This window comes from Convolutriloba macropyga, chromosome 11 (assembly GCF_964194025.1).
Source record: "Convolutriloba macropyga chromosome 11, txConMacr16.3, whole genome shotgun sequence".
NCBI lineage: Eukaryota > Metazoa > Xenacoelomorpha > Acoela > Convolutidae > Convolutriloba > Convolutriloba macropyga.
This window is the reverse complement of record NC_134478.1, coordinates 18,941,662-19,085,840: the sequence shown is the minus strand read 5'-3', so window position 1 is coordinate 19,085,840 and position 144,179 is coordinate 18,941,662. Positions and strand designations below refer to the sequence as shown.

General features: G+C 36.5%; 3 protein-coding genes across 5 annotated transcripts; all 3 read right to left on the bottom strand.

Moving 5' to 3' along the window:
• Nucleotides 1-2,088: 2,088 nt before the first annotated feature.
• LOC142349809 (protein HIRA-like) lies at nt 2,089-51,558 on the bottom strand. Its single transcript, XM_075401592.1, has 12 exons — nt 51,326-51,558; nt 50,420-50,589; nt 49,965-50,096; nt 35,928-36,081; nt 35,610-35,692; nt 35,322-35,484; nt 18,990-19,145; nt 11,279-11,520; nt 10,757-10,866; nt 10,302-10,469; nt 9,908-10,028; nt 2,089-4,082 (listed from the first exon to the last, which is right to left on the bottom strand). The coding sequence occupies exons 1-12, from the start codon at nt 51,406-51,408 to the stop codon at nt 2,254-2,256; spliced, it is 3,411 nt and encodes a 1,136-aa protein (XP_075257707.1). The 5' UTR covers nt 51,409-51,558; the 3' UTR covers nt 2,089-2,253.
• A 19,179-nt stretch (nt 51,559-70,737) lies between these two features.
• Nucleotides 70,738-121,459, bottom strand: LOC142349717 (uncharacterized). 3 transcript variants are annotated; one of them, XM_075401448.1, is made up of 17 exons: nt 120,920-121,459; nt 118,477-118,760; nt 118,072-118,116; nt 117,095-117,382; nt 115,718-115,950; nt 113,906-114,102; nt 113,155-113,291; nt 100,255-100,335; nt 97,497-97,631; nt 96,197-96,352; nt 95,602-95,885; nt 88,110-88,264; nt 87,173-87,349; nt 86,777-86,905; nt 72,544-72,652; nt 72,218-72,389; nt 70,738-71,449 (listed from the first exon to the last, which is right to left on the bottom strand). In XM_075401448.1, the coding sequence occupies exons 1-17, from the start codon at nt 121,134-121,136 to the stop codon at nt 71,198-71,200; spliced, it is 3,051 nt and encodes a 1,016-aa protein (XP_075257563.1). In that variant the 5' UTR covers nt 121,137-121,459; the 3' UTR covers nt 70,738-71,197. The 3 variants fall into 3 exon arrangements, with proteins under 3 accessions (XP_075257563.1, XP_075257564.1, XP_075257565.1); XM_075401449.1 differs by having other exon boundaries at nt 120,926-121,457; XM_075401450.1 differs by lacking the exon at nt 100,255-100,335 and having other exon boundaries at nt 120,920-121,458.
• Nucleotides 121,460-135,617: 14,158 nt separating this feature from the next.
• Nucleotides 135,618-136,762, bottom strand: LOC142349062 (uncharacterized). Its single transcript, XM_075400476.1, has 2 exons — nt 136,193-136,762; nt 135,618-135,644 (listed from the first exon to the last, which is right to left on the bottom strand). The coding sequence occupies exons 1-2, from the start codon at nt 136,760-136,762 to the stop codon at nt 135,618-135,620; spliced, it is 597 nt and encodes a 198-aa protein (XP_075256591.1).
• Nucleotides 136,763-144,179: the final 7,417 nt, after the last annotated feature.

Genomic DNA, 144,179 nt, shown 5'->3' with positions numbered 1-144,179 from the left:
CTGCAAAATTGAGTTCTCAGCTGTTAACCAAATGAATGTTGTGAGCGGTCGAGAAAATTAGAACAAATTTATTATATATAGGTCAGACATAAGTAACTTGCACGTTACTTAAAAACAGTTTCAGAAATCCACAAAATTTGAATCAACTTCAGCCGCAAAAAAAAAATGCGTATCTAACTAATTTAATGACTATTTCAAAAATTTTGCTGAGAAAGGGCATTTAATTGAGCTAAATAAATTTAATATTAGCTGACTGTAATTTTGAATAAATTCAGAAAAAAACTTTTTTTGTTTTTCTTAACTAATCCATGATCATTTTCAAGTCCGAAATCCTTAGCAGTTTATAAACAGTGTCGTAAAGCAAAATGAAAATACTGCTGCTCTTTTATATGTAAGGAAGATGCCATCAAAAAAATTAACAGCAAGGATTTCAACCCTAGATGGCTTCACTATTTCTTGATACAGTTTTCGTTGCTTAATCTACTTATTTCAACAAAAATCCCAGCCAATGTCACACATTAAAGTTCCACTTCACAAACTTCTCAAGCTCAAGATAACATATGCTTTTAAAAATACGATATACTTTGAAAAACAGTTTGCTTTTGCAGAAAAAGAATCCGATATAAATAAAACACGTTGCTTAGAATTTTTCAAGTTCTGGCTCTTTACTTCACCGAGGTTCGCTCAATGTTTATTTAAAAAAATTTAATCCGCTAAAAGAAATAGTCAGCGACAGCCAACTTTTTTTTCCTTGTGCCTGTGCTATTAATCTTGGCATCGTTTAAAAAATGTGAAAAATACAGAACCAATTTGAGTCGACAAGAAAGCTTTTAGAAGCAATCCCTTTGATGCCTAAAATTAACCGATATGAAAAATTTATTTGTAATATAAAAAAGTAATGATTTGTAGCAAAATGACTAATTCAAGAATTGCTCTCGAACAACTAGTAGGAGCTCTGCACTAGTACAGCTTGCTTCACTAGAATTGGGGAGGTAACGCAGAGCAAGTGGCTCTAAAAAGCTCACTTAGGTGCTCGTTGCGGCTCTAAAAAGCTCACAGAAGGATGGACGGCTCGCTGTCGTTAAATGCTCGTAAGTGAGCTCTATCGTAACTCCAGTCTCCTACAAATGCTTTGAGAAACCATACAAGACATCGATGAAGAATATGGTTCTAAAATGAAATATCTGGCGCGATCTCCGCGAGAGTATTGCTAGCATCATTAGTTTGTGGAACCTTTTGAAACGCTCCGATAACCATTAATTTCATTGCAGTCACCTTTGGTCCTTCGTTGATGATACCATTTTTGGTCATACTCATGATTTGAGCCACGTCCTTGAAGTAAAATTAACCCAGTGATTAATAAATCAATTGTTATGTGCACCATCAAAAGACAAGTCTGCCTTCTATCAATGCAAAGGCATCAAAAATGCTTCAATCGTGGAAGTTACAAACAACTCCGTTGAAACAAAAAAACGGCCTGAAAGTGTTGTCGGAAATCAGAAACAGGGAACTGGGTCTGAATTAAAAGTTATCTGCTGATAGCGTCTCTTCAATGCTGCTCTTTAAAACTCAAGTAAGTGTAGACTAGCATTTGACTGCAAATTTCTAATTTTTCAGATGAAGGGAGTTCCGTAAATCGTACCTATTCGACATAGCTGTGTCTGTTCTCTACGTTTTTGTCTAGGAGCGGGGGTGATGAGGTGTGGGAGTCTACTCCAAGAATTTCCCTTTACACCATGAATTTTAGCCTTCCCACAATATTTGTTGTATCGTATACATAGACTATAAGGCTCTTAGAGAACTGCTCGCCGACTTCTTGCCCTTTCGCTTTACCAGTTTCTCCCGTTTCTCTAGGCAAGAAGTAAAAATTCGTTGTTCAGACAAAAAATAGGTAGCACGAGAAACTACATAAAAAACCGACATGACTAATATAATTGCTTTGTTTGCGAGCAATTAAAAGCATTTCAATGGCGATGATGGCTAAACTACGTATTATTTTGTGTTTTCGGGAGCTATTTTTTAAATCTGATAATATTATAAGAGCTGTTTCAGACTTTCCGATGCAATTCGTATGAGGTGCACAAAAAATTTTTTCAAATGAAGTGTAAATTCTTCTTGAAATGTGGCTGTAAGAATTAACAGCAAAAACTGATACTACTAGTAAATAAGTTTCTCAACAAGTTTTTAAATATCAAAAATCAAGCAAAACAATAACCGAAAACAATGTTAAACTACTTTCTAGTTTCAATTCTACTATAATTGCTTCACAATCTGTCGATACTCGCTGAAAATCTTCTGATTGTTCGCATTCCTCCCAATAATTTCGAGAACTTCATTTAAAAGTTCTACTCGATTTAAACCCAGTTCGTCAATAGGATCCTGATTTGCTTGATGATCTGAAATCTGGTCACATAAAGACAGAGTTGGAATGACATTTTCTACCAATCTATCAAGTCTGGCTCGAAGCGCTGTCTCATTTTGTAACCAACTCAATTCAGTTATCGTTTCTAAAAACCACTTCTTGTAACAAACTGCTGATTTTTCATGAATCGCCACTTTTTCCTGCAGTTCACAGTATACCCAAGCTGAATTGTGAGTCAACCCTTCGATAGGTTCGCATGCAGCTGGATCATTGCGCACCTTTTCCACTGCAGTTTGCAGGGCAGCATCTCGAACCGGATTTTCAGAACAGAAATCAGCTAGTTTCAGCAATAACGAACCTTCCGTTGAGTCTCCAGCTGCAGAAGCCAAATTTAAAGATCGGTTGAGTCTTTTCGCATGAGACCATTTGGGCAATTGAGTAACAACCCACGACTTGCAGTTGGAGTTATAACGGTACGCTTTCATGGCTGTTGTTACTACGATAGGGGTACCATCTTCCGCCAAAAAGGCTTTCTTCAATTTGACTTCGGCTGACTTAAACAAATTGGTTAGTTGGCAATTCATAACCACCGAGGTACATTGCTTGGCATCAAAGACACTCACCGTAACTTCGCACGTTACTATCATTACGAAATTATTTCTGCACTCAATTTGAGCAATACTTGCATCCACCAGTAACGGTTCATTCAACATGTATCCGGTATGGTCAAATACGAGCACTGTATCATCTGCACACGCCACTGCAACAATTTGGTCGCTACCAGCAACGCCAACGATCGGATCCGTCAATGACTTCGTAAATTTAACTTTATTACCTGAAACCTCAGTGAAATCAAATCGATGCATAAACGGTGCCAACGCACCGATTGAGATGTTATTTGCAACTGTAATGCTGTATTTGTTAAAGTAACTATATGTAAAGGAATCAACAACCACCGCTGGGTCTATAATTGTTATTGGCGAGTAAATTTCACTATCTGATTCGTTGTCCGAATCACTATCGTCTCGCGAATCATTGTCGGCATATTGCTTTGATGAGAACCACTTAGGTCGTCCCTTTTCATCTTCAGCTCGGATAAACTCGCCACTATCGTCGTCATCCTCAATCAGAACTCTCTTGCGTCTCTTGGCACCCTGACTTTGGAACAGACTTGTCATTCCTGTTTTACTCGCGGAAGATTTTAGTGCGTTTTGCTTCAACTTCTTCGCTTTTGACATTTTGGCAGACTTGACGGAATCCACATCTGGTCTACTAGCAATCCCAGTTTTAGAAGCTACAGCAGCTTCGGAAGACTTGGGAGGCTCGTTGGAACCCACACCACCTACAACTTTGGACGTTGAGGGGGCTAATTGCTCTTTCGGAACAGTTGAGCTATCGGGACTGCATGTTACATTGGGTTGTTCTGATGGCTTTTGAGCCTGGTCTGCAATAGTTTCTGACTCCTTAATTTGATTTTGAGCATTTGCATCGTCAGTTGAAGATACAAGGTTCGCATTACTAACTTGGGCTGCCGCAGAATCCCTCTTTTCCTTGAGTGACATTTGCAGACTGTTGAAAAGCGGCGGTACTTTGAGGTCACAAATGCGGACTGAGGTAGTTGGCTGATTTGAATCTTGTTGCTGCTTTTGTGCGGGTGATAGTTGCATAGTGGCTTCAGGGGACGTGGTACTGGACACGGCGTTATTGCTCCAATCCATATCTAAAAACAACCGACAAGCGTCGAGCCAATTCCATTCGATCGACGGGAGGGATGTTGATAGTACCCAGCTTAAGGTTAGGGTGAATAGCCATACTAGCGACTGGGGAGTGGTGAAAAAATCACTCAAATTACAAATTGTTGGATTGAAACCGAAGGAGAAAAATTTCGGAGACCACTTGAAGATTCGAGAACACTACAGCTGGTAGATTGCAGAAATAGCAGCGAAAAACTTATGTGTCCTATAATATCGGAAAAAACGGAAAAAGAGGAGGTTATGCAGATGCCCATGTAATCTATAAACGATTTTTAAGTACGACAAATCGTTCTCAAACAACACTCTAGCCTAAGCCTCTCTTCATTGGTTGAGGGGGGGGGGGGGGAGGTGGGCAATCAAGGCAGCAAAGTTTGCAATCGGAACACATTTACAGTTTGCTTTTTAACACATGCATTAGTCAAAATATTTTCCCAGAAAATTTGAAACTTGCTTTCATTAGTCCGGTCTACAAAAAAGGGATGTAAAAATTTGTGAGAACTATAGGCCTATCTCAATTACTCCAATGTTTGCAAAACTCTTTGAGTGTATACTTCTCAATCAGGTTAACGAATTTATACAAAAAGAAAAAATTTTGAACGGTACACAGTTTGGATTTAAAAAACATAAGTCTTCTACAGATACTGTATTACAATTGATCGCAGCATTACAAGAAAATTATGATGACTTAAAAATTTCAGTTGTTGCTTTTATTGATTTAGCTAAAGCATTTAATTCAATATCGCACGAAATTTTTCTCAAAAAGATTGAAGCGTACGGTTTTTCAGAAAGTGCAGTTGATTTATTTGCTTCATTTCTTAAAAACAGAGAGCAGTGTGTTAAGATAAATGATATTTACTCAGAATGGTTGGAAACAAATCATGGTGTTCCACAGGGAACGGTTTTAGGGCCACCAGTTTTCCTTCTCTACATTACTGATTTTGAGAAAAAGTACAAAGAAACTTCGACATAATTCAATTTGCTGATGACACAAGTTTCCATTTTAGCAAAAACAATGTCACCGAACTGGAGAAATGTGCTCCTGAAAAACTGGAGAAAACAGACAATTATCTAAAGCAAAACAAATTAACCATGAATACCGGTAAAACTAAACATCTTTGCGTCTCGAAAGAAAATAAAAATTTTGATCCAATAGTTTTTCGGGGACAAAAAATGAAGCCTCAAAGTCACTGCAGATGCTTGGGTATAATAATTGATTCTAATTTGAACTTTCATGTACAACTCAACAAAGTCCTATCAAATATGGCCACAGCGATTAGATCCATATACATTATACGTTATCAGTTACCTTTGTAAGCACGATTGATGCTATTCAAATCCCTAGTCCTTTCTCATTTAACTTTCAGTGCTTTATTTTTTTCAGTACTTGAATTTCTAAGCAATGCAGCGAATTAATCCACAAATCAATCGGGGAATTAAAGTTTGCTATATGAGAAAAAAGTTTGAGAGATCTAGAGATCTTAGCAAAATCTGACATTTTGACTGCAGAACTTTTAATACGCCAGATGAGGGTTTCAAAACTTAGGAATGATATTTCATTATTGAAATCAGACGGCACTGAGAGTTTTTTTCTAAGTGGTAATGTCTTAGTAAGAAGAAAGAACAGAACTGAACAGCTACTGAACAGCTAATTCTCCTAAGGTCGAGGAGTCTATCATTACAAAAAAGAAGCATCCAAAATGGAACAAACTTCGTCTTATTCTCAACTATTTTTCACTGCTCTTATTTTTCACAATCGCTATTATTCACTGCACTGATTGGCTCTCCTCTGGTATAATACTTTCATATATGCCATATATGACAACTATTGTGCGTTCATGTCAAGACTTTCGTGCGTTCATGTCCAGACTTGCGTTCATTTCGGTCTGGCGTTCATTCGTGTTTCCAGACTGTGTAATTTTGATCGCACGACGCCCCTCATTTCGGTCTGGACATCCAGCTTCGGTCTGGGACCTCAGCCTGGGTAGCAAATTAATGTCGAGCACAGACGGTCAATTCTTGCGTCAACATTTGCATTTTCGAAGTTGTCAATAGATCTTTTCTTTATTTCTTTCTGTGGATGAGTAATGTTTTATGTTTAATTTAATGTGCTTTAATTTAGTTCCATTAATTCGAAAGTATATTGAATATCTGTCCACATATTTACTGATTTACTATTGTCCACCGACACGATTAGGAGACTGTAACAACTTAGTATGGTGCACCATTGGGTTTCTGGAGACAAAACTGGGGGGGGGGGGGGTGGGACTTACACGCACGTGATCTCATTTACTCAAATCAGTCTTTGTTTTAAATTTTAGGAACAATAAAAATAGCCAAGGGGATGAGTTCTGCAAAATCACGCCTTGTGGATGTCCCTTTTCGCCACCAACAAAAGAACTATAAGTGGACACACAAAGGTCACGAATAAGTTTTGACGTGAACTTTTGTCCCCAAGTCGATAACTCCGTGCATGATTTTTATGCCTGGAAGAAATGCTGAGTAAAGGGCTAAAATAGTGGTACTCAAAAACTGTTGGAAAAGTGCTGAATTGGTGCTGAAAATTTAAGGACACAATGAATTAAATAGATGAAAATGTGACATTGATTTGTGCAGCTTATTTCAAAAACAATGAGTGCCTTTGTGAGCATGATTTAGCGCTTTTCAGCGTTAATCAGTGCTCTTTTCACAAAAGTGATTATGCTAATGCATAATTATGCATTAAAAATGTTATGCTAAACTTGCGAAAAACAGTATTAATATATGCTTGATTGATTACGATTGATGATATTCAAATCCCTAGTCTTTTCTCATTTAACTTTCAGTGCTTTTTTTCAGAATTTGAAGTTCTCTGCAATGCAACGAATTAATCGACAAATCAATTGGGGAATTAAAGTTTGCTATATGAGAAAAAAGTTCGAGAGATCTAGAGGTCTCTTAGTAAAATCTGACATTTTACCTGTAGAACTTTTAATAAGCCAGATGAGTGTTTCAAAACTTGGGAATGATATTTCATTATTGAAATCAGACGGCACTGAGAGTTTTTTCTAAATGGTAATGTCATAGTAAGAAAAAACAACAGAACTGAACAGCTAATTCTCCTAAGGTCGAGCAGGCGATCATTACAAAAAAGAAGCATCAAAAAATGGAATAAACTTCCGCGTGAAGTCAGGACTATCAGATCACGCTCCCAGTTTAAACGCATGTTAAAACAGCATCTTCTCCAACAATTCAAACTTGTACCGTTGGAAAGGAACGTTGGTGGCTTCAAAAGTTATTTTTACGTTTAAAAAAAACGAAACCACTAATTTTGATTTTTAACATTGTGCTTATTTTGTATATAACAGTTTAGACTTGTAATACTTAAGCCCTTGGTTATATTTTCAATTTACTTGTTTAAAAAAAAGAAAGTTGAGCACCTACGCTTCTACTTAGCACATACTAAGACTAGTTAGGCTCTAAGAGAACAGCTCAACAACTTAATACCCTCATGCTTTACCCGTTCATCCTGTTTCTAAAGAGAAAAAGTCTCAAAATTAGGTGGTTGGCACTAAAAAAATTAGCAGTTAAATAAAAATACGAACTGCTTATTTAACTTAAATTTCAGAACCTCATAATAAACTTCATTATACAGGAGTCCTTTATCAGTCTTGAAAAGGTTGAGAGTAACGTCAAATCAACTTAGAATTATCTGGGTCTTGAAAACCATTTGGAGAGCGATTCAAGACATTTATGGTTGTAAAAAACTGCTCATACACCATCTGAAATTCACTGCTAAACATGAACCGACTAACGTCGGATGAATTTCTCTCGCACGACAAACGAGCAAAGAACAACACCATTGGGGTTCGACTCCCGGACCTCCAATTTGGCAATCTGATATCTCAACCACTCAGCAACAATGGCTTTAAATTTCTTTTACTCACAATCACTCGTAGCAACGAACTTTATTTCAGAACGAGAGCAACTTAGACCACTCAAAAATGAACAACTGAAGTGTGAAAAAGTCACTCAAGAAGTCAAAGAATGTTCTAGAACAAGCACAAACACGGTCAAGCGAAAATTTTGCATTAAAAAGACCAACACATTTACAATAGTTGCATCAAACTTCGTTCGAGAGCAATTAATATGTACAGTAAATGAAGTCACGTCTACGAAATCAGTTGAGAAGGACAATAAATGTAGCAAGGTTTGCGGCATAAAATGTGATACAACCAACAGTGAGCATCAGACGATGAAGAGAAAACAAAAGGCTATACAACCACAATGAGATATAGCTAAACTCTGCTCATAGGTTGGCAGCTAAAAGAAACATACCCGGCAGATTGCCGGAAAATAGCCGCCGTTGATTCCAATAAGCATGATTGGGATTGAACGAATAGAATATATTGAAAAAAAAATTTTTGTACAAAAATATTTTTTAATTCCGATTTATTTTGATGGCATTTCGTAATTGAACATACTTCTGTTTCTTAGAGAGAGGCTACAGGGGCTACTATCAATACCAATAAGCATTAGAGATGGTAACTAAGACCTATAGGAACGATGTTCAAATAGCGGGCATCTAAAATTGGGCTTTATGGGTTTATCCCGTTTCTATTTCTGACTTCAATTTTTTATACCGACTCTGTTCATTTTGAATTGCTTTGCTTAGCAACTGATGTTCAAATTCACTTTTAGCAGAATGAGAGAAGAGAGAAACTAGCCTAGAGAAGTCAAAAAGATTTCACGCAAAATGTCGAAAAAGCGGCAAAATGGTAAAGCGAAAAAAAGTTTGACGAAGTAAAAAAACATAGCAGGACAAGTCCTGACGTACAATTCAAAGAATTTTCATTGACTAAACAGAAAACTAGACCTAGAACGGACTATGAATGGATTGGAAAAACCATTTAGAAAAAAATCTGATCCAAAAAATCGAAAAAACAGTAAAAATCAAAGTGAAATTGCCGCATGTGAACAAAAAACCACTACCGATGAAGCAAATTTTTGTTCAAACACCGTATTCTCACTCTACTTTAAAATTAGAGCGATAAAATTTCACGCCGCAAAACCACTCGCTTTTTCGCTCCATTTCCTGTTTCGGCGTGACCAAAATCACTGCTCCAATTTGACTTCAAAAATCATGAAAATGTGTGAACAGATCTTAAAAAAAAAAAGACAGCGCCCCAATACAATTCAAATTCTTTGAATTGTAAAAAAATACGAGCGCAATAATAGCCGGCTGAGAAGATGAGGGCGGCTATTAAACATTAAAACAAAAGCGCAAATTCTCGACGAAAAAAAGTGATTAAAAAACGGACGAGAGATCTAAACATGGTGTCAAAATCTTTTCTATCCATCTACGAACAAAGAAATTTTTGAATCCGTCAAATCAGTGAGACGACGCAATGCTCAGATGAACAGTCTTATTAGAAAAGTTTAGCAGAAATAAATGCTTGCTTCAAACTCCGCTTGAAGATAATTAAAAATAAGGTCGGAAGAACAGTGCAGGCTAACAAAGGCAAGGAACTCAGCGTATCAAATAATCTGAAAAATTTACCGGAATAAAAACAAAATGCTTCAAAAATTGCTCAATTTATCTTATCACATCCCAAAATATTTGCTCTTACCCCCTAGAGGTTACTTCTATAAATGCATTCGATGCAACTGCAGAAACTTAGATAACTTTATAGTGCAGAAACTTTCGAATAGGCCGTGAACGGAAAGGGGAGTACAATTTGGGGAGTTTTCTATGCACACATGTAATGCGCAACTAAGAGTAAACCGACGATTGAAGATATACTACTCATCATACCAAGAGTCTTTTCCTGTCTTGTCCTGAATGGGACTGGGGCAACAATGGTGTTGTCATCCACGTCCTTCTCCTGAAGACCCAGACACACAGGCGTAATACGGCGACGTCCATCTCTGATGACCTAATGCATACCAAATAGTTAAACTACATTCAAATAATCAGCTGAAGAAATTTGCCAAAAACCAATAAATTGACGTCCACTTATTCGCAAATAACAAAACCAAAAAAAAAACATCGTTCATTTGCAAACAATTTGTAACATTTCACATAAATTGTTGGTATGAAGCGGTACAACCTAAAATCATATTGACGCTTAGCAATCTTATATAAAAGGCATTTTATAAAAGCGTAATATGAAACGTGCATTTGTCGAGACTGAAGATAATTAAATTACCTCTTTTTGAGTGGTAGAAACCATAGTTGATGATGTCACTAATCGCTGACTGTTTCCATTACTGTTCTCCTTGTCACTTGTTGTCCTGTTGCCTCTGTTCAGTTGCTGTTCATGACTCAACTGCGTCTCTTTGTCCGCATCTGCAGCCGCTCGGGCTAAATACGGCATCTAAAAATGCAACAATTGCAACATGATTATCAAACTCAAAGTTGTTCTAAGCGTAATAGCATAGTTTATTCAATTAAGTCCGAAAAACAAGAGCTCAACATCTTAGCGATTTGAATTACGACTATTGTCAATTCAAAAAACCGTATATCAGGAAATCTATTCCGGAAATTTATCCTATGCCTATAATTTATACACACATCAACTGTTGGTTTAATATATAGCTTTTCAATAACTCGGGATGCCAAATTAACTTTTTAATGTCGAAAATTATTTAAAAAACATTCTACCATATCAGGATCCGAGACGAGCACAGTTGGTTGTCCGCCCTGACTGTTCATTTCATCAGGATGCAGTCGTTTCAGCAACGCAGCTTGATCTTCCACTGACAGTAAGGTACCTAGAATGCATCAGTGAAATGAAACGAAAATCTTCTTGAAAACACGCACGCGCAATTTTACAATGCCAAATCTCTGCAGTGTCAGGTCTTCATAAAAACAGAAACAGATTTCAAAACTTACAAGTTAAGCAATTCTACTACGCTTCAGTTTTTTCAGTGACTATACAGAATCACGCAACCTATACTTACGTTTTGTAAATATTGAATAAGGATGTTTTTAAAAGGCGCTTTAGATCACCATTAACATCAAGTTTAGCTGTCATATATAGATATTCACATAGATTCTAAATACTAATGGGACAATTCTAAATATTATTGTTTGGTTGATCATGTCTAAGGCTTGCTGTGGTCGAGTAGAATGACCTGTCATAATAATCAGCTTCAATTCACGGAAACGTGAGAGGAACTTTACCCAGTTCTGAGGGACTGAACAGTACAAATTTGACGAGTCCTCTGATTGAACAGACGGCCAACTCGATCGAGTTCACAGACCAGGACAAGTCCACAATCTCGTCATCCACTAACTCATGTAGAGTCAGGAATGCCCTGGGTCTGTTTGATAGCCAGAATGAAACTGACCTATCTCTGCTTGCAATGGCCAACAGACAAGTCACTTCGGATGTGCCCTTCACAACTATCATACGTGGGTGAAACCTAAACAAAATATGAAATGAAAATAGAAACTAAGATGCAAACTTTATTCAAGCTCTTATTCAAGCAGAACTAGCTCAAGTTAAATTAAAATATCGTGGTCCTAATGAAAACCTGTTACAATTCTATCACAGCGAACTGAGCATCATTTAGAAAAACTAAACGAAGACAAAAACTTCAACTGAGGGCAAGGCAAACAACATGCTCAAAACTTCATTCAAAGCAAAGGAAGAGTAAAAAAAATCTTATTCTCGTAGTTCATTGAGGATGGGCTATATTAACGCCGCTGTAGCAGTAGAAAAAGGAAAGAGGTGGATCATAGATTGTTCACCACTAATTTTATTTCTGAGCAAAAAGTCTGAAAAACGAGCAATTCAAAAATTCGAACTTTGCTTGGACTTTCAGCTGAAATATAAACTCGATTGACCAAAAGACAGTCAGAAAATCGTAGCATTGAAAGTCTTGAAACAGTCCAAGAACTCTCAAAAAAACGGCTAACAGAGTTGACACAAAAAGACATTTTCCGAATTATACAAAGACAGACGAAACTATGACTAAAAACAACAATCAAGCAGAAAAATATGTTAACGTTCCTCCAAAATGGAGAGGAGTTCAAAAAAGTGGTGTCAAAGTCAACTAACTGATACCAACATAACCAACCCTTCTCACCATTAAAAATCTGCATATGCAAAAAAAACTTCACTTATAACATAATGAGCTTGCAATATCGGAAAAGCAACCAGGAATGAGCGCAGAACTCAAGCATTCATTCAATTGTTTTGGAACTAAATGCTGTTTGAGTAACAATTAGGAGTAGATACGAACTGAAAGGAAAAATCATTTCATTATTTATTGAAATAACCTTTGATAAATATAAACCGTTTTATTGACTTTGAATAAATTTTTTGCAAAAAAAAATGAAATTTCTCATATCTTTAGTTGCTTTGCCTTTCGGTAAATCTGGGGAAAATTGAGGTTTGTTACCTACCGGCGAAGGCTGTGAACCGCTATATCACCACGTTTGTTCGAACAAGTTTTCATTTTTATTAGGTTCTCCCTCTTTTTCCTATTAGCCTTTTTTTTTCGCGAATGTAGGGTCAAATGCTTTGTTGACAATCAAAGTTTGCTGTTGCTCTGAAGATATTGAAAGTCAGGTTTATACTTCTTCGCTTCTTTGGATTCTAATTCAGGGCCGGACGTGCTATGCTTTTTTAGTTCGCAACCAGTCATATTTGTGTTCACTTTTTGGATACGACTTCGCGATGTTGAAACATGACAAACTGGTAAAGCTCGGGAACATAGTTCCATGTACAATTTCTCTCAGCGTGATTACTCTAAAGAGTTCACGATACAGCATAAATCTTGGACAGGTTAACACTGGAGTGTTTTTGAGATATTTGAAAAAGTTGCGTGTTTTTAAGTTTTTGTCGGATATGTGAATGTCTTTGTCTGCATGCTTTTCATTACAATCTTCAAAAGTTACTTGAATAAATAATGAAGCAATTTTTCCTTTCAGTTTGAGTTCTGCACTCGTTCCTAGTTGCATTTGTGTTATTGCAATCTCATTATATTATGAGAATAGTGTTTTTTTCATAATTCAGCTTTTTGTTCCGACCCCTCCTGAGGGGGAAGGAACTATATACTCAAATGGGTTTTTTTTGTTCAGTCAATTTTGGCCGATCGATATATTCATCGTAGAGAGCTGAGACTGGTATCATTAGGAAGCTTGTCCAGCGTAGAATATGGAATTACAAAGATTTTTTTTATTTTTCGGTTTTTACAGGGAGTTATCGAGGTTTAAAAATTGAGAAAATAGAGTGAATTCCGGTGAGATTTTATTCACATTTTCCGGAATTTTGGACTAAAACTTCGCCAATTTTGCTAAAATTTGTTAATTTTTTTTAAAAATGTTGTTGATTTTTGTTTGTAAAGAGAAAAAAAACTTGTAGGCTATTTCTATTATTTTTTTGTCAAAAATTCTGGCTAAATTTTTTAAAATTAAGACTTTTTGATCAAAAACACCACGAAAATAGTCCAGTTGATTAAATTTACAGGAAGTACAGACCCACGCACCACTAACACAATCTTTTTAGACTCAAAATGGTTCTTTTTCTACTTCAAATTACGTTGAGAGTGCTCTGTAATGAAAACTTTTTGCTAAATTTTGCCGTTTTTTTGCTAAATTTATTCGTTGATTATCAAAAATATCAAAAACGCAGCATCTATTTTTGAGTTTTTAACTAACAAAATATTAATATCTAGAACATTCGAATAATTAAGTGTTCCTAATGGAGAAACAGCATCAGCAGGGCTGATTTTGGATCAATCTGGACTGGTATAATCAAACAATAATTCGGATTGTAATCAACATTTGAAAATCAAAGAACATTTCAAACCAAAGCCCACTAATGACAGGTCCAATTGGCTTCCTAAATAGCTCCACATTGTGGTATCTAGTTGATTACTTGAAAGCTTATGGTCGTTTTGACTTTTAAAAGTATTTGATTTTTAAATAAATAATGACTAATTGAACTTTGCCTCTATTTTTCTCTTAATTTGGTCAACTTGTTGCTTATTGTCAGCAATGAAAGAAGACTTTTTTCTATTGAAATCAAATTCAATTTTTATTGCGGTTATACGCCTTAAGTTATGGTTTTCTGGCTTTGATATTACTAGATTTCACATTTGTCAATTAAATTTTTTAGGTATTTGCCCCTTTTTCACGTTTTCTAGTTTTGACACATTGTCAACTCATTGACAGTTCGTATATCACATTATTGGCTTTCAAAATAAGGCACAATTGATAATATTAAAACCCTTGAAGATATAGATTGATAAACAAACGGCTTCGACACTACTTTCTCGAATTTATTTGAATTCTTTAAATTTTTTCTTTAACTGTCCTTTTTAATTTGTCTTTTAGTCGTATGAAAATTCCAGTACAATGACCCGGTTTCATTGGCCTTTAATGGAAGAATAGATGATCCGATATTCTGATATTATTAGATAGCTGATGGCTTCCATGACTCTGAAAACAATTGTTTTATAAATAAAAAAACACTTCGTAACTTCGCAATTTTGCTCCTTTTAATGTCTGTTTGTTATCTAGTCTCGTTAATTACAAGCATGACAATATTGTTGTCAAAAAAGGTTTCAAGAGGGATTGGTGTCACACAATCTAATGTTTTTAAAGAAATCGTTGACTTTACTGGCTTCGACACGAAAAAGTAAAAAAAATAATTTTTGTCATGTTTGACGTTTCTTTTGTAGACGTAAGACAAATGCTGGATAATTTCAATTCTCAAGGGCTTGCTTTGCAAAAATACGAACCTATTTAATTAATTCATTCTGTAATTAATGGCGTTAGTGTCTTTGGAATTATTTTCGAAACTGAAGTGTTACTTAATTTTGCAATTTTTTTCCATTTCTATCTACTTGTTACCTAGCTTCATTAATGAGAGGTTACGTTACATAATACAATATCGTTGCTCGCAGAAAGTGCGATCGAACATATTTTGATGGCCATAGTAGGGCTTTACGGTTTCGAAAGCGTTTTCTGCCAAGTTTTAATTGATTTTTTGTTTGTCTATTTGTTGTGCTTTTTGTGACCGCATAAAAAATTGAATACCGGCAGTTCTTAATTCCTTCTATAGAGGCTTTGGTAATCGTTTACCTATTGGATATTTTAGTTGATTTCTAATGGTTTTCATTACTTTGAAATTAATTGTTTTAACAAAAATAAGGGAATTTTATAACGTTACTGGTTTTGTTCTTTATTGTCTAATTGTTACCAAGCCTTTTTATTGAGTAGTCCCATATCTTTTCTGGTGAATTAAAAGTTATTTTGTTTAATATCAGTTTTATCTGATGCTATTTTGACTTTGTTATTAAGTTTCGTTTTTTAAAACGGACATGAAGTTTTTGATGTAATTAATTTTTGTTGTTGTTGTTTGATTTTGCTGTTCATCTTGACTCGCTTTCTTAGTATTTGCACATCTCATCAACTAATTCACCATTATTCACTCCACCACTGAGTTATTTGCTTTGGAGACTATGTTTTCGTTCATACATCAATTTTAAAAAAAATACTTGAATTTTTGGGTTTTTCTATGTTTCTCATTTGGTAGACAATCATGCCAAAATTGTGGATGAGCGGGGTCGGAACCCTATGTGCAATTGCACATTACCGAGTCGCCTTGTTGATGATTAATGATGAGAAGGTTTGGTTGTGCTGGTATCAGCTAGTTGACTTTGAAACCACTTTTGTGAAGAAAATTGATTTTTGAACAGTTTAGCAGTTTAGTTTTAGTTCTTTAAATCGTTTCTTAAGACGGCTTAAGTTGCTTCTGTTACACTTCATAGTTACTACATATATATAGTTTTATTATTTCTCGTCTCTAATGGCGCGTAATCGTAATGGTTGGAAAATTTCATTTATATCTATTCCAATTTTCATTGCTAAAATTATTGGTCACAGTTTTGTGTTTCTTTGTGTGTCTAGAGAGCAAACAAAAACTTAAGAGCGGAAAGACTGTTGAATCTCCTGTAGAAAATCTTTGCGCCATTACATTTAGACAGAAACAGAAACATTTAGACAGAAACAAATCGAAATGAGATGACGAACTTGTCGCAATTCCATAAGAAACTATGAATTTCATCAACTTTAAACTTTAGACTTTAGTTCTAACGAACATACAACCAATAGTTCCACAATATCACTAAGCTCAGCTTCTGGCTTTGCAGCAATAAAAATATACACAAAAACATACCCGGCAGATTGCCGGAAAATAGCCGCCGTTGATTCCAATAAGCATGATTGGGATTGAAATAACAGAAGATATTGAAAAAAAAAAGATTTTTGTACAAAAACATTTTTTAAGTCCGATTTATTTTGACGGCATTTCGTAGTTGAACATACTTCTGTTTCTTAGAGAGAGGCTACAGGGGCTACTATCAATAACAATAAGCATTAGAGATGGTAAATAAGACTTATAGGAACGACGTTCAAATAGCGGGCATCTAAAATTGGGCTTTATGGGTTTATCCCGTTTCTATTTCTGACATCCATTTTTGTACTATCTCTGTTCATTTTGAATTGCTTTGCTGAGCAACTGATGTTCAAAATCACTTTTAGCAGAATGAGAGAAGAGAGAAACTAGCCTAGAGAAGTCAAAAAGATTTCACGCAAAATGTTGAAAAGGCGGCAAAATGAGGTAAAGCGAAACATTTTTTTATTCGACGAAGTAAAAAAAAATAGGAGCGCTATAATAGCCGGCTGAGAAGATGAGGGCGGCTATTAAAAAACTAAACCAATATGTACACCTTAAGAAGCTAAGAAAACATAAATTTAAAATCCCATTGTATACTAACTTGCCATTGAAAATTATTGTAAAAGTTATTTTTAGTCAGTTATGTATTATGAGTGTTTTAAAACAAAATGGCTTCCAACCTGTCAAGCCGAATCCTCTAAAATAGACCAAGAAAAACAGCCGGGACAAAACCAAAACACATCGAACCACTCTCTAATCTGAAATATCTGCTACCCATTTAAATAACTACGCCAACAACAACAAAAAACAAAATAGAGAACAAAAAACATAACCAACTGATATTTGACCCGGACCAACGACGGCTTCGAAAAATCTCAAAGCATTTTGTTGCACCAAATAGCTGCTCAGCACCAAATAGCTGCTCAGAATTCCCAGAGTTTTAATTTGTCGTGCAGTTTCAGTTGAATTCTAAAACTAATTGATTCAGCCTCTAAACTGAAAGCCTATAAGCTTAATAACAATGTCAGCTAGCAAAGACTGTAATAACCACATTGCATAATTGAATGTGTCAAAGAATTTAAAATCTTTTCAGTTGAAACAGTGAGTGAAGTAAGTCAGAAGTCAAAAATGAAAACCGTGACTAATGTAAAACGAAAAACGTGATCATCAAAATGTAAAGCGCATTAAGAAAAAACATAGCAGGACAAGTCCTGACGTACAATTCAAAGAATTTTCACTGACTAAACAAAAACTAGACCTAGAACGGACTATGACTAAATTGGGAAAACCATTTCCAAAGAAATCAGATTGAACAAAATTAAAAAACTGAAAATCAAGGTCAAAATGCCGCATGTGAACAAAAACCACCGGGGAGAAAAAAATCGTTCAAACAAAAAAAACTAGGCCTAGAACGAACAATGAATGGATTGGTAAAACCATTTAGCAAAAAATCCGACACAAAAAATAGAAAAATAACAGAAAAAAAACAAAGTGAAATTGCCGCATGTGAACGATAAAACCACTAGCAAGAAAGGGAATTTTGTTCAAAAACCGTTTTCTCGCTCTACTTTAAAATTAGAGTGAACAAAATTCATGTCACAAAATCACTCGTTTTTTCGCTCAGCTTTCTGTTTCGGCGTGACCAAAATTACTACTCCAATTTGACTTTAGAAATCATGAAAATGTGTGAACAGATCTTAAAAAAAACAGTGCCCCAATACAATTCAAATTCTTTGAAGTGTCATAAAAGGAGAGCGCCTAAATAATAGCCGTTGAGAGGCTGACGGCCGCTATTAATAAAAAAAATTTCAACTGAACAGCATCTTTCAAACAGAAAACCCTGAAACGCTATGTTACCCTGAAACACAAAGCGAATCATTAAGATGCTGTTGAATGCTGTTTTCAAGCTCACAACCATCCAATTATCAAAAAGACCAAAAATGTTAAATAAAAATAAGCAGTAAATTTGGCGCGATTTTTATTTGAATTATAAGTTGTACACTGTCTTTTGGTGTTTCAAATTTGGAACGTAACAACATAACCGACTAAAGTCGTGCAAATCTCTCAAACGACTGGCGAGTGGTTGGTTTCATCGGAAGCTAGCTAAGGTTGCGGAGGCTAATTTTAGCTTAGTTGAAGAGGCGTGGGAGAGCGCAGCGTGGGGTAACGGGGAGAGGGCGCACAGGGAGACCGAGCCAGTTGGGTTATGGGCGGAACGATGTGCAGGTGTGCGGATCGGGGTCAAACTCCGCCCTTCACACCATGAATTTATATCTCTCCAAAACAGTTTAAATGAAAGGCATACTTAGAGACTAGAAGCTGAAATGCTCTAAGAGCCCTTAATGCCCTCCGGGCGCTACCGTTTTGTCCCATTTTTGACGACAATAAGTCAAAAGGGTAGACGAAACATTGGTCAAGCAACAAATCGCATTGAACAAATACCACAGGACTAATATAATTACTAAAAACTTCGTTTGAGAGCACCCAATCACGCAGAAACGACAAGCGTAATTGAAGTCACGAGAAAAGTGAAAAAACTCTAGAGAAAACATTGGATAAATAGGGTAACAGGACAATAATTTTTTCAAACATCATTCGAGAGCAATTTATAATAGCTTCGGCTATTGTTTCTCGGCAATGAAACATTTTTTAATTAAAAGTGACTGATTTCAAATCAACAGACTCTCACTTCAGTTTACCTACCTGATACACGTGATGGCTCTTCGATGGCCAACAAAGTCCATCTTTGGCTGGAAGCGGTTGTTGCCTTCTTTCCTGACACAGATGACAGCCACTGGGCCCTCATTGTTGACAGCGTGCGAGGACACTAACATCTGGCCATCCGGTGACCAGTCGCACCTGCGTAGATAACAATTGTCTCAGATATATTTCGACCCCCTCCCCCAAACTTTACATGCGCAATTTTTTACATAGTAACTTGGTATATGACAACACAGATATTAAGCGGTGGTCATAAAAACTGAGAGTGGGTGAGTAGGGGAAAAATCCAATCATTTCAACATACATTTTGCAGCATTCGAATGTTTTTTTGCCTAGATTTACGGAATATTGTACGAATTGAATGCGCCCATCACTAGGAACACCTAAATAAATCTCATAGGATTACTACCCAGCTCTAAGAAAATCGTGAGAAACAAACAGTAAAGGGTTTCAAGAGTACTACTCCTGGTTCCGATCAGCATCAATCTAGTTTTTAATTGCTTTCCAGTTGACCAAGGAACGTCATTTCAACTGAAACTATTTCCACTCACTGTTTTAAAAACAAATTTTCAGAATCTTCTATAACTGCTACTTGTTTGAACAGTTCAAATTTCAGCTGAAACGCTCCATGTTTAAATGTAGATCCAAATGTCAGTAAGGAAAAGATGGGAAAACTCACATCAATCCTAATCGAGGTTGTAGCCTGAAGTTTAGTGTGGCAAACTCTTAGAACAGTTCTAATTTCAGAAGAGAGAATAATATTAGTAATAATACGAGATTGCGAACTGAATTTACTTCAAACTGAAGAAATTCTATCCGCAAAAACGATTCTTTATCCAACGTGGAAAATCCTCATACATTTAAGTCTTTTTATAACTAATATAATATAAACCAACAAAAACAGATTTCCAGAAAGCAGCCGCCATTGATTCTCATAACCCAGATTGGGAATAACAGAAAAAAGGAAAAACTAATTTTTGTACAAAAACATTTTTGAGCGAACTATTTTGAGTCATTCCATAGCTAGACATACTCCTGTCTCTTAATGAGGTGATGCAGTGGCTAGCATCATTGCCAATAAGCATATGAGATGGTTACTTAAACTTATAAGAACAAACTTCACGTAGCGAGCATCTCAAATTGCGCTTTATGGGTATATCCCTTTCTGTTTTTGATTTCGTTTTTCGATACTAATTCAGCTGATTTTAGATTATATTATTGAGCATCTATTGCATAAAGCAGTTTGAGCAAAACAAATGAACCCGCGAAAGAGATGAGGGCGGCTGTTAATAATAACTCAAATATCAAACAAAAAACAGTCAAAATAGCATAAGATAGAACCTTACCTCAGCAACATAGTTTGTTTTTGTTCTAAGAAGTAAAAAAGAACACCTGGAAGACCCGGAGTCGACAAGAATTATGTATTCACTTAGGCCCCGGCCAACAACTCGCTACACAGAATGAACCTCCTACTCATCATTTTGAAACAATAACAGAGTAAAAATAACCAGGTAAAATCTGCACATATCGGATAAAAAATTGTTCAAAAATCTCGACTTCAAAAAACTGCTGACACAAAACTTCAACACCAGTAGCATTCTTCTCTAAACAAGTAGCTTCTCTAAACGAACACCAATAAATAGCCAAAACAACAGAAACAGTGAATGCAGAAATAACAATAAGAGAAAAATTTCCTTTAGGCTATTTTGTATCATTTATTTTAGTGAAGTCTGTCCTTTCTAACCTCTAAGTTTCCCTTCTCAGTCAATTTCCTACATATTAGATTTAGATTACAACTTGAACAAGACAAGGTATGTGAAAAGCTTAAAATCAGTAACAAATTCTTTTAAAACTAAAGTAGACAAAAAAGACTAAAATATGACTACAGTTATTCCATTTCCTTGGGCAAACACAATTCAGAAACGTAGCCGGCAAATAGCCGCGTTCCACCTCTTTAAGCACATCGTGATTGAAACAGACAAGAGATCGAATTTATCTCAAAGCACTGTGCACTATCCTATCCTTCTGCACGATGACTTTAATGACCAAGCTTTATCGATTTATACCGTTTATCGTTTTACTTTCCTCCTTCAACCTTGACCATATTCACCATATTGTGCAATTCATTGAGTGAATGGATTTTAAATCCATTCAGTAGATACATTGAGTCAGGTAAAGTAACACGAATTAACAAAGGAGAGCGCCTAAATAATAGCCTAAAGATTGATCACTAACACAACTACAGTAACTAAATGGAATTAAAAACACTCCCTAAATGCTAATAAGATAACAACCAACTAACGTCGGAAGACTTGTTTTCGAACAACCAGAGAGAGCTCTAACAACTATTGCAGCCTGCTTCAGCCGGTGTTGGGGATGACTTCATAAAAGGTTATTATATACCACTATAGTCACTAAAAAAATTAAAGTCAAAAAAATTAAACAAATTTTGGCGCACTTTTCATTTGACTTTTGGTAGTGAACTGCCGCCTCTTTCAGCTGCTTAACATTTCAACTGAAACTGTTTCCACTCACTGTTTTAAAAACAAATATTCAGAATCTTCAATAACTGCTACTTGTTTGAACAGTTCAAATTTCAGATGAAACGCTCCATGTTTAAATGTAGATCCAAATGCCAGTAAGGAAAAGATGGCAAAACCCACATCAATCCTAATCGAGGTTTTAGCCTGAAGGTTAGTGTGGCAAACTCTTAGAACAGTTCTAATTTCAGAAGAGAGAATAATATTAGTAATAATACGAGATTGCGAACTGAATTTACTTCAAACTGAAGAAATTTTATCCGCAAAAACAATTCTTTATCCAACGTGAAAAATTCTCATACATTTAGATCTTTTTAAACTAATATAATATAAACCAACCAATTAGATTTCCAGAACGCAGCCGCCATTGATTATCATAACCCAGATTGGGAATAACAGAAAAAAGGAAAAACTAATTTTTGTACAAAAACATTTTTGAGCGAAATATTTTGAGTCATTCCTTAGCTAGACATACTCCTGTCTCTTATTGAGGTGATACAGAGGCTAGTATCATTTCCAATAAGCATGAGAGGTTGTTACTTAAACCTATAAGAACAAACTTCACGTAGCGAGCATCTCAAATTGGGCTTTATGGGTATATCCCTTTCTGTTTTTGATTTCGTTTTTCGATACCAACTCAGCTGATTTCAGATTATCTTATTGAGCATCTGTTGAAAAAAGCAGTTTGAGCAAAACAAATGAACCCGCTGGAGAGATGAGGGCGGTTGTTAATAATAACTCAAATACCAAGAAAAAACAGTCAAAATAGCATAAGATAGAACCTTACCTAAGCAAATTAATTTGTTTTTGTTCTAAGAAGTAAAAAAGAACACCTGGAAGACCCGGAGTCAAAAAGAATTATGTATTCAATTAGGCCCCGGCCAACAATTCGCTAAACAGAATGAACCTCCTACTCATGATTTTGAAACAAAAACAGAGTAAAAATAACCAGGTAAAATCTGCACATATCGGATTAATTGTTCAAAAATCTCGACTTCAAAAAACTGCTGACACAAAACTTCAACACCAGTAGCATTCTTCTCTAAACAAGTAGCTTCTCTAAACAAAAACCAATAAATAGCCAAAACAACAAAGTGAATGCAGAAATAACAATAAGAGAAAAAGTTCCTTTAGGCTATTTTGTATCATTTATTTTAGTGAAGTCTGTCCTGTCTAACCTCTAGGTTTCCCTTCTCAGTCAACTTACTATATATTAGATTTAGATTACAACTTGAACAAGAGAAGGTATGTGAAAAGCTTAAAATCAGTAACAAATTGTTTTAAAAACTAAAGTAGACAAAAAAACGCTAAAATATGACTACAGTTACTCCATTTTCTTGGACAACCACAATTCAAAAACGTAGCCGGCAAATAGCCGCGTTTGCCCTCTTGAAGCACATCGTGATTGAAACAGATAAGAGATCGAATTTTTCTCAAAGTACTGTGCACTATCCTATCCTTCTGCACGATGACTTTAATGACCAAGCTTTATCGATTTATACCGTTTATCGTTTTATTTTCCTCCTTCAACCTTGACCATATTCACCATATTGCGCAATTCATTGAGTGTAGGGATTTAAAATCCATGCAGTAGATACAGTGAGCGAGGTAAAGTTACACGAATTAACAAAGGAGAGCTCCTTAATAATAGCCTAAAGATTGATCACTAACACAACTACAGTAACTAAATGGAACTAATAACACTCCCTAAATGCTATTAAAAAAATAACCGACTAACGTCGGAAGAGTTGTTTTCGAACAACTAGAGGGAGCTCTAACGACTATTGCAGCCTGCTTCAGCCGGGGGTGGGGATGACTTCATTAAAGGTTATTATATACCACTATAGTCACTAATAAAATTAAAGTAAAAAAAACTAAACAAATTTTGGCGCACTTCTCATTTGACTTTTTGGTATTGAATTGCCGCCTCTTTCAGCTGCTTAAAAATGTGAATGAGAGAGAGAGACAGATTTAAATCGCACAAATCGACAAAGTCAAGGCCGCAAAAGTCACTCGACAACCAAATCGGTCAAGAGGAAATTTTAAGACCAACACGTTTGCAATAATTGCTTCAAACTTCGTTCGAGAGGAATCAATCATCAACAATCCAAAATAACAAAAATAGCTCAAAATGGCAACTCGAGTTTGATAATTGCTTTTGATGGTGAAAAAGCATCCAAATATACTATTACTCGCTACTATAATTGAGACAAACATTTTTGGCAGAAAAATAGCGTTAAAGTAAAAACCTCACTAAAAAGCCGCACGTGATCGAAAATAGCGCTAATTTAGCGAAATTTTTTCACAGTTACTTTTTCCCGCTCTCAATCAGAACAATAAATGAAAAAAAAAAACCACTATAAATTCTCTTGCTGCTTTTGCTGACTTTTCAGCAGATTGACCTCAACATTTCTTTTCTTCTTTTCTCGAGCGGCATTTGACATCTTCAAAAACACATCCTCTAAAATAGAAGTCACCGTTTTAAAAAGCATACCCAGCAGATTGCCGGAAAATAAGCCGCCGTTGATTCCCATAACTCTATAGGGATTGAAAGAAAAGAAATTATCAAAAAAAACTGTTTTTTGTATGAAAACATTTTTAAGTGCGATTTATTTTGATGTCATTTCGTAATTGAACATACTCCTGTCTCTCAGTGAGAGGCTACAGGGTCTAGTATCAATACCAAAAAAGCATTATAGATAGTAACTGGAACTTATGAGAACAAAGTTCAAGTACCGGGAATCTAAAAATGGGCTTTATGGGTTTATCCCGTTTCTATTTGACTTTGATTTTTTTATACCGAATATCTTCATTTTGAATTATTTGCTGAGCAGCTGATGTTTAAAAGGACTTTGAGCAGAATGACAGAAGAGTGAAACTAGCCTAGAGAAGTCAAAAAGACTTCACGCAAAATGTCGAAAAAGGGGCAAAATGGGTAAAGCGAAAAAGTTCGACGAAGTAAAAAAACATAGCAGGACAAGTCCTGACGTACAATTCAAAGAATTTTCATTGACTAAACAGAAAACTAGACCTAGAAGGGACTATGAATGGATCGGAAGAACCATTTAGAAAAAAATCCAATCCAAAAAATCGAAAAAAACTGTAAAAATCAAAGTGAAATTGACGCATGTGAAAAAACCACTAGTGAGAAAGCGAATTTTTGTTCGAACACCGTTTTCTCACTCTACTTTAAAATCAGGGCAAAAAAATATTCACATCGCAAAACCACTCGCTTTTTCGCTCCATTTCCTGTTTCGGCGTGACCAAAATCACTACTCCAATTTGACTTCAAAAAATCATGAAAATGTGTGAACAGATCTTAAAAACATAACAGGACAAGTCCTGACGTACAATTAAAAGAATTTTCATTGACTAAACAGTAAACTAGAGAACGGATTATGAATGGATTGGAAAAACCATTTAGAAAAAAATCCAATCCAAAAAATCGAAAAAACTGTAAAAATCAAAGTGAAATTGACGCATGTGAACAAAAAACCACTAGTGAGAAAGCGAATTTTTGTTCGAACACCGTTTTCTCACTCTACTTTAAAATCAGAGCAAAAAAATATTCACATCGCAAAACCACTCGCTTTTTCGCTCCACTTCCTGTTTCGGCGTGACCACAATCACTACTCCAATTTGACTTCAAAAAATCATGAAAATGTGTGAACAGATCTTAAAAACATAGCAGGACAAGTCCTGACGTACAATTAAAAGAATTTTCATTGACTAAACAGAAAACTAGAGAACGGATTATGAATGGACTGGAAAAACCATTTAGAAAAAAATCCAATCCAAAAAATCGAAAAAAACTGTAAAAATCAAAGTGAAATTGACGCATGTGAAAAAACCACTAGTGAGAAAGCGAATTTTTGTTCAAACACCGTTTTCTCACTCTACTTTAAAATCAGAGCAAAAAATACTCACGCCGCAAAACCAGTCGCTTTTTCGCTCCACTTCCTGTTTCGGCGTGACCAAAATCACTACTCCAATTTGATTTCAAAAAATCATGAAAATGTGTGAACAGATCTTAAAAACATAACAGGACAAGTCCTGACGTACAATTAAAAGAATTTTCATTGACTAAACAGAAAACTAGAGAACGGATTATGAATGGACTGGAAAAACCATTTAGAAAAAAATCCAATCCAAAAAATCGAAAAAACTGTAAAAATCAAAGTGAAATTGACGCATGTGAAGAAAAAACCACTAGTGAGAAAGCGAATTTTTGTTCGAACACCGTTTTCTCACTCTACTTTAAAATCAGAGCAAAAAATACTCACGCCGCAAAACCAGTCGCTTTTTCGCTCCACTTCCTGTTTCGGCGTGACCAAAATCATTACTCCAATTTGATTTCAAAAAATCATGAAAATGTGTGAACAGATCTTAAAAACATAACAGGACAAGTCCTGACGTACAATTCAAAGAATTTTCATTAACTAAATAGAAAACTAGAAAACGGATTATGAATGGATTGGAAAAACCATTTAGAAAAAAATCCAATCCAAAAAATCGAAAAAACTAAAAATCAAAGTGAAATTGACGTATGTGAACAAAAAACTACCGAGAAAGCGAATTTTTGTTCAAACACCATTTTCTCACTCTACTTTAAAATCAGAGCAAAAAAATATTCACGTCGCAAAACCACTTGCTTTTTCGCTCCACTTCCTGTTTCGGCGTGACCAAAATCATTACTCCAATTTGATTTCAAAAAATCATGAAAATGTGTGAACAGATCTTAAAAACATAACAGGACAAGTCCTGACGTACAATTCAAAGAATTTTCATCGACTAAACAGAAAACTAGACCTAGAGGGGACTATGAATGGATTGGAAGAACCATTTAGAAAAAAAATCCAATCAAAAAATTGAAAAAATTAAAAACCAAAGTGAATTGCCGCATGTGAACAAAAAACCACTAGTGAGAAAGCGAATTTTTGTTCGAACACCGTTTTCTCACTCTACTTTAAAATCAGAGCAAAAAATATTCACGCCATAAAAACCACTCGCTTTTTCGCTTCTCTTCCTGTTTCGGCGTGACCACAATCACTACTCGAATTTGACTTCAAAAAATCATGAAAAAGTGTGAACAGATCTTAAAAACATAACAGGACAAGTCCTGACGTACAATTAAAAGAATTTTCATTAACTAAACAGAAAACTAGAAAACGGATTATGAATGGATTGGAAAAACCATTTAGAAAAAAATCCAATCCAAAAAATCGAAAAAAAATCATAGTGAAATTGACGCATGTGAACAAAAAACTAGCGAGAAAGCGAATTTTTGTTCAAACACCATTTTCTCACTCTACTTTAAAATCAGAGCAGAAAAATAGTCACGCCGCAAAACCACTCGCTTTTTCGCTCCATTTCCTGTTTCGGCGTGATCAAAATCACTACTCCAATTTGACTTCAAAAAATCATGAAAATGTGTGAACAGATCTAAAAAAAACATAACAGGACAAGTCCTGACGTACAATTAAAAGAATTTTCATTGACTAAACAGAAAACTAGAGAACGGACTTTGAATGGATTGGAAAAACCATTTAGAAAAAAAATCCAATCCAAAAAATCGAAAAAAAAACTGTAAAAATCAAAGTGAAATTGACGCATGTGAACAAAAAACCACTAGTGAGAAAGCGAATTTTTGTTCAAACACCGTTTTCTCACTCTACTTTAAAATCAGAGCAAAAAATATTCACGCCGCAAAACCACTCGCTTTTTCGCTCCACTTCCTGTTTCGGCGTGACCAAAATCACTACCCCAATTTGACTTCAAAAAATCATGAAAATGTGTGAACAGATCTTAAAAACATAACAGGACAAGTCCTGACGTACAACTAAAAGAATTTTCATTAACTAAACAGAAAACTAGAAAACGGATTATGAATGGATTGGAAAAACCATTTAGAAAAAAATCCAATCCAAAAAATCGAAAAAACTAAAAATCAAAGTGAAATTGACGTATGTGAACAAAAAAGTACCGAGAAAGCGAATTTTTGTTCAAACACCATTTTCTCACTCTACTTTAAAATCAGAGCAGAAAAATAGTCACGCCGCAAAACCACTCGCTTTTTCGCTCCATTTCGTGTTTCGGCGTGACCAAAATCGCTACTCCAATTTGACTTCAAAAAATCATGAAAATGTGTGCACAGATCTTAAAAACATAACAGGACAAGTCCTGACGTACAATTAAAAGAATTTTCATTGACTAAACAGAAAACTAGAGAACGGATTATGAATGGATTGGAACAACCATTTAGAAAAAACTCCAATCCAAAAAATCGAAAAAACTAAAAATCGAAGTGAAATTGACGTATGTGAACAAAAAACTAGCGAGAAAGCGAATTTTTGTTCGAACACCGTTTTCTCACTCTACTTTAAAATCAGAGCAGAAAAATAGTCACGCCGCAAAACCACTCATTTTTCGCTCCACTTCCTGTTTCGGCGTGACCAAAATCACTACTCCAATTTGACTTCAAAAAATCATGAAAATGTGTGAACCGATCTTAAAAACATAACAGGACAAGTCCTGACGTACAATTAAAAGAATTTTCATTAACTGAACAGAAAACTAGAAAACGGATTATGAATGGATTGGAAAAACCATTTAGAAAAAAATCCAATCCAAAAAATCGAAAAAAACTAAAAATCAAAGTGAAATTGACGTATGTGAACAAAAAACTAGCGAGAAAGCGAATTTTTGTTCGAACACCGTTTTCTCACTCTACTTTAAAATCAGAGCAGAAAAATAGTCACGCCGCAAAACGACTCGCTTTTTCGCTCCATTTCCTGTTTCGGCGTGACCAAAATCGCTACTCCAATTTGACTTCAAAAAATCTTGAAAATGTGTGAACAGATCTTAAAAACATAACAGGACAAGTCCTGACGTACAATTAAAAGAATTTTCATTAACTAAATAGAAAACTAGAAAACGGATTATGAATGGATTGGAAAAACCATTTAGAAAAAAATCCAATCCAAAAAATCGAAAAAACTAAAAATCAAAGTGAAATTGACGTATGTGAACAAAAAACTACCGAGAAAGCGAATTTTTGTTCAAACACCATTTTCTCACTCTACTTTAAAATCAGAGCCGAAAAATAGTCACGCCGCAAAACCACTCGCTTTTTCGCTCCATTTCGTGTTTCGGCGTGACCAAAATCGCTACTCCAATTTGACTTCAAAAAATCATGAAAATGTGTGAACAGATCTTAAAAACATAACAGGACAAGTCCTGATGTACAATTAAAAGAATTTTCATTGACTAAACAGAAAACTAGAGAACGGATTATGAATGGATTGGAAAAACCATTTAGAAAAAATCCAATCCAAAAAATCGAAAAAACTAAAAATCAAAGTGAAATTGACGCATGTGAACAAAAAACTAGCGAGAAAGCGAATTTTTGTTCGAACACCGTTTTCTCACTCTACTTTAAAATCAGAGCAAAAAAATACTCACGCCGCAAAACCACTCGCTTTTTGGCTCCACTTCCTGTTTCGGCGTGACCAAAATCGCTACTCCAATTTGACTTCAAAAAATCTTGAAAATGTGTGAACAGATCTTAAAAACATAACAGGACAAGTCCTGACGTACAATTAAAAGAATTTTCATTAACTAAACAGAAAACTAGAGAACGGATTATGAATGGATCGGAAAAACCATTCAGAAAAAAAATCCAATTCAAAAAATCGAAAAAACTAAAAATCAAAGTGAAATTGACGCATGTGAACAAAAAACTAGCGAGAAAGCGAATTTTTGTTCGAACACCGTTTTCTCACTCTACTTTAAAATCAGAGCAGAAAAATATTCACGCCGCAAAACCACTCGCTTTTTCGCTCCATTTCCTGTTTCGGCGTGAACAAAATCACTACTCCAATTTGACTTCAAAAAATCATGAAAATGTGTGAACAGATCTAAAAAAAAACATAACAGGAAAAGTCCTGACGTACAATTAAAAGAATTTTCATTGACTAAACAGAAAACTAGAGAACGGACTAAGAATGGATTGGAAAAACCATTTAGAAAAAAATCCAATCCAAAAAATCGAAAAAACTGTAAAAATCAAAGTGAAATTGACGCATGTGAACAAAAAACCACTAGTGAGAAAGCGAATTTTTGTTCAAACACTGTTTTCTCACTCTACTTTAAAATCAGAGCAAAAAAATACTCACGCCGCAAAACTACTCGCTTTTTCGCTCCACTTCCTGTTTCGGCGTGACCAAAATCACTACTCCAATTTGACTTCAAAAAAATCATGAAAATGTGTGAACAGATCTAAAAAAAACATAACAGGAAAAGTCCTGACGTACAATTGAAAGAATTTTCATTGACTAAACAGAAAACTAGAGAACGGACTAAGAATGGATTGGAAAAACCATTTAGAAAAAAATCCAATCCAAAAATCGAAAAAACTAAAAATGAAAGTGAAATTGACGCATGTGAACAAAAAACTAGCGAGAAAGCGAATTTTTGTTCAAACGCCATTTTCTCACTCTACTTTAAAATCAGAGCAGAGAAATGTTCACGCCGCAAAACCACTCGCTTTTTCGCTCCATTTCCTGTTTCGGCGTGACCAAAATCACTACTCCAATTTGACTTCAAAAAATCATGAAAATGTGTGAACAGATCTTAAAAACATAACAGGACAAGTCCTGACGTACAATTAAAAGAATTTTCATTGACTAAACAGAAAACTAGAGAACGGACTAAGAATGGATTGGAAAAACCATTTAGAAAAAATCCAATCCAAAAAATCGAAAAAAACTGCAACAATCAAAGTGAAATTGACGCATGTGAAAAAACCACTAGTGAGAAAGCGAATTTTTGTTCAAACACCGTTTTCTCACTCTACTCTAAAATCAGAGCAAAAAATATTCACGCCGCAAAAACACTCGCTTATTCGCTCCACTTCCTGTTTCGGCGTGACCAAAATCACTACTCCAATTTGACTTCAAAAAATCATGAAAATGTGTGAACAGATCTTAAAAACATAACAGGACAAGTCCTGGCGTACAATTAAAAGAATTTTCATTAACTAAACAGAAAACTAGAAAACGGATTATGAATGGATTGGAAAAACCATTTAGAAAAAAAATCCAATCCAAAAAATCGAAAAAACTAAAAATCAAAGTGAAATTGACGCATGTGAACAAAAAAATAGTGAGAAAGCGAATTTTTGTTCGAACACCGTTTTCTCACTCTACTTTAAAATCAGAGCAGAAAAATATTCACGCCGCAAAACCACTCGCTTTTTCGCTCCATTTCCTGTTTCGGCGTGAAAAAAATCACTACTCCAATTTAACTTCAAAAAATCATGAAAATGTGTGAACAGATCTAAAAAAAACATAACAGGAAAAGTCCTGACGTACAATTGAAAGAATTTTCATTGACTAAACAGAAAACTAGAGAACGGACTAAGAATGGATTGGAAAAACCATTTAGAAAAAAATCCAATCCAAAAAATCGAAAAAACTGTAAAAATCAAAGTGAAATTGACGCATGTGAACAAAAAACCACTAGTGAGAAAGCGAATTTTTGTTCAAACACTGTTTTCTCACTCTACTTTAAAATCAGAGCAAAAAAATACTCACGCCGCAAAACCACTCGCTTTTTCGCTCCACTTCCTGTTTCGGCGTGACCAAAATCACTTCTCCAATTTGACTTCAAAAAAATCATGAAAATGTGTGAACAGATCTTTAAAACATAACAGGACAAGTCGTGACGTACAATTAAAAGAATTTTCATTAACTAAACAGAGAACTAGAAAACGGATTATGAAAGGATTGGAAAAACCATTTAGAAAAAAATCCAATCCAAAAATCGAAAAAACTAAAAATCAAAGTGAAATTGACGCATGTGAACAAAAAACTAGCGAGAAAGCGAAATTTTGTTCAAACACCGTTTTCTCACTTTACTTTCAATTCAGAGCAGAAAAATGTTCACGCCGCAAAACCACTCGCTTTTTCGCTCCATTTCCTGTTTCGGCGTGACCAAAATCACTACTCCAATTTGACTTCAAAAAATCATGAGAATGTGTGAACAGATCTTAAAAACATAACAGGACAAGTCCTGACGTACAATTAAAAGAAATTTCATTGACTAAACAGAAAACTAGAGAACGGACTATGAATGGATTGGAAAAACCATTTAGAAAAAATCCAATCCAAAAAATCGAAAAAAACTGCAACAATCAAAGTGAAATTGACGCATGTGAAAAAACCACTAGTGAGAAAGCGAATTTTTGTTCAAACACCGTTTTCTCACTCTACTTTAAAATCAGAGCAAAAAAAATTCACGCCGCAAAACCACTCGCTTTTTCGCTCCACTTCCTGTTTCGGCGTGACCAAAATCACTACTGCAATTTGACTTCAAAAAATCATGAAAATGTGTGAACAGATCTTTAAAACATAACAGGACAAGTCGTGACGTACAATTAAAAGAATTTTCATTAACTAAACAGAAAACTAGAAAACGGATTATGAAAGGATTGGAAAAACCATTTAGAAAAAAATCCAATCCAAAAATCGAAAAAACTAAAAATCAAAGTGAAAATGACGCATGTGAACAAAAAACTAGCGAGAAAGCGAAATTTTGTTCAAACACCGTTTTCTCACTTTACTTTAAAATCAGAGCAGAAAAATGTTCACGCCGCAAAACCACTCGCTTTTTCGCTCCATTTCCTGTTTCGGCGTGACCAAAATCACTACTCCAATTTGACTTCAAAAAATCATGAGAATGTGTGAACAGATCTTAAAAACATAACAGGACAAGTCCTGACGTACAATTAAAAGAAATTTCATTGACTAAACAGAAAACTAGAGAACGGACTATGAATGGATTGCAAAAACCATTTAGAAAAAATCCAATCCAAAAAATCGAAAAAAACTGCAACAATCAAAGTGAAATTGACGCATGTGAAAAAACCACTAGTGAGAAAGCGAATTGTTGTTCAAACACTGTTTTCTCACTCTACTTTAAAATCAGAGCAAAAAAAATTCACGCCGCAAAACCACTCGCTTTTTCGCTCCACTTCCTGTTTCGGCGTGACCAAAATCACTACTCCAATTTGACTTCAAAAAATCATGAAAATGTGTGAACAGATCTTAAAAACATAACAGGACAAGTCCTGGCGTACAATTAAAAGAATTTTCATTAACTAAACAGAAAACTAGAAAACGGATTATGAATGGATTGGAAAAACCATTTAGAAAAAAAATCCAATCCAAAAAATCGAAAAAACTAAAAATCAAAGTGAAATTGACGCATGTGAACAAAAAACTAGCGAGAAAGCGAATTTTTGTTCAAACACCATTTTCTCACTCTACTTGAAAATCAGAGCAGAAAAATAGTCACGCCGCAAAACCACTCGCTTTTTCGCTCCATTTCCTGTTTCGGCGTGACCAAAATCACTACTCCAATTTGACTTCAAAAAATCATGAAAATGTGTGAACAGATCTTAAAAACATAACAGGACAAGTCCTGACGTACAATTAAAAGAATTTTCATTACCTAAACAGAAAACTAGAGAACGGATTATGAATGGATTGGAAAAACCATTTAGAAAAAAATCCAATCCAAAAAATCGAAAAAACTAAAAATCAAAGTGAAATTGACGCATGTGAACAAAAAACTAGCGAGAAAGCGAATTTTTGTTCGAACACCGTTTTCTCACTCTACTTTAAAATCAGAGCAGAAAAATATTCACGCTGCAAAACCACTCGCTTTTTCGCTCCATTTCCTGTTTCGGCGTGAACAAAATCACTACTCCAATTTGACTTCGAAAAATCATGAAAATGTGTGAACAGATCTAAAAAAAACATAACAGGAAAAGTCCTGACGTACAATTAAAAGAATTTTCCTTGACTAAACAGAAAACTAGAGAACGGACTAAGAATGGATTGGAAAAACCATTTAGAAAAAAATCCAATCCAAAAAATCGAAAAAACTGTAAAAATCAAAGTGAAATTGACGCATGTGAACAAAAAACCACTAGTGAGAAAGCGAATTTTTGTTCAAACACTGTTTTCTCACTCTACTTTAAAATCAGAGCAAAAAAATACTCACGCCGCAAAACCACTCGCTTTTTGGCTCCACTTCCTGTTTCGGCGTGACCAAAATCACTACTCCAATTTGACTTCAAAAAAATCATGAAAATGTGTGAACAGATCTTAAAAACATAACAGGACAAGTCCTGACGTACAATTAAAAGAATTTTCATTAACTAAACAGAAAACTAGAAAACGGATTATGAATGGATTGGAAAAACCATTTAGAAAAAAATCCAATCCAAAAAATCGAAAAAACTAAAAATCAAAGTGAAATTGACGCATGTGAACAAAAAACTAGCGAGAAAGCGAATTTTTGTTCAAACACCGTTTTCTCACTCTAATTTAGAGCGAAAAAATTTCACGCCGCAAAACCACTCGCCTTTTCGCTCCACTTCCTGTTTCGGCGTGACCAAAATCACTACTCCAATTTGACTTCAAAAATCATGAAAGTGTTTGAACAGAAATTAAAAAACAGACAGCGCCCCAATACAATTCAAATTCTTTCAATTATAAAACATAGCCGGAAGAATTCCCAAAACGACTCGAAGTGAAAATTCATTTAACGTCATCCAACTACTTATTAAACAAAACCTGGCTTCACTAATTTATGATTATCTTGAAAAAAAACCATGAAACAAAAAAGTAAAAACAATAAAATCAAAGCTGCTAAAATATGATAAAAACTCTGATCAACCTTTGTTGAGATCCCGAAAAAACGATCTCTGCCAAAATAACGTCATCAAAAAAACTAGTACTTAAAAAACGACTAACGTGAATTTTGAAAAAATACTTTAGGCTAAATTATGAAAAAAGCTCTTAAAAACAACTTTCACTGAAAAACTGGAAAAAGTTACTAAATTTTTTAATATTTCAAAAGCATATATATCCATACAAAAAATTCCCTTCAGTCAATAGGGTATCCAGATGCTCGCAAAACAATAGGCAAGTCACAATAGGCTAAGAAACTTTGCTAAAAACTGAAAAAACGAAAAACTGCAAAAAACTAATAAAAATAGTTCCAATTTTCGCCATTTTTTTTATCATATTTCTCAACAAAAAAATGATTAATACCCACAAAAATGTAACCAATTGTTATCATAAATTTGTTCAAGTAGAAGGGGTTTCTTCAATACCCATTTGAGCCAGTAAAACAAAATAATCGTCAAAAAAACGCAAAAATTAGCCCGAAAATCAGCAAAATACATTAAAAACCTCCGAATTATAATAAAATTCATACGAATTTCAAAAAATCTTCAAACCACTACCGAAACCAGCCTAAAATTAAAACAAAATTATAACCAAACCTCTTAACCAAAATAAATGAAAAAAAACTGCTTCAAAATGCCGCACGTGAACAAAAAAATTTCGCTCGCTTAGAGAAAATTTTTTCACACATCAATTTCTCGCTCTCTCAAAAACAGCGGTTTGAACAAAAACCACTCTCCTTTCGCTCCGCTCTTCACTTTTATTCAGCACCAAAATCACTCCAAATTTTTTCACGCGTTTCATTTCCCGCTTCAAAAATCACTCCAATAAAATTGATTAAAAAAAAAGGACTTCTCCAATACTCCTTTTCGAGTCGTAAAAAAGGAGCGCTATATTAGCCGGCTGAGACGATGAGGGCGGCTATTAAAAAAGATCATCGTTTCGAATCGTAAAAAATAGGGCCGCTGTAATAGCCGGCTTAGATGACAGCGGCTATTAATAAAGGGCGAATTTCTAACCTGAGATAGTGAGTTGTGAACTCCCTTGTGAATGGCTTGAATACTTTAGTCTCTTCTCCCCAGTCAGATGTTCTCCACACTCGCAGTGTCTTATCATCACTTTGCGATGCCAGGAACTTGCCAAGTGGATCCCAACATAGCCCCTTGACCAAGTTGGTATGACCTCAAATGAAACTAAGCATGTTAGAATTCTTATGAGTGCTACTTATCACACTGATTGGTTCATTGCGTTGGAAGTGCAACCACCTAGACGAGCACAATCAAGAGACCAAAGTCAGCAATTGTTACCTGTTAAAGTTCGAAGCAACTCTGGCAGTCTCTTTCCATTCCAGATGATGATTTTGTTTTCAACGCTACAGCTGGCCAAGTACCTGTAAACATCAATTCCCCCATTTTATTCCAACTTTTAAATGGCTGAGGGGTGAATATATATGTTGTCAAATGTCAGGGGGTTAAATAAATCAGGGTGAAAAGAACTATAACCGTAAGTAGTATAAAAAGCTGACTGAAATCTACCAAGACTTCGATTTTAGCGTCGCTTCAAATTTCTCACTTCTTCGCAAGGATTGTGACGAACCGTAGGAATCAAATAATGAAGAAATGTACCTGTCACCTGGACTCCAACGAAGATCAAAAACATTGCCCTGGTGGCCTCTGATGACGTGAAGCTGCTTCCAGTTCTCTACATTTGCTACCCTTGATCCAAAAGTGCTCTCAATTGATTTGGAGTAGCACCAGATTACTACGTGCTCGTCCTCCGCTAAAAAAAGGGGAAAAATGTAAAACAAAACCAACCATGTTTCCACGGAAATCTGACTGCACATTTTCTAGCACTGATTTTCCGTTAGCGTGTAAAACACAAGCAGGCTAGCACATCTGGTACTTTGCACCGTTAGATCCGACCTTCTACTAAAATGTAAGAAGAAGGCTCGCCTAGTTCTGCCCATTGCACAGAAAGTCTCAACAATAACCTTAAATGACGTGATAGCACGATCATGCTACCAAAAATGTAAAAAAGATCGGTTTTCGAAGATAAAGTGTGAAATCCTAACGCATCGAAGACAAAAAAATAAACAAAAAGAAACGTCAAATGGAATTTTTAAAACCCCTTCTTTTCCCTTGATTATAAGTGACACTAAAAATAAAGGTTAGAAACATAAATATACGCAAAGAAACCTTAAAAAAGGCTTGTGCGAGACTGTGCGTAGCACAGAATGTTCCATCATACAGCTCAAGTTCGAGAAAAACTTTTCTTTGTTCTGAGAGGAAAAGGTCTTTTTCACAATCAGTTTTGCAACACTCAAATTGAAGAAATTTTTGGACTAACCATGATGACAGCTTTCTTTTATATGAACACTCAAAAAAAATCAAAAACCATCATTTCGGTATGATTTTAACAAGAAAGAATTTCTCCAACAATTACAAATCACAACAAAATTAGTTTGCTAGAGCAATCATTTTAGCACAGTATGGAGAGGATGGACAACGGGATCATCCGATCCTCTTAACGTCCACCCTCTCAATTCACCGATATTTAAGACAGTTATAAATTTTAAGGTTCTATGAATTTTCGACTTTTTGAATTTTTCAAAGTTTTCAAAATTTTGAGTTTTTCAAAGTTTTTCGAGATTTCTCCCTGGCAATCAATACCTTCAGCTTCCTCCTCATTGCCACGGGATCGATGCCTTGCTGCTAATACCAGTTGTAAAGAAATCAATTTTCCAAGTTTTTCGAAAAATTCTTTAAACCCAAAATTGGAAACCCAAAATACATATCTGGTAGCATTTATCCAGAGCCTAGAAACTTCTAAATTTATGGAAAAATTATTTATAGATAGCATCCACTAATTCTTGGTTTTGTTTAAGAATTGCTGTTTTTGAACCGTGATAAATTGAAGAGATTTTAGAAAAAGGCAAACAGGTGAGGTCAGGAGGGATAGCTGCGCATGACTTAAGGATATTAAATAATTTGGCTGCTCGGTAATTTATAGATGAGCGTTGCTGTTTTCGTTTACACGAGGGCATGTAGAGCAACCCGACTTCTGAAAGCCTGGTTTCTCTGTCTCCCTCAAACCTAAACATCTCATTTAAGTAGCCTTGGGAATGCATGCGCTTAACTGATTTAAGAACAAATTTAAGTAGCTCATAGATATGTAGTTCAAATACTGTAAGTAAGTTGTTTTTCGAAAATATGTCGTCGCAGCTTTCGCGGCGGCAACGGAAATGGATAGAATTTAATATTTTCTTTTGGGATATTAAAATAGGCATGAGGTTTCTCATGCTCGCGCAGCCATAGACAAGAACACCATATTGAATGATTGGTTCAATATTTGACCGGTAATAATTTATCAATTGCGCTCTCGGCACGTAATGCCGCAGTTTACATATTATCCCACAGTGTTTTCTCGACCTTTTCCTAACACAATCAATATGACTTTTTTGAACGATAAATCAGCATCTACAAACATTCCTAGATATTTAAAGCACTGAGTTTGGTGTATATCTTGTTTATTGAACTTAAAACATTTATCATCGTAGGAACCCCTTTTACTTATTTTCATATGTACAGTCTTTTGGACATTCAGTATTAATTTATTAGAATCTAGCCAGGTTTTAAGGTTATCTTAGTCAGTTTGAACTTCCTCGTCTGTGCGATTGATGGCGGTTATGTTAGTATCATCAGCAAAGAGGAGTACTTCTGTTAGCTTGCATGACAGTGGTAGATCATTGATATAAACTATGAAAACTAAAGGCCCTAGGAAGGAGCCTTGCGGCACTCCACAGTCTATTTTTGCACATGATGACTTCACGCCATTAGCCTCCACACGCTGGGTGCGTTGACTGAGGTATGACTTGAACCATTCAGAACATTTTCCTCGGAAACCATATTTTTCTAATTTTAGGAGAATATCATGGTTGATAGTATCGAAAGCCTTTTTGAGATCTAAGAAAAAACTATGTATAACTTTTGATTGTTCAGTTCTAATTTTCTCAGTTAATTCTACTAATGCATCGATAGTGCTATGTTTCTGTCGAAAGCCATACTGATTGATAAACAGAAGGTTAAAACGTTCAAGATACGTATAAACTCGGTTATACAAAGCCTTTTCGAATATTTTACTCCAAATTACCAATATTGAGATGGGCCTGTAATTACTTTCTAATAGTTTCGATCCATCTTTATGAAACGGCAGAACTTTTGCTTTGCGTAATTCGGAGGGAAAACTTCCTTGGCAAAAAGACTGATTAATTAGATGAGAAAGAAATGGTACAATAACCGAACTTGAAGCCTTTACGATAGCGTTATTAATATTACCGTCACCTGACGAGAACTTGTTGTCAAGGCTGTTAATTATGTGCTTTATTTGTAATGCTGTTGTTCCATATAGATACATGGAGTGCTGTACTGAAGTGATTTTGGGTAGTTTGATGGCTGGTAACTTTCTTGTCAGCTCTTTTGCCACATTTGTAGAGTAATGACTAAGGCCTTCGGCTGTCATTATCTGTTGTGCTGCCGCCATTTTCTCTGCAGGCTTGTAGTGATGGTATATGTAACTGTGTTTTATTTTTACCTTTTAGTTCATTAAGTAACTTATAAGTTTGTCTTGAATCTCCGATGCAGATTTAAATTTGTTCCAGTAATACTGTTTTTTAGAGGTTTTTACGGCTTGCTCGAGTTCTTTAAACTTAGACAGAAAACTTGGCTCATGTGGATTTTGTTTCCATCTTTTATGCGCTAGGTTTCGTTTTGTTCGAAGGTTTTTTAATGTATTTGAGAACCATAGTGGTTTTTCTTTTCTTACTTTTGGTTCCCTAAGGTGAGAAAATTTATTCAACACATCTTCAAACGTACGTTTGAAGATTGCAAGGCTTTCATTTACTTCCGCTGATCCAAAAAATGAGGCGCTTATGCCATTAAAGCTTTCATATAGTTCTTCTTGAAACTTTTCATTAGTCTTCTTGGATTTAAGGAAGGAAGTGTTACGATGAGGTCTAGAGACAGTGGTACATTTATCGATGTCCCATTTGATCAAAACAGGGTAATGATCAGATATTGTTTCATGCTGAAAAACATTGAAATAGTTTATCGGTACATCGCGCCAAATGAAATGGTCAAGGCATGTTGCTGATGTTTCTGTGAGTCGTGTTGGTTCATCTGGGTACAGACTACATCCAAAGGACTGGATTAATTCGGTGTAGTTTCTTGTGAGCAAATAAGTTGCTAATATATATATATATATATATATATATATATATATATATATATATATATATATTGATATCGCAGCATATAACAGTAGGTTGATTGGCTATTGATGTATTCTCTAAAAAAATCTTCTAGAGTATTGAGAAATGCCATTTTATTTGATCTTGGCTTATTATATATGACTACCAGTGTGAATGTGTAGCCTTTCGCTGAGATATTTGAAAAAATTGCTTCGTCAAAACTGTGATCGTTTTGTTTCACAAGAGAGCAAGTAGATCTTATTTGAATCATAACGCCCCCATGCGATGTAGCCCGTTTTTTAGCAATGTATTGGTTATATCCTGTCACCAGGTGGGATTCAAAATTGTCGTTGTCAGTGAGCCAAGTTTCCGTTAAACATAAAATATCAGGCGGAGATTCAAGACTTAGAACTAGAGCTTCCAACTTTTCTACATGAGGTTTGAGCGATCTGATATTTAAATGTAAAACAGATATATCATCATTAATAGCACACTTAGGTTTTTCTGCATTTTTATCCTTCGGCTCCTTGTTGATACCCTCGAAAACAGCTCATCACATCATCCATTGAATATCCCATATCGATGCCTCCTTCAAATAAGTTTTGAATACGGTAAGTTCTTTTATCTCCAGTAACAGTATAGTTGATGTTTCCATCTCTTGTCCATGCTGAATTTATTCTGGTGTCAGTCTTGAGTAGCTTCAGAAAATTGGCTCTTGCTGCAGTGATATCTTCAAATATTTTTACTTCATTTCTATGTTCGTCATTTCTCAGCTTCGTCTTGTTCATCAGAATACTTGTTTTTGCAATCCTTGAGAATTTGACGATCACTGCTCGTGGTGTTCTTCGTCCGGGTAGTCTATGTGCTATGGGGATATCAACTGGGTCAACAGTCGCGCCAATAGCGTTCGCAACCTCAACTACTTTTGTGATAGTCTGTTCAGGTTTTTCGCCAATCATTCTTCCTGTCTCGTCAGTTCTGGTGTCTTCTTCAAGACCGAATATCTTCAAGTTGTCTCGACGGTTATAGTTCTCCAGCTGTTCTGATTCACATAATGTTTTCAGGTCACTGCGTTGTTCGGCGAAGACAAGATTTTCGTTGACTTCATTGAGTAGGTCTTTCTTCAGGGCCGCTATCGCTTCGGCCACAGCTGCGCTGATGGTCGTTTGCAGTTCACTTCTCGGTTGGGAGACAATAGTTGGGATCGAGCTCGCGATTGCTTTGTGGACAGCATTATTGATAAGCTTGATTGTTTCCTCTTCAGTTTGTAGACCATTTTCACTAACGAGACTGAGAACACTTGCCAGTCTTTTGTTGTCTGGTTTCGCTACTGGAGTCATATCATGATATCGAAGTTCAGGGGGATTTTTTTCCGCATCGCCAATGTTTCCAGTAGTGCCCATTGCCGGCTCCATTTGCATTTTCTGAAACTGTTTAATAAGTTTATCACAACAATTAGGCTAACAGACATTAAAACATATAAAATGTAAATCATTCTGCAACATGAGGCAGCTACCAAAAAAATTCACGTTCAGCAAGAGCAATCAGTCGCAAGGAAAATTTATCTGAAATAAACACGGATGTAATTAAAAAGGAAAAGAACCGATCGGTTTACTGATAAAAGGCTGAATTTTTTTCTCGTTTAATGTTTCTCTCATTGAAAATATACACCACTGTAAATATACACTAAATAATTAGATCTGTCCATTAACTCGGACTACTAATCAAAACAAAACAAATTGAGCAGCACAGACATGAAAGTCAATTGAAGTCTGAAAATAAGCAGGAAAAGTGAACTAGTTTTTTCCTCTTTCCAGAAGTCTTGTCTTTACTGTTATGTTTTTGAATGTCCCTTAAAGAGCCAACTCTATTAACTTATAGCATAATAATGGATGGTTTCAATGCGGACGGCGTACAATGTATAGCATCTTAAAAGTTTACTTATCTGATTTTCTTATCTGAAACTCTTACCTTATTTGAGCTGTTTTTTTCAAACTGATCACAGTGGTGATCTTTTTTACCTTTTTTAACAATTTCTGTTTGCTGACTGAGACGAGTGATCAACTAGGAGTCAACAGATTGATGAAATTTTGGATATGTTTGGGGCTCAGCGTAGGTTCCCGCAGAAATTTAAAAAAGAATTTAAGTTATAAGAAAATAATTTAAATTCTGTTACGATCTTTCTCGTTCGTATTTTGTTAGAATATCGATCAAACTATAGTCTTAAACTTAGTGAGCATTAGAAAACAAGTTTAACTTACCAGATTAGAAAAGACGGAAGCAAATTGATTTTGATCAGAGAATTTATATAAATGAATCGTTAAGAAATGGTGCTCAGAATCAATATTCGGTTCAAATTGGTGAATCCATATAACTAAGATTAGAGTGAGATTATTTGATGTAAAATCTTCCCAGCATGTGCTGAATGATTATGACACCACCAGAAATGTGAACGAATTCTCAGAAAAGTGTAAATGCATACCCTATGGTATCCCCTGCGACAGATTTCTGGGTTGCAGAAGCAAACCATATTGGGTAACCCTTACGACCCCACTGTAAATCACGGTGCTAAGATTAGTTTTGTATCTTGACATTCTCGAACTGATAATGGGTATATATGCAGCTGTTTTCTGAGCCTTTTTTTCATCCGCAAAATCAAATCACCATCTTGATCTAAGAATCAGATCTCTCCTGTAAATCTCTAAATTCTGCAGTAAAATATCATTCTTGTTATTCTCTCATTTTGAGAAGTTAATTTTTCTACTTAGTTAAGAACGCTTTTTTATTCCGCTTGCGAAAACCCATAACCCAACAGGTTATGGGCCCAGCAATTTTCTAAGTCATAAAACTGATTTATAAAACAAAACTAATTTGTTGTTGACAGTCATAATCCTTTTCTGCTTAATACCTTTTCTTTTCCCAACTGTTTTCGGCTGCTCAAACTACGATGGATCAACAGACAGTGAAGCTGCTGACCTACAAAGGAAAGGCACATGACTTTCAAATCTGGAGCACAAGATTTGTGGCAATGATGCAGACGAAGGGACTCTACAAATCACTACTTCGGACAGAGGAGCAACCCAATGAACCTGCACCACTAGCCAATGAGGCGAGCAATGATGAAAAGAAAAACCACAAGGTGCTGAAGGATGCAAATGAGAAGGAAGTTGCAGACATCAAAGAGAAACGGAACAGTGTGTGGTGCCATCTGGCACTGACTCCAGATACAACAACCCTTATGCTGATGAGACATGACTGTGTGGGAGATGACGGCATCGGCGATGGAGCAAAGGCTTGGAGGCTTTTGCAAGAGAGATTTCAGAGTGTAGAGACGCCGACAGTGTTGACTTAGGTGGCACAGCTTGCTCGACTGCAGCTCGAGGATGCTGAGTATTTGGATAGCTTCTTCATCAGAGGACAGGAGTTGCTCACAAGGCTACAAGAAGCAGGGGAAGCAGTCTCAGAGACCCTCTTCAACGCCTTGGTCCTCAATGGACTGCCAATGAGGTATGAAAATTTTGTTATACAGGAAAGCTTTAACCCGGCAACGAACTTCACAGAGTTGAGGAAAAGGCTGCAGAACTTCCATGAGAGCACAGCACAGAGGCACAAGGGACAAAGTGGTTCAGTGGCACTGGCAGTGAAGCGTGACTTCAAGAAGGGGCCCAAGAAAGGAAACTGCTTTGTGTGTGGGATCCCCGGACACTTTGCCAAGGACTGCAGGAGGAAGGAGACAGCACAATACATCAAGTGTGGTGAGAAAGGTCACCAAGACAGGGCATGCAAGAGACAGAGATGGAGGCAAACATGAGTCAGTGGCAATGGGTCCAACATTCGCTTCACCAGACGATGAATACTGGGCAGCTCTTACCCAGTGGAAGTAAATTTGACTTACCCTGCAGCATTCTAGAATTCAAGATGAGTTCCAACAGCGTGAAACTTGACAGTGCAAGGAAGTGGCACAGACGATTGGGTCGTTTGAATCAAGCGGATGTGATCAGGACAGCGTGAAACTTGACATTGCAAGGAACTGGCACAGACGATTGGGTCATTTGAATCAAGCGGATGTGGTCAGGAATGCATCAGAGACAGTGGGGGAACTCGATGAAGTATGCAATGTGTGCGCATTGGCCAAGATAACAAAGACTCCAGTACCAAGAGTGACAGAGACCCAAGCAGAAGAGGCTGGAGAGGGCGTTTACAGACGTGATGGGACCATTCAGAGTAGACTCACTGTCAGGGTTCCAGTTCGCGGTTTTGCTTAAGGCAAAAAGTGAAGCACTGGCAAGCCTGAAGAAGTTTATTCTCAGGGTGGGGACGCCCAAGAAACTGAGACAAGACAATGCGAAGAAGTTTCTCTCAGAGCAGTTCAAGATGTACTGTTTAGATGCGGGAATTATACAGGAGAAGACCATACCAGAGACGCCACAACAGAATGGGTTAGCTAAGAGGTGCAACAGGACACTGCTGGAGATGGCAGGATGTTTGCTCATTGACTCGGGTCTTCCCAAGATGATGTGGGGAGCAGCAATTCTCCACTTAACAAGGATCAGGAAACTGATTGTGAGACGAGAAGGAAAATGCCCAGCAGAGCTGATGCGAGGCATAAAACCTAAGCTTTCGATTAAAAAATTATCTATTTTTGGTTGCACAGTCTACATGAGGAAGCGGGACAGAGATGTCAGCAAACTTGAACCCAAGGCACTGGAAGGAAAGTTTGTGGGTTACACTGAAGGAGACAACTGATAACCTGGTGTACGTACCCAACACACGCAAGGTTGCGGCAGCTCGAGATGTGATCATCAAGGAGACAGAAGTGGGCTCAATCCCTGACAACACAGACGCCCGACCTACTAGATGAGGTTCACAGCAACTGGGGATCTGGCACCCAGATGATGGTCATCAAGACGATGGCAAAAAACAGGAGCAGGGCAAATCTACTACAATAAAGGAGGAGTGGCATGACTCAGAGAGCGTGAACACTTAAGAAGCGACACTGAGACGAGATGCCTCAGATGTTGAGGAAGCAGCACTGGATGAATAATCTACTGCAACAAGAGGGAGTCTCAGAGACTCGGAAGACAGTGAAACGGAGGACTTCTCACAGTCAGAGACAGTTGGCTTCTTTGAAGAGGCATTGGAGCAAGCGGACAGGGCAGAGCCCAGACGAGGGACATGAACAAGGAATGTTCACCAATTTTTTGGAGAAGTCAGGACCCATCTTGCTGTGACTGAGTGTGACTATGTGGAACCCAAAACAGTCTACGAAGCCAATCAAGGTGACGATTGGGACCAGTTTCACCGGGCGATGAAGGACGAGGTCAAGGCACTCCAAGTCGAGACTTGGAACCTAGTGAGACCACCCACAGACAGGGACGTCATACCGGGCAAATGGGTCTACAAAGTGAAATACAAAGCGCGCTATGTGGCAAAAGGCTTCAAACAGGTGGAGAATTTTGCGCCTACCTGTAAGCCACAGACATTCAGGATTCTACTTCAACTATCAGCGAAGCAGGGCCATGTGATGCACAGTTTGATGTCAAGACGGCTTTCCTGCACTCACCAATAGAGGAAGAAGTGTATCTGGAAGAGCCACAAGAGTTTGTAAAACAAGAATCAGATGGAGAGAAGTTAGTATGCCGACTTAATAAATCAATTTATGGTTTGAAACAGGCAGCTAACAACTGGTAAAAGGAACTGGCAAACTTCTTATCGAGACAGGGGTTCACCAGAAGCAGGAATGACCATTGCTTGTTCGCAAGAGCAGAGACAGTGGGTCTTACCTTTATCTTGGTCTGGGTTGTCATTATAGTGGCATCAAGAAGCATGACAGTGATCTCCGATGTCAAAAAGGCACTCGAAGCAACATTTCACATGGAAGACAGAGGGAGAATACACTGGTTTCTGGGTCTAAGAATCAGACGAGAAGAGGGCAAAGTCACAGCCGACCACGAACGCTACATAGAAACAATGCTTGAGTGGTTTCAAACGGTTCAATGCAAACCCTCCAGAACTCCAGCTGATTTGAATTTGAAACTTCAGACAGCAAAGAGTGGAGACGAAGAAGTGGACCAGAGGATCTACAGAAGCTTGGTTAGCTCACTTCTGTATCTGGCCAAACAGACGAAGCTAGATATCATGTTCACAGTCAACATTCTGTCCAGACATATGAATGCACCTACCAATCAACACTGGATAAGCGGAAAAAGGCTTCTGCGATATCTTCAAGGTTCAAAATGTTTAAAACATCCTTACACAAAAGAAGCTAGTTATGATTTAATGGGGGAAAGTGATGCACTAGTCTGGTGACGTGATCGACAGAAAATCAACGACGGTCTACTACTTCAAGCTCAGCGGAAGTGGCGCAGCACTCAGCCGGGGTGTCACGAAGCAGGACACAGTTGCTCTTTCTTGATCAGAAGCAGAATATCAGGGCATGGCAGCAGCAGTTCAAGAAGCATTGTATCTAAAACAAATTCTGCAGGATTTCGGCATCTAACAGAAACATCCAATAGCAATTGGAGAGGACAACCAGAGTTGTATTAAATTGTGCCAAAACCCAGTCATGCACAAGAGGAGCAAACACATTGAGACAAAATTTCACTTCATTCGGGACAAGACGGAAGATGGTACTATCTCAATTCGTTACGTTCCTACTGACAAAATGGCAGCCGACATCTTCACGAAACCTTTACCCCTATCGAAGGTGGAAACATCAGAACTGTTTTGATGGGAACAGACTCTACACAATCAGCTCAAGTCTGAGAGGGGTGGTAGAATATGGATCAAACTGTAGTCTTAAACTTAGTGAGAATTAGAAAGAAAGTTTAACTTATCAGATTAGAAAGACAAAAGCAAATTGATTTTGATCAGAGAATTTATATAAATGAATCGTTAAGAAATGGTGCTTAGAATCAATATTCGGTTCAAATTGGTGAATCCATATAACTAAGATTAGAGTGAGATTATTTGATGTAAAATCTTCCCAGCATGTACTGAATGATTATGACACCACCAGAAATGTGAACGAATTCTCAGAAAAGTGTAAATGCATACCCTATGGTATCCCCTGCGACAGATTTCTGGGTTGCAGAAGCAAACCATATTGGGTAACCCTTACGACCCCACTGTAAATCACGGTGCTAAGATTAGTTTTGTATCTTGACATTCTCGAACTGATAATGGGTATATATGCAGCTGTTTTTTGAGCCTTTTTTTCATCGGCAAAATCAAATCACCATCTTGATCTAAGAATCAGATCTCTCCTGTAAGTCTCTAAATTCTACTGTAAAATATCATTCTTGTTATTCTCTCATTTTGAGAAATTTCTACTTTGTTAAAAACGCTTTTTATTCCGCTTGTGAAAATCCAAAACCCAACATATTTCGTAGCAATTAATAATCATTCAATAACTTTGCTGTTGAATCAACCAGTCTGTTTTTGAAGCCTTAATTTTCCTTTGGCATGTCTTTTGACGAAAGAACTCAAGACAATAGTTTTAAAAATTAATTTATGGTTGGAAAAAGTAAAGTAATTTTTTTTTATTTAAGGTCAGAGAGTCTTGAATTCTCATATCCTCTACAGTTTTTCTGTTTTTATTAAATGAAAAATCAATGGAATTAAGAAAAAACTGAAGAAGGCACTAACAGGAGGGAAGACGCAAACGTAAAAAAACATAGCTGGTAGAATGCCTGAATAGAGCTTCGTAGATCTGCAGTCTCAAAATGACAGAAGAAACAGACCAAAAAGGAAACATCTTTTCATTAAATGCCGAGACGTTATGTTTTGATTAATAACCTGATTAATTTCGATAAGCTGCTCTCAAAAAACCTTCAATTAGAGTTGCATGAACTCAGTTGACCTTATCTTTGAATTATAGTAAAAATAAAGTTATTTTTGTGACTAAAAACCTAATCACGCGAAGAAACACATAAACTCAACTTAGAGTGAAAAATGACGTCACAAACGCAATTCAATTCAACTTCCATGAACAAGAAACATATTTCAAGTTATTGCGACGTCATATGGTTGTAAAAAAAATCTTGACGAAAAAAACCAGGAGAAGGCCAATAATAACCCCAGCTATCACATTGCGGCTATTAAAAAGAAACGACTCCTACCCCACAATTTATTCCTTTTCTTGTTTTTCTTTCAATTTTTAAACAGCTCCCATTTTCTAGACAGCAATAAAATTGATGGATTCTTTTTATAAAAATCAAAACTAGCCTCCAAGGGCTACAAAATTGTGTTCTTTTCTCTACAATGCGTAAACAAAATGTGAAATTAGACTGAAAAAAAAGAAACGCAGGCCTGGCATAAATTCCCCTGTTTCAAAAATATGTTGCAACAATACACAAAACCAGCAGATTGCCGGAAAATAGCCACCGAAAGAAAATAATGAAAAAAAAACGATGTTCGCAGTAAAACAATTAGTGAGAAAATTGTCATTTTTCACTTGAACATACTCCTGTTACACAGTAAGACGATTCAGGAGCTAGTAACTAAGACTTATAAGAACAAAGTTCGATTAGCGCGGATATCCAAAACGGCTTCATGCTTATCCGTTTCTATTTCTGATTTCGTTTTTTGATACTGACTCTGTTCATTTTGAATTGCTTTACTGCGCAACTGCTGTCCAAAAACACTTTGAGCAGAATTAGCGAAGAGTGAAACTAGTCAAGAGAAGGTAACACATTTCACGCAAATTGCTGAACAAGCAGGTAAAGCGAAAAATTTGTGTGCGATGAAGTAAACAAAAATAGGAGCACCATAATGGCCGGCTGAGAAGCTGAGCCGGCTATTAATAAACATAAAACGACTAATGTCAGAAGAAATGCTCTCGAACGACAGGCAGGTGGGAAAACATTTGCCCACACCGGGATTCGAACCAAACCCGAAACCTAACCAGAAGCTTTGCCCACTCGGCTATCAGGTTCCTTCTTTTTGCTACACTGAAATCAAATTTGTTTCAGCAACAAGCTTTACTTCGGACTGAGAGCAATAGAGATCACTCAAAAATGAAGAACAAAAACGTGAAAAATTCACTTGAGAAGTCAAAGATGTAAAAGTTTTTTAAAAATAAATGCTTCCATCAGTTCACTGGCGAAGGCTTATTAATAAAAAACTTTCTTATAAAACTTTATTACCTTGAAAGTGTGTATAGGGTCACTTCTAATAACATAGCTGGCAGATTGCCAGAAAATAGCCGCAATAGCTTTGTAGATCTGCAGTCTCAAAAAAACAGTAAAAGAAGACAGACCACAAAAAATAAGTCTTTTCATTGAAGGCTGAGATGTTATATTTTGATTACGAATCTGTATGTTACCGCTGCTTCTTTTAGCTGCTCTCGACACGCATTCACTTGACCTTATCTCTTTCAATTAAAGTAAATAAAAGTCAATTTCAAAGTGAGGAAGTAATTTTTGAGAGTGAGGTAAGTCACGAGTCACCAAAAATTTAATAACGCGAATGAACAAAACCTCGCTCCACTAAGAGCGAAAAATGATGTCACGCGCGCACTTCAGTTGAAATTGCATGACGAATGAACAAAACGCAGATTTGAAGTGGTTGTGACGTCATATGGTCGTAACAAAAATCTTGACGACGAAATAAAACATAGCAGGACAAGTCCTGACGTACAATTCAAAGAATTTTAATTGACTAAACAGAAAACTAGACCTAAAACGGACTATGAGTCAATTGGGAAAACCATTTAGAAAAAAAATCGGGTCCAAAAAATCGAAGTAGTAAAAAATAAAAGTGAAATTGCCGCATGTGAACAAAAAACGACTAGCGAGAAAGCGAATTTTTGTTCAAACACCGTTTTCTCACTCTACTTTAAAATTAGAACAAAAATTTTTCACGCCGCAAAACCACTCGCTTTTTCGCTCCACTTCCTGTTTCGGCGTGACCAAAATCACTACTCCAATTTGACTTCAAAAATCATGAAAATGTGTGAACAGATCTTAAAAAAAAGACAGCGCTCCAATACAATTCAAATTCTTTGAATTGTAAAACCGCTATCACTGTGCGGCTATTAAAAAGAAAACTTTATGCAGTTCGGAAAAATACCCACAAGCGCAAACAATGAAGCTTAAGCACGAAACAGCAAACCAGCTACGAAAACTGGAACCGACTCTACTTAATAAAAGGGTTTGAAAATTTGGGGTGATTAAAATTGTAACTCAAATTTGAATTCCGGTTAACTCAAAAGTCGTCAAAAATTGAGCACACTCTTGTATAAAAAAACAACTAAGCACCATTAGAGCCGAATTATTCGGACTGTTGAGAGTCGAGAGCACCGCAAAATAAAAGCTTGGCTCACATAAAAGATAACGTTGCGTGTTAACATAGAACCTCGGTGAACAGAATTTATTCAACCTTCTGCTTCCATTTGAAGCCGTCTCAAATGGCTCACCTGATGCGAGTAGATGACCAGCACCACTCCACCTGACACAATTGACACTAGCATGAGGCACTTCCTTCTCACACAGAACCCTTGGCTCAGCCTCCTCCTCAGTTGCTTCTGGTCTTCTACCCAATGAAGAAGCTATCGAACAAAACTTGATACAAGTAAACGAGTGTAATAAAACGGTCCTTTCATTACTTTAATTTTGAGTTAACTTTGTACGTTTGGAGTATAATGAAGACAACAACAAACTTAGCATCCAAATATTAATTCATCCGATCGGAGATAAATTTATTCATGATTCTGGCAAAGGATGAATAATTTTCCTGCTTTAGCAGGATTTTTTTGTCGAAAAATTAATCCCCTTTTGCAAATTGATCTCGTTTGTTGTTTAATTGTAAGATCATAAAAGTTGGTAAGAATCTTTACTCTTTTCAAAATATTTCGTTTGACAGGGGACTTACCTTCTTGAATTTCACTACCACCACTTTCACCTACAGTCTCCAGAGTTTGAGGATTTGTCTGTCGCTGTTGGTCTGGGAGACACTTCTTGTTCTTGTTTCTCACCGGCTCCATATTCCAGAATGTCAGCCTAGCAGGACTAACACTATCACCATTGACAGCAGTCACAAACCTGAACAATGAAATCGTGAACCCATGTTTAAATCGCTGGCGTCACTGAGCAAGATATAAACCAGGGCAATAGTGGAGGAGACATTTCCTAACGAGATTTTTCAATAACAAATATTGTTTAAAACGAAGTTCTATATGTGGCCTGTTCTCTGCAGTGCAGAATACAGATTAAAAGATTACGGTAATTATAAAAAATGACAAAGTGATCCAAATGACAACTACACCATTTGAAATCCGTTTGAAACAAAAAAAAATTGGTTTTAAGTGAACAGAACGGAAACTGAAGTGAAAGAGTAGTTCGTTCATGCAGTTCTAATTAAGCATAGGGAAACCGAGTGAAACAATAATTGATTAACATTTACTTTTATGCTGTTTCATAATGCGAATGTTTAATAAAAACAAAATTTAGAAACGAAATGAAGAAGCAACATGGGGAACGTCCGATTAACTAGCGAGAGATGCCGACCAATGGGGGATGTTGCAATACTTTCTACTGCTTGGCAAAAGAAAATACACAAAGATAAAAACCAACCAAAAAACTGTTTCTCTTGAATATAAGTTGTTTCACGTGAATTTCTTGTTTTCCACAACAATTTTATAATTGAACGTGTTTCACTTGACCCATTATTTTATTTCACTTCAACTGTCCTTTTCGTTTGCTGCACTTGAATTACAAATAATGCAATAAACTGAAAGAAACAGTTTGCAACAGGGGCGGAGAAAGAATGATGGGTAACCGTGTGCCGTCAGGATGAATATCGATAGAACTCATAGCAGAAGGATAGCTGCAGATCCATCGAGGGAAATGAACACGCACCATCTTTGTCTCCAAATGCAAGTTAGCCAAACGAAACCAAGAAGATTCCCGAATTCATGAAGGTTCTAATTCGTACCAAAACGTCCCTGAGGAAGGAGTTGAGATACACAGACAGTTTAGATAGTCTGAGCAGTATTTTTTTAGATCATAGTCTGGTCTGAAAATCACGTTACAATTCAACAACGCGCTTGAAAAATATGCAAGATATTTTCATGAACCCAGTGCGATGCCTGCAAACTAGATTATAGTAAAAAGTTATAATTGAAAAATCTTTACTAGATATCATATTGCTACTCCTAAAAATAAGAACAGTGCATCTCAATGTCACTATAGCAAGTTGGAAGAACTATAGCACATGGGGACAAATTCACATCACGTAAAATTTTGAAAGAAATCCAATTTAATTTCAGTTGGGTCTGAATTGAGAAATTAATTTACAAAATAAAAAAACAAGTTTTTCAATAAGTTGCTCCTTCTGCTTATTTTTCATATTCATCGAATTTACTGACAAAACAATTTATACCAAACACAATTCAATCATGATCGCAAAAAGAGCAAAATCCACCTAAATAGACGAGTTATTAAGTTAGCAAGAATAAAGAGCACCTGGCTTTGACATTGTTTAATTGGTTATGAATTAGTAAATTAGTGAACACTAGGGAAGTTAGTGCAACTTCTACAACAGTTATGACTAGAGCACCGAAAAGACCTCCTCATTAAATGCAGACATCTCCTTTAACGTGACACTGACTAAAAGGGCTTTGCCAAAACGGATGGCGAAGTATGACAATAAACAGCTATCAAATATACCATGCTAACACCCTGTAATTTCACCTGCTACCAGGCACATTTCAGGTCACTCTGAACTATAAACGGTAACAAAGTTTTTCTGTCAACAATAACCTATGCGATAAATTTTGATTCAGCTTTATTAAGCACTGACTTATTTTTCTTGAGATCCTTATTCTTTCTTTTCTCCTTATTTTTGAGATCAAGCACATTTGAAAAAACTTTTACAAGCAATTCAACAAATTAGGACACTATTCGGAGATCTCGTGTTGTTCTGAATTAATACTTTGCAAAACTTCTGAAAAAAAAATTAAATGCATTTGGCTTTCTGATAGTGATTTTGTGGATAACATTATGACCAAGTTTAATACTACCCTTATTTGCTGTCTAAGATTTGCTAATGCTAAGCAATTTTTGTCAAATTTTGCTGCTTAACTGCTTTCATGTTTCAGAATCTTGTTTCGAAAAAACTACTTGATCCCTATAATTAACCAACCAAATTTTATGGGTACAACTGATTACTGACTAATATCTAACTGAAAAATATCTTTGAGCTATTTTATCGGGTGGATGCTATACAAACAATTTTGTTGCGCCAAATCATCCCAGAAATGCAGCTCCCTAATACTACGAGAACTGTGTATCCCCTCAACGTCCCTCAGCAGCGCCTTACGGACTACAAAACGGACTACATGTTCTTGAATAAAATTGTCCCATATCCGCAATATTTTCAATGAGAAACTACCTTATTAACCCACAAATTTCAAAACATACTATTAAGATGACCATTTACTAACAAATAGAGGAGGAGTGAACAGACTGGCCAGTAGTGCACAAACACCGTTACCATAACAAAGAAAAATTCAAGAACATCTTTAACGTTTTTAAGAAAATCCTAGAGGCGCAGACTAGAGACGGGACGGTTCAACTAGATGCGATATTGGTACTCCTCAACTAGAAAAGTTGAAGAGTACAAACACTTCAATTCAAAAAGACTTAGTCGAGCTTCGCCGCCAAAAACTGGACGATCATTGCCACAAGACGAAAGAGGCAACAAAAAAGAGAAAACGAGTAATTTGAGCGCCGTGTGTGAGGCGCTAAGAGACAATTTCAAGGCAGCGGCAGCTAGAAACTCCGAACACGAAAAATCGATTAACTCGTTGAAACACATGTTGGACTGTTTCAAACTCGGAGCTAGTCATTCGAAATGACTAACAACAACAATTTCCCAATAGCAACCCTGGCTAACGCAGGAGGCCATCTTGCAGGCAAAAAGCTCTGTTGCAAAATGGATGGAAGCCATGGATACTACTCCGTGCCAATGGCCGACGAGCAACCTATTCAACTGCTTGCCTTCAATTTTGCATCCCGAACATACGCATTTAAGATTAGCACAAGCACTGAGCAGAAGTGCATTCAGCTCATTCAACTCAATCATGCGACAGAATCTTGACCCCGTAATTACATCTGACAAATGTTTTCAATACGTAGACGACATTGGAGTAGATGCTCATGATTTTCCCAGATATGCTGAAAAAACTATCAGCAGTCTTTACGTGTATAAGAGAATCAGCAATGAAGCTAGCTACAGATAAATGCGCCTTTAGTTTGACGGAAATTCAATTCTAGGGGAGCACGATAACTTCAGAGGGTTTGACCCCCATCAAACAAAAAATTGCAACGTTTCTCAGAACATTCAAGATGCCGAGAGCGAAGAGAATTATCCTTTTCTTCAATTTCCACAAAGCCTTCCTACAAGAGCTCGGAAAAAAGCTGCTTCCTTTTTATAGATTACTCAAGATCGAAACAAACGAGGAACACAACATTATGTTAAAGAAACTGACAAAAGATATACAATCAGCCCGCGAGATATCATTGAGGCTACCGATGCTCAATAGACATGTCATTATGGCCGATAAATCATTCCATGCTGCCGAAATTGTATTAATGATCGAGGATCACACCCAAACGGCAAACGGAACGTCTGAACACAAAAATTATGCGCCTGTAAGTTTCGGTTCACGTATTTTCAAACCGAATTAACAAGATGTCAATCTACGCGAAAGAATTTCTTGCCGTTCATTTTGCTTTTGATATGTTTGCAAACATCCTTTGGGGATGCGAGAAACCGGTACTAGTCCTAACAGACAACAGAGCTGTCACCAGATTCTTTCAAACAAAGATCATTCCAACAAGGCTGTGGAACACATTTCATCACCTCTTCAGTTTTGACATAATACTAGGACAAATCCCCGGAAAAGCCAACCTCGCGGCAGGTTACCTCTCAAGGATACATATAAACCCGAAGGAGAAACTCAGATTTCGCATCAACTCGAAGATACCAATAAGTGAAGTCCAAACTGAAACTACCACCGAAGCCCCGAACAACTCAATTAAAACACTCCTGCACGAAATATCCAGGGAAAAAACTAGGAAACACTATCTCATTCAGACAGTCAACGAAACAGACCAAACAGAAAATAATGAACAGGTTCATATTCAACAAATAAGACCGGCGCAACTCCAAGCACTACACGAACACAATTCAATGGATGACTTTGATACAACCGGACAATCGCCATTAAATCTAGAAGCCGAACAACAAAAAGACTCAGACATCAAAAGAGTTATCCTTTGGTTCGAAAGAGGCCCACTGACAACTCGCCAATATCTCTCAACACACCTGAAAAAGTAGCTGGAACACTACCCAAGACTCGATATGTTTGACGGAGTCCTACACAGAAAACTTTACATCATACAGGCAACGGCTTTATCATACAATACAGTGTTTCAATTCAATTGCGAAAAGAAGTACCTTTTCGCATCCACAACAGTGTCTGGAGCTGACATAAAGGAGTGTCGCGTACCAAAGCGGAAACTCGAAAATTTTTATTTCCCAAACTTCAGAAACGCTCACTGACAACATCCCAAATTGCGCTACCTATTTACAAACAAAATCTAGTCCCACAGCAGCCTTGAGACCACCCCTACAACCAATGTCTTCCTTACGAAATTTTCTTGCAGTTGTACTACTCATCGACCTTGACGGAAAAACGCACCCCTCACACTACACTTACACTTTCAAATTATCGGGAATAGACGGTTTCTCGATATATCTATTTGCAATATCTTTGATGAAAGGTGACGCGGACATTGTAGACCGGGCGCTTATATCAATCTTCCTGAAACATTCATACATTCCATCACAAATCCGACCTAGGGCCAGTTTTTACTTCACACTTAATGAGCGAACTTGCCACAATTCTTGAGATCAAACTCAGACATTGCACATCGAAACACGCAAAAACAATTGGGTTACTTGAAAGAAATCACGCTCCACTCAAACAAATTTTGCGAATCAACGAAAACCAAACGTCTTCAGACGGGCAAAGATACGTTGATAATGCGTATTCATACAAAACAACCCCTACGCTCCGGCACTAGGGTGTACGCCAATAGACGTATTTCACGAACGCACACCAGTCACCACTTGACCGACGTTTCCCCCAAAAGCGGAATGCATAAAAGAAATCCAGGATAAAACAACTGAGCTATTCGCTTCAGTGAAAGAGAACCTTATTCATTCATACCTCAAATACAAGAAATATTACGAAAGGAAAGCCAATTCATCTCCTCTGAAAGAAATAAATTATTGCTTCATCTTGGACCCAAAATGTACAAAAAAAATCGCAACTATGAAAAAAACAACAGGGCAGGTGGATTCCTATGTACCGAGTGGAAAAAAGACTCACAAATGCCAACTATAATGTGCGGAAAGTTAACACAAACTTTACACAATGTGTACACAGAATGCGACCAGTAAAACCACAAAATGAAATCAAAGATCTAGAATCAATCGACCCTCGAAATTTTGAGGCCGATCCAGCAATCCCATGATGAGAACCTCAGTTCGTTGAGAACCAGATCCAGAACCACATCAACCAAAAAGCAATGACTCTACCCAGATTATTCCCAGAAACCAGATCAATCACTTTCAATCAAAATGTAAACAGCGAGCTTCTCAGCACAAGAACCGCCAACAAACCATCAACAAATACAACAAGAACCTATATACGACGAAAAAACCTTCTTTGTGGAAGGCTCAGTCCCGTCTGAAGCAAGAGAAACACCAGAAACAAAAGACCTGGGAGACTACGTCTTTTCTGCAAACAGTAACTTCCCTCAAACAGATGCCCGATTTGGCTCAGAGGCCCTCCAACCTGAGAAGCGGCAACCACTTGGCGTTGGCAAGAGAGCACTCAGTATATAACCGCCTACAGGTCTTCGAAGAAAATTCTCAAGTGAAAGTGATCACTTACTTCCCCCTCAGTCATTACCCCGACCCTGACCTCTGAATAGCGATATAGTCAATAGCGACAATAGCGATATAGAAACTAGCATCACTGACCTCGAGTCTTCGCTAGAATTTTACTTCTCAAAAGCCTCGGTAAACATGGAGGACACCTTCATATTGGCGGAAACCGACACTTCAATGCCTCAAAAAGGCGACTCGACGGTAACAACTTCTTTTCAAAATCGCATTAACGATTCGGCAGAAACTAACACTAAACAAGACTCTAACGAGGAAGAACTGTCTAAAGATTCAATATTAGACAGCAGAAACTGACCCAGATTTCATCTCATCAGATCGCCCCTAAGGCATCGGGTACCTCCTAGAGAACTAATAGACCTAGGTCCAATCTTACCGAATAGAAGCCGGGTTATTCCACTTACTCTCCATGGCCAACAAATTGATGTTAATCGCCACCAAACTCTGGACTACGCAACAGGAACAGGTTTATCACTATGACGTCATTACATTACTGCTGTTTCCTTATTGGTTATAACCTTGTCCAATGTCAATTGCTTGCACTCATTATATATACCACAAAAAATACCAAAAAATTGATTCTTCAATTTTACCTACTTCGGAATCAGCAGCATTCTAAACTTTAAAAACAAAAACCTCTTCATCAACAATGTTCAACTACTCACAAAACAAGCAACAGCCTGCTTGCTACTTCACTTATTGACAAATATCCAAATCATCTCAAGTGACCAGCCCGCTGTGGCAACTAAATATGGTGTACCTTTTAAATTACATCAGAAAATTCTCTTCACTGACAAATTTAAAAAGACAGAAATCATAGTCCCTTACCTAGTCTGCAATTAAGCAATAGAGTAAGAACTCAAATCTCACTCGAGAACTGGCAAATAAGTGGATTTCAAAGAACTTTAGTTGCCCACACAATTATACTAACATGACTGAATCAACATCCGGCTTACAATGGATTGCAAAACAAGCTATTATGGCAAACGAACTTGCACAGAAAGCTATAGAATCGTTAAAAATAGAAATGTCACAACTCTCTCGCTCAGATTCCGGGACCGACACAACTTTCTCTGGCAAACCACGAGCCTTTGCCGCAGCAGCCGCTGCAGTGTTGGGAATAGGCATTGGCGCTGGAGACAAATTACTCTGCTTCATAAAATCAGTCTTCGGTGGATGCGACAAAAGAAATCAAGAATAAAACGAAATCAAGAAAACATTAGCCAAGCTATGGCTAATCTTCAATACCTAACAGAACATGTCGAGCAAATCACCACTAAACAAAAAGAAAATTTCTTTGTCGTCTCTGGAGAACGTAAAGCCATAAGAGGCGCAGGATGAAATCGTTAAAACACAGAACAGAACCTTGGAGCTGGCCGAGGGCCAATATACCGCGCTTCGCCAAAATTTACAATATATGAGAAACTATGTACAGTACCTTTACCGTCTTGAGCAAATTAACCAACATAGTCTTGTTTTTAGCAACATCTTTCAAAACTGGCAAACGAAACCTACCGAGCAGCAGTGTACACCTTTCGCATTCATGTGCTGAAATCAATAACACCATTAAGGAATCAGCTGTTACCGATATCATTGATTCCCCGTCAACAACTCCATTAACTTCTCACAATGGTACACTTACAACAAAATGGGCTTCAGGATCGATTGTCACTCGCCTTACCGATCCAAGATATACTTTCGTACGAGACCAAATTGGTCACAAAGGTTGAAGCAATTGAATCAGGTCTAATCTTGACACTGGCCATACCGAAGGCATCAAAAAGCACAGTTAAGAACGTGCTACATGCCATTCCCATCCCCATGCCAGACGGGGGTACAGGCAAAGCATTAATTTGGCGCCTAGAAGCCAACACATGGCCGTCTAAGACGACGAAGAGGAACTCGCGTTCATCGATGACAAAGCTCGAAAATTGCATTGGGTCCCAGAAATACGCAATTTGCAACAAAAAGTCATACCTACCGAGCAGACTTATAAGTCCTGCATGGCTACACTTTCATACCACGACGAAGAGCTACTTGCATTGCAACGCTGGCAATTGGATGTAATTGCATTGTCATTGACTGAAAATACTCGCAATCTCGGCTTCAGTCGTTGGTTAATTACGTCGGCAAGCGACGACTATACACTCATCGAGAGCGCAGGGAATGGCAGCAATCCTTTAGCGAGGATTGAGCATCCTGGATGCAGAGTTTGCATCATCACATTAGTTGTGAAAAACAATTACGTGGACGAAACATTCACTTTCGATCAGATCTAGCCGGTTGCGATTCAGTACCGGCAGTATGACTTGACTTTCAATTACCTGACCCAATAAGTACCATCTTTAACCTCCTACTGCCACTTGAAGATGATCAGAAGCACAAATTCAAATTCTACATCAAATACAGCCTCAATTCCAAAAAATTGATTCAAGAAAAACCAACACACAAACGATCGAAAAGATAGCGCAACCAATTGTGGAGAAAATTCAAGGACTGAAGCCTAAGCTTGAAAACAGACTGAAAGAACACATTCCATGGCAGATGTCACTATTATTTGGATTCCTTTCATTACTGATAAGTGTTTTTCTGCATCTCACGTAATCACATTTTTTTACATAAATGGGTCAACATACACCGCAGGTTTGCTTTCGGAATAACACACGAAGGGAGAAAGATGACAACGAAGCCAGTGCAATTAGTTGCAATCAATGACTATGAAAATCTACAAGAGCAACCTGAACATCCACTACCTAAATGTTCACTTGTTCTGTCTTTGCAATTAAAAACGAATTTGACACCCAGCAGGACACCCATAGCACACAAGTACATACACCGTACATCTTTTTGAGGGACTATATCAAACAACTGAAAAGTTCGGAAGAGCCCACACTAACAACTGAACATATTAACACACCTCCACCAGTAAACTCCACAACCAACTTCCACCAGTAAACTTCACACTCATATACCAGAACATGCACAACCAAAACTACCAACTAACTACGGGGCGTACCCACTCAGAACGAAGAAAACCGGAAGTGTCTAAAAGGAATAAAAATTTCTTTAAAAAAACATTCAACAAAAATTTAAAAGAAAAACGCCTAAGTCCAAAAATCTTCCCTGCGGAAGACTAATTTTTTAAGACTCCTCGTGAAACCCGGCTTAAAATTTTTCCTCAATCTTTCCTCAAAGATACTTTTAGGGGAAAAAATTGAAATAACATGAAATTTTAAAAAACTAACTTTAAAATGCCAATCTCATTAACCTTTATAGAACGGCTTAGTTATCAGCTCATGCGCTAAAAAAGTTTGCCCCTAACTAATTGCAGTCCAGCTTTAATACAAAAACCAAAGGAAAAACACGCGAAACAGAAATTATCAACATTCTTAATGTTCGACGAAACGGAGAACTATGAGTTCCTTCAATTTTCGAATCCAATAAAGGAAAGCAGAGACCATCAAACTCCAGAACCGAACCAACAACCCAGGAATCGACGCCAAATAACAAAAAAATGATAAACCAACTTACCTGCCACGTAACAGAATCAAAAAAGGTAACTTAAAATAAAACGAAATCAAACACAGTATCAACCTCACAGGGGGAGCGAATTCGAGAAATGCAACAATTCAGACTCCAAAAATGACAATAATTATACACAAAAAACAAAAAGCACAAAAGGAAAATTTGAATTACCAACCAATCACAAGACGGAGTTAATTTCAGAAAAGAGCAAAAATTTGGGGGAAAATTTTACTATTTATTACTTGACTGCAGCAAACAGACATCAGTAGTGGCACTTACCAGATTCTATGAAAAAGAGAAACTTTGAATTGCCGAACCAATTTATGAATTCATTGTAGAAACAGAAAACCCAATTTTTACATCCCTTAAAAATTACAACGCCTATCGGCAGTTATAGAATTTCAATTTATTACACCAGGAACCACTCGTCCAACTCAATATACCCCGGGAATTCATTAAAAACGAAACAGTAACCGTGCACACATACCATGTCACAATTGATTACCCTGTCACAATTGATTCCATTTTTCACAATCAATTAATCATAAGCAGTCTCCCTCAACGCCCACAGCATCCCGACCCCATGCCCGACACCACAGAATCCCCCGACTACGACATTTTAGATGAACTCTTAACCCCTTCCCTAATCGCAAGTTCCCCTTTCTGCCAACACCCTTCCTCGCCATAGACAACCCCAAACTAAATATCCCCAAACACATAAATATCCAGGCCCTCTACCCCTGAATGTTTTCCCTCGAACATTATGAAGACACTAACCCATATGTTTCCATTGCAAACACACGATTTAATCTGTATTTTTATATAGATTTCAACATTTCCTTGTGTTGTTTTAATCAATACCTCAAATTTCCTGACGACTCCATTGAAAACTGGGTAACCACTTTCGAAAACACCACCCAAAAAGTAATTACTGAAAAAATTCTCCCTCCTACATTGATGTTATGTCATTTATAGAATTTAGCACCAAGTAATTTTTAAAAGGAGAATTTGAATTAGTAATTATCAACTAAGATGAGTAATTTTAACCATAATATGAATTCTCCCTTTATAAATTGGGACATTTATCGACAATACCAAGACGCCGGTTACCTCCCAACAATTCTCTCTTTCCCAATGTACCTATACTTACGTCATGGTCGCCGAGCAATACTAGTGACCTTCGATGACAACATTGTCCGGAATGACGGAACCATTTCCCATTTCGTTGAATTTGTTGACCCGGGCAACACCCCGAAGACAGTTACGTTTAGCCCAAGCTGTCATGACTACCAACAAGTTCGTAACTGTCTAAAAAACCCTACCAACCACACCCTCGAAGCCACATACGAACAACAATGAAAAATTTCCTGACATTTCTACCCTACCATCCTCAGACCCTTCATGATAATCTAATCCCCCACTACAACGGATTTCGAAGTAAACCTTGTATAAAAATTGAACCAGATTTCATTATATTCCTTTTTTACAACTTTTTTAAATCAACAAAAACTAGAAATTACAAAAAAGTAGATTACTCAAATTCAACCGTTTTCACGGTTCAAACACCTTTCTACCTCATTCTTATATAGTTATATACATCATCGAAGACCGCATTAGGGAGCGCGGGCAGCCACTACAAAATACAACACATATTGGGTGAGAGAAAAGCTCTTCAAAAAATGTTTGTTTCTCAGCAAAAAAAGGTTACGCGGGTAAATTGACATCAAACTAAAAGTAATTAAACTCATTTCTTCCAAAAAACTTACTTTGAATTCTGAAGCAGTACTTGCCAACATGGCGAAATTATTTTTACGAATATCCGACATCAAGCCGGTCGAGCCGAATTGAGAAAAAGATTGATTTCTTTTTAAACAAATTATTATGCGCCTAAATTTGTATTTAACTATTACTGTTCAACAATATTTGTATTCATACATCACAACCTTAACACGGAATAACAATCTCTCAATGGTCGATCAATTACTTTTACATCAACATTCACACCTTCCGTAACCCAAATTATGAAAACAAAAACTTACGTTAAAGCTTGGAAGGATCCGTTGGAGGCAGGAAAGTGTCCACAATTGGGTCTTCTTCCACCTCGCCCACGTTTCACTAAATCTCTTAGAATTACGCACCCCCCCCCTCATTCAACGTTTTTCTTAAATGGTCTCTTAGTCAAAGTGAATTCAATTTTTACAAAAGATTGTATATGTTCCGTAACATCTGAGGAACCACCGACCTTCTTATCTCTCTTTAATGCCGATTCTAAAGCGGCTTCCTTGCCTTTGTCTTTCAAAATTTTCTCAACTCCTTTTCGAGCCCCTAACCCAAACGAAATAAATGTCCTTTGGGCAACTCTTGAATTTCGTAAACCATGTGCTTCCCAGCCAGTAATAAGGGAGACTCCCAATGACATTGTTAAAACAGCATAAGCACAGAGTGATGGCCGACAAAACACTTAACTTATTTGATATTGAGAACCAAATATCACTCGGTAGCTCACTAGCTTTAGGACGTCTAATTAATTCCAGAAATACTGGGGTGTTCCCACAACATCATCAAATGCAATGGACGTCGTGTAGCTCCCACAAATGAAAAAGTTTTTCTCCTACAATTGTCTTTGATACACTATCACTTACACCTATTTCTACATGTGATCGTTTCCACCAAGGACAAAACTGAATCATTGCATCTCTCCTATTACAATCGAGGTCGGAGGGAACTTCACCATTTAGAATTACTTCAATACTGAATGTCCAGCAGACTGAGCCATACAAATATATAGGCTGATACCTTAGCATATATGCGTGATTCATCACGATAAGCCGGCATATTATCAATAAAAATTTCAACTTGATTTATATCAGCAAGCGCTTCCACTTCTCTACAAAAATCTTCCTTTAACCCGACTATTTTTTCTTTTCGAATCTCTAACGGCAACTTCGGCCAACCGTTTTCAACTACTATTGACCTCCTCCCCTCTTCAACTAACTTAGCCCATAATTGATGCCATCTCTTCATCCCAGAACCGTCAACGCATGGAACTTCTTTCCACCCAAGTTCCATTTACTTACCCCTCTTTAGATACTCCTCCTTAAATTTACTTATCCCCCAATAGATCACTTCTTTGCCCGGTACGCCTAAACAAGGCCATATTAAAGATTTTATAAAATGAAAACAAAAACATATAACTATAAAAACGAACCATTCTGGATGTGTCGACAGAATATTTGACACCTTTAAACCAGTTAACTGTCGCGCCATAACACTTCTCTGAAATAATAATTATTAAGTCGACAAACAATAAAACAAAAATACTTCCAAAAAAAATCCAACAAACACAATCCAAAAAAGTAAGAATCTACCCCCCCTTCCATAAATCTGTATCAAAAACTCGTGACCGTTAGCAGTCAACCAAATTATTAAATATTCAAATGAAAATCAAACCTTTGATTCACAATCACCGTTCCCGTCAAACTTTTCCCAATTTTGGTCAATCAATTTGCTTCTGACACCAGAAAATCTAATCAAAAAGACACTTGGGAATCATTATTTAATACTATTCAAAAGGCTCAAAGAAAAGTTCCGTTTACTCAGCTTCTAGTCTTCACTACTACTACGGCTATCGCTTATGAAATCTGCCGGGGTAATCTCTTCCTGCACTACAGAACTACAACTACCAGCACAATTACGAAGGTGAAAATTGAAAATCTAATCCTTGGAGCACCTGATGCCTCCACCAACACACCAAAAAGAGTGATGAAAAGACATAAAACTGACGTTGCAGCCCTCAACGATAAAAGTTGTATTTCGTTGGCAATAAATGACAACAGACTCATTCTTATGAACTCTATCACAAGCAACACTTACACATACGAGCACGCCCAACGAAGCAAGGAATTTCACCATCTCACCAATGAAAGACTTGACACAACTTAAAACCATAAATCAAACTCACATGTTTACGGGTTCTCCAACCCAAGCTAAACACTTTTCTGGACAGCCTCAGTATCGAGCATGAAGACTCAGACTCAAATAAAACTAAACATAGCTGGCAGATTGCCAGAAAATAGCCGCAATAGATTCGTAGATCGGCAGTCTAAAACAGTAGAAAAGACACCAAAAAAATTCGTCTTTTCATTGAAGGCTGATCTGTTATATTTTGATTAAAAATCTGTATAGGTTACTGCTGCCTCTATTAGCTGATCTCAAATAACCTTCACTTAGAGTGACAAACACCCATTTGACCTTATCTCTTTGAATTAAAGTAAATAAAAGTCAATTTCAAATTGAGGAAGTCATTTTTGAGAGTGAGGTAAGTCAAGTTTGACCAAAAACTTCATCACGCGAACGAAAAAGAAAAACTCGCTCCATTAAGAGTGAAAAATGACGTCACACATGCAATTCAGTTGAAATTGCATGAACGAATGAACAAAAAGTGGCTGTGACGTCATTTGGTCGTAACAAAAGTCATGACAACGAAATAAAAAAACATAGCAGGACAAGTATCCCAGTCCTTCTAATCATTCTTAATCGTTTCAATTTAACGTTGAATTGCCACCTTTCTGAAATCATTTTCGCCCCGCGAACAACAGCAGCCAAAAGTCTAAACAAAGCTGGCAGATTGCCAGAAAATAGCGGCAATAGCTTGGTAGTTCTGCAGTCTCAAAAAGTGTATAGGAAATAGACCGAATTCTTTTTTATTAAATGCTCATAAAGTACATTTTGATGAAGAATCGGTCAAACTTATTGCTGCTTCTAATAGCTGCTCTCAAATAACCTTCAAGTGAAGTGTCACACAATCACATGACCTTATCTCTTTGAATTCAAAAAGAAAAGTCAATTTTAGAGTCAGGAAGTCATTTTTGAAAGTGAGGTAAGTCAAGTTTGACCAAAAACTTCATCACGCGAACGAGAAAGAAAAACTCGCTCCACTAAGAGTGAAAAATGACATCACACATGCAATTCAGTTGAAATTGCATGAACGAATGAGCAAAAACTGCCTGTGACGTTCATTTGGTCGTAACAAAAATCATAACGACGAAATAAAAAAATCCAATAGAAGGCCAATAATAGCGCCAGCTATCGCTGTGCAGCTATTAATTAAATATTCACTATCTTTTAAGAGAATGAACTCAATTCTGATTGGACAAAAATGTAAATAAAAAGTATAAATAAGAAAAGCATCGCACAACTTATTCATTCTTTGTCAAATTCATTCTTGCGAAACTCAGTGCAATTCTTCATCCTCAGAACTTGTAAAATATTCTCAGTTCAGCAGAATACCGTACGCTTGCGAACCTAAAGACTTAGAAAATATTTTGGGAAAAGAAACAAAAACTGCACCTAAACTTGCAACCTAAATATTAGTACGAAAACTCCTACTAGAATTACTCTGCAGAGAGTTACTATAAGAACCGACACGTTGTCTTACTTGACACTTCTCCTCGGCAAGTCTTGTAATTATTAAGCGTTTCCATTTGCATACAGCTTTGCAAACTAAATCTTCTCGCCCCATCTAACTCTGCCAAACAGCAAAAAACAGGTCTTAGAGACATATATCCTCCACTTCGATTTGTTTCTTTATCATATTGAACTGGCATAGATAGAGATCCCTTACTGCATGATCTGTAGCAAACCCCAGACTAGTTTGATAAACATACGCGACAGATTTCCGGAATACAGCCACCATTGATCCAAATAACTCAAAAGTCAAACGCGTGGCATCTAGATCTGGGTTTATGGTATGGCTGTAACCCGTTTAAATTTTGTTTTGCTTCATTATACATTGCTCCAGTTAGCAGCTTCTTTTTAAAACACCTTTCCGCAGATGAGAGAAAAAAACTAGACTAGAGAAGTCAAAGATTTCACGCAGAACGTCAAAAAAGCAGCAAAATGAGATAAATCGGAACACATTTTTGTTTATCCAAGTAAATAAAGAACATAGCTGGCAGATTGCCAGAAAATAGCCGCAATAGAGTCGTAGATCGGCAGTCTAAACAGTAAAAAAGACAGACCAAAAAAATTCGTCTTTTCATTGAAGGCTGATCTGTTATATTTTGATTAAAAATCTGTATAAGTTACTGCTGCCTCTATTAGCTGATCTCAAATAACCTTCACTTAGAGTGACACACACCCATTTGACCTTATCTCTTTCAATTAAAGTAAATAAAAGTCAATTTCAAATTGAGGAAGTCATTTTTCATTTTTGAGAGTGAGGTAAGTCAAGTGCGACCAAAAATTTAATCACGCGCATGAAAAAAACTCGCTCCACTAAGATCAAAAAATGACGTCACACATGCAATTCAGTTGAAATTGCATGAATGAATGAACAAAAAGTGGCTGTGACGTCAAATGGTCGTAACAAAAATCATGACGACAAAATTAAAAAACATAGCAGGACAAGTCTTGAAATACAATTCAAAGAATTGAATGAAAAACTTAGAAGTACTCTACCTGACCAGCAGATCACGTGAACAATGCCAGCGAAAACAGAAACAAAAACATCTCCAAAAAACAGAAATTAAAACAATCAAAACAACAAAAATATACTCATTGCTAAAACTCTAGAAGCTTTTACCCCTAAAACAAAATTTGATCTCTTTAATTATACCTATTTCAAAAATATGTTCGAAACCAATTTTTCTTTCTGAAATCGGTCCAGTATTATATCTGCAATAACTGGAAGAAATTCATTGGCCCTTGAAGATTGATTAACTCGAATTACCGAAAAATTTAAAAAAAAATCAATTGCAAATTTTAATGAAATGTTGCGGAAAATCGTGATATTAAAATCTTCAGAATCGTTTCTGTGTATCTAGAGGCTATTAGACGCCATCCCGTAACCCAATTCCAAGCCTTCAAAAATTCATGGGCTTAAAGACCGATAGGCAATAATTTTTAGAAAAAATTTCAAATTTCAAAAAATAGAAATTCTTTCAAATAAAATGTAGAAAACCATTCACTTGCCCCCTAGCAACCATTTAATAACATACTATCAAATCTTGGATGAGGTTAGCTGGCTACTGAGGTGAGAAAAACTGACTAAAAGACAAATGTTTTGGAAAAACTTAGAAAAATTGCAAAATTTAGTATCAATTTACGTGTTTGTGTTAGTAATACCAAAGCATATAGCTCATAAAATAGTCATAACATAGCTGGCAGGTTGCCAGAAAATAGCCGCATTAGATTCGTAGATCGGCAGTCTAAAAGAACAGTAAAAAAGACAGACCAAAAACATTCGTCTATTCATTGAAGGCTGATCTGTTATATTTTGATTGAAAATCTGTATAAGTTATTGCTGCCTCTATTAGCTGATCACAAATAACCTTCAATTAGAGTGACACACACCCATTTGACCTTATCTCTTTGAATTAAAGTAAATAAAAGTCAATTTCAAATTGAGGAAGTCATTTTTGAGAGTGAGGTAAGTCAAGTGCGACCAAAAAATTTAATCACGCGCATGAAAAAAACTCGCTCCACTAAGAGCAAAAAATGACGTCACACATGCAATTCAGTTGAAATTGCATGAATGAATGAACAAAAAGTGGCTGTGACGTCAAATGGTCGTAACAAAAATCATGACGACAAAATTAAAAAACATAGCAGGACAAGTCCTGAAATACAATTCAAAGAATTGAATGAAAAACTTAGAAGCACTCTACCTGACCAGCAGATCACGTGAACAATGCCAGCGAAAACAGAAACAAAATCATCTCCAAAAAACAGAAATTAAAACAATCAAAACAATAAAAATATACTCATTGCTAAAACTCTAGAAGCTTTTACCCCTAAAGCAAAATTTGATCTCTTTAATTATACCTATTTCAAAAATATGTTCAAAACCAATTTTTCTTTCTCAAATCGGTCCAGTATTATATCTGCAACAACTGAAAGAAATTCATTGGCCCTTGAAGATTGATTAACTCGAAAATTAACGAAAAATTAAAAAAAAAAGAAATCAATTGCAAATTTTAATGAAATGTTACGGAAAAACGTGATATTAAAATCTTCAGAATCGTTTCTGTGTATCTAGAGGCTATTAGACGCCATCCCGTAACCCAATTCCAAGCCTTCAAAAATTCATGGGCTTAAAGACCGATAGGCAATAATTTTTAGAAAAAATTTCGAATTTCAAAAAATAGAAAGTCTTTCAAATAAAATGTAGAAAACCATTCACTTGCCCCCTAGCAACTATTTAATAACATACTATCAAATCTTGGATGAGGTTAGCTGGCTACTGAGGTGAGAAAAACTGACTAAAAGACAAATGTTTTGGAAAAACTTAGAAAAATTGCAAATTTTATCAAGAAATTTCTAACATTCGAAAATTTAAATTGTTGAAAACAAATCCATTGAAACTAACAACCATGCAGCAAGACCGTGGAATTGGTAAAAAGTAAGACGTTTCATCAGACCGTGGAATAGGTTTTTTGGTACTTTGAGAATGGACAAATGCGAAAAACTGACAAAAACTTAAGAAAACCTTGAAAAAAATTGCTAAAATAATTGATAAAAATGTGCTAAAATTTGAGACATTAAAATGTTGAAAACCAATCCGTTGTTACTAGAAAATATGCAGTGCCCTATTATCAAACCTCAAAGGGGAATCCTTCGCCCCTGAAGCTGGAAAAACTCAAAAAAATGACAAAAATTTTAAAGAAAAAAATTGCAAAATTTAGTATCATTTTACGTGTTTGTGTTAGTAATACCAAAGCATATAGCTCATAAAATAGTCATCACATAGCTGGCAGATTGCCAGAAAATAGCCGCATTAGATTCGTAGATCGGCAGTCTAAAAGAACAGTAAAAAAGACGTAACAAAAACATTCGTCTATTCATTGAAGGCTGATCTGTTATATTTTGATTAAAAATTTGTATAAGTTATTGCTGCCTCTATTAGCTGATCTCAAATAACCTTGAATTAGAGTGACACACACCCATTTGACCTTATCTCTTTGAATTAAAGTAAATAAAAGTCAATTTCATATTGAGTAAGTCATTTTTGAGAGTGAGGTAAGTCAAAGTGTGACCAAAAATTTAGTCACGCGCATGAACAAAAAACCTCGCTCCACTAAGAGCGAAAAATGACGTCACACATGCAATTCAGTTGAAATGGCATGAACGAATGAACAAAAAGTGGCTGTGATGTCATATGGTCGTAATCGTAACAAAAATCATGACTACGAAATAAAAAAAACCAAGAGAGGGCCAATAATAGCCCCAGCTATCGCTGTGCGGCTATTAAAAAAGTAAATTTGTCTCAAAAAAGGCCTTCGTCAACTCTTAAAAACTTCAATCTAAGACTAATCAAACAAAAAACTAAAGAAAATCACAAAAAAACATGAATTGCAGCATTTTGAGCCCAAAAACTCCTAAAAACGATCTTTTAACCTTCAATTAAGGCCATCCCAGCAGCTGTACCACTATAAGCACTTGAATGACTACTAAAGCCCTCTTTGGCCCTCTAATGAAACTTAATGCCCGCTGGGCTTTACCTGTTTATCCCGTTTTGAAAGATCAAAGTCATTGAAAAATGTGTGAACACATAAAAAAAAAACTCAGCGCCCCAATACAATTCAAATTCTTTGAATTGTAAAAAAAAACCAAGAGAAGGCCAATAATAGCCCCAGCTATCGCTGTGCGGCTATTAAAAAAGCGCTACAAGAGCGTCGGATGAATTGCTCTCAAACGACAGGCGGGGGCAAATTAATTTAGAGGTGAGTGTAGCTTAGAAATGTTTTCTGTGTGCAACAAAATTGACCCCATAGGGCCCCCGGACCTCCAGGTTGGCAATATGACAACTTAACTACTCAGCTGCAATGGCTTTGATTACATTTCCCTCACAGTCGCTTCTAGCAACGAACTTTCTTTCAGAACGATAGCTATTTAGATCATTCAAAAATGAAGAAGTGTGACAAAGTTACTCAAGAAGTTAAAGAATGTCCTAGAACAAAAGCGCAAAAATGGTCAAGCAAAAATTTTGCATAGAAAAGACACATAACTTGACAATAATTGCTTCAAAATTCGTTCGAGAGCAATTAACACCAAATTATAAGAGACGAAAACATTTTGTATATTGAATATAGTCCACTTAGCATACAAAATATCGAAGTTAGTTTTGGTTCTTCCGTTTCATTATTCCGTGTAACTGCATACCCTATAATTCGATATCTAACTAAGAAATCGTGCTTCTATGAGGCGTAATGAAGTAACCCATTGGTATCTGAGATATCAGCGGTATACAAAACCCAGTTTAAAATAGCACCTACAAATAATGAGTACAGTTAACAATTATAATAAATTGGCAGCTTAGCTATCCACTGTGTGCCCATGGGGTAGTCGACCTTGCCCAGGAGTATTGATGAAAGGTAACTTTCATTGCTTCTGCTAGCCACGCGCCACCAACCTCATCGGCGAAAAAAAATGTTCATTGCTATGTAAGCGATCTACAGTGGAGCTTAAGAGTTTCAAGCTGCATCATGATGGAGTTTGATGCAAATGCACAGATATAAACAAGCACGGGACCAACAGCTTGGTCAATTAGTCTTGTTTGCTAACAGAACTAATATGATCGCGACAATCATTGAGACCAATCAATTACATTTTGGACGTCACCAAAAAAAACTATCTCTGTTTGAGAGCAATTAATAAAATTTTGGACGCAACTAAAAAACTGAGATGTCTTCATTCAATTAAGGTTAATTATTTTATCAATCTAAAACAAGAAATAGGAATAACAATTGAAAAAGGAAAAAATAATTGTAATAATTACAAAAGAGCATATCTCACAATAAAATAGCTTTCTTCACAATTATGAAGAATCTATCAACTTTAGAAATAATCACTATAATGTTGAAAAGTACTGCTGCCAGTGCAATTCGTATCCACAATCTGATATCAACAACATAACGCAGTCAAGGCAACTATGATAGAGCGACTGAAACGATTTTCTCAAGACGTATCTTCTATATAAAAGCATTGAAAGAGACTGTTTCAAGGTATCTCCAAGATGGACATCTTTGAGGTCAGTGAAGTTTAACAACAACTAGATGAACTCTGGGGCGTATGCCGACATGACACTGAAGTTATCGCCATTTCTGACGAACAGAGGCAAGTAGAAAGATCAACAAAATGACTCCGTAATCAGATGACAGGATCAAAACCACTCGTGGGCGATTCGTCCCAAGGTGAGTTACCGCCCCTTTCCAGGGATCCCAATAGATGAAGGGAGGATACGCGACTGGAGGCGTTTGAGTTGTTTGTGGTGTTTGGATTGTTGTTACCTTTGAGCACCAGCTGACGATAAAGTTCGGATGTAGGACTGGGAGTGTAGCTGTGTCGCAGACTGTTGTGACTACTAGCAGTATGTGCGACTTCGAGAAGACCATCCGCAACCTAAAACGAACACACTTTAAATCAGTTCAAGCAAGCTCTGCGAGAAATGAAATTATATTCAAACTACATGCCAAAATTGAGAAGATCCTAGACAAAACTGGGAACATGCTTATAAAATGTCTCGAAGATTTAATCCAGGATCTTTAGCATTTAAAAGGTGGCACTTATTATTATGGCAGCTTATAATGGCAGTTTATTAACTTGGAAGTGTATTAGAATGTGCAACTATCAACACAAAAGATCCATTTTTCTTGAAATTTCGAAGCGTACACGAATAAACATGAGTTGAACGGGTCCTGTTTTCAGGGACAATCAAAGTGCACACGAATGATCATGGTTTTAAGTTTCAGTTACGCCAATTTAAGGCAAGAAAACTTCTTATGTTAGGTTTCTGGACTTTGACTTCAGCGATTGATATGTGATTTCAGGAATCTTTGATATCTAAATACCCAAAGGCTAACAAGTTAATATTATGTACTGGCACTGACTTGCAATGACGCAAATTTTAAATTAGAGCTTCGTAATTCTTAAGTATCATCCAAACAGTAACTACAATTATTATTTCTTATATTCAATTTATTGCCAGGACCGTATAAGCTGAAATAGTTTTTAAACAGTGCAATTTTCAGATCAAATTCAGTATTTTACTCTTTACTTTACATATATTTTGCAAAGGAACAAATGAATTGAAGTGCCCCTGAATCGCGCTATGATTGCAGAAAATGATAGAGTAGTTCTATTAAGCAAAGTAGTAGCAGCAGCAATAACCTGAGGTGGGAATATGGTTGCGAGGTGGGATAGGGTGAGTTGCATGATGCTGTTAGTGGTGGCAACTGAGGCTGCCATTGAGATGTGGTCAGGGGGAAAGATCAGATTGGGTCCGAACACTATAGCCACATTTGTAGAGTCCATCTTGTTCAGCTGCTGGTTCTCAACCACCCTACACGCGCAACATACCAGCTTAATCACTTTGATAGCAAGCGAGAAAAGAAAAGATTTCAGTATATAGGTGGCAAATGTCAAGTAATAGAGGCCATCACTGATCAGCACTTTATTCTGCAATAAAGGTGCAACCAATGGTTATAGAAACTTACAGCAGAAGATGAGTGAACAAATGCAAGATGACTGCCTGATGTGTCCGGGAGAAGGTGCTCACTATACTTCTCACAATATCAGCCATCTCATCCATATCCTTACCAGAATCTGAAACGCAAAAATACCTATCAGGCTTCCAGAATTTGATTGGTTGATAAATATAAAACATAGCTGGCAGATAGCTAGAAAATAGCCGCGATAGCTTCGTAGATCTGCAGTCTCAAAAATATACTAAAATATAGAACAAAAAACCTAATTATTAATTGCTAAAATGTTATATTTAGATTAAGAATCTGCTTCTTTTAGCTGTTATCAGATAACCTTCAATTAGAGTGACACAAACTCAGTTGACCTTATTTCCCTGAAAAAAAGTAAAGAACAGACATTTTGAAATTAAAAAGTCATTTTTGAGAGTGAGGTACGCCACGCGTAACAAAAAATTGCAAGAATGGACGTGAAAATGGCGACTTTTGTAAAAACGAAAAACGCGATCAAATGGTGAAGAGAATTTAAAAAACATAAAGGACAAGTCCTAAGTTACAATCCAAAGAACTGAATTAACTAAACATAGCCGGCAAATTTTCGGAAAATAGCCGGCGTTGACGCGCTTGACGCATATCGACGTTGAAACAGAAAACTAAAAGAAGACATCAAAATTCACACTTTTTTCATTGAAAATTTTTCAAAAAGTTCTAATTCGGTGTGCAGTTTCAGTTAGATTCTAAAAACGTACTTAATTGGCTCAAAAAAACTTTGATAACCTAATGCACTAAGGCTTAGTGACCGGGTTTTATCGATTTAACCCGATTCTTTTGATACTGCTCTTTTGACATTGACCGTATTCGCTCCAATGCTTAATTCAATGCAAGAAAGAGTTTAAAAACCATTCAGTTGAAACAGTGGGTGAGGTAAGTCAGAAGTCAAGCAAGCAAATCGTGGCTGATGTACAAAGAAAACCGTGATCAAAAGGTAAAGTGAATTTTAAAAAAGGAGAGCGTCTAAGGAATAGCCGTTGAGAGGCTTACGGTAGCTATTAATTGACTGACAATTAACAATTTTGAGCAACATCCAATTAAGACAGTCGACAAAACCCAAATTCGTTGAGAGGCTTACGGTGGCTATTAATGACCTAACAATTAACAATTCTTAGCAACATCCAAATAAGACAGTCGACAAAACCCAAGACGCATCCCTATGTGCGCAAAATGGACATAAATATCTAAATTTAATTCTACAGACTAAGAGATAACACAAGAAAATCAACAAAATGATCGATATAAAAATAAAATAGCAATTTTCAAATTTTGTTAAAAGCGACCAAAAATTAAAAACCGACTACTATTAACTCAAAAAGACTGTTTACATTCACTTTTTCATTCTTAGCAACCGAGAAAACCCGACATTAATGAGACAATGAAAAGAAACCAACAATATAGCCAACTTTCGCAACAAAATTCAAATATATTATGAGAACAATTTTAGCAAAAATCACAGAAACCAAAAACTAAGCACCGACAAAAAGAAATCAATTAATTTTAACCTCATAAACAACCGACAAGGAATACCAATAACGAAAGTTGAGTGATTGGTAACGAAAGTTGAGTAACGAAAGTTGAGTGAAAGTTGAATAACGAAAGTGTCAAAATTATCAAAACCGCCAGCTAATATCCGAATTAATCAATGCTGAGACAACAAAATAACCATAAGAAGAGGGCAAAATCAAATAATCACTAATATTTTATGATTAAAAGCGTCAAAGAAATAAAAGGCTACAGTTACAAATGCATGAAATCAAGCGATTGCAAAAAGGCGCATTCGAAACTAAATATCGTATCAAAAACACTCAAGACAAAAATACCAAAAACAGTGTAAAAAACGCCAATAAGTAAAAAACACAATAACTAATAACCAAAAAGTAGCCTTAAAGTGATCGTGACGTCATCATATGGTTGCAACAGATTTCTTGACGAAACAAAAACCAAGCGAAGGGGAATAAAACCCTAATCTTTTGCCTTACAGCCTTTCCAAATACCTATCAGAGTCGCGAGTCTTTTACTTAAAGCAGCGCATGAACTCACGCTCAGAAAAAAATTGATGCCAAAATGCCGCCAACCAACCAACCAAGTCTTTCGTAACGAAACATTGGAAGAATTCCGCAAGCGACGCAAAACAACTTCACAAACAACCGCAACTGCAGCCGAAAAAATTGTCCTTTTTAGTCCCCATAAGATTACAATTGGTAAAAACTTAGACCAGCCACAACGAGAAAAACTAACCTAGACATCATTGGCACAAGCTTACAAAAGATAACCGACAAAACATTGGGAGGAATGAATTACAAAAAATAGTTGAGCGGAATGAATTACAAGCTTAAAAAAACCGACCAAATGTTGGGAGGAATGAAAACGGGATTGCAGACCTGCAGGGGTGGGGATTGATGGGGTGAAGTGAGCGCGGGTAGATGGGGTGATAAACCACTACACAACATGAATTTTATTCTCCAAAACTGTTTCGGTAAATGGCATAATTGGAGTCTAGTAAACCAAACGCCTCTCAGAGAAAACAATCCCTCCAGGCGCAACCTGTTAAACCTGCCTTTGAGCACGATTAGTCAAATGGGTCAAAGGAAAAATCAGTCCAGCGAAAAATTGCAAAAAAGAACAGGGGAATAAAAACAAACTACTAACGTCTGGTGAATTGCTCTCAAACAACCGGCGCGCGGTTGGCTCACTTAGTAGCTAGCCGCGGTTCAATTTCGAAGAACGTTTGAGAGCAATTAACAATTTCATAAAAAATGCTACTTAAGTTAATTATCAAAACATTTCTATTACAATTCAGCGTTAATGAGGATAATACATAATGAGATCACACCACATAACAGTAGCTGATGTGCGGCATCAACAGAAGAGTTCAGGGGGAGAGAGAGTGAGAGAGACAAAACGTGAACAAGAAAGAAAAGGAAAGAAACCGCAACCTACAGAGAGAGAGAGAGAGAGGGAGAGAGAGAGAGAGAGAGAGAGAGAGAGAGAGAGAGCTAGGAATATTTTCCATGATGAGATTCGACTCCGCAACTTTTAGTTTTCTAGGCTTGTTATTAATTAAATCATATTAAAAAAATCTGAAATAAGCAAAATTCAAAACAAATGCTTTCAGATTTCACAGTGAAAACAAGTTCAAAACCATTTTTGTCTCGGGAGTTCTGTCATGTAACAAATCTGCAAAACTAAAAAAAATCAAATTTCAAAAATTCATAAGAGCGTCCAAAATTTAAAAAACTACTACTATAAACTCAATAGGCTACTTACATTCACTTATTCATTCTTAGCAACCGACAAAACCGGACATTAAAGGGACAATGATAAGAAAACAAGAATACAGCCAACTTTCGCAAACAATTCAAACTTTATGAGAACAAATTGAGCAAAAGTCACAGAAACCATCAACTAAGCACCGAAAAAATTAACTCTTTTAATTTTTTCCTCAGTAACAACTACCAAGGCCTACCAATAAAGAAAGTTGAGTGATAAATAAGCAATGAAAAAAACAAATACCGCCAAAATATTTTCAGAACAAATAAACATTTTGAGAACAAAGTGTCAAATTTATCAAAACCACCAGCTAATACCTGAAACCGTTAATTAGGTTTATTTATGCCTCATTAGCAACCAGTGATACCTGTCATTATCATTAATAAATGCTAAGACAAAAATTATTAATAAGAGGGCAAAATCAAATATTCACTTATATTTAATGACTAAAAGCACCAAAGAAATAAAAGGCAACAGCTGCATGTTCATGAACAAGCAATTGCAAAAAAGCGCATTCGAAACTAAATATCAAATAAAAAGCACTCGGGAGAAGGAACAACGAAAACAGAAATCAAATTTCGGCGCACGAAAAAAATGATTTCAGGTACCAAATAATTGCTCAAATCCCAATTTCTGATTCCACTTTAGAGGTAGCTTGATGAAAAAACCAAAATCTGCTCGCCTTCTTTTTCGTCTTACTACAGCAGCGTGATTAAAATAAAGTTTAAATTGACTTATCACTGATGTGAAAAAAAGGAAGTGATCTTAAAAAAGACAAAGCACCAATACAATCCAAACACTTTGGATTGTAAGGGAACTCGCTCTACTAAGAATGGAAAAATGACGTCACAAAGGTAATTCGAGGCAAAATGCTTGAATGAATAAAAGCAGATTCGCAACAATCGTGGCGTCATGGTCGTAAAAAATCTTCACAAAAATAACAAAGCAGGACAAGTTTCTTTCAGAAAACAAGTACATGTAGTAGAGAAAAGCAATTTAGAAAAAACTCCGATCATCAAATAAGTAAAAAGTGAAATTGGCGCCAGCTCAAAAGCAGCCACAAGCAAGAAAGCGAAATTATGTTCAAAAGCCATATTCACACTCTCCTTTCAAATAAGACCCAAAAATTTTCACGCGGCAAAACCGGTCGTTTTGCTCAATTCCTGTTTCCGCGAGACCAAAATCACTCACTACATCACAATTCGACTTCAAAAATTATCATAACTTGTGATTAGATCTTAAAAAACATAGGGGGAAAAATGCATGAATTACAATCCAGAGAAATCAAACCAAACAAACAGACAAATTACTGACAAAGAATCCACATCACATTAAAATACTTACGTTTCCAAAAGCCAAAAACACCTTACTTGCAAAACAGAGGCAAACAATGCATAATTTATCAAAAAAGACCTTATCATATACATCAATTTAAAAAATTCCACTCACCGTATTTGCTCGCCAGACAAATCAACACATTGTCAGAAAATAGCCACATTAGCTTCGTACATCTAGTGTCAAAAAGACGACTTGGACTAAGAACCTGTATAACTTAATGCTGCTTATTTTAGCTGCTCTCAATTAATATCCAATTAGAGCGATATACTCAGTTCAGCTTATTTCCATGAATTAATGAAAGGAAAACTTTTTTAAAAGCAATTTTTAAGTCACGTGTAAATAAATCAAACAAATAAACAGAAAAGCGTGCTCAAAAGAGAATAGAAAATGACGTAACGCACGCAACTGATTCAAAACTTCATAATAAATAAACAAAAGGAAGCCTTAAAGTGATCGTGAAGTAATCATATGGTTGCAACAGAAATCTTGACGAAACAAAAAAAAACAAGCGACGGGGAATAATAGCCCCATCTATTGCCTTACGGCCATTAAAAACACCTGTCACAGTCGCAAAGTCTTTTACTCAAAGATGCGCATGAACGTCTTATGCTCAGAAGAAAATCGATTTCAAAAACGCCGCCTGAACCATTGGAAGTCTTCGGTAACGAAACATTGGAAAAGTCCGCAAGCGACACGAAACAAGTTCACAAACAAAACCGGAACAGCAGCCGACAAAATTCTTTTTACTCCCCCTAAGATTACAATTGGTAACAATTTAGACCTGCCACAACGAGAAAAACTAACAAAGACATCATTGAACAAGCTTACAAAAAATAACCGAAAACGATGGGAGGAATGAATTACGAGAAAAATCGATCCAGCGCAAAACTGCAAAAAGAACAAAGGAATGAAAACATAACCGACTAACGTCGGGTGAAGTGCTCCCAAACGACCAGCGCGCGTTTGGCTCCCTCGGTAGCTAGCCACAGTTCAATTTCTAAGAGCCGCCCTTCACACCATAAGTATAAGCAACCAAAACGGTTTCTGTGAATCGCATACTTGGAGAATAGTGAGCTCAAAGAAAACTGAATACTCACTGGGCGCTACCTGACAAAGAAAGAGATAAAACGTGATAAAGAAAGAGAAGGAAAGAAACCCCAACGGACAGAGAGAGGGAGACAGGGAAATTTTCCATGATGAGATTCGATTCCGCAACGTTTAGTTTTCTATTCTTGTTATTATTATAAAAATCATACAGACGAAAACTGATAAGTTCAAAATTTGAAACAAATTTAAAAGAAAAGCTTCCAGATTTGGCAGTAAAAATATGTTCAAAACCATTTTTGTCTCTGGAGTTCTGTCAAGTAACCAATCTTCAAGACTTAAAAAATTTCGTTGGCCAATAATGATTGTTAAACTCAGAAAAGCAAAAAACATTCAAAAATTTTGAAAAACAATTGCAAACTTTAACAAAATCTTGCAAAAATTCGTTATATTATTAACCTAAAAATGACAAAAAAATTACGAAAACTGAATAAAAAATTGCAAGTTTCATAAAAAAAACTCCTAAAATTTGTGATATTAAAAAGTTAACAATTCCATGGCCAATAAAAACTATTTAGTAGCTTATAATCAAAACTTTAAGGAGGTTTTCTGGCTCCTGGTGCTGGACAAACTTGAATAATGCTAATAATGTCAAAAATTGAAAGTGTTTTGTCAAAAAGTGCTTAAAAGATTTGTCCAAAAAATGCTTAAACTCGTGATGTTAAAATGTTGAAAACAATTCCATTACCACTAGAAACTATGCCGTAACTTATTATTAAGCCCTAGAGGAGGTTCCTTCACACCTAGGGCTGAAAAAAATCAAAAAAGGACAAAAATTTGCAAAAAGCTTGATAAAAATTGCGAAAATTAATGTAAATTTACTTGTTTCTGTTTGGATTACCAATACATATAGCTCCTAAAATGACATAAAAACTCCTTATGTCTTGCAAAAGACCTTTAGCAAATTTAATCAGCCTCAATTGTAGACTGGTCTAACAAAAAACTTGAAAAATGACGAAAAACAAGAAAAATTGCAATATTTTGGGCTCAAAAACTCCTAAAAATGACCTTTTAACCGTAAACTACGCCTTCCCAGCAGCTTAACCACACTAAGCTCTTGGGTGACTACTAAACGCGGCTAAGGGCCTCTAATGAAAATTGATGCCCGCTGAGCGCTACCTGTTTATCCCGTCTTTAAGGACGAAAAGTCAAATGCGTCAGACCAAAAATCGGTCAAGCGAAAAATTGCATTAAAAAAGACCAACAGGACTAATATAATTGCTGCAAACTTCATTTGAGAGCACATAATAATTGATACAAACTTTGTTTGTTGAAGAGCAATTAAAAACATTTACACCGTGCACAAAAAGGCACAAATCTTAAAGCAAATTTAAGAAAAACTTTCTGAAATCTTGATACGGCAAATTTCGTCTCATTAGAAACATCGGTTTCAAGATAAAGGTCTTAAAAAATTATAACTCAAAAACAAACTGCAACACAAAATACAAATTGGGAAAGCATAAGGCGAATAATACTCTTAGAAACTGAACCAAAAAATACAAACTAAGATATAACAGATAAAAAGAATTCAATTTATTCGAAAATGTTAATTATCATGAATAACACAAAGTGAAAAAAATTGCTTATAACCAAACGATAGCTACAAGAATATTTCAATAAAATTAATATTAGTCAGGACTTTTCAAAGGAATCGAACTTAGGAAAAAAATTCTGTGCTGTTGAAAAACAATAATTCTAATTTTTTAAAAAAATTATAAAAATCTAAGAAAAAAGGTTTGAACAATTAAACATACCCGGCAGATTGCCGGAAAATAGCCGCCGTTGATTCCCATAACCAAGATTGGTATTGAAAGAAGAGAAAAAACTAGTGAAAAAATGATTTTTGAACAAACAATTTTAAAGTGCGAACTATTTTGATGTCATTTTAGAGCTAAACATGCATGGTTGAGACCACACATGGGCTAGTATAATACCAATAAGCATTAGAGATGGTAAATAAGTTCGAGTAACGAGCATCTAAAATTGGGCTCTGTGCGTTTATCCCGTTTCTATTTCTGATTTCGTTTTTTTGATACTGACTCTGTTGATTTTTAATTCCTTTGCTGAGCAACTGCTGTCTGAAAACAATTTTAACAGAATTAGAGAAGAGTGAAGTAGCCTAGAGAAGTCAAAAAGATTTCACGCAAAATGTCGAAAAGGCGGGAAAATGAGTTAAAGCAAAAAATTTTTATCCGACGAAGAAAAAAAGGAGCGCTATAATAGCCGGCTGAGAAGCTGAGACGGCTATTAATAATTTTAACAATTGAAACATAAACCGACAAATGTCGGAAGAATTGCTCTTGAACGACAGGCGAGGGAATTTAATTCAGGGGCTGTAGCCTAAATCAAATTATGGGTGCAAAAAATTTTTCCCCCGCCGGGATTCGAACCACTGCCCTCCCGCTCCACAGCCACACCTACTAACCACTGCGCTACAGATCACATACCTCACTTATTCTGCAACCGAATTTATATTAACTTTACTTCAGAGCAATAGAGATCACTCAAAAATGAAGAACGAAAGCGTGAAAAAGTCACTTGAGAAGTCAAAGAATGTTCTAGAAGAAAAGCGCAAAACTGTCAAGCAAAAAAATTGCATAAAAAAAGACACACACGTTTACAATAATTAATATGAACTGCGTTCAAGAGCAATTAAAAGAACGCGGATATAAAAGGCTTCAGGAGAATGCTAAAGTGACACATGCTCAACTGTGGAGCATACGGAATTGATATAAAAAAACAAAAAGTGAAAACGACCAGTTCAAAAATTCGAAACAAGATAAAAATATTTTGCCAAAAAATGTCACAATTATTCATCGCAATTAAAAAGTAAATTGTCAAAAAAATTAAACACAACGCGAAAAATAATTCCATTATTATTAAACGAAATTGAAATTGTTGACAGTGCAACGAGAGATACTTTATTGTAAATAAATCAAAGCATAGCCGGCAAATTCCCGGAATATAGCCGCCGTTGACGCACATAGGGATTGAAAAAGGAAAAGAAAAGAAGAGATAGAAATCGATCCAATTTTTTCCCCTAAAATAGGCCGAATTTCAATTACTGTCAATCAGATCAATGATTGATCACTAAAGTCTATTAATGGAACCAAAACCACTCCCCAGGTGCTATAAATAATCAACATCAAGGCAAAATAACGAACATAACCACCAAATTGCATCAAAAATCCACCGTTGACAGGCTTCGACTCGGGATTGAGACAAAATGAAACAGATAGAAATTGACAGAATTTCTCTTCTATATGTCAAAAAAGTGTACTGAATTGGCGTGCAGTTTCAGTTAGATTCTAAAGCTATACTTGATTCAGCTTCTAAACTGAAAGCTATAAAAACTAACGTCAGCTAGAAATCACTCTTAATGGACTTTGATAACCTGATGCATTATGACTTAATGACCGGGCTTTAACAGAATTAGAGAAGAGTGAAGTAGCCTAGAGAAGTCAAAAAAGATTTCACGCAAAATGTCGAAAAGGCGAGAAAATGAGTTAAAGCAAAAAATTTTTATCCGACGAAGAAAAAAAGGAGCGCTATAATAGCCGGCTGAGAAGCTGAGGCGGCTATTAATAATTTTAATAATTGAAACATAAACCGACAAATGTCGGAAGAATTGCTCTTGAACGACAAGCGAGGGAATTTAATTCAGGGGCTGTAGCCTAAATCAAATTATGGGTGCAAAAAAATTTTCGCCCGCCGGGATTCGAACCACTGCCCTCCCGCTCCACAGCCACAACTACTAACCACTGCGCTACAGATCACATACCTCACTTATTCTGCAACCGAATTTATATTAGCTTTACTTCAGAGCAATAGAGATCACTCAAAAATGAAGAACGAAAGCGTGAAAAAGTCACTTGAGAAGTCAAAGAATGTTCTAGAAGAAAAGCGCAAAACTGTCAAGCGAAAAATTTGCATAAAAAAAAGACACACACGTTTACAATAATTGCTATGAACTGCGTTCAAGAGCAATTAAAAGAATGCGGATATAAAAGGCTTCAGGAGAATGCTAAAGTGACACATGCTCAACTGTGGAGCATACGGAATTGATATAAAAAAACAAAAAGTGAAAACGACCAGTTCAAAAATTCGAAACACTAGAAAAATATTTTGCCAAAAAATGTCACAATTGTTCATCGCAATTAAGAAATAAATTGTCAAAAAAATTAAACACAACGCGAAAAATAATTCCATTAATATTAAACGAAATTGAAATTGTTGACAGTGCAACGAGAGATACTTTATTGTAAATAAATCAAAGCATAGCCGGCAAATTCCCGGAATATAGCCGCCGTTGACGCACATAGGGATTGAAAAAGGAAAAGAAAAGAAGAGATAGAAATCGATCCAATTTTTTCCCCTAAAATAGGCCGAATTTCAATTACTGTCAATCAGATCAATGATTGATCACTAAAGTCTATTAATGGAACCAAAACCACTCCCCAGGTGCTATAAATAATCAACATCAAGGCAAAATAACGAACATAACCACCAAATTGCATCAAAAATCCACCGTTGACAGGCTTCGACTCGGGATTGAGACAAAATGAAACAGATAGAAATTGACAGAATTTCTCTTATATATGTCAAAAAAGTGTACTGAATTGGCGTGCAGTTTCAGTTAGATTCTAAAGCTATACTTGATTCAGCTTCTAAACTGAAAGCTATAAAAACTAACGTCAGCTAGAAATCACTCTTAATGGACTTTGATAACCTGATGCATTATGACTTAATGACCGGGCTTTAACAGAATTAGAGAAGAGTGAAGTAGCCTAGAGAAGTCAAAAAGATTTCACGCAAAATGTCGAAAAGGCGGGAAAATGAGTTAAAGCAAAAAATTTTTATCCGACGAAGAAAAAAAGGAGCGCTATAATAGCCGGCTGAGAAGCTGAGGCGGCTATTAATAATTTTAATAATTGAAACATAAACCGACAAATGTCGGAAGAATTGCTCTTGAACGACAAGCGAGGGAATTTAATTCAGGGGCTGTAGCCTAAATCAAATTATGGGTGCAAAAAATTTTTCGCCCGCCGGGATTCGAACCACTGCCCTCCCGCTCCACAGCCACACCTACTAACCACTGCGCTACAGATCACATACCTCACTTATTCTGCAACCGAATTTATATTAGCTTTACTTCAGAGCAATAGAGATCACTCAAAAATGAAGAACGAAAGCGTGAAAAAGTCACTTGAGAAGTCAAAGAATGTTCTAGAAGAAAAGCGCAAAACTGTCAAGCGAAAAATTTGCATAAAAAAAGACACACACGTTTACAATAATTGCTATGAACTGCGTTCAAGAGCAATTAAAAGAATGCGGATATAAAAGGCTTCAGGAGAATGCTAAAGTGACACATGCTCAACTGTGGAGCATACGGAATTGATATAAAAAAACAAAAAGTGAAAACGACCAGTTCAAAAATTCGAAACACTAGAAAAATATTTTGCCAAAAAATGTCACAATTGTTCATCGCAATTAAGAAATAAATTGTCAAAAAAATTAAACACAACGCGAAAAATAATTCCATTATTATTAAACTAAATTGAAATTGTTGACAGTGCAACGAGAGATACTTTATTGTAAATAAATCAAAGCATAGCCGGCAAATTCCCGGAATATAGCCGCCGTTGACGCACATAGGGATTGAAAAAGAAAAAGAAAAGAAGAGATAGAAATCGATCCAATTTTTTCCCCTAAAATAGGCCGAATTTCAATTACTGTCAATCAGATCAATGATTGATCACTAAAGTCTATTAATGGAACCAAAACCACTCCCCAGGTGCTATAAATAATCAACATCAAGGCAAAATAACGAACATAACCACCAAATTGCATCAAAAATCCACCGTTGACAGGCTTCGACTCGGGATTGAGACAAAATGAAACAGATAGAAATTGACAGAATTTCTCTTATATATGTCAAAAAAGTGTACTGAATTGGCGTGCAGTTTCAGTTAGATTCTAAAGCTATACTTGATTCAGCTTCTAAACTGAAAGCTATAAAAACTAACGTCAGCTAGAAATCACTCTTAATGGACTTTGATAACCTGATGCATTATGACTTAATGACCGGGCTTTAACAGAATTAGAGAAGAGTGAAGTAGCCTAGAGAAGTCAAAAAGATTTCACGCAAAATGTCGAAAAGGCGGGAAAATGAGTTAAAGCAAAAAATTTTTATCCGACGAAGAAAAAAAGGAGCGCTATAATAGCCGGCTGAGAAGCTGAGGCGGCTATTAATAATTTTAATAATTGAAATATAAACCGACAAATGTCGGAAGAATTGCTCTTGAACGACAAGCGAGGGAATTTAATTCAGGGGCTGTAGCCTAAATCAAATTATGGGTGCAAAAAATTTTTCGCCCGCCGGGATTCGAACCACTGCCCTCCCGCTCCACAGCCACACCTACTAACCACTGCGCTACAGATCACATACCTCACTTATTCTGCAACCGAATTTATATTAGTTTTACTTCAGAGCAATAGAGATCACTCAAAAATGAAGAACGAAAGCGTGAAAAAGTCACTTGAGAAGTCAAAGAATGTTCTAGAAGAAAAGCGCAAAACTGTCAAGCGAAAAATTTGCATAAAAAAAGACACACACGTTTACAATAATTGCTATGAACTGCGTTCAAGAGCAATTAAAAGAATGCGGATATAAAAGGCTTCAGGAGAATGCTAAAGTGACACATGCTCAACTGTGGAGCATACGGAATTGATATAAAAAAACAAAAAGTGAAAACGACCAGTTCAAAAATTCGAAACACTAGAAAAATATTTTGCCAAAAAATGTCACAATTGTTCATCGCAATTAAGAAATAAATTGTCAAAAAAATTAAACACAACGCGAAAAATAATTCCATTATTATTAAACTAAATTGAAATTGTTGACAGTGCAACGAGAGATACTTTATTGTAAATAAATCAAAGCATAGCCGGCAAATTCCCGGAATATAGCCGCCGTTGACGCACATAGGGATTGAAAAAGAAAAAGAAAAGAAGAGATAGAAATCGATCCAATTTTTTCCCCTAAAATAGGCCGAATTTCAATTACTGTCAATCAGATCAATGATTGATCACTAAAGTCTATTAATGGAACCAAAACCACTCCCCAGGTGCTATAAATAATCAACATCATGGCAAAATAGCGAACACAACCACCAAATTGCATCAAAAATCCACCGTTGACAGGCTTCGACGCGGGATTGAGACAAAATGAAACAGATAGAAATTGACAGAATTTCTCTTCTATATGTCAAAAAAGTGTACTGAATTGGCGTGCAGTTTCAGTTAGATTCTAAAGCTATACTTGATTCAGCTTCTAAACTGAAAGCTATAAAAACTAACGTCAGCTAGAAATCACTCTTAATGGACTTTGATAACCTGATGCATTATGACTTAATGACCGGGCTTTATCGCGTTTCTATTGATTTTGCTCTTTTGACATTGAGCATATTCACTACATTGCGTAATTCAATTGCGAGAATTTAAAATCCAGTCAGTTGAAACAGTGAGTGACGTCACGAGTTAAACGTGAAAAAGGTGACATACGTAAAACGAAAAACGTGACCAAATGGTAAAGCCAATTAAAAAACATAGCAGGACAAGTCCTGAAACACAATCTAAACAATTGATTGAACAGCTTAAAACTACTGCATCTGACCGGCAGATCAATTGAACAAGTCCAGCCAAAAAGGCAAAAAGTCCGAAATCGGAGAAACTAATATAATCAAATAAAAATATAATTATGGCTATAACTCTTGAAGCTTTAACCCTGAATGTCAAATTTCATCCAGTTAAATATATCTATAAATCCACGTACAGGCCTTGAAAGTGGTTTATTGGCCACTAAAGATGGCCACTAAAGATGGCCACTAAAGATGGAAATTTCAAAACTTAAAACTGAATCTTTTAAAATTGAAAATGAAAACCAATCCATTTATTCTAGCAACTATGCAGTAACCTATTATTAGACTCTAGAGGAGATTCCCTGGCCCCTGGCGCTAGAAAAACTATAAAAAAGAACAAATTTCAAAAAACTTGAAAAAATGCTGTTTTAATTGAAAAAAAGTTGTTAAAAATTGTGATTATTATAATGTAGAAAACCATTCTGTTTCCACTAGAAACTATGCAATAGCCTATTACGAAACCCTAGAGGCGGTTCGCTGCCCCTGGTGCTGAAAAACTCAAAAATGATAAAAATTTTTTGAAAATTGCAAAAATTGGGGTAAAATTTTGCTTGTACCAAAACCTATAAATCACTAATTTGTCGTAAAAAGTAATTATGTCTTCCAAAAGACCTTTATCAACTTTTACAAACTTCAATTTAAGACTGGTCGATTGAAAAACTTTTGCCAATGAGATAAGATCCGCCAATGAGGTGAATAAAACGAATCAAGAACAAATTCGAAGATGTATTATCAGCAGCAGAGACCAGCACTGAAGAACAGTACTTAAAATGACAACTAACTGAAAGTGTCAGCCAGAGTCTGGTAGGAAGAGGAGGGGAACAATGATTCTGGTAGTTCTCGGAAGTACATCTTGAGAGCACCAGTGATCACGTGGATGTCATTGACCTGGGACAGATTGTAGCCGCTGTCTAAAAATACACGAGATCATTATGGAACAAAACGAATTTATATGATTTTGAGACATCCCGAGTTATCCAAGAAATTTTAAATTTTGTGGCCACACTTCTCACAATTAAACTGCTACCACTTGAGGACTGGTCTTTGGATTCCTGAACAAAGATATTTTGACCAGTTTTACCATCAAACTACGCTGGAAATAGCCAATCTAACTCTGTACTGCTACTAAGATATAAAACAACCATTTTGACAAATCCACAATTGATGACTTGTCTTACTTTTGTCCACTTCGAATCGCAGCTTCTGTATCTCCGCCATGTTTCCGCATAATCTGTAGATACCCTCTATGTCCAGTCCCCTCCTCTCCACTTCTCGCATCCCGTTCACCACAAACTCAGGCACCAGTCGCTTCTCGGTCTGGCTACGTACTTCCAACACACATCCAAACACAGGAGCTACAGCAAATACAATTAACTTAATCATTCATTGTACCTAAATTATTCAATACTTCTCGAAATGAACGATATTTCAATTTTACAACTGATTAAGAAGCACATGTCTGTTAGAAGTTGGAATTCTGTTTCCTTTTCCCATTGCTAGAAATGTGTGTCTCCCAGAGCATCAATATGGAAATTTCAGCGAAAGGAAACTGGTCAACATAGCAAATAATGTCCTCATGGTATCAGACTTTTATGTCTGTAAGACTAAAATTAGCATTGGAAATAGGAAACAGTTCAAAACATGGCATGTATAGTATAGTGAAATAAACTGAATTCGATGTTAGCAATGAGACCAATCATCGTTTCTGCGATTGCGTTAACAACAGACCTGTGAATCGGAAGTAACTCATAACTAGCAATTGAAAGTTTTGATTAGACTCGATTGACCAGCAAATAAAGAATTCAGGCTCAAAATCGACAATGAATATGAACAGCTTTCACCTGAATCATCGTCTACAAAACACCATTATTCTCGTGAAAACCAGTCATGTCCTGATCAATTAGGCTCGTATGCCTACTCAAACGCACCTTTTGAGGACCGATTCAATACCAAGTTCTTCGGTTCCTAATCATTAACTTAAAATAGCAAAACAAACATAGGTTTCATATAAACACTCTCATATTACTGCATAAATCTAACCAAGAAGTTTTCAAGCTGCAATTCTACGTCTAACTCATATTAAAAAGGCAAATTATAACGCGGTTGAAAACTCACCTGATTTGAGAATTCCCTTTTTGCGGAGTGCATCCACAGAGGGTCTGGACTTAAGCAGCTGGGCCAAGCAGTTCCTCACTCCGCTAGTTGAGCTTAATGTTGTCTGTGACCCAAGACTACCCAGACTCACCGACGAGTCATTCGACTTTTCTTTCCTATAACACAGTCAGTATTCACACAAAAAACGTGTAGAAAGTGATCGTATTTCAAAATATTGCAGTGATTTCAGAACATTTTCTTTGACATTTTTTTCACAATTTTACAGAGTAAACCTTTCTGTTGCACACACGTTCTCGAAACTCTTCATTGTTTCTGGGAGGCGGGTACTTACATTTATCTATAGCAAAACTTTTCTTCCGGAAGACAAGTTTTAACTATAGCGAACCTCATACATCTTTTACGATACCGAGTCATCTATTGAAATGATTTCGACAGATTTTGATACACCAATAAATGAAAATTTCTAACTAAAGTGAGTAAACTTATCAATGTATATAATTATTTGTGTAATTTTGAGGGGATCAAATCACCAGGTCGGGAGGAAGGACGGGGTGAGTGTTGGTGAGGGAGGGCGGAGGGGGGCAGCAAATAACCAAATTTCTAGGCGTAGGAGCGTGGACTTTGCAAGCTAATAGATTATAGAGCACTTTCAGGAAAAATAATGACAACTTTTGACCACAGAAAAAAGTTGGGTTAAATTTCTCCTTTTAGAGGCAGTTAGTGTCAACCAACTCAATATGAAAGCTTTTCTCAGTTACTACAAAAACTGATATTCATTGTAATTTTTACGTCAAAATTGAAGACAAAAATCTGACAAAATAGTTGAAAAACATAGCTGGCAGATTGCCAGAAAATAGCCCCAAAAGCTTTATGAACCTGCAGTTTCAAAAAGGTAAAAAAAAAACAGACCAAAAAAGATTAATTAATGCTGAGATATTTTGATTAAGAATCTGTTTAACTTACTGCTGCTTCTATTAGCTGCCCTCAAATACCCACCAATTACGGTGACACACAATCACTTGACCATATCTCTTTGAATTAAACTGAAGAAAAGTCAATTTCAGAGTGAGCAAGCTGTTCTTCATCGAGAGGTATGTCACGTCTGACCAAAAATTAAATCAACCCAGAGGCTGGAAAAACTCAAATGACAAAAATTTTCAAAATAAAAATTCCAAAATTTTGGGTTCATGTTTGCAGTACCAAAATATATAGCTGAAAAAATGGTCATAAAATTTTCTCATGCAAAAGCCCTTCATTAACTGCGTCATTTTGGGCTCAAAAACTCCTTAAACCTTTTAACCTATTAACAGTGGAATATGGCCCCTTCATGCACCACTCGACTACTAAAGCCAGTGGTGGGCTTTCTGATTTTTCCTGTTTTGTAAGCCCAAAGTCATGGAAAAAATTGTTAACCTATCCGACAAACGTCGGGAGAATTCCTCTCAAACCACCGGCGAGCGGTTGGCTTCGTCAGTAGCTAGCCACGGTTTAGTGAGGCTAGCTTTAGATTAATTGAAGGGGCATAAGGTGAGCACAGCGGGAGTGCACTGCTGCGGGGGTGCAAAAGTGGATTGGGGGACTGATGTCGAGGCGGTGGGTGGATGGGGGTGTGGGATCAAATTCTAAGTGGCCAAAAAATTGCATAAAAGAGACAAACAGGACCTATATATTTGCTAAAAATTGCTTTTGAGAGCAATTAACAATGATTTCCCATAAAAGCCTGTTAAGTCATGTATGATAAAAAACATTTCTACAATAACTCATTGTTAATGAGGATCAGAGATGATGACATTACGCCAGATAACAGCAGCTGAAGTGCTGCATCAACAGAGAGAGAGGGAGATAGAGAGAGTGAGAGAGAGATAAAACGCGAAACAGAAAGATAAGCAAACCCTAACCGACAGAGAGAGAAAAAAGGATAAGACTATTTTCCATGATGGGATTCGACTCTGAAACTTTGTTTTCTAGCCTTGTTAGTATTTAAATCATATGGAAAAAAATATCACCTTCGCAGTAAAAAAAGTTTAATAACATTTTTGGCTCAAAAGTTTAGTCAAGTAACCCATCTCCAAGACTTCAAAAGTTTCGTTGCCCAGTAATGGTCATTAAACTCAAGAAAAGGACAAAAAAACGAAAAAATTTGGAAACAATTACAAATTTAAACAAAATCTTGCTAAAATTCAAGATATTGATATGTTAAGAACCATTTCATTGTATCAAGAGACTATCCAGTATTACTGTTTCAAGCCTGAAATAGTTTCATTGGCTCATAAAGATCTATACACTTAGAACAAGATAGAAATTTTCCAAAAATTTGACAAAAAAACTTTAAAAAATTACAAAGACTGGAGTCATAAAAAACACTGATTAACATCCCATTAACTCTTAAAACTACGCAGCAGCTTATTATCAAACCTTGGAGGTGGTCCCAGGGCCCCTGCTGCCGGAAAAAACAAAACTTGAAAAAATTGCATATATTTTGGAAAAACTGCCTAAATTCATGATATTAAATTCATGAAAAACATTCCAATACATCTATAAAATATGCAGTAACATATTATCAAACCCAAGAAGAAGTTCGGTGGCTCTTGAGGCTAGAAAAACCTAAAAAATGACAAAAAATTTTAAAATTTTTTTTAAAATTTAGCAAATTATTATCGAACCCTAACGGAGGTTTTCTGTCCCTTGAAGCTCAAAAAACATGAAAATTGACTATAAATGTCAAAATGAAAATGACAAAAATTGTCAAAAAACGCTAAAATTCTTGGTGGTAAAATGTTGCAAGACATTCCATTACATCCAGAAATTATACAGTTATCTATTTTCAAACCCTAGAGGAGATTCCTCGGCTCTTGGGGCTGAAAAAACCTAAAAAACAAAAATTTTCAAAATTTTGATTAAAAAAGCAAGTTTTATCAAAAAATTGCTAAAATTTGTGACATTAAAAAATTTAAAAACAATTTCATGGCCAATAAAAATTTTTCAGTAACTTATCATCAAACCCCTTAAAATGTTTTCTGGCCCCTGCGTCTGAAAGACTTAAATAAGGAAAAATAATTGTCAAAAAATTGAAAAAATGCTAAAATTAGTGACGTTATAATCTTGAAAACATTGCATTGCTACTAGAAACTATGCAGTAACCTAATGTTAAAACCTAGAGGAGGTTTTCTGACACCTAGGGCTGATGAAAATTTTTTAAAAACTTGAAAAATGCAGAATGGTATAAATTTGCGTGTTTTTAACGAGCGGTTGTTCGTCAGTAGCTAGAAACGGGGAAGGGGGTGCAACGAGGGCTGATGAGGGGGTCAACAGTGGGGTTCAATGGAGGTAACAGCTCGCAGGGGGGGTGTGGGGGCAATAGAGGTGGGGGGTCAACAGTGGAGGGGTCTCCAACCTTTAAGACCGGCCCTTCGCACCATAAGTATGTCTCCAAATTCGATTCTGTGAATCGCATGCTAGAAGACTAGTGAGCTGAAGGGTTCTAAGAGCACTTAATGCCCGCTTGGCGCTAACTGTTTATCCTGTTTTTGAGGACGAAAAGTCAGAAGCGTCAGACGAAAAATCAGTCAAGCAAACACTCGCATAAAAAAACACCGACAGGACTAATATAATTGCTACAAACTTCGTTTGAGAGCAATTAAAAACATCTTACATTAAAAAAGAAAGAGCACCAATAAAACCCAAATTCTTTGGATTGTAAAACCAAGAGAAGGCCAATAACAGCCTTATATCGCTTTGCCGCTATTAAAAAATACCACAGCTGAAATATTAATGCTTCAACCTTCGTTTAAGCGTAATTAAAAAGATGTAATTGAAAAATTAAATTGAAGCAGTTTCCTATATTGACTGTCACCTTTTCTTATACTTTTTTTCGTTGGGCTTTCATTACATCGAAATTCACATTTCTAACAAAACTTAGATTTTTATCTATGCTGTACAGTTTATGTCATCCTCTGAAATTTCTCAAGTCACAACGAGGCCTTGAGTCGAAAAGAAGATCAATCAGCACAACATTTATACAACACACTTCAAAATGTTAAATTAGTGCTTCCTTTAGGTTATTGCTGTTAGATCTTGCCGCCCGTTTCAAATAAACAACCTATCATCCCTCCAATAAGTGTATTCAAACATAATTGGCATATTAGATCAGCATTAATCCTCTCCGAAATAAAAAAGACCACGGGACTAATACAATTGCTAAAAACTTCGTTTGAGAGCAATTAGTTTAACAAACTAAGACTTTTGTATATCTAAAAAAGAAGCGCTTAGCGTCAAGAAAGACCATTCACTAAAAGGATAACTTGATGCAAACAATGATGCCTGAATATGAATTTGCAGCAGTTTTCAGCTTGACCTCCGTAATATAAAAATTACATCTGAAGAGCGTGTTTAAGCCAGTGTGAAGTTATTTTCAGTATTTCGTTTTTATAATGTTGAGGACTTTTCATACTTTTACTTCCGAAAATCTTTAAATTAATCTGAAATCAGCTATTTGTTTTTGACAGTTAAATGTTCTAAAGCTTTTATTTGAACTGTGTACGAGAAAGCTTTTTGAATCAGCTGTGCTCAAGACCTCCAAAAGCCTCCGGAACGTTTCTCTTTTCCTCAAAAAACAGTCTAGTCTGCCTAGTTTGGACATTATAGGACTTGTAATGCTAAAAAAATAGAAAACCATCTCAAGATTTGAAAAGCCACTGACATGAAGCAACCAAAATTTAAACAAACATAGCTGTCAAATTGCCAGCAAACAGCCGCAATAGCTTCATAGATCTTTTGTCTCAAAAAAGGTAAAAAAGACAGACCAAAAAAGAAACTTATTCCTTTCATTAAGGGCTGAGATGTTAAATTTTGATTAAGAAAACTGACTGCTGTTTCTATTAGCTGCTCTCTAATAACCCTCAATTAGAGTAACACACGCCCATTTGACCTTATCTCTTTGAATTAAAGTAAATAAAGTCAATTTCAAAGCGAGGAAGTCATTTTTGAGAGTGAGGTAAGTCAAGTGTGACCAAAAAATTAATCGAGCGAATGAACAAAAAACTCACTCCACCTAGAGCGAAAAATGACGTCACGCACGCAATGCAGTTGAAACTGCATGAACGAATGAACAAAAAGCAGATTTGGAGTGTTTGTGACGTCATATGGTCGTAACAAAAATCGTGACGACGAAATAAATAAAAAACATAGCAGGACAAGTCCTGAAATACAATCCAAGTAATTGAATGAAAAACAGACCTAATGAACCTGACCAGCAGATCAATTGAACAATCCCAGCCAACAAGACAAAATCTAAAAGAACTGAGAAACAAAATCTAAACTGAGAAACTAAAAGAACCAAACAAACTAACCAGAAAACGACCATTGCTTAAACCCTTGAAGCTTTAAACTTGAAGGCCATATATGACTCATTTCAAAATACTCATTAACTCACGCAAAAACCTTGAAAAAGATGAATCAGTAGATAAATTGGACAAATATGACAAATGCATCAAGAAACTGAGAAGAGAAAATTTACCAAAAATAGGGCTATAACAACGATTAAACATTTTTTTGACTGTGGAGTTCTGTCTTGTAAACCGTCTACATCATTTAAAAACTTTCGTTGGCCAGTAAAGACAGTTAAACTCAGAGAACGACAAAAAAATCGAAAAATTTGAAAACAATCGAAAATTTTAAATTGCAAGCTTTATTTAAAAAATTCCCTACAATTGCAAAATTAAAAAATTGAAAATTATTTTATTGCCCCTAGAAACTATGTAGTAAGATATTAGCAAACTCTATAGGAGGTTCCCTGGCCACTAAACAAAAATTTCAAAAATGTAAAGAAAAAAATCGCTAAAAAAAAAAAATGGTAAAAGATATTAAAATGTTGAATACCATTCCATGGCCAACAAATATTTTCAGTAAACTGTTAGCAAACCCTAGATGAGGCTTGCCCTGGGGCTGGAAAACTTGAATAATGACAATAAATGTCAGAAAATTTGAAAAAACAAGTTTTATTTAAAAAAGTTGGTACAATTCATGAAGTTAAAATGTTTAAAACCACTTCATTACCAATAGAAACTATGCAATAACCTATTATTAAACCCCAGAGGAGCTTTTTTGACATCAAAGTCTGAAACAACTCAAAAAATGACAAAAATTTTCAAACAGTTTGATTAAGTTAGTATAAAATACCGTGTTTAAGTTTGGAGTAGCAATAGATATAGCGCTTAAACAGGCCGTAAAAAGCAATTACGTCTTGCAAAGGACCTTTAACAACTTTAATAAACCTCAATTTCAGACTGGTCTAACCAAAGATCCATAAATGACGAAAAAGTGCTAAAAATTTCATCACTTTAGGCTCATAAACTCCCAAAAATGAACTTTTAACCTTGAATTACGGCCTTCCCAGTAGCTTCACCACTCTGAGTACTTGAGGGACTACTAAACGCGGGCCTCTAATGAAACTTGATGCCCGTTGTGCCTTACCTGTTATCCCGTTTTGAAAGCTCAAAGTCATGAAAACAGGTGTGAAAACATCTTACAGAAATAAAAAAACATAGCAGGACAAGTCCTGACGTACAATTCAAAGAATTTTCATTGACTAAACAGAAAAACTAGACCTAGAATGGACAATGAGTGAATTGAGAAAATCATTTTTAAAAAAATCAGAACAAAAAAATAAGAAATAAACAGAAAATCAATGTCAAAATGCCGCATGTGAACACAAAAACCACTAGCGAGAACTGAAAATCTAATTCAAACAAAAAAGTAGGCCTAGAATGAGCTGTGAATGGATTGGGAAAACCATTTGGAAAAAAATCCGATCCAAAAAATCGAAAAAACAGTAAAAATCAAAGTCAAATTGCCGCATGTGAACAAAAAACCACTACCGATAAACCGAATTTTTGTTCAAACACCGTTTTCTCACTCTACTTTAAAATTAGAGCGAAAAAAATTCACGCGGCAAAACTACTCGCTTTTTCGCTCCATTTCCTGTTTCGGCGTGACCAAAATCACTACTCCAATTTGACTTCAAAAATCATGAAAATGTGTGAACACATCTTAAAAAAAAAGACAGCGCCCCAATACAATTCAAATTCTTTGAATTGTAAAAAGACAGAGCACCAATACAATCCAATTCTTGGATTGTAAAAAACCAAGATAAGGCCAATAATAGCCTCAGCTATCGCTTCGCGGCTATTAAAAAGACTGATGTGTAATTTTTATTTTATTACATTTTTAAGCGTGCTGAGATTGCGGGGAAGAGCATTTTTCAATATTTTTTGGTTCTTGTATTAAAATTTTTGTCCTCTTTGTCCGTTTTACATGTGTCTTATTTGTAGATTATCGTTAGTATCTATTTATCTCGAATACATGCCGAAAACTCCTCGCTCTCCTCTAAGGTGGAAAGCTTTCCCATCCACAAATTTGAAACGGATCCGACAGATTGACCGCACCCAAATAACTACTACAAACTTCACTAGAGAGCCATTAATAACTGACTTACCTATAGCTAATTTTGTCAGGTCCTGCGTAGAAGTTACTAGTTGCGGAGTTCTTCTTGTAGTGGTTATTTCTGTTGAGTGTGCTGTTACTTCCAAACATGCCAGCAGTTCCTCCTCCCCCGATTGAGGTGAGTCCATCGCCTATTGAGGCTGCAGTTGTTAGGAGGGATGCCTGGTCGAAGTCAGTGTCCATTTTGGTGACTCCTGTCTTCAGGTTGAGGATAGTTCGATTGATACTGTCATACCATTGTGCCGCATCATACGGGTTGGCCGACTTCAGAAGCACCTATAAATTGTCCACACTTCAGAAAATTGTCTCACTTGTAATCAACTATTTGCTATAGTTATTGAAGGAAACGTGTAAATTAAGGAACATTTAGGAACGTTCGCTGAATCCTTATTTTCGTAAACATCAAACGACAATCGTAAATCATCAAGAACTATTATTTATATTTGAAATATAATTACGTGATAAGAATAAATTTTTATAAGTGGTACCACTAGTTCCAGAATTTCTACGCTTTTAAAACATGGAGACCCAAAGCTCTTTAAAATTAAAAATGTTTTTTTAAGCTTCTGATGACTGTCTGAACATACCTTGTTAGCTGGCATGAAATCGCACCATAGCTGGAACGTGTTCTTCTTGCCCCTCCTCCACTCGATGTTGGAGGCAAACAGCTCAAAGCTGTGCTCAGGTCTACTCTGTGCAACTCCCCCAACCCCACAGCCACTTTGTTGTGCGTGCTTCTTGTCCTGTGGTGCAATATCAAAAATTCAATTAATATAAAACAAACGTTAATTGTTTGTGATCATTTAGTCGGTGAACAGACAAAACAGTCCCAGACAAAACAGTCCCGGACAAAACAGTCCCAAATAGCAAAATATTCCCAGACAAAACAGTTCCAGACAAAATAGTCCCAAGAAACCAGACAAAACAGTCCCAGACAAAATAGTCCCAAGGCCATTATAGTAGCTCTCGCACGTATGATTTAACAAGTGGATAATTTAATCCCATGTTCGGTTGTGATAGTTTCATATCAAGTCCCACGGGCCGCTGAGGCATGGCCATGGCCATTAAGTATGTTAAAACATACGGGTAATAGCGACTGCTAATTTGTTGTCGGATTATTGAACGAACATTTCAAAGTACATTGGGTATAATGGCTTTAGGTACATTTTATTTGGGACTATTTTGTCTGGGACTGTTTTGTCTGGTTTCTTGGGACTATTTTGTCTGGGACTGTTTTGTCTGGGAATATTTTGCAATTTGGGACTGTTTTGTCTGGGACTGTTTTGTCTGGGACTGTTTTGTCCGGACACGCATTTAGTCATTCTTAAAGCGGAAAGAATTCGGATATCAAATTAAGAAACGCGGATTTAAATTGTTTTCATGTTTCAAAAAGTATCCGAATAAACTTAAGCATATATTACACGTTTAATATATTACACGTGTATCCGCATCTTGAAAAATCGGACGAGATATCACCTCGATCAACAATTAATCACCAACCATAAACAACTAATAAACAGCAGTCTCCATAGTAACCTATCTGGTAAACGAAAGCCAAAACATCGATCGCCGCGGAAAATATACAAATCAGTTTTCACATAGCTGACTCATTAACTAACAAGGGTTTGACGATTTCTCATAATTGATATACCATATAGACATGGCTGAACCAACAAAAGCATCTTGGTTATGATCACTGTAGCTCTCAAAAGAACACATCTATTGGAGCGCAGTTGACAATAGCGTTTTTAGTTTTTAGAATTTGAACTTGTACTGTTGTTCGATAAGTTAAAAAATTACTGGATCTTAGATTAAACAACTAGGCCTCTCGGGATTTAAAGTAAATTGACTTCAACAACAAGAGATCTACAATTAGACATAATTTACCTTGAAGAAAAGTAGAGCCCTTTCTGTGAGTTGTACGAAGCACTTCCCCTGTTGTTTGAGGCCAGGCCACGACAGTAGAGATTTGGAGTTCTCCGTTTCCACTTTCTTGTACAGAACACCTTCTCGTAATACGTCCTAAACAGACAGTCCTACTAAATCACACCTCGACGATAGTAATACATATCCCAGTAAGACTTCGTTCTTCAGATGAGAATTTTTTAATGAACCAAAAAGTATTCATAAAATCGTCTGAAGTTTTATGAGTCGAAGTTTTATTTCGCGAAAGTTACGATGAGCGGAAGCAAATATTATGAGAAAGATGACCCAGATGATCAGAATTTTAACTCGCACAAACTTAATAATTCAGAGGCTATTTTGTAATCAATTTTAATTACATGAAAATTGCAGGGTTTCTAGCTTATAGTTTACTTCTTTTCAGATTCTATTGAAAGAAAGAACTTCAAAAAAGTTCAACTTCCAGTTTCCATTAATTACGCAATGTTATAGAGTATGCCACTCGAATGGAAAATTTGCTCATACACGACTCAAACAAAGCGACAAAACAAGGAAGCAATTACTTACATCATACTGTAACGACATTACATCATATTAAGTTCAGTCCAGGGAAGAAAATTCAAACAATTGCAAAACACAGTATTCTTTACAATCACTTCCAAAATATACAAAAATATTAAAGCTTTTTCAGAGAAGAAAATTGCTGTTCATAGTTGGAGATTTCGGGATACACAAATTCTGTCACAAAAATGAAGGTAGGAATCTTTTGTTCAATCTAGGAAAGAGAACGTAGAGAATACAGACTTTTGCGAATTTCATACAACAGGTTGAGTTGTAAATAATCAAAAAATTGTTTATTTTTGCCAGAACTGTTCAACACTAAACTATTGCTGTTTGGTGTCTTTTACACCAGATAGCACTCTGAGAATTTTCTGAGCAGTTTCCCAGACATTAGAATGTGAGTTTAGAACAATCAGCACTCGGAGCACTGTTGGAAGGGGACTCCAAAGGCAGGTCATTTTATTGTATTTTACAGATTTTACAAAAAATTATTAAAAAACTACGAGTTAGTGATTGAAAAATCTTTCGGGCTGGTATCATAGTCTTATTTTAAAGATCTGTCTTCATCACTTAAAATCCAAATTAAGTCAATCATTTAGTCCATCTTAATTTGATATTTTCAGAAACATGAATCAATTTATAACCAATATCTGGAACTTCCTTCATTTTAGCGTAGCCTCATGGAGAAATGGTGATTTTAAAAACCTATTTTCCCATAAAAATGATTATTTGAAAAGTTGCGCAAGACATCTTTTCTATTTTGCGCCCCCATTGTACAGCTGCAACAAGTTTTGAACAAATAGTGGGCTGGCGTATAGCTCCTCTACTACCAGAACGGAACAACAAGGGTACGATCAAGATACCTATCTCCAAAACTAAAATTGACCTTCTTTAATTTCACATTTTCAAAGATTACTCTTATGAAATTTAGGCGAAAGATTCCATGCCATTACAATTTCATAACCATTAAAAAAGCATTATGAATTGGAATCTCCAATCCAATTGAAATTGCTAATCAAAACTCGCCAACCTTCTCAAAGTTCCAACTTTTGACAAGCTTTTTGAGCCACTTCACTTCTAATAGGGAATTTCATCAACATTTCAGATTATTTTGGATAATTGAAAACTTTCATTAATTAGACATTGATTGAAGAAAAGAACGCTCACAGTGGTCATAATTGTTCATCTATCAACCATAAATTTTACCTAGTCTTGCTACCAGGTCAGCTTAATCATGGCTATTTTACATGGTCACAACAGCATTTTAGCTTCATGAAAACATGACAATGTAACGGACACTAAGATACGTTATATAATTTTACGCCAAAACAAACACGTACTACAAGAGAAAAGAGGTCTCGCTAAGCGTTTGTAATCAAAACGTAAGAAAGCGCTGAATAAGACAGCGGTTAAAAACTATCATCAACTTGTGCGTTACAAGATACAGTTTGAATAGAAAGGGGCTTATCAAATACAATATAGACTACTCAAACACTTCAAAATAGTCAGCAAATGTTTGATGGTTAAGCCTATCTTGAACCAGCGCCATATCCACAATTTTTCGAACAAAAACAAGCGAGTTTAATAGTTTCCCCCGACATCAGGTAGACACACTTAAGATTAATTTTATTCAAATAAATATACAAAAGTATACAAGATATACTCATGCATTTATGCACAGTTCTGTTATTCCAGATCTGGTTATGTTACACCCATGACTAAATGCATTTCTGAGAAAAAGTGATGAAAAAGATTTAAACCACGGCAGCCAAGTTAAGCAAACCAGTAGAGCAATAAGTCGTTTTTTTTCTATAAGACATAATTTCTGTCTTGCTTAAATTCTCGTGAGCACACATGGAAAGCTCACATCAACCATATAACTAAATTTCTATTCGAAATTTGACCAGCCACTCAGTTTGTATAATTTTGTACTACTCAGTGAAATGATGGTTAATTGACATTTTGAGTTATGGAGACTTGTGGCAGAGAAAGATTGAGATTGATCTCATTCGTGTTATTGTAGTGTACAGAAAATTGATCGCAAGGACTAAATTTCTGTGAAAATGTATAGAGATAGTTTGCATTCATTATTGTTAGCTGAATTGGGCTTCCAAGGACAATTTCCCTTTCGGGTAGTGAGAGTGAATTCCACGAAAGCGTGTATGATTATTGAACAACTCACTTTTGGGTTTGAGCTCTTCCCATCCACATGCGAAGAATGCGTGTCAGTATAGTCTGACAACTCTCTCTTATGTACTTTTTCCTAAAGTTGACCACAACGTCAATGCCATTGAAATTCCAAAAACAGTCGTTAACGCGATCATCGTTAGACTAATGAAATAAGAAGAACTTATTGACCTGCTTGCCTTTTCGTTGTGATTATAAAAGTACGAACACATTAAACACTCTTAACATCTCATTGATGAACGACTGCATATAAGCACCTCTAATAATTATTACATTTCAAGAGAAATTCTAACAGAAAATAATGAAAACCGACCTCAACTTTTGTAAGAGGAAAAATTAGCGTCGGAAAATCGATCCCAAACAGTTGGTATAATAACTCTCTTCTCTGATTGCTTATACCTTTTCTATCTTTTTAGAAGCGGCTATGTAGGTGCTAGTGCCAAGTGCTATATTGTATGAAGACAGGCTTCTAATAAAGGCTTTTAATTGCAAGTTTTTGCTAAGTGCTATTCGGAGCGCGGGTTCAGTGAAAACGCTCGTTTTCTGCTACAAGTTTTTATTCAAGTATTTTTGTAAGCAACTGAACTGTACTGAGCAGAATTGTTCGTCTCAATTTCAAGATAATAAAAGCGTGCTGTATAAATTTACAAAAGTCTTTTTCAACCAATCAAAATTCAGCATCGCCATATTACGGCTCTTTAGAAAAAGCGGAGGCGATGGGTTTCGAATCTTTAATTTTATGATTATAAACAGAATTGCCTAGTGTGCTGTGCCAAGTGGGTCTTGATTAGTGGTGTTGTCAAAGTCAAGGGATTTACTGGGCTAATTAAGTATAAATGGAAAGCAACATCAATAGTGGTTTGTTCTAAGTTTTTATTGTCCCCTGCATACTTCTTGAAGTTTGTCCCCTGCATACTTCTTGAAGTTTTTGTCCATCTTCACTCCTCTTGAGGACGAACACGCGCATTGTAATTAAGTCCAGGTTGTGCGGTTGCCCTGGCCTGATGTATTCGACGATGAAGTAGCTCGAATAAATTGGGTTCTCCGATGCTACAATTTTTGTTAGCAGTGTCATAGTGCTATTTAAATTAAAGGGAAGAGGAGCATCTGCGGCGTATAGAACAGGCATGACTGAATTTTCAATTGAGTTTGTTGGGAAGTGCGTTTTGTGACTTTGACTGATGTGGATCAACAGAGATTTATGCGAGTTATTAGGTGTAGTTGATTGTTTCCTCTTCTGGGTTCATTTGCATTTTTCCTAGATTAATGTAGTAGTGATCTGTCAAGTGTGACAGCTTCATTTGCTCCGCATTGTGAGGGGAATAAAGTAAAGTAATGAAGTAATTCCCTCGAAAAAAATTCCGTTGGCGTGGCAGTAACTGACAGTCACTAATGGAAGTTTTGGAGGAAAGTAAATTGAGAACAGTGTGATTGACTGCTCTATTGATCAAGTTATAATCAAGTCAGAATACGTTAACTGCGAAGAGGTCGAACTTTAATAGCGGCGTTATTCATCGACTGTTGGATATTTTATCGAAGCTTTGCAAAAACGATTTATTGTAATAACGAAGAGACGGTATATTCTATTTTATCAAAGTATGGACACTAAAAGGTTCGTTAATTACTTATAACAATTTGGGATCTGATAGGCTAGCATTAAAAATTTGTAATTTTAAGCAGAATTATCGTGTTTAGAACGACACGAGGCAGACAAGATTTGCTAATTGAAATGAACGAGTTCAAACATCAGTATTACGATCGGAAAAAATTAATAAGTCTCGGATGGAAAGAAGTGGAGACAGTAGATGGGCGGGGTATTAATAGTTGGAACTCCTTAAAGAATAAGTTAACTATGGAAGGTAAAGGGGGACTGGTTGGAGAGAATTGTTGGCTAAAGGTACCGTTGGCAATAAATAATGAAGAAATTGTGGGATTACAGGAAAGTTTAGTAGAAGGGCTCCGGAGCTGTAAAGATCAGGGCGATGTGTATAATTATGTTAGTAAGTTAAAGTTGGAGAATGATAGCAGGTTGTACCAAGAAATTGGGTCGTATGCTGGTTTGTGTAATTCAATAGGTTGGACGTTTTGTGTGGATGGTTTGATGAGTGGTGTTTTGCCTGATGGTTTTACTGGTGTAAGGAGATAAGATGGTACAATGGAATGAGTGGTGGACGGCGGCACATGTTGAAATTGGGGGGAATGGTAGTGTTTCGAAAACGCCGTGTGGTGAAAAAGTGTTTCTGATTTGTGGAAGTTATCAGACATCAAGGGATTTTAATAATGTTATGGGTACTCCGCAATATTTTATGGAATTAAATAAGAGGGATCCTTCTGTAAGTGGTTTGGGAAAGGATGGTTGGTTTTTCATTCCGACGAAAGATAATGTGTTGTGCCAGCCTTCGTTGTGTGCGCATGCTGTTTTGACTTTTACAAGAGGTTTGTCGTTAGTGGCTGGCTGGGAGGTGCGTGATCAATCGAATCAAGTTGTTGTCGATCGGACTTTGGGATCGTTTGCTTATGGTGTGCGTAAAGGGGTGGTGAAAAGAATTGTAATATCAAATTAAAAAGGCAGTGTTAGACTGGGCGAGAGAAAGAGAAGTATCAACTGGTGGTGCTAGTGATGTGACTGAGCATGTGCAGAGTTTCGCTAATAGTGGTATAATTTTAAAAACAAATAACAAACGAGGTTATCGAAAAAATGGGGTGGGAAACGGGAAACGAAAAAGCAGTCGAACGACAACGAGAATATTGTGTATTCGTTTCTTCCTCCAAAGGAGCCTTCAATTGAATAAGTGAGTTGTTCAACTTTTGTTTATTAATTATTTTGTAGGGTTGGAACTATACTGCCAGTTTTTTTTTTAATTTTTTCATTTTGTTGTTTCGAGTCCGTGCCCTTACAACGTTATGTTGAAAGGATTGTTTTTTGTTGATACTGAGCAATCGGTAAGGGTCCTATCTGTGTTAGTTTGGTGTTGTTTTGAAAAAAAATTGATGCTTCTGAGTTTTTTGGTCGTTATTTTGCAGAGTCGTATGTAGAGTAAGCAATCAATATTTTGACGTTCAATCGCGTGCCCTTCGAACTGATAAGAAAGTGGGATGTTAAATTTTGCTGGTAATGGTTGGAAATAGTTTGGTTAATAATAGTTTGCTATGTTAGGGGTGCTTGTTCATTGTGCTCACGAGTTATGACTCATGAGTAAATTTTTTATGTCAGAAGTAAAAAAAAATTAAATTGGTAAGAAATTAAAAAGAAGAGGAGGCGTTACATTTGAATAATTTGCGGTGTTTATAAAATAAGTACTACATTAAATTAAATGCGACTCATGAGAAAAAAATTAGAAAAAAAATTATTTCGGATAAAAAATTTTATGCAAGTCTAAGTGAATACACGGATACCAACAGGGTCAATGTCAATAGGGCCGTCGTTGTCAATTTGAATAAAATCCCAGAATTGGTGGGTTAGTTGGGTACCTTGGGATGAAGTATTGAAGTGGTATACGTAGGTGTAATATTCCCAAAAAAAACATTTTTTCGTGAGAAGGCCTGTATGGGAGTGTGCCCAGATCACGATGGTTCCATCTTGTAATATTACATATTCGTTGAAAAAACATTCCCTGAATTGGATTCCTACTTTCACGCAAACGTTGACGTTCTGGTTGGTGTGTAGTTTTGGAGCGATGTCTTCTGGGCCGACGTAATTCCGGATTTGGTCCCAAATGCTCGTAGTCATGATTTTTTAGTTGGTGAGGTGCTAGGTTTAGTTGGTGAGGTGCTGAAGAAAATTAAAGTTGGTGAGGTGCTAGGTTTTAGGGTTTGGAAATATCAGGGAAAGAATATGTAATTAAGGTTTTGAAAAAAAAATTACAGGTCAAATTCGCCTTCTATGAACTCTTCTTTGGTGTTTTGTAAGAAATTCAAAAAAGTAAGAAAATTTGGATATTCTGGTTCCAAAGTGATTTTTTTGTCTTGATTATTATCCAGGAAATTAATCCAGAAGCATAAGGTATTGCAGGGGAATATGAAGTATTCACAAAACACTGCAAGTTTGATATCAAAATCAGTGAGAAAGTAAGCATAAAGTGGAAATTGGGTTGGAATTGGAGAGATGTAAGGAATGGTGTCTTCTGATTGGTCAATTGTGGTGAATGTTGGGGTTGGTGGATAAGACATGGGATAAAATTTTTAATGGAATGTAAATGCAAATATTTGAGGAAATTTACATGGAGTCATCTGAGAATGGAATGGGTGATGGAGGAGAAACTGAAATATAATTTAATTCAGCTGAATTGTGGTCTGATGTAGGGTCAGGGCTTTCGGGACTTTCAGAAATGGTTGGTTGCGATGGTTCTACTGCAACTGGTTCTCCTTCTGAGTTAAGATAGAAATTGACATTAAGATAATTATTTCCCGATTGTATGCATTGTAGAATTGTTTGCCATACGGCTGATGTCTCATTCACTGTAAGGGGATAAAAGAAATTGAATAAATATTGTTGACAATATTGTCCTGTTGCATGTTAATACTAATTATTGCTTCACGATCAGTAAAAAAAGGCAATGCTGTATTCAGTAATATAAGGTGCCTGGCCGTTGAATGTAGTGTTAATGCGCGGCTCAACTTTAATTCTGAAGTGATTACTGGATTCATTATAAAACGTTTGAAATAATGCAGAAGGTAAAATTTTAGTTGAAGGAAAATGTTTGAGTTATTTGAAATAATATCCAAGTTTCTATCCGCAAAGAAAGTGCAATAGTTTTAGAGAATAAACAGTTTGCAATACAGAGAGTCGCTGGTAATTAGCAGGCAGAAAATAGTTTGAATGATTGATAGTGTTGGGGAGGAAGTGGGGGAAATCTGACATTTTGAATAATTGGGATTTTGGGGAATTGTCCCTGGTTGGGTTGATTAGTTTTTTCTTATAAGCTGTCATTGTGATTGATGGACAGTTCGCCTTCCGGGTTAATGGATTTCCTTCCTTTTCTCGCTTTGACAGATAAATGATAAGTTTCTTTTGGGAGTTGCATCTTATTACTCCGTTGTTTAATGCATCAGTATAAGTTCTTTTTAAACATAAATTCTTCGCTGGATAAAAAGGTAGGCAGCAAATCCCCGCCTTTATCGATAGCGGTTTAACGGGAATTGCTCTGTATATTTATTTCTTTCAGTTTTTCGAAGAATAATTTCAAGTTTTGAAACTTTCGGTTTGATACTCGACTTATATTAAAATTATGAAGCAAGTTTTCGCAAATATAATGGTGCGGTACTTTCCAGAGGTAGGATAGGTCTCTCTGGTTTATTTCGGGCTGTTAAAAATGTTATTAATTAATTTTTAATTTTTTTTATTTTGAGTTTTGTTTTCCTTGCTCACTGCTAACACAAACTTTCTAATTTGTGGCAGAGTAGAAGTGAATGTAATTGATATTTTTTAACAAGTGGCTTAGTTCAGTGATTAGTATCTCTGCCGTTGAGCTGGGGTTCCGGGTTCGAATCCCGGCGGGTTCGAGGTGCTTCCATAATCTGGGAAAAATCTGGGAAAGGGCAAAAGGCTGTAAGGGTGAGCTAGGGTAAGGGGGTAGAGAAAGGGGAAGGGTAAAAAAATTTAACTTTTGTTTTTTTTATTTATAAGCATTTTCATTTATCCGCTGTTATCACGGGGTCCAGGTTTTGACGCATGAATGATCTGAAGGCGCTGACACTTCTGCTTAGTCCTTGGGCCAGTCTTTGAAAAGCATATGTTCTCGATGCGAAGTTGAAGGCCAGTAACTGTACTGATTGTTCATCTGCCATTGGTACAGAGAAGTAGCCATGGTTGCCATCCATTTTGCAGAAGAGTTTCTTACCGGCTAAGTGGGTGCCCGCATCTGCTAGTGTAGCTATCGGGAAGTTGTTATTGTTGTAGTCGTTTCTAATGAGATCGTTTATTTTTCTGAGATCTACTAATATTCTGAGCTTCCCATTTGGCTTCCGTTTAGCAAATATTAGAGAGGAATAGCGGCTGAATGGGAGCGTTGTTATGACTCCATAGTACTGGAGAAGGGCTAGTTCAACAAGCAAATCGTCTTTGAGATGGATTGAAATTCTTTGGGTTTTTGAGTATACAGGTCTGTTTGTGTCTGGTGTCAATTTGACTGAGAATTTGCGAGTGTAGCCAATGTCAAGGCGGTGCCTTGTGAATATATCATTGAATTCTACTAGAAGCTGTTCTGTTCTTTCTTTATCTTTGTCAGAGAGTACGCTGTCGCTCCATTTGAATGCGTTTAGAAAAGTTTTCCTGTCTTCGTTTTTCGAGAGTGGTTGAATTGCTTCAGGATTTTTAAATTTAACAAGTTCGTCATATACGCGTTTTTCAACTGCACTCATTTTGGATGTGTCGGGGTTGGTTTCTGGGGTCGGAAACCAGAATCCGTTTTCGTGTTTTATTGTTATGTTATTTATTTCGCCTTTTGCTGTTCTCTCTATAGATTTTTCTATTTGTTTTATTGTTTTCTTTGAGCCGCTTGATTGGAAAAATTTTGGCTCAAGTGGTATCAGGTAGCGCGCTTGCTCTGGTGTGATAATTTTGAATGTTGCTACTGCAGAATTTTGTCTAATGTGAAATGGGACTTCTGTTGTATTGATTGCAAGTAGGGTGGTAGTTTGGTTTTTTGTAAGTTTGTCAAGCGTGCTTGTTAGACCAAGGCCCAGTTTTTCAAATTTGGCAGTAGGCTCTACGAATACAATTTCTTCTTTTGCATCAGATTCCTCCGACGGGATTAGTTCCAGGGTTTTTTTGTTCCCCAGGTGAGAGCGCATAGGTTGTTTTGGTTTTGAGCATAATTTTTTTCCGGCTGTTGAGACGTTTTTGTTTGTTGTTGCCTTTTATGTGCATTAGATTTAGCTGAAAAGTAAATTCTGGTGTTTTGAGTAGTCTGTTATGGGCATCAATAATAATCTCACTTTTGTCAAAGAAGGGAAAGCCAAGAAGGATAGCGGAAAGTGTTTCAAACACCATGAACTGTTCTTCAAATTGTAAGTGGCCAATTTTGAATGTCAGTTGGACTGTGAATAAAATGGGTGATTGATGTAGGAAAGCTGTAGAAACGTTTATTTCAGGAGGATTTGTTTTTTCTGGTTTTTGGTAGAGGTTTCTGCTTATTTTATCAAAATTTTTCTTTGACAAGGCGCTGCGGAATGCTCCAGTGTCTACTACTGCTTTCATCATTAATGTTTCGAACTGCAGAGGTATTATAAATACATTTTCGCTACAGTTTGTCATGCTATCTGGTATATGTTATAGAAAAACATGCAGGTTATTTAGTTTTTTTATTGCAGATTGAATGGCATATTTCCATCGCGGTATGCTGGTTGACGTTCTGGACAATCTCGGGCAGTGTGCTCATTGCTATCACATGTTCTGCAAAATGTTCTCATTGGTGTAGGAGATCTTTCGGTACGTCCATTACTTCGGTCGTTTCGTTGGAAGTTTGACCTTCCTCTCGAATAATTTCCTCGACCTCTCTGAAAACTTCCACGGTTGCGTCCTCTGCTGTTGTAGTTGTTACTGTATCCTCGGTCATTTTGGTTTCCATTATACTGGTATGTTTGCATGTTGTAGTTGTAGCCTCTGTAGTCATTTCCTCTTCTGGAGCTAGGGTACTGAGTACTCTCCACGCGCTGGTGCGGTGGCCGTGCTACCTGCATTGATGCTATTCCTGCCGCCATTATGCTTTCTATGGCTTGGGCCACTGCAGGTTTTCCTGATGCGTTTAAGGTATTGAATGCCGTGGTGTATTGTGGTTCGGGGTTTATCTGATCAATTCTGACTCGTCGTTTGATGATAGCGCATAGTTCGTTTACAGTGATGTTATCATTCTCTCACAACAACACTTTCTTGTACTTGAAAGGCATGCCTTGAATAAATTGTTCTCTTATTCGTCTTGTTCTTTCGTCAGTGCGGTCTATGTGAGCTGCAGGATCGTCCACAATTGCGAGGTTGGCGAGGCGTTGCAGATCCGTTAGGAAGTCATCTGGTTGTTCTTTCACAGGATCAAACTTTCTCGATTGCAGATCGAGCTCAGTTTCTTCTTTGATCTAATCCTGCATATCGGTTGCGTAGTTGTTCAAGCGAATCGTCTAGGTCGTTTCTTGTATTTTCGGCGAGTCGGAGGTAATAGTTGAGTGCATTTCCAGCTAAGTGTAGGTGAAGATATCGTGATTCGCTTCAGGAATTCTAGATACGGCAATGCTTGCTCAGTAGTCCTTCAAATTCAGGCCAGTTTTCGTTTGGTAGTCCTGAGAATCTTTTCAGATGTACGTGAGGCGGACTTGGATCTGCCATTTTCTATTAATCAGTTCGTTGTTGAAATATTTTTGTGGAACGAGCAATTTGTGCGCTTCTCCAATTTAGCTGTGTCACAGATTTTGCAGTTTAGGCTATGTGGTTGGTCTTTGTGGTTCTTCGCTGCAAGTTTTTGACTTACTTTTCTGTCGATAGTTTTGTCGTTGAAGAATACGAACGGGTTTCTAGGGTGATAGCCTTCCAACAGTGTCACAGAAGTGCTGTTTTGGCTTGTGTTGTATTTTCTCTTTGCTAGCAAAACAAAAGGTTGATGCTCAAATAATTTTGAATGGGTAAAGTTGGTTTGTGCTTGTGGTTTGGTTAATTTCTCGAATTCGATAGTTTTGAAAGAAATTGTAAAGTGCTGAGTCTTTTGTAATACGGATCCGTTTGATATCGGTTTGATTGTCTTCTTGTGCGATAAAATAAAGGCTAATTCCAGTGTTTGTTTTTTTAATGATTCGAAGATTGTAAGTTTTTCCGTTAATGGCTAATTCCATGAGTTGCAAATTTTTCTTTCTTTTTAACAGAAGTAAGCGTTCAACATCTCTGTCGCCATATGATAACTCTCTTCTCTGATTGCTTATACCTTTTCTATCTTTTTAGAGGCGGCTATGTAGGTGCTAGTACCAAGTGCTATATTGTATGAAGACAGAGTTATCGTTGCAATATCCTTTCTAATAAAGGCTTTTAATTGCAAGTTTTTGCTAAGTGCTATTCGGAGCGCGGGTTCGGTGAAAACGCTCTTTTTCTGCTACAAGTTTTTATTCAAGTATTTTTTGTAAGCAACTGAACTGTACTGAGCAGAATCGTTCGTCTCAATTTCAAGATAACAAAAGCGTGCTGTGTAAATTTACAAAAGTCTTTTTCAACCAATTAAAATTCAGCATCGTCATAGTTGGTGAGGAGCTAACTCTAGTAGTCGCTATTAGAGCTCAGGGAGACTATGATCATTGTTTGAGGAGAAAACGAGCGTGGGTGCACAAGCGAGGGGCGGGGTGGGGGTATCAAACCACGAAATTATTCTCCTCACCGTATATTTACTCCAAACATCAAAGTATGGTGGGAGGAGTAGTGGGGGTGGAAAGGGTAGGGGAAGGAGGCGTGTAAAACTCCCAAGAGATGCTATTCATGGTGTGCTGCTTTTCAGCACTTTTGTTGAAACTTAACTTAGTCACTAGAATTCTCAGAGGAAAAAGAACACTTTTATTCCATAGACAGATATACGATTCCATGGTAAAGTTTCAACATAACTAATAAGCCCTCCGTGACACGCCTACAAGTTTTGTATTGTGGGATGTCTGATTTCCCCCCTTAATACATGGTAAGTGTTCACAGGGAAAGTTATTGCCAGAAATGAAGAAATTCTATAAACGTTGAAAATTTTATCGTCAAAATTTATATATATTTCAAACAGATATGTAGTTTCTTTTGTTTTTAATAGGTTTTCGATTTATAAACATAACCGACTTCATCAGCAGCTAGCTACGGTTTAGGGAGCCAAGCTTTGGCTTATGCTTAATTAAACGGTCGTGGGGTTAGCTCAGCGGGGGGGGGGGAGGCACTCGCTGCGTTATCGTTGGAACAATGTGCAGTGGTGGGGATTGAAGGGGTGAAGTGAGGCTAATGTGGGAGGAAGGGGTGTCAAACTCTATGAACCACCCTTCACATCATGAATTTATGTCTCCGAAACAGTTTTGGTGAATCGCTTACGAGTCTAGCAAGCCCAAAGGTTCAAAGAACTTTAAGCCCTCGGGGCATAGCCAGTTTATCTCCTTTTAGAGGATGAAAAGCCATAGGGTCAGAAAAAAAATCGTGCAAGCAAATAAGCGCATGAAAACCGCCGCAGGACTAATATGATTGCTACAACTTCGTTTGAGAGCAATTAAAATTGATATTTCATTCCAAAGTCAAACTCCTTTAAGTTCACTGCCCAATTCAAATTTAAAGTGAAGAACGTTGCTTCGCAGAAGGTCACGACAATTGATGGACTCCGTAACAATGCCTTCATCAATTTTATTCGAATAGTACGGTTGATACATCTCATTATTATCAATGTGGAGCGACTGATGTCTGTCAATTAAATTAATGCGTCCTGTGTTGATTAACAAGACCGAAAACCACTCTTTCTTGTAGATAGCAAATGGCTCCGGTCTAAATGTGATCTTATTTGGTAAGGAAGTAACTTCCCAAAAACTTTTGAAAGAGCGCAAGTTAAAACATACCCGGCAGATTGCCGGAAAATAGCCGCCGTTGATTCCAATAAGCATGATTGGGATTGAACGAATAGAATATATTGAAAAAAAGATTTTTGTACAAAAATACTTTTTAAGTCCGATTTATTTTGATGGCATTTCGTAGTTGAACATACTTCTGTTTCTTAGAGAGAGGCTACAGGGGCTACTATCAACACCAATAAGCATTAGAGGTGGTAACTAAGACTTATAGGAACGACGTTCAAATAGCGGGCATCTAAAATTGGGCTTTATGGGTTTATCCCGTTTCTATTTCTGACTTCAATTTTTTATACCGACTCTGTTCATTTTGAATTGCTTTGCTTAGCAACTGATGTTCAAATTCACTTTTAGCAGAATGAGAGAAGAGAGAAACTAGCCTAGAGAAGTCAAAAAGATTTCACGCAAAATGTCGAAAAAGCGGCAAAATGGTAAAGCGAAAAAAAGTTTGACGAAGTAAAAAAAAACATAGCAGGACAAGTCCTGACGTACAATTCATAGAATTTTCATTGACTAAACAGAAAAACTAGACCTAGAATGGACTATGAGTGAATTGAGAAAACCATTTTAAAAAAATCAGATCAAAAAATAAGAAAAAAAAAACAAAAAATCAATGTCAAAATGCCGCATGTGAACAAAAAAACCACTAGCGAGAAATGAAACTTTAATTCAAAGAAAAAACTAGGCCTAGAATGAGCTGTGAATGGATTGGGAAAACCATTTAGAAAAAAATCCGATCCAAAAAATCGAAAAAACAGTAAAAATCAGAGTGAAATTGCCGCATGTGAACAAAAAACCACTACCGAGAAACCGAATTTTTGTTCAAACACCATTTTCGCACTCTACTTTAAAATTAGACCACTCGCTTTTTCGCTCCATTTCCTGTTTCGGCGTGACCAAAATCACTACTCCAATTTGACTTCAAAAATCATGAAAATGTGTGAACAGATCTTAAAAAAAAAAACATAGCCGGAAGAATTCCGGAAACGACTCGAAGTGAAAATCCATTTAAACGCCATCCAACTACTCATCAAACAAAACTTGCCCTCACTAATTTATAATCATCTCAAAACAAAGTCATGAAACAAAAAAGTAAAAACAATAAAATCAAATCTGTTAAAATATGATAAAAAAATCTGATCAAATTTTGTTATAAATTGAGGTCCCGAAAAAAACTATCGCTGCCAAAATAACTTCATCAAACGAACTAGTACTTACAAAAACCACTTATGTGAATTTTCAAAAAAAACTTAAGGCTAAATTATGAAAAAAAAGCTCAAAAACAACTTTCACTGAAAAACTGGAAAAAGTTACTATATTTTTTAATATTTCAAAAAACATATAAATCCAAAGAAAAAATCCTTTTAGCCAATAGGGTATCCAGATGCTCGCAAAACAATAGGCAAGTCATAGTAGGCAAAGAAACTTAGCTAAACACAAAAAAAACCGAAAAACTGCAAAAAATTAAGAAAAACAGTTCTAATTTTCGTCATTTTTTTTGTCATATTTTTCAACAAAAAAATGATTCTTACCCCCAAAACTGTAAACAATTGTTATCATAATACTGCTCAAGTACAAGGGGTTTCTTCAATACCCATTTAAGCCAGTAAAACAAAATGATCATAAAAAACGCAAAAAAAATAGCCCGAAAATCAGCAAAAAAATACATTAAAAACCACCGAATTATCATAAAATTCATATGAATTTCCAAAAACCTTCAAACCACTACCGAAAACAGCCTAAAATAGAAACAAAATCATAACCAAACCTCTTAACGAAAACAAATGATAAAAAACTGCTTTAAAATGCCGCACGTGAACAAAAAAATTTCGCTCGCTTAGAGAAAATTTTTTCACACATCAATTTCTCGCTCTCTCAAAAACAGCGGTTTGAACAAAAACCACTCTCCTTTCGCTCCGCTCTTCACTTTTATTCAGCACCAAAATCACTCCAAATTTTTTCACGCGTTTCATTTCCCGCTTCAAAAATCACTCTACTAAAATTGATTAAAAAAAAAAGGACTTCTCCAATACTCCTCTTCGAGTCGTAAAAAAGACAGCGCCCCAATACAATTCAAATTCTTTGAATTGTAAAAAATACGAGCGCAAAAATAGCCGGCTGAGAAGATGAGGGCGGCTATTAAAAATAATTGATCTATATTTCTCTTCCTGGGTTGTCGCTTTCATTCTTTTGATAAAAGGGAGTGACAAATGTTTTTTTACACTTCAGAAGGAAAAACAATTGTCAATGCACAACTAACTCCATTTCTTAGCACGATGATTGATGTGCTGACTTGTCTGTTAGAAAATATACAATAGGAATTAAACTAGTAGAAAATACTTACGAAGAAGGCGAAGGGTGTTTTGGCTGACGATTCATCAAGGAAGCAGCCCATACTCTCTGACCTGAGCAGGTCATCTGAAGAGTACTGGTCACCCTCGTCCTCTGTCAGGCACAGACAGTCCATGGAAGGTGCACCGCCTACGAATAACACCAAAGAGCCATTAGCTTCGAGGACACGCACTCAATACCTCAGAACGATAGCTACAAATTGTTTAATGTTAACAATATCAAACCGATAAAAAAAACCGGATCTTTTCTGTTTGTACCCCCCCCCCCAGCTTTGTGGGCGCATATTATTTGCACCCCCCCCAGACGCAGCACGTGCTATATCTTTACATGATGATTTACTATGTAATGGCACGTTCTCTGTAACTGGGGCGCGCACAACGTACTGGGGGGGGGGGGGGGGGGGCACAAATGGAAAAGATCCAAAAACCTTTAATATAACTGAAGTAATTTATACGTTTCCGGGAACCTTTACCGTAAAAATTTAGTGTTCAGTTGGGAAGTCAAAAACATTACCAGGAAAAAAAACTAGAAGCGTATACGCTTCGAGTCGTTTTGGTCAAAAAACTTCTGTCAACTGTTCGAGAATATATTCTGTCTATTAAATATCACTATAATAATCGCAGTGCATTTCAGTACTTTCCAGTCAGAAAGCAACCGCTTTTTCTGTTTAAACTTATTTTTTTTCATTTATACAAATGCTTTCCACTCTGTTGCTTGCTGTTATTCTAAAAGTGATAAGAGACCTGCAGCGGCGGTTGTAGTGGCAATTGAGAATGTGGAGGACATGACAGAGTGGCTGACAGAGCCAACCCCAGTCCCATTGGACAGCTGGTTGTCCTTGAAATGGAAGTCTTCCTGTGTGATTAAATCATCCAGTGACTTTCGGAAAGAGCTCCTCTCGACTCCCAAGTCACCACCCGCCATTGGCTCAATCTCGGACCTTCAAATAAAGCCGATAATGACACCAGAGTCCAGAAAAAGTAAGTCAAGAGGTATTTAAGAAAAACTAAAAATGAAAAATGGATTTAGAAGCAAGCAGCGGAACAGTATCTACCGTTAATAGGATTGAAACTAAATTATCCAAACCAACAACAAATTCAAAAGCAATTTTAAAGCATATGCAGATAATAGTGCAGCATTAATATCACTGTTGACACCCAATTCATAGGTCTTTCATTTGCATTATGGAATAAACTTTTGCAATGTGCAACCAAAACCCGTCAGTTGTCTCTAGTTTAGGTCCAGCGGCTAAATTAGGCTACACACGCTGCAACATAGGAAAAGCATACCTGATAACCAAACAAAGCGTATTTTTCTGAGGGTTAATTTGGGAACTAAGAAAATGAATTAAATAAAATTCAAGATGCAACCATACCTGATTTTAAAGCTTTTAAATAGCACATATAAAAATTCATAAAATTTGATTTTCGCCATTTTACTTAACTCAATTATAACGCTTCAACGCTATGTACGTTTCGGGAAAAAAATCAGTTGATAAACAGACTTCCCGTAATGTTCATTTCACATATGCATAACGTAAAGTTCCTAAATGTCGAAATTACTTACCAAAATTGCCCTTAATTGCCTTGAACCCCGTATGGCTCGGATTTAACATTTATAAAACTTGCGAGCAGTCTCTTAATTTCCCTTATATGGTAACAATTGCGCAAAGGCGGCGAATATAAAAGCGAAAGCAAAAACCGATTTCAACTGCTCTCTCCCAAAAAGATCGCAAAACCGAATACGCTTAATAGTTGGAGCAAATTTAATCGCCTGTTAAATTTTCCCATTCGACCTGGGTAACGTACCGTCAGTAATCAACTAATGCCACTATAACTCAGAAAAAAAGGGGGAGAACGTTAGATGGCAAGAAAATGACCTCAATTGATACCCAACGCTCCATTGTGATTAAAACAACAAAAGAAAAGAAATTGGTACAAAGAAAAAGTTATTCATGGGTGCAGTTTCGGTCGGATTGCAAAAAGTCGAAATCAACATCTCACAAGGTTGGTATTTTGTTTGGGACTGTTTTGTCTGGGAATATTTTACAATTTGGGACTGTTTTGTCTGGGACTGTTTCGTCCGGACACGCCACTAAACACATAGGAAGCTAGGCTAGTTTCTCTAGGGAGTACAGACATGTCTAAGAAAAACAATTAATTGCAACTTGAGTCGAATGAGAGAGCAATTTAGATCACGCAAAATTCAAGAAATCAGGCGTGATTAAAGTCACTTGGAAAGTCAAATTGGCCAGACGAAAAATTTGCATCAAAAAGAAACACATTGCTATAATAGTTGCTTCTAACTTCGTTCAGCAATTAAATACCAAAATAAAATTAAGACTTTCTAACAAAATTAGTTGATCTAAAATACAATCTCGCTCGAGCTCAATTTCCGCTCTAAATTTTTTTCCAATGAGGGTTCATTGGCATTTAAGTCGCCAATTTTGACACTTCGCTTTCTGCCGAAATTCAAATTTCATTTTCAAATTTAGGACCTTATTAGACTTGAAAGAACCCAAACATTCTTAAGGTTGTTTCTTATAAGGACCTAACCTTGCTTTGGAGTGATGAGAAGATATTGTGCCAGATAGTTTCTCCTTCAAAGACTTCTTCTTAGTCTGCGGCTGTTGTTTATACGAAGTTGGAGGTTGTAGAGGCGCTTTGCTCGATTTCTTTGGATACTTTTCTAAAGTGGACTGTCTTCCAATTGATGCGATGGATTGAGATCTGCTGTCTTTCCGTGTGCTCACTTCTTGAGCCAAGGAAAAAGTTCGCGGCTTTGCCCGCTGAAACATTATTTTTTGCTCTCAGACGTCAAATTTCTCAGAAAATAATACGCAAATAATGTGAATAATATGCAAGATTGGGGTAAAAAAGATAAATATTTGCAATATGTAAGGAAAAAAGATTTATCATAGCCTCGGATTGATTTTCAGCTATTTCCTTTAAATCATCGTTCATTTCTTCCTTATTTTCAGATCTTGTTTGCTTAACAATTTTATTCTTTCGCAAGAACAAAGTTTAAAGGCTGATGAAGTCCGTAAGTGAACACAAAAGTCGTCACAAATTTAGTAACACTCGCTAATTACTCGATTTGCATATTGCCAAATAATAAATGTAGTGGCGACTAACAACCGTACTATTTCTTCACCGGGTAGCTAAGAACGCGATTTTTATCCATGGCTACAAAAAAAGGTTCAAATACAAATGCCTTTGGTTTAATATAACGGCAAGCTTTAAGAGGAAAGCCCCTACACGTGCTAACGGTGGAAAAGCGTTCTTTTGACTGTAACGTGCCTTCATCAAATATAAATGGGGAAACGCACTTAATGTTGACGCGCATTTTCGGTAGGAGCGAAAACACATTTGAATGGTTTCATGGAGTTTAAACAGGAAACAAGGTTCAATACAACATAATGCGGTACTGTATATAGCGGTACCTCATACAGTTTAATTTTCTACACATAGAAACACACATACAAGCTGATGAATGGCTGCTCTGTGAAACTTGGGAGTACATTTTGGAAGTTTTGAGGAAAGTGGACTAGTGAAAAGGTTTACTTTTGTTGTTAAGATGAGACATTTTAAAAGCACTCTCTTGTCTTGAAAGGAGCATTCTTCATTGATAGTGTCTTACGTATTGCTGCAGTATTGGCCAACTAATTGTACAGCTGCGTGTGCAAAAAATACAAAATCTTTTCATATGTTATATAGTTCATCTGATGTACTTTCCAAAATCCTAGCATTTTTTTAAAAGGAGTATTTTTCTCTGGTGCTTCATTATTCTAGGCCATACCTGTGGAGCTTTTCAACAACGATGATTCAAATATTCAAAAATTTGAACAATATTCCGGACTGATGAAAAATAGAAGTTCAGCAACTAAAAACGAAACCCAAAAATTACATTATATACATTTATACACAACATACCGGAGCGTCATCGGAATCATTGCTTTCGTTTAATAGATCCGCAATTGAGTTCCTAGTATCGGGTTCCATATGAGTACTTGGTCTCACAATAGGCCTCGTAGTTCGCACAGACGCGCTTGGAGCATTGCTTTGGTCCTCCGTCATTGACACCAAATTACTACGAGTGATCTCTTCACTTTGAGGAGGGACAGCAATATTTGCAAAGATAGGTGAATGCAATAATCTCCTGTTTGCAGCGACAGGTTGTTCACAAGCGGAGGGTAATAACGAGTTCCTGATCGAGTCACTCTAAAACAGTAGATCATTTATTCATTGCCGACTGATTCTTCTGTTAATTTTTTTTTAAAAATACCAATACATAAAACAGACAATCGTTCTTTTTATGGTCATTTTTGACGCAAAAATTCTTCCAAAACATCATTTTTAAAAATGATTCATGTTCTTTTTCATTTAGTTTTAAAAAGTAAACAAGTTCAATGTTGTATACTTCGATATACTTACTCCACATGTGAGCATGAAATTTTACCAATAAGACTAGTTAAGGCTGTAAATGAATATGAGTCAGCAAAATATCGATTCTTTCTCAACTTTTCGACCGTCATAAATGGCTTCCATCGATTTTTTCCTCGCTTTAAAAAGCGGCATTTAAAAAGACGCATGTTTATCTCGGCATATATTGCTCGATAAACAGCAACTAACGATTGTAGCTAGCCGGCTTTTCAGGCCGTTAAATATTCTTTATCCACCATTGATTCAGTTTACTCCGTCATAAATAAACACGCTAGTCTAAACAGGACTGGGTGCTCAGAAATCTGCAGTTACAGTTCAGTCAAAATAAGCAATGGCTTATTGATCTTAGCCTGTGTTTAATTCAACTTCAATTGAATCAGAGCCTTCCCTTTGAAAGTAATTGTGCGTTTATGGCCTGAGGTGTTATATTAAGCTAATAGTAGTGACTGTTGAAAGACTGTACTTACAGGAAGATTTGACATGGAATCAATTGAATCTGCACCCGAGTCCACCTGAACACAATCCAAAAATTGCCGGAGAAGGATGAAAATATTGAAGTGATATTTAAAAATCTTTACAAGCTCAGGAGATTATTGAGTACTTTAAGAGTAAATGTGTCAACATTTTGAACACAGAAAAAAATTTGGTGAAATATGACGTTATGGAAATCTGTCGTTTAGTTAATTTCAACCAACTCAATATGAAAGCTGTTCTCAGTTACCGGCAGAAACCTATATTTTTTGTGAGCTTTAGGCAAAATCAAAAAATTTAACAAGATGAAAATAGTTGAAAATAAGCATCACTGTAATGTGACAGTGGGATATCTACACAGCTCATTCAGTTTGAATTCTAATTGTTATTTAAGTACTAACATGTTTGACTTTATTAGGTGAGAGTTCACTATCAGTAGATAAGCTGTCACAGCTTCCCAATCCCCCATCAATCGCCCCACTATCTGTGCTCTGATGCTCATCCGGGGTCTGGTTGTGCTGCTGTTGTTTCACTTCCACTCTAACCTGACTATAGCTTTCCTCATTTCTTGACTCGACAGCACTACTTTTAGATACATCTTCCTGCTGCACACCCAGACTCAAGTCAACAAAGATACGGTTATTTAGGAAATCCGCCTGCGGTGTCACAGCTTCGTCTGAATGATCTGAAATCAGTATCTCAATTAATATTAATCAACAGCCTCAAAGTCGGCAAATCATAATTTGCCCATCAATTCTCCCAATCAATATCTGCTATTGGGTTCAAACTAAAATAGTCAACGAGTATGAAACTCTTTCAAAACGTATCTGCAAAGTGCCCTTTCAAAAGGAAAACTGGAACATTTTTACCTAACAGTTTTCAACTATAAAATTTTTGAAAATTATCAGACCAGTGTCTTAATTAAGACAAATTTCGGCAATGAACTAAAAAATAACTCGAACAATCAAAATATTCAACGTACACTTAAAACAGTCGTTTCATCTTCGAAAATACTCTCTGCTCAACCATGCTCTCTCCACGTTAGCAAGGGCCAATAAATGGATTTTACATTTTTGGTGGTCATAAACATACACGCACTAAGTAATTCTCTTTTAAGCGCCGCACTGATGAAGTCTAAGAACTAAAATCAGCTGTCTAATATATAACACTGTAAACCCTGTTTCGCCTCCAAAAAAGGGCATGTCAAAAGTTGAGACTCGAAAATTTGCGTCAGAAAAACTCGAGACTTTCAGGCATAAAAACTCTGACTGGACAAACATAAACTGACCAGTAGGCCAGAAGAACAGAAGATACAGAGTAAGAAAACACGTTTTTAAAGCAATTATTTTAAAGTCATTAAGACAATCAGCAAAAACTTAAACTATTAAACTGGTTCAATTTATCCTCCAATTTTAGCCCATAAAACCTGTCTTTTACCAGAAAAAGTCATACGTTAATAAAAAATAACGCCAAATACAGACAACCATCACAAAGATCGAAAAACCCGGTTTCATACCCGTTATAACCATAATCAATTCGTTGAGAACTTCAGATATATTTAAATGCGCCTTTTTCCGACGACAAAATTCTGATTTGACCTGCTATTAACAAAAAAAAGGTATTTAACGAAAATAAAAAAAAACAAGACGCAGAAATAATTTTTTGTAAACAATATTTGTCAAAGTCATGAAAACCTTCAGCTATCAATTCAAGTAAAAAAAGGTTCCATCATTCCTGCAATGGAAACCCTCTAGACCTGTCATTAATCAATATATGTTATACGTTTACAAAGAAGAAACTCAAACAAAGACAAACTTTTAAAAAAATTATTTCCGTTAAATAAATTCAGTGAAGAAAAACTAGCTTTATTCAAATGCACTTTTCTTCGATGCCAAAAAAGTTTATATCTAACTTGTATTTATTAAGACTGGGTAACAAAAAATCAGAAAAATTGAAGATTCAAATAAAAAATGAACTTTTTTGAAACAATTATTTTCAAGTCATGAAAATCCATCAGCTGTAAATTGAAATAGCCAAAACAAGTTTGTTTATTCCTCAAGGAAGCCACTGAGACATGCTACAAAGCAGAATTTGTCAAACGTTTAAAAAAAGAACTTCGAATACAGACAAAAGAACTTCGAATAAAGACTAAACGTCGGAAGAATTGCTCTCGAACGACTACTGGGAGCTCTAATCAATTGCAGCCTGCTTCAGTCGGGGGGTGGGAGGGGGAGCCTCAATGGGACTAGGAAGTTCAAAAGTGGGCTTCAAATAACCACATTTGAGGTTAACATATACCACTATTAAGATTTAAAGTTAAAAAAATGGTACCAGTTTCGGCGCACTTTTCATTTGACTTTTGGTATTAAATTTCCGCCAATTGAATTCAGATTGTGATTGAGACAGAATTTTAGATCACGCGAAACGCAAAATGTCAAGGGCGTAAAAGTCACTCGAAAAGTCAAAATTGTCAAGCAAAAATTTTGCATAAAAAAGACACACACGTTTACAATAATTGCTATGAATTTCGTTCAAGAGCAATTAAAAACCACAATCGTACACTTAAAACAGTCATTTCATCTCTTCCAAAAATACTTTGCTCAAACCACGGTAGCAAGGGCGAATAAATAGATTTTACATTTTTGGTGGTCGTAAACATACATGCACTAAGTAATGCTCTTTTAATCACCGCATCGATGACGTTTAAGAACTAAACTCTATATAACACTGTAAAGCCTGTTTCGCCTCCAAAAGCGCATGTCAAAGTTGAGCCTCGAAAATTTGTGTCAGAAAAAATCGACGCTTTCAGGCACAAAAACTCTGATTGTACATACATAAACTGACCCTTACTTTCTTCATCTTGGGGCGTTGTCCCCATCTGCTCAATGTAATTGGCAGGTACGTAAAATTCACTGTCATCACTTCCAATTGGGGATACCAGCCACCACTCGGAATTGGAGTTGTCTTTCAGAACAAATACATCCCCGGCTTCAAACGACACGTGCGAATCAGCCGAAGGCGCGTAAGAGTAGGGGTACAATGCCACATAGAATGCATCCATTCTTTCTTTATGACATGTTCCTTTCCAAAACTCCGTTTCAGTGATGATGTCACCCGACTTCAACCCATCAATTAGCAAATTTAACCTTCAAATTCAACGCTGGTTTCTGACGTGTCCAGTGACTTCAGACGCTTCACAGCTTCAATAACGAAACTGTCTCATTTCAGAGCAAAATGTAAGTGATCTCCGAAGTAGTTGATTCTTAACGTTTCTTAGTTTTAGTTAAGTTGTTGCAGTTTTGCTTGCGTCATTTAGTTATGGCTTTTATAAAGCCATTGCAAAACAACGTTTCTGAAAAACATACCAATATAGACATTGTTAAGCTGGACATCCGTTTAGAACGATAGATACATTCGACGAACAATGAACAAAAACTAAAGTTCTATATTTATATTTTAATATACAGCTGATTCATTACGTTCAGCTGAAAACTTGCAAAACATAATCGAAGAAACGCATCTAGCTTCATAACTTTTGAAAAACACAACTGGTCGAAAGTCTAGCTATCGCCAACTACATAATAACTATACGCAAACAATTCTAATCTAGCTTTCATCTGTCGCAAAACTGAAACTGAAAATAATGTTTAATTTTAGAAATCCCGTGTTAAAATTTCTGACTGATAAAGTGTCTGGATACAAATTATTTTGATTCAGCATTCATTATTAAGGCTTGATATATTTATAAATTTAGAAAATCAGCACACAGAATGATATGAATCATGAATGAGTGAAAAGCAAGTGCAACATTAAGGCTCACACAGTGAAGGCTATATTTGATCCCGGAATTTGGAGGAAAGATATTTGGAATAATCACCCAATGAAGAGCCATCATTAAATATCAAATCTTTACAACTAATTAAAATCTAAACAAGGCACGAGGCCACTACTACAATCACCATTGTCAAATCATTATATGTGATTAGAAAAATAAAGTTATTGAAGATAAAAAAAACATTTATTTATCCATCATATACGTGTTACACAATAAATTATTGAATGAAGTTAAGCTCTATGGATAAAACCAACGAAACGCGAGATCGCTGCGATCTTTTGTCTGCCCGTTGAGATTATTGATCAGTCGAAATATGAAAATTGGCGATACTCCAGTCTCATGAATAACGCAAATAAAAATACTCCCCATCTAGAATTTCTTTCCTTTCTGGCCGAATAATAAATGCACTTTACTAATTTTCTCTCATAACAGAATGTAACTTGCCGATCAGTTTATAGACAACCAAAAGTTATGCATTAATCGCCTTAATTCTGAACGCCAGTTCCAAACATACCCGGCAGATTGCCGGAAAATAGCCGCCATTGATACCAATAAGAATGAATGGGATTGAAATAACAGAAGATATTGAAAAAAAAAAAGATTTTTGTACAAAAATATTTTTTAAGTCCGATTTATTTTGATGGCATTTCGTAGTTGAACATACTTCTGTTTCTTAGAGAGAGGCTACAGGGGCTACTATCAAACATACCCGGCAGATTGCCGGAAAATAGCCGCCGTTGATTCCAATAAGCATGATTGGGATTGAAAGAATAGAAGATATTGAAAAAAAAGATTTTTGTACAAAAACATTTTTTAAGTCCGATTTATTTTGATGGCATTTCGTAGTTGAAGATAACGTACTTCTGTTTCTTAGAGAGAGGCTACAGGGGCTACTATCAATACCAATAAGCATTAGCGATGCTAACTAAGACTTATAGGAACGACGTTCAAATAGCGGGCATCTAAAATTGGGCTTTATGGGTTTATCCCGTTTCTACTTCTGACTTCAATTTTTTATACTGACTCTGTTCATTTTGAATTGCTTTGCTGAGCAACTGATGTTCAAAATCACTTTTAGCAGAATGAGAGAAGAGAGAAACTAGCCTAGAGAAGTCAAAAAGATATCACGCAAGATGTTGAAAAAGCGGCAAAATGAGGTAAAGCGAAAAATTTTTTTATTCGACGAAGTAAAAAAAAATAGGAGCGCTATAATAGCCGGCTGAGAAGATGAGGCGGCTATTAATAACAATAAGCATTAGAGAGATGTAACTAATACTTATAGGACCGACGTTCAAATAGCGGGCATCTAAAATTGGGCTTTATGGGTTTATCCCGTTTCTATTTCTGACTTCAATTTTTTATACTGACTCTGTTCATTTTGAATTGCTTTGCTGAGCAACTGATGTTCAAAATCACTTTTAGCAGAATGAGAGAAGAGAGAAACTAGCCTAGAGAAGTCAAAAAGATTTCACGCAAAATGTTGAAAAGGCGGCAAAATGAGGTAAAGCGAAACATTTTTTTATTCGACGAAGTAAAAAAAAAATAGGAGCGCTATAATAGCCGGCTGAGAAGATGAGGGCGGCTATTAACAACATTACGTCACCAATCCTAGAAATTCACCAGTCCGCGTTTGCGAACACGAGTGATGACATTTTGTCGCCCATTCTCTTGTGGGAGAAAAATGGACAACAGTGACAATAACATTGCGGACAATCCTTATAAAATTCCGTCACTGATCTCAGAAAAATTACGTTTTTATGTCATCAATGACCGCAATTTGTGAGAAGGGATATCGTCATCACTGCACTTTAACCTGTAATTAATATTCAAAACTTGATTCAAAACGGATTAATATCATAATTTCCCATCACTTCATTTTGATAAGAAGTACTATTTATATCCCACGTTTTCTCCTTTGATCAGTTTCATAAGCCTTGACGGATTAAACGAATAATTATCCCTCACTTTAAGTTCAACCCACTTTAAGTTAAGTTTTGAACCCTTAATTTATGTTCAAAACTTTGACGGATTAAAAAATATAATTCACTCTAATTGCATTTTGACCAATTATATCCCACTTTTTTTTCCTTTAATCAGTTTTAGAAGCCTTGCGCAGAAAGCAGTCACCCTAGCGCGGATGTTAGTGAGGCAAATTTCCGGACAATAGTGACAAAATTCTGTCCGCTGTTCTCGCGTGGCATCAAATTCCCCAATCGCCGAGATCAGTGGCAAATACTCCTAGTTTTGAATAAATTTACAATGGTTTACCTCACCGTCACTGTGTCCCACGAAAGCCTATAACGCATAATCTTAAAACATGGGGGAGCGGGAATTGCTGACATTAGCAACCAAATTTGCTTGCTCAAAATATAGGATTGGCGACGTAATGAATAATACAAGCCAAGTTAGTCTCGATTTGACGACCAATATTGCCTGTAAATATCAACTTATATCACCTTAATATAAAAAATATGAAATCTGAAGTAAGGTACCTAACTCTGCTGCAGTAAAACAGTTACCCGATTACAAAGAAAGTTAAAAGCATATAATTGCTACAGCAAAAGAAAAAGCGTTTGTCGCCCGTAAAAGTATCACGGTTGAATTCCGAAGACACCAATTCCACAAAACTGATAATTGTGACGGATAGTTAATGATTGAGCGCAGTATCATTTAGATCAGAAAAAAGATCGCGTCAAGTGTACGTTGGACATTTTTAATCATTACTATGCGTTGATAACCTTTCGAAGCTCAAGCTGATGCTTGACTTCTCTGCGACAGAATTAGTTGGACAATTTAATTCAAGTTATTTAATGTTCGCCTTTCTGATCCTCTTCTTGCAATATTTGAACTAATATTTGACCACTTGTCGTGCTTAAGCAACGGTTGGAAAGTGTGTTCAGCTCTGTATTGACAATAATTTTGCATAAAGAAGTCATAATGATTACTAATTTGATGACTAACTTACACTACTTTCTCGTGGCACAAAAAACTTGCTTTTATCTCGAGGGTAGTCTCAAAATCAGCTTCGCATTGAAGCTCAAAAATCAAACATTGCATGACTTCACAAATTTTTCACAATGAATCATGATTTACTTTTTGAACTAGAAGCAAATTGAAATTTCGCGAAGTAAGAGTAAATATAATTTTGTGGAGCTCTCATATACGTTAAACGTTAGCAATGAGCAAAGATATCTTGGTGTAATTAAAATACATTCACAATTTAAAATGTCGAAAGTCTGCAGCGCCAGGAGTTAAAATGCCAGAAGTTCCTACTTAGCCACAAGTTGACTTCCGTGGACTTTTGTCATTTTAAAACATGCGCGTTTCGTGTTTTAAGCATGGTTACATGACTCTGCAGAAGTCACTTCGAAATTCTGACTAATATCTCGAACCCCTTTACGGTTCTCGATAAACGCCAGAAGTTCTCAAAGACTTCAAGTGGAGTCACATAACCATTACGTCTTGATCAACCAAAGAAAACGTAGCCGGAAGATTGCCGGAAAATAGCCGCAATGGACGCTTGTGGCCTTCCATGAATTGAAACAACTAAAGAAATAAGATAGACCAGCAGTCCTTTAATAGGCCACTAAAATTTTAGGTTAGATTCGGACTGTCAATTTTATGACACATACGGTCTATAAGGAGAGCTTTTTCAAAATTGATATTCGAAATCAAAAACTCAAGACTAATAATCAAGAATTAGGGCATATAAGTTTGCAACTACTTAGATGCACACTATTAATCTTTAATTAAAAATGTTCATAAAATTTGAAGTTCCATAAGTGAGTTCAGAAGTCATTTTTTTGAGTGAGGTAAGTCACGCAATTGACCTAAAAGCAGAACTGACGTCACCCACACAAATTTTAATTGCAAAGCAATAGAAGTCAATGAAGTCAATTCCAAGAAGTCAATTTTAAGAAGTCAATTCCATGAAGTCAGGTCGTAAGAATCATCGATGGAGACGAATTAAAAAAAACATAGCAGGACAATTCCTGACGTACAATTCAAAGAATTTTCATTGACTTAACAGAAAAACTAGACCTAGAATGGACTATGAGTGAATTGAGAAAACCATTTTAAAAACTAAATTAGAAAAAAATAAGAAAAAAACAGAAAATCAATGTCAAAATGCCGCATGTGAACAAAAACACCACTAGCGAGAAATTAAAATTTAATTCAAACAAAAAACTAGGCCTAGAATGGCTTTGAATGAATTGGGAAAACCATTTAGAAAAAAATCCGATCCGAAATATAGAAAAAAACAGTAAACATCAGAGTGAAATTGCCGCATGTGAACAAAAAACCACTACCGAGAAAGCGAATTTGTTCAAACACCGTTTTCTCAATCTACTTTAAAATAAGAGCGAAAAAATTTCACGCCGCAAAACCACTCGCTTTTTCGCTCCATTTCCTGTTTCGGCGTGACCAAAATCACTACTCCAATTTGACTTCAAAAATCATGAAAATGTGTGAACAGATCTTAAAAAAAAGACAGCGCCCCAATACAATTCAAATTCTTGAGAAGTTATCAAACTCCGAGGCGAAGCCGAGGTGTTATGATAACTTCGAGGGCGATAACAACCGTGTGATAATTTTTTTAATCAACACCTGCTGCGATCATTTCAAAATTGAACAAAGTTTCATTGGTTTCTCATTTTTATTTTTGTGGACAATTAGACTTTCAAAGGTAAGTGATATTTCTTTGGATCTGTTATTCGTTTTGCCCTCATGCACCCCACCCCCTCCCCTCTCCCACACACACACACACACACACACACACACACACACACGCACACACACTTACACACACACAAACACACACACACTTACAAACACAGAGACACAGGCGCACGTTCACGCGCGCACACACGTACACACGCACACACAGAGAGACAAACACGCACACACACACAGACACACACGCACGCTCACGCACTCACACGTACGCACGCACCCCCCCCCCCCCCCACACACACACACACACACACACACACACACACAAACAAACTCACACACGCACACACACACACACAAGCACGCACACACACACCCAAACACACACGCACACACACACACTTACACACCACACACTCACCAGCACACCACACACACACACACCACACACACACCATACAAACATCACACACACACACCACACACACACACCACACATACGCCACCCACGCCACTCCCACAACACGCACCACATACACCACACACGTTTTTTTAGACTACAAGTTTATCAAACTGTTTCCATCATTAGACTACGAGTTTCTCACACTCTTTTCTCGCCACTGTTTACTTAGTAACAGTGGCGAGAAAAGAGTTTGAGAAACTCGTAGTCTAATGCTGAAGTGTTTTTCCAGTGTCGATCGGGCATTAAAATTTATTACACTGGCAGTTTATTTAACTGCTTTTATCGCAACAGGTGTTGATAAAAAATAGGGATCTTTTCCGTTTGTGCCCCCCCCAGCTTAGTGGGTGCATATCATTTGCAACCCCCAGATGCACGTGCAATATTTTTACATAATGATTTACTATGTAATGACACGTGCTCTGTAACTGGGGGGAGCATAACGTACTGGGGGGCACAAACGGAAAAGATCCAAAAATAGTTTCTACAACGCATATTTGATGCCATTTTGCAATAGTAAAGCTGAAAATTTTTCTACTTCAACAATATCACTAGCCCTCTGAACGGAGAAGAATCGCCGATCGCCCGAAGAGACGGCACCGATCTAGTACAGTGAATCGAAAATTCATACAACTTGATAAGACATGCATGATCTTGACATCTGTTGCAACACTTGAAACATCCGGACAAGAACTTGAAATAACATTTCAAGGTAAATCTTGATAAGATCTTATCAAGATATACCAAGAAAATTTCTTGATAGTGCTTGGAAAAATCTTGACAAATATTGATGTTACCTTTTATCTTTTCTGATCGCCGCTCGATGTATCTTGTCCATAGATAAAAACTCTGGGAAATCAAAATACCCAATGAGGGTACAGGGGATCAGCGGCAACATCCAGCCTCGAAAACATTTATTTTCCAGTAAATAAAAATCACAAAAACAGACGGCACGGGACATAGGTGAATGTAGCAAAAAATAATAACTTTTTTTCTGAAATCTAAATAACTTTTCTAATTACTTTGAAGTCTAAACTTCGTGTTCGCCTTTAATACGTTATAATAACTGTTAGAGCTGTAAACATTTCAGATAACTGGACTAACATTTAGGCTTTAAGTCATTTCTACAAATACCATCATAGATATATTTTGCTAAATTTGAATTGCAGTTTCCTGACAGTCAAAAGTTACGTACAGATAACTGCTTTCATAGTAATCAATCACCAAATAGAAAAACCTTTATGCAAAAAAATCAAAAAAAAAAGTTTTATGTTCGTACATCCTCAATTTGAAGTCTATACTTTCGGCTGCCACTTCATACGTTCATTTTACGTGTTTAAAGCTGGAAAAGTTTGTTTACTGAATTAGGCAGCTTTTTTATTAATTCTTATATATTCAGTTTCTGGAATTTTGTCTGTTTTGCAAGTTTTTTGTGGTCATATATCTTACACCTTGATATTTAGTCACTTAAAAAATCAGTGCAAAAATGAACAAAAAATGTTCATTTTCTTGTCTCCAATTTTCTTTGAGGTTTTAACTTTCTGTTCGCCTTCAATACGTTATAATAACTGTCAGAAAGCTGCGATCATTTCAGATAACTGGACCAAGATTTAGGCTCTGTCATTTCTACAAGTATGGTTAAAGATAATGCATTTCGCTCAGTTTGAATTACAGCCTCCTGACGGTCGAGATCTTTTCTACAGATAACTGCTGTATTAGTATTTAAAGGTCAGGCAGAAAAGCTTTGGGCAAGAAAAATGAAAAATTTTGTTTTATATTTGTGCTTCCGCGCTCTGAAGTCTGAACTTTTTGCAGCCATTTAAAACGTTCAGTTTACCGTGCTAAAGCTGGAAAAAATTGATTACTGAGAATTATTCTCATAGATTCAACTTCTAAAATTTTTTCAGTCTTGCCGCTTCTCTGCTGTCATATCCCCATCTTACTCCTTGATACTTCATCGCTACACAAACAGTCACTGCAAAAACGAATAAAAAAGTTCATTTTATGTCTACTACTTTACTTTGAAGTCTAAACTTTCTGTTCGCCCTTAATTCGTTATAACTGTCAAAGCTGCAAACATTTCTGAGAATTGGACTAGCAATTAGGCTTTGCGATTTTTCAAATACGACTGTAGATAAATAACTCTTCTCATTTTCATTCGCCATTTCCTAACAGTCAAATTCTTCCTACAAAAAAACGGCTGCTTTAGTAATTGATCATGAAACAGCAACTCTGCCAATTGCGATATTTTAAAAACTTCGACAGAAATCGAAAAACTGCGCGACAAAATTGTGATATTCAAAAAATATCTGTTTCCGAAAAAAAATAGATTTTGTGTGTTCAGTGTACCGCACTGGCTACAAAAGCTGAGTTGTTCCTCAGAAGAGATTCGAAATTTAAGTTTAGTTATTTTTGACTGTGTTGATTAATTTTTTAGATTTTAAAGGATTTTCATTGGACCTCAGTAGGGGCCTTCCCGGTGGCGGTCCCGTATAAAGTGTGTCCTATGTACATAATGAGCTTGCAACGTCTTAAACATTTCATGATATGAGAAAAGGTAGGCTCAATTGTTGGTTAATTAACTAAGAATCTGAAATTTTCGGCAATTCTTGATGAATCTTGATAATTCGTGCTTAATGATATGAATTCATGTGCTAAATCTCATTTAGAGGTGTTTTTATTTTTTACAACTTGGTATATCTTGCCATTTCATAGTTAATCTTTCTTGATAATCTTACCAAGATCTTGTTCCTTGCAAGTTTGTACAAATTTTGATATTTTCATGGTAAGTACCATGTCAATATCTTGGCAAAAATTTAGTATGTTTCTCATCAAGTTGTAGCAAGTTTAAGAAGTCGCAATATGAGTCGAAATAAATCACATTGTCTATCGAAGCTTATGGTCAACAGTGAAAGACGAAGCCCTGGACAGCACGAAAAAAATGCAATTTCGGATTAGTGTTTTAATTTGAAATTCTGAGAAAAAATCTTTAAAATGAAAGAGACCGATTTATACACATCTTAGGAGCTTTAAAACCAGGAAACAAGTGCCAATACCGAGGAACTGCGGGACAGCAGCAATCCATTAGAAATGAGACAAAAAATTAGTCAAAACTACAAACAAGTCAAATAATTGAGCAAAGTTGACGCAATTAGAAATGAAGTGACATAATGCCTGTACCTATCACGAATTGCTAAATTATTTAAAAATAGAGATGGCGGTTTTCTGCAAGCGATTCTAGTTCAATATCTTCAAGACAGGCAACTAAATGCCCACTAATGGCTTGGACCAGTTTGTGACCGGTGGTGTACAGCAAGGACCTCTTCTGGGTAAATTCATGTTCTGCATCTTCTTCATAAATTACCTATTGGATGCTGTTATTTTCAGAGAAACTTTTTTCCTGATAATTTTTTTGCTGAAATTGGCAACAGCCGAGGAATGTTAAGAACGACTTGCAAATTATTGAAAGTCGGGAATTTATTTAAAAAATAACTCGGGAATTTACATAAGCGCAGAGATAGTTTTAAGAGGAAGAGAAACTCACTTTAAAACTTATGGGCGAGGTTCCGAAACTACCGAAATAAGTTGAAGTTATACAAAATTTTGTCACCAGCGATTTAACTCCGAAACCACACACTGTGAGAATTAGAAGACAAAATATTTTCAAGGCTTCAAATAAAGGCCAACCCGCAACAAGGAATCAAGCAAAAAAACAGTCATGTTCTACCGTGTTCATTTGAACACTAACGCATTCATTTAATTACATATTCTGATGTTTATAAAAAAAACAACCAAAGTGACCTAAAGAAGCGAGGAAGTTTATCGAAAGAGCCAGGCAACACTGTTTGAAAATGACAGACGAGAATCGAAAAGGGAACAGTTGGTTTCGTCGTCTCTCGAAGGTTTTATCTCGAAAGATAGCCTTGTTCGCACCGATGATAGATTACAAGACACTACAAAAGAAGACAGTAATCTACAAGCAATCTGTAACTCATGCACAGCAAACGAAACATGCACGCACATCAGCGCCCATTACAGACTCAAACAAATCAAATGAGTCCACAGCAACGTGTGCACCAATCTTCCCACGTTCCTCCTGTTTCAAAGCACCCTCACGTTACAAAAGTTGTCAGATAAACAAAAACATGCTAGCAAACCAGGAATTTTCGCAAATATTCCAGCTATCGCGAGACAATCGACCCGAATCTGATTCAGACTTCGTATTCGTCCAACCCAACGCTCTACAACTCAGGCTTATCGATTCCACTGTTACGTCTTCCCCTACTACAATGAAATTAGTATGACTGTAAGAGAGGCAGAAAATGATCGGACTGATAGTTACGGAACTCAACAAAACATTACAACTTATTTTATATGACGATACTAGCCATGATAACCAGTGCATATCATACTAATTTTCTGTTAAAATTACATCCTATAAATGTACATTCTGTTTATTTTTGGCCGAAGAGAGATGTGGCACACTACTCACAGTACCATGACTTGAGTTATTGATAATACCTATTTTGCGTTTCGTTTCATTTAATATTCCTCATTTTCTTGCTCATTTCTAATTTGGAAATCTGATCCTCAAACTTTTTGTCATTGTCACAGTTAAAAAACTTTCAAAGGTTGTATCGCAAAATGTTTATAGCAGTCATTGTCTGTTCTCCTCTCCGATCATCCATTTTAATTTAGTTTATAAAAGTGTTCATATCACCAAGCGATATAGTCCTGATCCAATGTGTTCGTATTTAATCTTAACTTCCAATGGGTCTTGAACATCAGGCGAAAACTCGATTAGGCGAAAAGAATTCTGGTAGCCATTAGGCAAAATTTCTGAACTCAACTTTTGTGGACATCAGGCGAATACCAATCAAAACTAGGCCTAGAACAAACTATGAATGGATTGGGAAAACCATCAAAAAACCGATCCAAAAAAACGAAACAGTAAACAAAAAGTGAAATCGCCGCATGTGAGCAAAAAATCACTAGCGAGAAAGCGCATTTCTGTTCAAACACCGTTTTCTAAATCTACTTTATAAATAGAAGTTCACTCCACTTCCTGTTTCGGCGTGACCAAAATCACTACTCCAATTTGACTATAAAAATCATGAAAAAGCGTGAACAGATCTTAAAAAAGACAACGACACAATACAATTCAAACCCTGGAGGAAGTCCCTGAGTCCGTGGTGCCGGAAAACAAAAATTCAAAAATAATCAAAACTTGAAAAAATTGCAGGTATTTTTTTAATTGCTTAAATTCGTAAAATATAAGTCTTGAAAAACATTCCATTACAGCTAGAAACTTTGCAGTTACCTCCTATCAAACCCTGGAGGAGGCTCCTTGACACCTAGGGCTGAAAAAACTCAAAAAATGGCAAACAAATTTTCAAAAAGATTAAAAGAATTGTGAAAATTAGTATAAAATTGCGTTTTTGTTTGGATTACCAAAAGATATAGCTCGTAAAATGGCCAAAAAAGTATTTATGTCTTAAAAGAGACCTAAATCAACTTTGACCAGCCTAATTTTAGAGTGGTCGAACGCAAAACGACGAAAAAAACAGGAAAAATTGCAACATTTTCGGCTCAAAAACTCCACAAAAAAATCACCTTTTAACCTTGAACTACGGCCTTCCCAGTAGCTTCACCACACAAAGCACTTGCATGACTACTAAATGCGGCTAGGGGTCTCTAATCAAACTTAATCCTCGCTGTGCGCCACCTGTTTATCCCTTTTTTAAGGACGAAAAGTTAAATGGGTAAGACGAAAAATCGGTCAAGCGAAAATCGCATAAAAAAAAGACCAACAGGTCTAGCATAATTGCAACAAACTTCGTTTGTTAGAGCAATTAATAATTAAAAGAGGTACTGCAAATTACGCTTGATATCATAGTTTAATTAAGAGACTATATCAATTGACTTCGTAGAAAAATAGCTTGAAAAGCAAAAAATGACCAGAATTTTTGAATTTTTAGCACTTTCACGATAGTGAACATTTAGAACATTTTCCGTAAGTTTGAGCATTTTTACTTAGTTTAGCTCCAACTGCACCAATTTTTGTGCATTTTTTCAGTCGATACAGTAGATCTTAAATTACTTAAACTTAAGCCATTAAAAAAGAGTTTAAACATTCACCACTCTTTCCCTGTTACTTCTTGAAATCAAAATCATTGGCCGCGTATGATTTTGATTTTTATGTAAAACTCCTTTGTATGTAAAGACGGCTATTAGGGACAATTGACAACTTCATAGCATCGAGTGGATTTTGAAGTACCAAGTTCAAGTGTTTTAATTGCTATTCTCCTAATTTCCACATAACTTCACGATTTTCGCCTGCAGGATAGAAGGATTTCGTTCAACTAATTGAGTTTTCGCCTGATATCCCCGTCCTTCTAATCATTCTTATTCGTTTCAATTTAATGTTCAATTGCCACCTTTCTAAAATCATTTTCGCCCCGCGAACAACAGCAGCCAAAAGTTTAAACATAGCTGGCAGATTGCCAGAAAATAGCGGCAATAGCTTCGTAGTTCTGCAAACTCAAAAAGAGAGTATAGGAAACAGACGAGAAAAATTCTTTTTTACTAAATACTCATATAGTACTTTTGGATGAAGAATCGGTCAAACTTATTGCTGCTTCTAATAGCTGCTCTCAAATAACCAAGTCAAGTGTCACACACACATGACTTTTTCTCTTTGAATTTAAAAAGAAAAGTCGATTTTAGAGTCAGGAAGTCATTTTTGATAGTGAGGTAAGTCACGTGTGACAAAAAACTTCATCACGCGAACGAAAAAGAAAAACTCGGTCCACTAAGAGTGAACAATGACGTCACGGAAGCAATTCAGTTGAAATTGCTTGAACAAATGAACAAAAAGCAGATTTGAAGTGGTTGTGACGTCCGTCATATGATCGTAACAAAATCTTGACAACGAAATAAAAAACAAAGCAGGACAAGTCCTGACGTACAATTCAAAGAATTTTCATCGACTAAACAGAAAACTAGACCTATAACGGACTATGAGTGAATTGGGAAACCCTTTTCTTAAAAAAACGGGATAAAAAAATTTAAAAAAAACAGAAAATCAATGCCAAAATGCCGCTGGTGAACAAAAATCCACTAGCGGGAAAGCGAATTTTTGTTCAAACACCGTTTTCTCACTACTTTAAAAAATAGAGCGAAAAAAATTCTTGCCACAAAACCACTCGTTTTCGCTCCACTTCCTGTTTCGGAGGACCAAAATCACTACTCCAAATTGACTTCAAAAATCAGGAAAATGTGTGAACAGATCTTTAAAGATAGCGACCCAATACAATTCAAATTCCTTGACTTGTAAAAACCACGAGAAGGCCAATAATAGCCCGACCTATCCCTGTGCGGCTATTAAAAAAGAATAAATATTCGACCCGCGCAATCAAAAATTTGAGTCATAAGCGATTTTGAAACTAATGCTGTGCGGTGTTCCGCCTTCAGTTAATATTGAATGTGTAGTGTTGGTGGTGCTGTGGCCGAACGTCAGAGAAACAAACTAATCAGCTTGCTTCACTGACGCCAGTGTTGGTGGTGTTTCAAAAACGATCCTTGAGTTATAGTTACTTTGGCACGATATGCCTGGGCTACCCTTTGTCCACTGTTGTTCCTTGTCAACAGTTGAAACTTTCGTGAGATTTGCTTCACAAATCTTCTACAAATCTCCACAAATCACTGCTACCGTGAAAAAGTCATCCATTTCCTAACCATTGAATTACATCTATAAAAACAGCATTATGACTTGGTGTTTCTTAAAGTTAGTTTTTTAGCACGTGCCTCCTGGTACACTCCGCCCCCCTTTTTGGGTACCAAGAATCAGAAAGTTTGTAGTCGATCTGTTGTTAATGTTGAAGTCTGTTTGAAACTGATCTTTCTCGTCTCGTCGTGTTCTCTTTTGCTGTTGTGTATTTTGTGTAGCCGAACTATTTCTTACTTCAGCTGCTGATGATTATGTTGAAATGTTGAATTGAGTTGTGTCCTCAATAAAACGCTGATCTTGAATTTATTGACTCGTCCAAATCTACAAGTATGTCTGAACTGACTTTGATGATGTCTACTGTTGAAGAATGTGTTCACTGCTGTTCGAAAAATGCTGCTGCTTCTGCTGAAGTAATTCTTGTTGAAGTGTTTGTTGTTGTAGTGAAATTTCTCCTGATGTCTTCCGTCGGTGTTGTCTGTAGATTGTTGCTGTGTACTAGTTGTCAACGTGCTGCTTGTAGTATTATATGAAAGAGGTATGCTGGAAAGTTGGAATTGCTTTTTGTGCTGATTGCGTTTGACTGTTTACAGTTGTAGTTGTTCTGAATCGACATTTGTATTGGCTGATTGGCGAATGTCAAATACTGATCAATTTCTGAAAATATTGTTGTTGCTTGTCTGCTCGTTGAAAGATGCTGGTTGACAAACTATTGCTCCCCGTGTTTCCTACCTATCTAAATCTACCACTACCTTGTACCTATTGTCTACATTTTACCTATTTTTCCCAAATTAGATTTTGTCGGAATACCAAATGTTTTGTAATACTTTACCTCTGATGTTTGGTTTTACCTAAGTTGGTTATTGTCATCTACCTATTAAAAAAACTGTTATCCTGTCGGTTCAACACTGCTGTTTTGCAATAAGCTAATTATTGTGCATTTGAATTCCAAAACCTACCTAATGTCTATCCAGAATTTGTCTTCGTGTTAAACCTACCTACCTAAATTTTCCAATTTGAGAGTATTTCTCTAATAGACCATTAGCTTTGCTAACTAGAGTATTCTCGTGGGTTACTTGTTGAAATCCCTAAATTTACCTGAATGATACCTAAAAGTCCCTTTGAATTGATAACTCATTGAATTGAACTTTAAAACTTTCATTTTTCACATTACCTTAAGCCCAAAACCGATATCACGTTAGTGTTTCAGATTGTTATTAAAATTTTGTTCCCATATAACTAATGATAACCTTTATGTTGCTTTGTCGTTGATCAAACTAAGTCTGATAGCTGGTTTAACAAATCCCCTTTTGATGTTTTAACGAGGCAAGACCTTACCACATTATCCTTACCTTTATTTACCTTCTGTACCCTACCTACCGGCCAAATACCCCTGGGTGTTTTGTTTTCTAGTATCAATACCATGTCCCCTACTTCTATTCCCTCTACTGTTGAATGCCATTTTCGACGTTGTCTGAGTGTTGGGAGATATTCCTTTAAAAGGCGTTTCCAAAATTCCATCATGATACTGTTGACATTGTTCCATAGTTTTCCTGTTTCTCTGTCGTTGCTGCTAATTGTAGTGTCTGACGGCAGTCCTGTTGTCATTCCTGTCAAAAAATGTCCTGGCGTCAAGCTTTCCACATCGCGTATGTCACTGCTGACTGATGTTGAAGGTCTGCTGTTGAGCAGAGCTTCCACTTGGCAAATGAGGGTTGAGAAACTATCTTCCTGGAGTTTCCTAGATCCGGCGATATCAAAGAACAGGCGTTTGCTCATCCCAATGAGGCGTTCCCATGTTCCACCAAAATGTGGTGCTCCTGGTGGAATAAATTTCCATGTAATCTTTTTCGACTCCGCATATTTCTGTAGCTCTGTAGTTGTGAAGCTGCTTTCCTGGAAAGTCTTTGCTGTACTGGTGAAATTTAAAGCGTTGCCACTGTGAATTCTTTCCGGTATTCCTCGTCGGCTGAAGAATCGTTGGAATGCCATTATGCATGATTCCTTTTGCAAGTTCCTGGTCACTTCGATATGAACCTTCAGTTCCGCCTTCAGTTAATATTGAATGTGTAGTGTTGGTGGTGCTGTGGCCGAACGTCAGAGAAACAAACTAATCAGCTTGCTTCACTGACGCCAGTGGTGTTGGTGGTGTTTCAAAAAAGACCCTTGAGTTATAGTTACTTTGGCACGATATGCCTGGGCTACCCTTTGCCCACTGTTGTTCCTTGTCAACAGTTGAAACTTTCGTGAGATTTGCTTCACAAATCTTCTTTTGCTACCGTGAAAAAGTCATCCATTTCCTAACCATTGAATTACATCTATAAAATCAACATTATGACTTGGTGTTTCTTAAAGTTCCAGCACATGCCTCCTGATACAAATGCATTCCAAGTAACTAGTCTAAGTTACAAGCGATTTCGCAGCGCGAAATTCACAAATCAGTCAGAATAAAATAAAAGCTGATTTCGCACAGCAGAATCCAAAATTTGACCTATCGCAAAGTGCTGATAACGATATATCGCAATAAAACCGAGTTCACCGCTCTAGTATCATACAATGGTTCATCATACATCATCATCCAGACTCATTTTCCCTGTCTTCAGGGGTATTACATTTAGGCTATACACTTTTCAATGGGATAAAAACATATTTTCATATTTATCGTTTCTTTGAGTAGTTATCGTTTCTGAAACCTAACTTATTAAATGATGAAACACTGCATAGTTCTACAAGTATCAAGATTGAAATGAGAATTTGTCAATGAAAATTGGCTGGATCACAAAATTCTATATTACTACGTAGCATTTTGTTGAGACTGGAATTTAATATTGAGCACTTGTCGACACTTTGATCTATACAGACATGCGAGAACTAACGTCGGTTGAGTTAATGAAAATAAAAATCAGGTTACGATTCAATTTCTTTAGATCATGAACACCACTAACTATATATTTATTGGTCATTGATATTAATAGGTCCTGCGCCTTAAAACCGGCTAATAATACACTGGTCACGCTGCGGTGATTAATCACTATCACTGCTGCTACTACTACTGCTGGAAGATGAAGAGGAGCCCCTTCTTTTACCATGCTTATGCTTCTTTCCCTTCAATCCACCAGATTTTTTGAGCATCTTTTTCTGTGCTTTCCATTGTTTATATGCTATTTTATTGTTCTTTGAAGGCTTCGGGCCAAGCACAATGGCAGCCTGTGGTTTGTGTCCAGCATGTGGCATTCCAGGAGCAGGAGGGTGTCCATATCCCGGTTGACTACCAGTTGGATGAGGGTAACCTGTGGTTGCTGTAGCCATAGCAGGATATCCAGGCTGAGCTGGGTATCCTTGCGTCATCGGATATGCTGGCTGTGGGTAACCTTGCGGAGGATATCCTTGTTGGGGTGGATATCCTGGCTGTGGTGGATAACCTGGTTGTGGTGGATACCCTGGTTGTGGTGGATATCCTTGTTGGGGTGGATACCCTGGTTGTGCATATTGAGGTTGATTTTGTGGTGCCGCTGATGGATTTGTTGGCATCGATCCAGGGGGCACGTAACCATATTGGCCCTGAGTTGCAGCATATGGCTGTTGCCCTGGAATTGGAGGTTGATTTGGTGGATACTGAGCGTCCCCACTTCCACTTGGATAATTCGGATTCATCGGCGGTATAGACATTCAGTTTCTAGAGAAGGAACGTTTGGGTGCTTATAGTGCCCACAAATAAGCCAATCACAATCAATTTCAAAGTAAAAAACCGTCAATTAAGAGAAGCCCTTCCACATATAGGGTCGGTCAACTCGGGGCCCCGAGTCGGGAGGTCAACTCGGGGCAAGTCAACACTTATATATACATCTATAAACCCTCACGCTAGCTAAACGTCAAAGCATCGTAAATAAATAAATAAAGATCAGCTATCTGGCTAATAAATAAAGATAGCTGATGTAGGAATGAAAAGATTTTAAAACAAGATTTTAAATCCAGATTTGAATAATTTATAGGGCCATTTCAGACGACAACCGCCCCTATTCTATTATGGCTCCAATAGAAGCTTCGACAACGGGACGCCGCTGCAATGATCACGCACCACTGAGGCAGAGTATGGACAACGCGTGAGCGCGAAGCTAAGTTTTGTCCTGATGTATGTAATCACGTCTGACCATGAATCCTCTTTTCGCTCGTTGATTCTTGCTGCCAACCTCTGCATGGTTTTCGACGCTGACGTACTAGTGCAGGAGATCAAGGCACGGAACCTTGCCTTCTAGACAGCAATTACTTTTTCTTCATCCTTATGGCCTCCTTTTACAAAAAAAAAACAGTTAGCTGACGCGCGAAGTTTTAGATTTCCGAAGGTTTCTCTTGACAAAGTCTGAAGAAATGGCTCATATCCCACATCATACGTTATCTAGCAAATTTGCAAACGAATCACAGATATATTCGTGACTGAGGATGTAGCCACTTTTTAGACAATGTGGATGTAGCCACTTTTTTAGACAATGTTTATAGACAATGCGCTAAGTTAAATTCGTCCCCCCATGCACAGCTTGATGGTAACTAAACAAGTTCCAGCCGTATCTGGGGGCAATGTCTAATTTCTCCCCTGGTTAGATCCAAATTGTATCAATTAAACGGGAGCGCTTTCAACCAGTAAAACGCTCCTCTTTCCTCTGCGAGATCTAGAATAAGCCTCAGTTTAATCAATATCTCACCTCAATTTCCTGAATTTTTCGATTCTGTACCTTCTTTCGGATTTTCTTGCGGAGCTGTTCTCTCATGACATGTGGGTTCGCAGGACTATGCACATACATGGGTTTACAGTTTTGCAGAGTTCTATTGTGAAACAATTGAAGCGGCAATACAAAGATTAAGAATATGATGAAGGTCAAAATTCATGTAATGTTTGAAAGTTCGACTTCATGTCCACTTAATAGTTTCTAACCAATTTCATAATAAATTTCCGAAATTAACTATCAAGCATTTGCATATGACGTTGCGAGCAATTAAATCAAAAGTAACGGCACCTGTTTAGATTTTAAAGGCATTAGCTAAATAAAGGCAATAGAAAATATAGATTGAAATTCCGAGAAATTTGGGTGTCCGTTCTCTTGAATGTTCTTTTAAGACTGGTATTGCAATGAAATTCTATTTTGATGCAGGTTGCCTAGTCAATATCGGAAAGCACTCAACCTTATCCTTGCGTAGAAGGTCGAAGAAGAATAAGAAAGGCAGCAGACTGCGAAAACCACGAAAATTGAGCAAAGAGAAAATTCGCAAAGGGAAAAGAGAGCTTATACCGTGACGTTTTAAAAAAACTGCTCTCTTCAAAAGCATCTAAGTAAACAATTTTTTGTCTCATAGGGGCAGAGAGTCTTATTGTTTTTTTTTCATCGCACCTAAATGAGGTAATTTGTTGCCTCGTAGATGACAATAACGAGCAAATTTTCTCCTCAACTTTCCGCTTGTTTCCTTTTTCCGAAATTAAGATCAACCGTTCCAATTTCCATCAAAAACTAACGTCTAAAACAATATCTGTTGGCTTATTCCCTACCGTTATTCTAATTACTCACGTTTTTCTGGTAAGAAAAAGCAAACATGCTGCTCATAATACAAACATGCAGAATTGTATAATACTGAGCACAAACAACTCGATAATTTAATTGAATTCTATGGCGAACAAACAAACGTACAGTACATCAGAAAATTGGGGAAGCTGAATGACAATCGCAAGCAACTCAGAACGTTGCTAGTAACTATGAGAATTCCATGGGAACTGAGAAAAATTTGTGCAAAAGGGCGGAAGTTGCCCAATTATGACATTTCGGTTGTTCTGTTAATAGCTGTGAACCAATTAGATTTCCAGAATGAGAAATCAATTCTTCTCAAGTGCCCTAAAACTTCTCGAGTCCCAAAACTGGACATCCGTACAAAAAACCAACATCTATATATTAAGGATCAAAACGTGAAGTTAAAGGGAAAATCTAAAGAATCAGCAAAAAGAAATTGCTTTGAAACTGCCTCGAAATCAAAATTGACTACAAAAATTCTTTTAGTTGCTTAGTTTACAATATAAGGAGCCCTCTGAAATTAGAGAGACGAAGAAAGTTTGCTGTGGAGACCAAAATTTCTAAGTATTACCTCATTGCTTCAACTGAAAGTTGGTTGACAAGAGAAATCAGCGGTAGCAAACTTTTGCTGCAAGTTCATGAGCTTTTTAGAAGCAAGAGACAATTAAATTGGGAGAGCAAACATGTAGGTGTAACGAATGCCGTGCGGAACAAGACTACATCATTCCAAATTTATAATAAATTTCTAAATGAGAAACTAATGTATTCATTTTTAACTTTGCTCTTAGTTATTAATAACGAGTAGGTAATTATTTTATTGTTGTATAAACCTTAGAGTAACAGCGAATTCGGATTAACTATTGCCAAATTGTTTCTACTCTTTTCAAAACAACGATCTGTTGATAGAGATAAAAACGTAGTAGTAGGAGATTTCCATCTTCCTTCTTTCAATTGGAAAAAATTAGAGTTGGCCGACCTATAAGAGAATTAATCGGCCAATCCGTTTGATTGCCAAAGTGTACTTCTGGTTGTTTTCTTTCGCACTTATAGTAAAATCACAATAGATCCAATTTTGATTCAAAATTACAGTGTACTTATCGAAATTATAAGCAACGATTCTCTGCTCAAGCTGTTTAGTTTATCTGATCATATATTTTTCTTAGTAGATTTTAACTTGAAGCCTGCTAAAAAAAATAGATGTTGCAAGTAAGCAAAAATTTGAGCCTCTGAGAAGGCGATAACGTTGGTTTGAGAGAAAATTTAAGACTACATCCTTTTATTGCCGATTGTTTTAGCAACTGCAATCAAATGCTTAGCGAGTGGCATCACTGTTTATTCGAGGCGATCACTATATTCACATCAACATGGACATCTAATCAATCGTCGTCATCAGTGTGAGATTTCCGAAACGTTTCTCTTGACAAAGTTAGAAGAAATGGCTCAACTCCCACGTTATCAAATACATTATCCAGCAAGTTTGCAATTGAATCTCAGATATCTTCGTGAATTTGATGTAGCCACTTTTTAGACAATCTGAGGCATGCGCTACGTTAAATTTTTTCCTCACATGCACAGCTTGATGGTAACTAAATACGTTCCCAGACGTAGCTGGTGGCAATTTCCTCTCTAATTTCTCCCCTGGTTAGATCCAGATTGTATCATTTAAACAGGAGCGCTTTCAACCAGTAAAACGCTCCTCTTTCCTCTGCAAGATCTAGAGAATAAACCTCAGTTTAATCAATAATATCTCATCTCAATTCGCTATAGTTTTCGATTCTGTAAATGTTTCTTTCGAATTTTCTTGCGGGCTACTCTTGCATGACAAGTGGGTTCGCAGAACTATGCACATACAGGGACTCACATATGTGCAGAGTTCTATTGCAAAACAATTGAATCGACAATACACAGATTAAGAACATGATGAAGGTCAAAATTCATGTAATGCTTGAAGGTTAGATTTCATATTCACTTAAAAGTTTCTAACCATTTTTACAATAAATTTCAGAAATTAACTATTAAGAATTTGTATATGACGTTGCGAGCAACTAATTCAAAAGCAACAGTATTTGTTTAAATTTTATAGGCGTTAGCTAATTAAGGGCATTAGAAAACTCAGATTGAAAATCGGAGAATTTTAGGTGTCCGTTTTCTTAAATGTCGTTTTCTTGAGTGTTCTTTTAAGACTGTTTTTGTAATGGTATTCTATTTTTATGCAGGTTGCCTCGACAATATCAGAAAATATTCAACCGTATTTTTGCGACATATTCTCGACAATCCGCGTCCGCTGTTCGCTGTTCGACGACTCAGCATCAGCCCATTCACAAGAAAAAATTTCAAAAACTTAAATTATTTGGCTAAACGAAATTAGGTTGGTGTTAAGTGCGACACTATTCTCTGGCAGGACAAGATCAGAAGTTTTGTCAATTTTTTGTCTCATACGGGCAGAGATTCTTATTGTTTTTTTTTCATTGCACCTAAATCAGGTAATTTGTTGCGTCGTAGATGACAATAAAGAGCAAATTTTTGCCTCAACTTTCCGCCTGTTTCCTTTTCCCGAAATTAAGATCAACGGTTGCAATTTCCATCAAAACTAAGGTCTAAAACCAAATCTGTTGGCTTATTCCCTACCGTTATTCTAATTACTCACGTTTTTCTGGTAAGAAAAAGCAAACATGCTGATCATAATACAAACAAGCAGAATTGTGTAATGCTGAGCACAGACAACTCGATAATTTAATTGAATTCTATGGCGAACAAACAAACGTACAGTACATCAGAAAATTGGGGAAGCTGAATTACAATCGCAAGCAACTCTGAACGTTGAAAGTAACTATGTTAATTCCATGGGAACTGAGAAAAATTCGTGCGAAAGGGCGGAAGTTGACCAATTATGACATTTCGGTTGTTCTGTTAAGAGCTGTGAACCAATTTGATTTCCAGAATGAGAGATCAATTTTTCTCAAAAGAAGAGTACTAAAATTTCTGGAGTCCAAAATATGGACATCCGTACAAAAAAAGCAACAGCTATACATTAAGGGTCAAAACGTGAAGTTAATGAGAAAACTTAGAGAATCAGCAAAAAGAAACTGCCTCGAAATCAAAATTGACTACAAAATTCATTTAGTTGCTTAGTTTACAATATAAGGAGCCCTCTAAAATTAGACAGACGAATAAAGTTTGCTGTGGAGACCAAAATTTCTAAGTATGACCTCATTGCTTCAACTGAAAGTTGGTTGACAAGAGAAATCAGCGATAGATAGCAAACTTTTTGCTGCAAATTCATGAGCTTTTTAGAAGCGAGAGACAATTAAATTGGGAGACCAAACATCAAACATATAGTTGTAATGAAGGCCGTGCGGAACAAGACTACCTCATTCCAAATTGATATTAATTTTCTAAATGAGAAACTAATGTCTTCATTTTTAACTTTGCTCTTAGTTATTAATAACGGGTAGGTAATTATTTTATTGTTGTATAAACCTTAGAGTAACAGCGAATTCGGATTTTTGCTCATAGTTATTAATTATGGGAGGATAATTGTTTTATGGTTGTATAAAATTTATAGTAACAGCAAGTTCGGAATAATTATTCACAAAGTCAACAGTTTCTACTCTTTTCTAAACAACGTTATAGTAGGAGATTTAAATCTTCCTTCTGTCAATTGGAGAATATTAGAGTCGGCCGACCTAAAAAAGAAGAAATGTGTCAAATTGTTTGATTGTCGAAGTTTACTTCCCGTTGTTTTCTTTTGCGACTTAAATTGAAATTACAATAGATCAAATTTTGATTAATAATGACAGTGTATTTATCGACATCTTATGCCAGTAATCTATGCTCAGACTGTTTAGTTTATC

Excerpts from the sequence above, each read along its gene's own strand:
- LOC142349717 (XM_075401448.1), bottom strand. The coding sequence starts at position 121,136 with ATGGATGCATTCTATGTGGCATTGTACCCCTACTCTTACGCGCCTTCG. Across the intron at positions 118,117-118,476 it reads CACCTAATAAAGTCAAACAT|GTGGACTCGGGTGCAGATTC; the intron begins GTTAGTACTTAA and ends GATTGTGTTCAG. Across the intron at positions 117,383-118,071 it reads ATTCCATGTCAAATCTTCCT|AGTGACTCGATCAGGAACTC; the intron begins GTAAGTACAGTC and ends CTACTGTTTTAG.
- LOC142349062 (XM_075400476.1), bottom strand. The coding sequence starts at position 136,762 with ATGGCATTCCAACGATTCTTCAGCCGACGAGGAATACCGGAAAGAATT. Across the intron at positions 135,645-136,192 it reads GAATAGAAGTAGGGGACATG|GTAGATGACAATAACCAACT; the intron begins GTATTGATACTA and ends TTTTTTTAATAG.
- LOC142349809 (XM_075401592.1), bottom strand. The coding sequence starts at position 51,408 with ATGGTGCGTGTTCATTTCCCTCGATGGATCTGCAGCTATCCTTCTGCT. Across the intron at positions 36,082-49,964 it reads TGGTCATCTACTCGCATCAG|CGGAGGACGAGCACGTAGTA; the intron begins GTGAGCCATTTG and ends CCCTTTTTTTAG. Across the intron at positions 10,867-11,278 it reads GTTCAGTCCCTCAGAACTGG|GTACCTTACTGTCAGTGGAA; the intron begins GTAAAGTTCCTC and ends GATGCATTCTAG.